This window comes from Phodopus roborovskii, unplaced genomic scaffold (assembly GCF_943737965.1).
Source record: "Phodopus roborovskii unplaced genomic scaffold, PHOROB, whole genome shotgun sequence".
NCBI classification, from domain to species: Eukaryota; Metazoa; Chordata; class Mammalia; order Rodentia; family Cricetidae; genus Phodopus; species Phodopus roborovskii.
The window spans coordinates 22,927,165-23,049,130 of record NW_026126540.1 but is presented as its reverse complement, the minus strand read 5'-3'; the positions used below and the strand labels follow the sequence as shown (position 1 = coordinate 23,049,130).

Below are 121,966 nucleotides of genomic sequence, written 5' to 3'. Positions count from 1 at the left end.
AAGTTCTAGTTTTAAGTCACCTGGCCCAGGAGAAGTGCAACAGTAATGGAGAAGGAAGTCATCCCAGAGGGAGGGGCCCAGGTACAAGGGAGGATCTGCTCAGCTGACTCAGAAATCTAAGTGGGATTCTGTGGCTCAGGCAAGTCAGAGATGAAGCAATAAGGCTGGGAGAGACACACCTGGTATGTCCGGATTTAGGACATTTCTACAGGCCAGTGGGGAGTCACTGAGGCCCTTGTTGTAAGCATATGACGGGACCAGACACTTCTGTGACCTAGAACAAGGCTGAATATGTAGAGCGCCTGCATTCGGATGCCTTTGAGAGGTTCCCATGGCAACAGCTAGCTCATCTGTGATCTGTCCTTGGGCCCAGCAAAGGAGACTGGGAGCAGCTCTCAAATGTACTACTTTCCCTAACTCTGAGCAGCTAACAGGGACCAGAGGTGACTCAGTCCACTCCACCTGTCATTCTATCACAAGTGGCAGGTGGAAGGGGGTGGGGCCTAGAGGCGGCAGGCGGCATAGCCATAGGTGGTAAAAGGCTGGGTTGAGGGCTTGTGTGGAGCCTAGAAAGGCAGTGGGAGAATAAGCAATAGGAACAGCAGAGAGAAAAGACAGGCCGTGGCCCCCAGGGAAGCAGTTTTGGGGAGTGGCTAAAGGAAAAATAAGTTTTCCACTTAAAAGTAGAAGGCCCTGGAAAGAATGTGGTAGTGTATGGCTGTAGTCCCAGCAACTCGGGCACCAGGGCAGAAGGTTTGAAAGTTTGAGGCCAGCCAGGGTCACACAGCAATATCCTATCTCAAAAAAAAAAAAACAAGAGGTGCCACTCAGTGACAAAGTCTCTGCCCAACACACAGGGAGCCCTGGGTTACCTCCAGGGGAGGGGAGGAGACGGGAGGACAGAGGAATGGGTGAGAAGGCCTCACTGGTTCTGATGCAATACACAGAGGCTTTTGTTTGTTTGAGTCCGGGTTTCTCTGTATTGCTTTGGAGGCTGTCCTGGAACTTGCTCTGTAGACTAGGCTGGCCTTGAACTCACAGAGATATAACTGCCTCTGCCTGCTCCCCTCCCCCATAGTGCTGGGATTAAAGGTGTGTGCTACCAACATCCGGCCACAATAGGCTTTTTCAAAAAAATGTGTATGAGTGTTTTGCTTGCATGTAGGCCTGTGCACCATGTGTGTGCCTGGTGCCCAGGAGGCCAGAAGAGAGCATTGGGTCCCTGGGGACTAGAGTTACACACTGGTGAGCCCACATGTGAGTACTGGAAATCAAACTTGGGTCCTCTGGAAGGGGGCTGTTGAGCCGTCTCTCCAGCCCCACACAATAGACTTTACAAATGTTTGTGGAATGAGCCAACCTTGTTCCAATTCCACCTGTCTTGTCTAACACCAGAATCGAACAAGCTAGTGCACTTCAAAACCTTTACACAGTAGCATTAAAATATTGCTAAACAGGGGGCTGGAGAGATGGCTCAGAGGTTAAGAGTATTCTGCTCTTCCAGAGGACTGGGGTTCAATTCCCAGCACCCACGTGGCAGCTCATAGCTGTCTGTAACTCCAGTGCCAGAGGATCTGACACCTTCACACACATGCACATAAAATAAAGTTAAATAAATTCATTTTTTAAAATATAGTTAAATAATAGAGATCAGTCTCAACTCTCTTCTCGCATCTATAGTTCCTACTCCCCCCTTTAACTGCCCCCGCCTGAGTAGGCACTCTACCCACATTGCCTCTGCCCACTGCACTCCCTGGGAGATTTCTAAGGGGAATCTAGAAGCCCAGGGTGCTGCCAATAGAACTCAGGAGGACTTCCTGAAGAATAGCCAGGGGCATTCTGGGAGTACTTGATAGCTAGTCAGTGGGTAGGGGGTCTGAGATGTGGGGTGGTGACCAGGGGCAGGAGGGGGGCAGTGTGAAGCAATGTGGAGACAGAGTGCCACCTAGTGGCTCCCTCACGTCTGCAGACGCAGGCACAGGCTAGGCTGTTCCCAGCCCTCCATCCATAGCACACTCCAAAGGAACAGCTGAGTAGTCGAAGCAGGGTGTCTGTCTCAGTGCTTTATTTACTGTTTCTCAGCCCTCAGTCATCGTCCTGAGGATAAGAACACCACGATGACCCGGCCTGAGGCCACCCAGCCTGGACTGGAGCCCAGGGTTCCACAGGGGTTCAGTTAGGGCGACTGTGAGACAACTGGTGGCTGGATTCACCGCTAGGCTCCTTAAGAAAGGTGGGTGGGCGTGGGGGAGGGGGAGGGCCTGCCAGGGGAAGGCTGAGAGGGGGAGGGGAAGGTTGAGTGCCGTATCTGGGTTGTGCCTATCCACTGGCGGGCCAAGTGCAGTGTCCCCTGCACTCAAGTGGCAGTTCAGGTGGGGAGGCAAAAGCCACAAGAGAAGCATGATGAGCGGGGACTTCGTGCTTGGGGACAGCTGCCTCCAAAGCTAACAAAACCCCAGGGCAAGCCTGGAGCTATATTTCCAGCCAGCGGGCCCCAGTGCAGGGTTGTAGGCTGCACTGTGGTCTGGGGGGGGGGCAGCCGCAAAAAAGGAGAATGGCTCTCTCGCTTCAGAATCAGAATTCTCCCCAGCAGGCTCCCTAGAAGGCCCCGACACACTCAGTACCCAGGGCCTTCCGCTTTTGTATGTATTTGCATACAAAGACAGCTCAGCAGAACCAACTACGGCTTTTTTTGTAGCGAAAGTGGTTCCAGTGCAGGGTCAAGTGCTTTGCTCTCTTCTGTGAAGTACATCCGAGGACTAAAGAGCCAAGAGGGACCCGCTGGACAGCGGGAGCACAGCTTCTAGGGTCACGTAATTCCAGGGATCTGGAGCTGGGTATGTATGTGCCAAGGCCATTTGTTACAGCAGCGGCAGGGCTTAGCCGTGGTGGTAGTGGTGGGGATGGTGGCCGTGCTCTCCCCCGGGTCCCGCAACTCTGTGGTTCCAGGGGTGCTTCTCCTTCTTCTTTGATCTGAGGGGAGACAGGGAACAAGGCAGGGAAAGGCCTATGGGAAGCAACGCCACCGAGATGGAAAAGCCCTATTCTTCTGAGGGAAGCCAATCCAGGCTGCTGCCACCAAGCATGGGAGATGCTGGGCTTCCAGGATGGCTCTGCTGGGAGGGGGGAGGGGGAGGGGGAGGGGGCGGGGCGGGAGGAAGGGGCCCTGTAGGGAAAGGCAAGGTGGGAAAAGGGGTCCTTAGCTCTAAAGGAGACCTCTCGGGACGACTGTAGCCCTTCATGGGAAGACAGGGATGTACCCAGAAGCCTTCTCCAAGGCCTGGGATTCAGAAATGAAGAGAGGGACTCAAGCTAGGGTCCCAATGCCCCAGGCCCCCACCTCTTCTTCAAAGCCTCGTCTCCAAAGAAGTGGCTGAAGATGAAATCCTCAAAGTCATCCACTTCATCGTCATCACCCGTCTGCTTCAACGCCACCTCCTCTAGGCTGTCCTCCAGGGCATCCACAAAGTCCCGGAAGCGAAGGCGGTCATGCCTGAAGATGCCATCTTCTCCAAAGTAAGCAGGTGAGAGGGGCAGCTCTTTGGTCAGTTGCCCAGCCCAGGGCAGCCTGGCCAAGTACGTTCTCAGCACAGAGGCCAGCTCCTGTTGCCTCACAGGGGCTAGCTCCGTGCCAAAAAGAGCCAGGCCCTCCTGCCGGGCGCAGTCATCTACACCGGAGCAGCCCTGAGGGGCCCGGTACTTGCGCCTCAGCAGCTCTTCCCAGGAGGACCGAGGGTCAGGGCCGTTGTCTTTCCCCCAAGAATTTTTCTGCCTTTCTCCAGAGTAGGTGTCCCCACTTTTCCTAGGATGTATCTTGGAGTCCTGTTGCTTGACATCCTTTCTGTTCCCCAATTCTTCTACCCTTGGCTTGTCCTCCTTCCAGCCCCCTGCTGGCTCCCCGTTCTCATCCCTCCAGCTCCTCTTCCTCTCCCGGCCAGACTCCTCCTTCCTATGCTTCCAGTGCTCATCCCCCCGGCCAGACTCCTCCTTCCTATGCTTCCAGTGCTCATCCCCCCGGCCAGACTCCTCCTTCCTATGCTTCCAGTGCTCATCCCCCCGGCCAGACTCCTCCTTCCTATGCTTCCAGTGCTCAGCCTTCTGGTCCCTCGGCTCACTGTGCCACTTCTCCTTTCTGCTCCACCCCCTGGAATTCTGGAAGTGGGGCTTCTTCTGGTACGAGGCCTCTGACTCATTGGCAGGAATGCCAGGGTTATGACCCCAATTCTCTAGGCCCTGCAATGTCTGGGCCAACATGTGACCAAGTTCGGTCAGGCCAGCACGAGCGGGGTCTCCTTGGCCAGCATTCCGCAAGCCCCTCTGCAAGTCTCGGTGCACAGACCCCAGCAGCTGCCACTGCCTTTGTAACTCCTGCCTTAGGGCCTGGGCTTCAGCCTCTAGCCGCTTCTGCTGCTCTAATAAGCTGGGGTCTGGCTCCTGCCCCTTGTGGCCTTGCTCCTTGGTGGCTTTATCACCTTGGCCTCCACCCCAGTTGAGACACACCCCATCTACACCCCGGACACAGTTAGCCTCTAGGCCTTGGAGTCGGGCCCTTAGCTGCTGTAGTTCTGACTCTAGGGCCTGGTGGGAGGTCTTGCCCTGCTGCAGGGCCTCCCGGAGCCGGGCATTCTCCTTTTCTAGCCCTTGGGGCTGGTGCAACAGGCTCTGAAGCTCTTCTTTCTGAGCCTAGAATGTGGTTAAGAACAGAAGAAAACAGGAGTCCTTGTCAGGGTGAGCACAATGCCTTCCACCCCAATTCTATTCTATTAGAGTGGACAGGGGCTAGTTCTGTTGGTAGAGCCAGATGGGTCCCCCCTCTTCTTCATCCCTCATCTGAGCTAGTTCCTGAGATGGTCAAATCCCACCCCAGCATCTATGTCCTTCACAAGCACATACTGTTCAGATCCACCACAGCCAATAGCAGCTTTCCTACTCCTGCTTCCACCGCCTGTATCTAGGACAGGCACTGGCCATTGATCTAGCACTTGACATGAGCTGTGGCGCGTTCTCCAAGTGCTCCAGGAAGATCATAGCCATCGATCAGAGAGGTGGCCGGCTGTGTAAACAGGTATAGCAGCCCTGACAGTCCTTAGCATGAGGGAGGTAAACTGACCAAGAAGACACCCTGACCACAGTGGCAAAAGGGTGGGGCTCAAGGGTCAGATGAATAAGGAAAGCTCCTTCTTGGGGGAACCCCACTAGGACATATACCTGGGAAAGGTGAGCAGATGAACCCCCTCCCTCTTGCTAGGGCTCACCTGCAGCTGGGCCTGCAGCAGCCGGATATCCTGGTTCTCCTTGGCCAGCTTGTCCAGCAAAAGCCCCATGCTCTGCAGGCTGGGGCTACTGTCTGGTAGTACTGAGGCCTGCAGCTGCTCTAGCTTGTCCTGAGGGCAGAGGAACAGCCATGCTCCCTCCCAGGCAGGGCAATCTGGATATTCCCCAGCAGGCCCCACACACCTGTGGAAAACCCATACATACCTGCCTGTTCCCTATAGTATCTGCCAAGTCAGTCTCTGGCCCAGTATCTGGGAAGACCTGCAACTCTGCTTCTTCCCTAGAGCCTGTGGGTAAGTGAGCATCTGAATCCAGCCCCATGATCCATAGAGCCCATCACCCCCTCTCCCAGTCACCCCTCCTCCCCCCCCAACACACCCCATGCCTCACAGGTCTGCCGAGCTAAAGGACAAAAGTCACCCTGAACAGCTGACAAGGTCAGCAACTGAGGAATAATACGCAACCCTGAACGCCTTACCGGAGGACCCATACAGACTCCCATTACCAAGACAGAAAGCAAGCCAGGACCTCTGCCACTCACCAGCCTCAGGCTCCAACAATGCACCTGAAGGTGAAGACAGGTGAGGCCCTCGGGGAAGCAAGGAGAGGTAAGGACAGGGCAGGGCAGCAAGGCAGGGCCAAAGGACAGGCTGGAGGCCCTAGCCGGGAGTACTACTCACCAGAGAACAGAAGGATCCCCAGGCCCAGAAGAACCAGGGTCCCCAGGAGACACGTGTTGAGGGAAATGCCCAGCTCGCCTCCTACACCCTCGCCCCTGGCCTGGTCCTCCACACCCACAGGGATTGTGGGCTGGGCTGGGCTGGACTCCCGGCCCCTCCGTCTCCGCAGACCTTCCACATCCACATCCGTGTCATCGTCACTGCTGGAGCAGTGGCGCTCTCTCCACACTGGAGGAAGGGCAGGGGATAGGGCAGGAAGGCAGGGGACAAGCACAAGAGAGCAGTGAAGAGGAGGGTGGCACAGAAGCCCCAGCCCAGGCCACAGATAAGGCACACGAAGACTGCCCAGTTAGCCTGGGTACTGACTGACTGCCCTGTCTAGTCTAGAAGCAAAAGAACTATCCTTTTGATGAGGGGTGTCCTCTGTATGCTGTAAATATATGTTTCTCTTATTGGTTGATGAATAAAGCCAATGGGCAGGCAGGATTTAGCCAGGTGGGGAATCCAAACAGGGATAGAGAAAGGCGGAGTCAGGGAGATGCCATGTAGCTGCTAAGGAAGCCAAAGGTCCAGGCATCACATGTAAACCAAGACCACATGAAATGCACAGATTAATGGAAATGGGTTAATAATTAAGAGAGAGCTAGCCTACAGGAAGCCTGAGCTGTTGGCCAAACAGTTTATAATATAAGCCTCTGTGTGTTTATTTGGGACTGAATGACTACGGGACCAGGTGGGACAGAAGTTTCCATCTACATCCATCCATCAACAAGCACAAGAGCCAATTCCATGCTAAAATCACTCTCCTCCTTCCAGTGTGAGCCTCACCTCAAGTTTCTATACAGGGTGCCCCCCTCTTGGGTCCCCTTTGAGTTCCGTGGCCATCACGATGCTTTGGCTTTGCCCTGTCCTAAATTAACAATTTCTCTAGTGTGTTCTTTCCCTTCCCACAAGGTCAAAAAAATCTCTCCACCCCTCTCCTCCCTCCTCTCTGTGGCCTCCATAGCACCCCAGGCTTGCCTATCTGACTGTAAGTCCTCTAGCCAAATTCTTCTGGGTTCCCCCAGGGGAGGAAAAAACAATCAACACACTCTCCTCCAAATTCATCTTTCCTAGTGTGCCCCCAGACTGCTGCCTTTCTGATTAACCTCAATCTTCCCTCTCCACCCCACATAGACAGTTGGACAGTTCTCCAGAGACAGCCTCCACAGTTTACTCTCCTCACAGGCTCCTAGCATCTGCCTTAGGTCTCTCCTCTCCCTGACTCCTAAAGCTGCCCCCTTAATGGCCCCAGGCCCCAACCTCTTCCTCCCCTGGCCATCCTGAAAAGATGGAGGGCAGGGGGAGGCATGTCACATCTGCCACTGCCTAGGGCAGACCTTGGACTAGCCCCTCTTCTGTTGATGCCAAAGCTTTGGAACGTTTTCTCCTGACCTATTCTAACTCGAGTCTCTTCTCAAATGGCACCTCCAACTATATCCCTGCCTGCTGTAGAATAATCCTCTTGAATACTGTACAGATTTGTCACTCAAACTGGTTAAATAAAAGAATGATTGGCTAGTAGCCAGGCAGGAAGTATAGGAGGAGCCACCAAACTAAGGATGATGGGAAGGAGAAGGGTAGAGGCTGGAGTCCCCAGTCAGACACAGAGAGAGCAAGATGGGCATGCCACACTGAGAAAAGGCGCCGCTACATGGCAGAGTGTAAATAAGGAATATAGGTTAATTTAAATGTAAGAGTTAGCAGTGACAACACGCCTGAGCTATTGGCTGAGCATGTATAAGTCTCAGTGTGTTTAATTGGGAGCTGCTGGTGGGATGGAAACTTCTACCAACACCAGTCCCTCCCTCTTTTTGGGGGGTGGGGTGGAATGGGGGAGGTTGAGACAGGGGTTTTTGTTGTTGTTGTTGTTGTTGTTGTTTTGTTTTTTGTTTTTGTAGCCCTGGCTGTCCTGGAACTCACGCTGTAGAAACAGGCTGGAACTCAGAGAGATCCACCTGCCTCTGCCTCCCAAGTGCTGGGATTAAAAGTGTGCACCACCACCACCACCCAGCAACCCTCATTTTTACCCAGCCCCTGATTGAGCTGCCTCCACTCCCCGCCCACCTCCAGAACTACTGAGTTATGAGGCTTTTTGTATCCCTCACACTTTCATTTGCTCTCTAGCTCAGACCCTGAGCCTCCCACCGCATCTCATCATGGGTCCATGGCCCCACTAAAGAGAGCACTCTGGGAATGAAGGTTGTGTTCTAGAACAGCAGTTCTCAATGTGTGGGTTGCAACCCCTTTGGGGGTCACATATCAGATATCCCGAATATCAGATATTTACATTACAGTAGCAAAATTATAGTTATGAAGTAGCAACAAAGTAATTTTATAACCTGGTGGTGGTGGCACACACCTTTAATCCTAGTACTCGGGAGGCAGAGGCAGGTGGGTCTGTGAGTTCGAGGCCAGCCTGGTCTACAGAGAGAGTTCTAGAACAGCCAGGGCTACATAAAGAAACCTTGTCTCAAAAAATAATAATAATGGTTGGAGGGTCACCACAACATAAAGAACTATATTTAAAGGGCTGCATCATTAGGAAGGTTGAGAACCACTGTTCTAGAAGCAAGAAAAAGAGGGCACATAGAAGAGAGGACACAATCAACCAGATACAGGCCATCATTCAAGCTACCTAATTCCTCTGAGGCTCAGTGTCATCAGGGATGATAATGAGGAAAGAGGGTGGGAGGCCCCAAATTCAGGGCCTTAGGTTCCTCATATACTCAGTAGAGAAGCTTGCACCTTCTACTTATTTTAACTTTAAAAAAAAAAAAATTGTATTTTTTTTTTTTTTATGTGCACTGGTGTTTTGCCTGCATGTATATCTGTGTGAGGGTGTCAGATCTTGGAGTTACAGACAGTTGCAAACTGACATTAGGTACTGGGAATTGAACCCAGGTCCTCTGGAAGAGCAGCCAACCGCCAAGCCATCTCTCCAGTCCCTATTTAAATTTTTTCATGTATGTTTATTTTATCAAATGCATGAATGTTTTGCCTGCATGTATGTCTGTGCACCATGTGTGTGCCCAGGGAGGTCAGCAGGGGGCATCAGGTCTGTAGTAACTGGAATTACAGATGGTTCTGAGCTGCCTTGCAGGTGCTGGAATTGCAGGTCCTCTGGAAGGGCAGCCAGTGCTCTCACCTGCTGAGCATCCCTTCACCTCCCCCAACCCCCACCCCCGCCATACTTTCTAAAAGGTGGGAACCAGGAGACAAGAAGGGCCCTGACCTGCTTTGGGACTTGAGGGCAGGTTCTGTGGAGGGCTCTCATTCTCCAGGTCCTGTGTGTCTGGTCCCAGGCTTGTCACCACCACAGGAGCCTCTGGAGAATCTTCCTGGACAAGCGTGTCTCCAGGGGGCCCCATCCCATGAGCATCATGTCCCAGAGTACCCTGATGTGGATACAGCTGTGAGAAGTGCTCTCCCCACTTGCTTCCCAGCCCCAGTGAAGTGCCTCACCTTGGCCTTCGTCTCCTCAGGCAGAGTAGCACTTTCATTCCCGGAACCTTCTGTCTGGAAAAGCTTCCCTGTGGTGGAAGAGAAAGCCCAGAAAGGCCCACAGCCCTAACCTGAACTTCACTGTAGCCCTCTAGCACACAGCCCAAGCACTTTGGAGTGCTGCAGCTCATAAACCAAGGTTAGCAGCAAACAGCCTACGTGCTCACCCTTCCCCCAACTAAAAGGAAGCCCCCAAAGACAGAAGATAGGGTATGCCCAACCCTTCACAAGGCCCCATTACCTTCTCCGTCCAAGGTCCCAGTTAGTTCTTCGCTATCCGCCTGGGAGGGGTCTGAAAGGGCCTGAGAGGCTCCCTCGGGTTCTATGTCCATCCTAGGTGCTGGGCCCAAAGTCTCCACAGGCAGGTTCTAGGGAGGGAGGTGAGCACCAGGGTACCTTGGCAGGACATCAGGACAAAACCAGGATGCCCTGATGGGAGCTGAAGGGCTAGCTGCCCTCAGACACCTCAGCTCAGATCTCAAACACGCTGGAGCGATATCCTACCTGTCTCCTCCACCCAGCAATCCCTAACCTTCCTCACTGCTCCAGAGGACATGTTTCTGTGAAGTCACAGCCTTGAGCAAGGATTTGGGACCAGGGGGATTAGCTTAGCAGTGCCTGAGGTACCTGCCCCCCCCCATCATTAGCGCTGCCCTCCCCATGAGCCAACAACCCAGTCTCAACCCAGATCCAGGTTCTTCTGAGTCCTTTCTCATTGGCCCACACTCCCCTCACACCATCTCTCAGCAGCTACTGGCAGAAGCCCAACTACCCCCAGCCACAGGCAGCCTGATCCCATGGTGCTTGGCTCACAGCCTGGCCCTTTAGCTCTTTGGCTTTTTTCTACATATAACTCCTTGGCAGCCTGCCACCTGCCCACCCCATCTAGGACTCTGCTCTTCCTCTCTTTGTTTTAATCTTGTGCTCTCTCTTAATCTCTGTGTGTGCATGCACACATCCATGCAGGCACAGGCACATACCAAAGTATGAGTGTGGAGGTATGAAGTCAACTTTAGCTAGGTGTAGCGGCATAGGCCTTTAATCCCAGCACTCGGGGAGAGACATGAATTTCTGCAAATTTCAGGCCAGCCTGATCTACATAGCAAGTTCCAGGTCAGTCAGGGCTACACGGCCGGCAAGACATTGTCTCAAAGGGAAGGGCTAACTTTGATGTCAGCCTTTACCTTCTACCTCTTTTGAGACACATCTCTTTGCAGACTAGCTGGCTCTCGGACTTCTAAGGATTCTCCTGTTTCCAACTCCTATCCCATCATAGGAGCACCAAGATTACAAATCTGTACTACCATATTCAGGGTTACAGGTTTGGGAGATCTGAACCCAAAGCCTCATGTTTATGTGGCCAGTGCTTTACCCACTGAGCCATCTCCCTCAACCCTCCAAAAATGAATAGATGATAGACACACACACACACACACACACACACACACACAGATGGGAGCAGGGCATCTCTATGTAGCCCTGGGATGTCCTGGAACTCACTCTGTAGACCAGGTTGACCTCAGACTCACAGACAGCCACCTGCTTCTGCCTCCTGAGAACTGGGGTTAAAGGTGTGCACCACCATACCCAGCTCAAGAATAATTTTAACCTCAATATATTTCTTTACAATTTACAAATCTCATTTTATCAGGGTTACCCTTGCAAGACAAGGATTACAATTCTGGTTTATAATGGAGGATGGACAGATGAAACACTTGGCCCAGGTCCCCAGCTGTCAACAAAGGCACCATGACAGGAGACCAGGACTGACTGAGCACAGATCCTATTTTAATCCCTGCCAGTGAGCACTGGTTCTTGTATTCTGCTCCAGGGTCATTGCTGAGGTCAACGCCTCCTCCCCAGCTGGACTCCTAAAAGGCACCTCAAACTCAACATGTCTAAATGGAGTTCTGTGGCCTCTCTAGCTACTGTTTTTTATTTAATTCATTAATTTGTTGATATAAGATTTCACGTATCCTGCACTCCTGACCTTCCTGCCTCCATCTCCCAAGTAGTAGGATCATAGCTTGCTCTACCGTGTCCAATTCCTCTGAGTGGTTCTAAGGACACCTCTGAAATCCCTTTGACACATCCTCATCTGTAGTGAGATATTCACCCTGCCCGTACCTGTTGCACTGATCATGCCTGTTGGGGGTGGGGACAGGTGTGGATGTGACCTGGGAGAACTCTTGCTTCCTGGTTGGAGACAGGGAGCATCTGGAGGCATCCTTGGGATGGGAACCTGCTGGCGGTCATCTGTCTCTGTTGTAAGTTATTTCTCCCTGAATAGACATCTATTCAGCCTATCTGTTTTTCCCGATCCTTATTTTTCCACGATACTCATCATACCTCTCTAGCTATTAGTTCCCAATCCACCAATTCTTCTCCCTTCTTGGTGGCATTAGGAGCCCTCTGGTATCCTGTTCTACCAAATGCCACCTGGTAGGCTGCAAGAGCTTTGGAAGTGCTATTCCTGTTCCCACCCAGCCACACAGAGGCTTGGTCCCCTGCTGGTAACACTGAGTGCTGGGCTACTCTCCAGCTCAGCAGCTCTGCACTGTCTGTTCATCAGATGACACCTGTGCTGGCTAATTTTATGTCAACTTGACACAGGCTAGAGTCATCTGGGCGGATAGACCTTCAACTGAGAAAATGCCTCCATAAGATCAGACTGTAGGCAAGCCTGTAGAGCATTTTCTTAACTAGTGATTGATGGGAAGGCCCAGCCCATCGTGGGTGGTGCCACCCCTGGACTGGTGGTCCTGGGTTCTATAAGAAAGCAGTCTGAGATGCCATGAGGAACAAGCCAGTAAGCAGCATCCCTCCATGACCTCTGTATCAATCAGCTCCTGCCTCCAAGTTCCTGCCCTGTTTGAGTTCCTACCCTGACTTCCTCAGTGATAGACTGTTAGCTGAAGTATAAGCTGAATTAAACCCTTTTGTCTCCAAGATGCTTTGGTCATGGTGTTTCATCATAGCAACAGTAACTCTAAAACAACATCTGATGCCTCCTCAGGCCCTTCGAGCCTCTTCTGGGGTTCCCAAGCTCTAGCTTGCAGCAATCCTATGTACCCTAAGGCTCTTCAGTCTCCTCAACATGGCTCCCCTTTGTCACCTCAAGCCCTGACTCTTGCTGGTCTCACACCAGAAGTTCCTCTCTTCTCTCAGCTTATCCATCTGGTCCCTTCTTCCTATATATGGCCCAAGCCCCAACTCAGAGCTATGTGCCAGGTCTCCTCCTGCCATGGGAGCCCTATAGGAGCCAACAGAGGCAATGCAGATGACCATCAGGACCAAGAGAACAGGCCAGATCCAGAAAACAGTGCCGAGAGCCAGACCAACCCAAGACTTTCCCAGAGGTCCTCATGAAAGTACAAAGGGACCTTTAGTTCTATGACTCTGTCCATGAGCAAACTTGACAAAGTTGGTCTAGGGTTGGAGCCAGTGCCTCTAAGGAGTCAAGGTTGTATTCTTGTGACATGATTCTTCCCCCTATGGTTATCAATCCTAAGGCTGAGGCATCCTGTGTTTTTTGCCAACACTGTCTGATTTAGCTCTCTGCTGACTTTGGCCATTTTCCCTTATAAATAGTATGTAAGATGCTCTACTTTTTAATAAATTTATTTGCCATAAGTCATCAGCTTGTACAAGGCCTCCTAGTCCCAGCTATTGCTTTTGTCCTCCTTATTCCCCAATCCCTGACACTCCCATTAAACACCTTACCATTTGGGACCCTTATTCCTACAGGTTATGGTCAAAGCATCCACCCCTGTAGAAGTCCCCCCTCCCATATAGTTCCCAGGCCCACTGTTCCTACCTCAGAGCCAGCAAGCACCCAGCTATTATCTGAGTCTGGGCAGGAGGAGGTCATAGTTGTGGCAGTCCAGGGTTGCTAGGGTGACCACCTGCAGAGAAAACCTCTCTTAAGAATTGGAGTTCCTGGGCTGGAGAGATGGCTCAGCGGTTAAGAGTACTGGCTGAGGTTTAATTCCCGGCACCCACATGGCAGCTCACAACTGTCTGTAACTCCAGTTCCAGAGGATCTGACACCCTCACTCAGACACACCTGCAGGCAAGACTCAACACCAATGTACATAAAATAAAAATAAATCTTAGCATAAATAAGCTTTTTTTATAGAGGAGGAAGAGGAGGAGGAGCTCCCATCAAGGGAGGCAGAGAGCAGAAGCAGGACTCCAAGCATCAAATCTGGCCAGTACTCTCCAATTCAGTCCTTCTGCCCCGATCCCATGCTTTCCTGGCAGTGTTCATCTTGCTAGAAGCCAGGGAAGCGCTTCTCTTCCAGGGACCCACTGCCCTGACCTTGAAAGGTCAAAGAGGCCAAAGCCTGACAAGTCCAACCCCCTGGTGTTCTGGCCAGTGGGGAGGCATCTCAGAGAGGCTGACTGACAGCAGAGGGAGGGAAATGACCCGGGTCCCTTTCACAACACGTGGATCCTCCATAATCCTCAGTCCTCCCACAGAGCCCAATGAGAAGAACTGTCTCCTTAAGGCCCCAGTGTCCCAGCACCCATCCCCACTAGTCCTCCACTCATTCGGCATAGGTTAGTGGTTCTCAACATGTGGGCCACAACCCCTCTATCAGCTATTTGCAATTACAGTTATGAAGTAGCAACAAAAGGACTTTATGCTTGGGGTCACCACAACATGAGGAACTGTATTAAAGGGTCACGGCGTTAGGAAGGTTGGGAACCACTAGTTTATGGGTCCTCAGTGCTGGCTGCCATTGAAATGAGTGGAGTCAGGCCAGGCAGGAAGCTTTCTGACACCACAGGCCCTGCAGGCCTGCCTGAGAGAGCTAAGTCCTCCTGGATGCACATTTAGTCACCCTCCTTTTCACTTTCTGCAGAGTTTGATCTCAGGGATCATCAAAGTGACTGGAGAGAAGGATGTGTGGTGATCACCATCCAAATCATATTTAAATTTGCAACAAAAAGGGATGGGGGACTGGGACTCTGGTCCTGTCCCTTGCTAATCAACTTGGAGGACAACTGGGGTTAAGGTATGACCCCCCCCAAGTCCAGCATTAAGCAAGGCTGTGCCCTTGGGCTAGGGAGCTGCAACTGGACTCAACCATGATGATGGAGTGACAGACAAGCTGACCCACAGAGCCCTGGACTATGGTCAGAGGCAGAAAAGTTATTGCCACCCCCAGCAGCAGAAAAGGCAGAGAAGGGAAAATGGGGTGGGGGAGTCTGGAAGTTCTACCTTCAAAACCAGCCAGATGCTTCCTATCTGTCTACTGCAGCTCGGGGTAAGTCCTTCGTGATTACCTTATAAACTTCTGGGGCTCTGGCCAGTCAAGATTCAAGTCCAGGATAGGTAAAGGACATCTAATGGTGTCTTTCTCAGTGCCAGTGAGACACCGACACCCATCCCACAGGGAGACAGAATAATTACAATGAGTTCCCTACACGAGGTCCCAAAGAACCTCCCCACACACCCCTTCCTCTAGTGACACCCACACAGCCATTCTTGTCCAGATTTCTGGTCTCAGCCCCTCCCTCTACTGTCCTGTCCCGATCCCAGTTGCTGTGTGTGACTGTTAACAGGTGGCAGCAGAAAGGAAGTGGCAGCAGCTTGAGCAGAAGTCCCCATCTATCCCTGTTTACAGCCTGCTCAGGTCCTCCAGAACTAAGCACCATGGCAACCAGGGTGATGTCAGACCCACTGTCTCCATGGAAATCAGCGATGGTATGGTATTTGGGTCAACAAGACAACCCTTCTGAAATCTAAACAGGAGACTTCCTGGAACCCCTGCACTCAGACCCCTGATACCAGAACACATCCCTGCTCTCCTAGGCCAGCACACCGATGCCTTATTAGGAAGCCCTGTAAGAAATTGTGCCGCTCCTGAGCTATCACCCTTCCCCGCCCCGCGTGTTTTCAGTCTTTGACCTCTAGGAAGAAAACCCACTCCCTACTCTCCTCTTTTCCCTCAGGCAGGGTTCAACATCTTGTCAGGATTGTCACTGACTCCTGCTGTTCTAAAACCAGCTGACGCGGGAGTGCCCCTTCTCTGCACAAAGCTGTGAGGTCTGGTTTGGTGCACACTTCCCTCTAACAGCCTTCTCTGACCTTTAAAGGGAAGGACCTGGGACCACGAGAACTTGCCTGAGTTCCCGCTTCGGAATCCTCTGTCTCCCTCCTTCCCCGCCCTTAGGTCCTGTGTTAGGCAGTGTGTGGACCGGGATTGGGGGGGGGGGCGCTGCCCATTCCCTTTATACAACTCTGCCCTCCTTTTTTATCGAGGGACAAAATGGGGGGTCTGCAAGCCCATTCCAGCTAGGGATTTACCTGACCCAGCTCTCGCTTCAGTCTTCAGTTTAACTTCTTGCAACCTCCCCAGGTTTCCAGCCCAGGAAGGGGGAGAAAAAAAAAAAGAGTCACGTGGTTGGTGTTTGACCAGTGAAAAGTCGCCTTCCCCGCACGGGTGGAGGGTAGGGGGAACTTTTGACCAATAAAAGCTGGACTTGATCTCCCGGGCGGGGCGCGGAGGGGAGTGGAGAAGACGTACGCAGTACTTCCCCCTTGGTTTTTCTCTTGGTGGGCGCCTGTGATTCTCAGCGAACTAATTTTTTTGGGGGGGACCTCACTCCTTTTCTAAATGTTTAGTGCCTAATCGTAAGATCTAAAGCAGAAAGGTGCTGTCTGATGAAGATAGCAAGGACCAGGTGCCATGTTGGCCCCAGGATAGACAGAGACAGGTGTAGTATGGGGGATGGAGTCCGGTGCAAGTTGTGGGTTTAGAAATAGCCCTCCTGCCGGCAGACTGAGGGTGCCACTGCTTTGAAAATGGAGGATGGCCAAGCGTGGTGGTGTCCGCCCTTAACTCCAGCTCTTGGGAGGCCGAGACAGGTGGATCTCTATGAGTTCGAGATCAGCCAGATCTACATAGTGAGTTCCGGGTCGGCTAGGGCCACATGAGATTCCGCCACACAAAGAAACCGCAACAACAAAAAACAGCAGCCAGTGGGATGGCTCAGGCCAGCTTAGGCCAGTGCGATGGTTCAGGCCAGTGGGATGGATGGCTCAGGGCTGTAAAACCTCCACAGGTGCACTGTGCACGTGTCTACCCTCAACACATACACCAACACAAGGTAATAAAGGCCAGCCTGGGCTACAAATACTGTTAGCACCAAGGCAGAAAAGCATCCACAAATTAAAATTCGAGGCTGGATGTGACTCACTGGCGGAGCACTGGTACCTGCAGCATGGAAAATGAAACATTTTTAAAAACTTTATGGACATGAGTGTTTTGCATGTCTGTAGTAATGAATCCTCTGGTACCAGAGTTACAAATGATTGTGAGTTGCTATTGCATACTGGGAATTGACTCTGGGTCCTCTGCAAGAAGAGCTAGTGCTCTTAACTGCTGGCCATCTCTACAGCCCCAAAACTCCATTTTAAAAAACACATTACTTACTTGTGTGGGGGTGCACACCTGCCACGGCACATGTCATTTGGAGGAAGAGTTGCCAAGTCAGTTCTCTTCTACTATATGGGTTTGGGGAGTGCTCAGGTTTGGCCAAAAGCATCTTTACATGCTGCTATATCTCCTGTGAGCCCCAAAACAAATTTTTGAAAAAGCAAGAAGTCTACTGAAGGGAGAGGGAACTGAAAGATGGGAACTGCTGGATGAAACCCAGAGCTGAACACCAATGCCAGAGGCCTTGGCTCCAACTCTGTCTGGCTTCTACCCTAGCCCAAGTATTGCTCCAAAAGAAAGGGTTCCCACATCAAGGACACAAGGTGGAGCAGGGAAACTGGGGACCTTTTCAGCTCAGCAGCTCACAGCAGGGCGGCAGGGAGGGACAGAGAGCTGTCTTGCCCTCTATAGGCACCCTCCTATCAGTGACACCAACTGCTTAGCCCCATGTTTGTTTGTTTTGTTTTTTGTAGACTAACAAAGCAGTCCTTGTTTGGATTTTCAAGTCATTTTATTAGTCCAACCATATAAAAAAAGATTCTGTAACCACATCTCTCTGCCAACCCACTTTCTTCTAAAAAGCAGCAGAGAGGAACATGGGGATGGACCCTCCTCCCCAGGAGCATTTTACAAACCATGAAGACAACACAAAAGTAGCAACAGTAATAGGGGCAAACAGAATCACAACACAACGGTGAGCAGAGGCTGCCATATACGAAGTTTAGGAGTTGGGGGGCAGAATAGGAAACAGGTCCACCCTCCTCCTTAGCTTCAACTCCATCAGTGTCTTCTCTTTCCATATGCAGGGAACATGGCAAGCGGGGCAGGACATAGCAGATGGCCTTTGTCACCATGGAGTGCTGGGCACTGAGATTCCACCCAAAGGGGCCACACCCAAGCTTACTTTCCTCGCACCCATATGACGACTGGGCGTATGGGCTAGCTGGAAAGAGGTAAAGAGAAGCCGAGGGAGCTCCTGACCAGGCCCCAGTCTCATTACTGGCGGGGGAATGCTACCGAAATAAAAACAAACGAAGCCTAGTTGCTGGATCCCCAGGCCCAGATGATAAAAAGGGTGAGGCAGAAAAGTTCAGGTTCTTTTAGTTTTCAGTACCATGGCTTTGAGGATCCTGCTCCACACCCACCCCCCAAAGCCACAGCTGGCCTCACTTGGATCCTTCCATCCGGGAAGGAATGAGGTATAAGGGCTTCATGCCTTCCCAAACTTTCCCGAGGCAGAGGAAACGGGGTGGGGAGGGGGCACCAAGAGCTGAAGATCAGCACTATCACAATGTGCAGCACAATAGGCGGGAAGGGGTTAATGTCTCCAGCCCAGACTTCCGGGGAGCCCAGACTTCAAATATTCTGGTCAGACCGACCACATATCCCAACTTTTGGCAAAAACACGGTCACTGGGCGAAAAGCACAAGAGAAGCCGAGAAGAAACCAGTGTCTTTGGTGTGAGGAAGAGGTCTTCTCGGCTGCAGTCTTGACCCCCAAGACAAGCAGTTCTGCTTCTTCAAGGTATTTGGTGTTTCTGAGAAGAGACTAAGAGTGGGTCCAGGGGAAGCAAAGGGAAAGACAGAGAGGAATCCCTTTTGTTTCCGGAACCCACAGAAGGGACTACATCTCTGTGAGCGAAGAAACCTTGAACACGTGACTCCGACAGCTACAGCTGTAGCTCTGGAGCTACATAGGCATCATAGGCACCGGTGTTAGGGTCATCTGTCATCTGCGCCACACAGGACATCCTTGCCATCTGGAACTTCCTCCGCTAGACTCTAGGAATGGCTCTGCTTGGCAGGACTTCAGCTTCCTGGCTCTCCGAAGGTATCAATGCACAAGTTCCCAGAAAAACAAAAAAACAAAACAAAAAACGAGCAACCTAGGCTCTTCTGCCTGCTCGCCTCGCTTCTGCTTCCAGGAACCACGTATTTCTGCTCGTGTGGATGGGAAGCCAGTGGAAAACGAGCGAGAACCACATAACTACTCTGTAAGAGCACAATGAGAAATGTGCACTCTTCTGGGCCACCCCACTGGAGTCATCCATCGTTAGCAGCCACCAACTGCCCCATGCCCTCTCGGATGTAGACAGACTGGATCTCCTTGGTTTTGAGGCAGAGGTCACACGCCCAGACTGCAGAGGCTTCAGTGGTTAGCAGCCCATAGGCACTCTCCGTCATGCCAGTGCACTCGCGGTGAAACCACTTCTGGCAGGAGGCCTCACACAGGATGGCATCCTGGTCATCGTTCACCTCACTCCGACAGGCACCACAAGGGTACACCAGGCCCGGGGGAGGCTGGGGCCCCGAGCCTCCACCTGCCTTGCCTGGGGGTGCGAGGCTGTTGGCATCTGGAGTACCCCCACCTCGACCGCTACTGCTGGGGGGGAAACTAGGCTGGTTCCCATTAACAGCAGCAGCTGGGGAGCCTGAGTGAGGCTCCTGGGGGAAAGCGGTGGGAGCAGGTGGATTCAAGGGCTTTCCCCCATCCTCACCACCAGGGCCAGGAAAACCAGGGTCTGGACCAGGGAAGGGACTCGCGTTAGGAGGCAGGCTGGGGAGTCCCTGACCTGGTCTCTGAAGGGAAGGACCAAAAGGTGCCCCTGGTTGGGCAAAGCGTTGGGGGAGAGGAGGAGGACCCAGATCCCCTCTAGGAGGCTGTCCCATGGTGGGTGAGATCATGGGACCAAATCCCCCCACTGGGCCCGGCATCATCTGCCCTCCAGGTGGACTAAAGTTTTGGCCCAGAGACTGGTTGAAGGGTTGACTGGGAAAGTTCATGTTGCCTGGGGGTGGATAGCCCGGGCCCTGAGGAGGCATATTAAAAGCTGGGCCCATAGGGTTAGGAGGGAAAGGAGGGGGCTGTCGACGAAGTGGCTGGGGACCCCCTCCTCCTCCAGTGCCATAGCCTGGGGGTACCTGGCCTGCCATGCCCCCCTGTACGCGAAAGCCTCCAAAGGGCACAGGACTGCCAAGGAATGGAGGGCCTGCACCCCCCACCTTAGGGGCTCCGAAGTCATCCTCAAAAGGGTTAGAAGCAACCAGATGATCCACCATGGGAGTCGGGGGTGGTGCAAACTCTGTCAGATGTGAGTATGCAGGACCCTAATGAAAACAGGGGAAGATGTTATGAGACACAGAACCAAGCTGGGAGAGCCCCACAAACATAATACACTCTTTGAAGACTGACACAGCTCAGATCCAAAACCGTGACTGGCCTTAGAACATAACATGACAGAGGCGAAGGCGGAGCCCACAGTGCAATAGTACTGTTAATAAAAAACAAAACAAAAACCCAGCAGATAGGGCTGGAGCATGAGCTCACTGGTTAAGAGCATGAGTTTCAGTCCCAGCACCCACGTTAGAGGGCTCAAAGGTCTGCGACTCCAGAGGTGTAACATCTTTGGCTTCTTCTAGCACTTGCACTCACATGGACATAGAGACCCATATGCATACATATAATTAAACATAATAAAATAATTTAACATAAAAATTCAGATAAAAATCATACCAAAACCCAGGGCTGACCCCAAAGCAGTTAATTAACCCTGCTTCCCCACCCCTATCAACAGTATCTTATATAACCCAGGCAGCATTCAAGTTCCGCTTATAGCTGAAGATAACCTTGAAATCCTCATTATTTCCAACCTCCTGCCTCGTTCTCTGGAGTACTGGGACAGATATGAACCACTATGTCTTATTTATGAAGTGCTGGGGCTAGAACGCAGGGCTTTGTGCAAGCTAGCCAGGCAAACTACTGAATATTTAACTTTTTAAGTCTCCTATTTTCTCAACTTTTCTAATAGGAACAACTATTAAAGCACCGTAGCATCATTATGGCCCCGAGGGAAGACTCAGCAAGCTGAGCCTGGTGAGACATGCCAGCAATGCCAGCACTTCGGAGCGCGATGCAGACGGGCTAAGAGATCAAAGCCAAGCTGGGTACCCTGTCTCAAAATAGTGAGAGTACAAGCTGCAGAAATGGCTCACGGGTTTAAGAGCGCTGCTCTTGCAGAAGCCCTGGGCTCTGTTCCCAGCACCGACGTGGCTGCTCACAACTGACAACTACCTGTACCTCCAGTTCTGGGGACTCTGACCCTCTCTTCTGGCCCGTGGGGGCACCTAGCACTCATCCTTGGGTCCCCAGCACTGCAGAAAACCAGTATGGTGATGCACATCAGTAATCTCACCACTTTAGAAGCGAAAGCAGAAGAATCACAGATTCAAAGTCATCCTTGGCTACGCAGCAAATATAAAGTCAGTTTGGGATACTGTCTCAAAAAGGAAGAAAGTGAAAGGAGAAAGGGGAGGCTGGGCTAAATGCTGCCACAGAACTAGGACCCGAGAGGAAACGGAGAGAACAGAATTCCTATTTTTTCTCACCACCACTCCCTTCCCCTGGAGGACAGCACAAGAGCAAAGCCAGGCAGACAGACAAAGCAGGGGGAGGGGGGGTTTCTAGGAATACTCCCACCATGAATTCCCATTTACCTGAGTGTTGGACTTTCTTCGTTTCTTTTCGGGGCTCTTCATTTGCAGACCTGGAGGAGCAGCAATAGGCAGACAGAGGCAAGTTTTCCTGAGGTTCTGCTCTCTCCTTCCGCCTAGCTACTTTCCAGATTCTAACTTCCAAGTACACTTACTTATTTAAGAAACAGGAGTGAAGTATGAAAAATGACTAGCATGACTACACTCTCAGCTACATCCTACATCTTCCTTGAAATCAAAGATACCCGGCTCCAAAACCTGAAGTGATCTGTGACACCTGCCCCCAACCACTAACCCTCCAGCCCCTGGACAACCTCCCCAGCCCCAACCCTTCGATCTGAGGGTCCAGGGTTCTGGGCCTCGCCAGCCCCCGCCCCTCTCTGCGCTCTCACCGGCCTTGCCCTGCTTCCTCCCGGTGCTGGGCGGCGCGGGGGGCGGTGCGGGGCCGCTGCCTCCCTCCAGCTTGTCCGGTGGGGGCGGCGCCGAGGCGGCCATGGATTAGGGGACCCGAGTCAGCGTCGGCGGGGGATGGAAGCGTCCTCAGGCCGCACCATCGCCCGGAGAGGAGTCAGGGGCAGCGCAGCACCCCCGAGCTGCAGCAAACCCTAGACACGCCGTGAGGGAGTCGCAGAGCCAGAGCACCAACTGCACGCCTGCTCCAGACTCACCGCCCGCCCACGGCCACAGCAACCGGAACCGGAACTCCAATGGGTCACCACCACCGAACGCAGCAGGGAGGGGAAGATGGGAAGGGCCCAGACGCCGCACCCAACAAGGCTGGGTCTTGCCACGCCACTCCTCTGAAGTGCGGCGAAGGCCGCCCGAGCCGGCCCCGCAGCTGCGTGGGGTGCACCACTATAGACAAGCGGGCGCGCGGGTTCCCCATGGACCTGGGGGCGGTCCGGGCACGCCCTTCCCTCCCGCAAACCAATCGCCTTTCAGATACGTCCCTACCGCGCAGCCTCACTGGCCTCCAAATTCCCGCAGACTCCAGTTCCCGCGGACAGGGGCTGGCTTTGAGCCTAATCGACCTAGCCCAGGTGGGGTCCGTCGCCACCTCCCACTGACGGTCCCCATTCAATCAGACTTTCTAGAGGTGTTGAGAAACCGAGGTAGAAGAAATACGGACTTTAATGAAGGCTATTTCCCTTTGGTATAAGATATCCAAACCAAAAATAGGCGACGGCCAAGACAGAAAATCAGTCTTAACCCACCCCTTGTTCACAGGGCCTACAGGTGAGCTTCCAAGGCTTTCATGGGTCTGGCCTGCAAGCAGAAGGTAGTAGGATCTGAAATAAGCTTTCACATCATGACCTCACAACACTGTTTAACCAAACTTCTGCCCAGGTCTCTTGAGGAAGAAGAAAAACGAATCGTGTCCTAGTTATTTTTACGTCAGAGAGAGTAAAATTCCAACAGGTGTGTTAAAAAAAAAAAAAAAAAAAAAAAAGTTTGGAAAACTTAACGAGGTGATATATAAATGTGATCTGATCGACTATCATAATTTGTGCTCAAATGCAACAGAAACAAAACCAGGAAAATAAATCTACAGCCCTAAAATGTATGTTAACAACAACAACAAAAATATTGCAGTTCCAGAACTACAAATGGTATTGGGGATTGTCCACTGCTTCGGTCTCAATGCCTCTGCAAAACCCACCTTGAGATTAACTGTACACATGCTGGAGGCACATGTCAGTCATAGACACCCATCCCAAAAGTGGGAAACTGGATGGGGTTGCAGGAAGAAGGGCTATGCTTTGGCTGTAGACTATAACACACATGCAAACGTGGCAGGGGCAGACTTAAGAAATGTATAGACCCCTTGGAGGAGAGGGATCAAAGCCAGGAGACACTGAGCAAGGCAGGGGTCCAATCCTGCTCCTCCTCCCTCCCCCAGCAGGAGGGGGCTCTGAGGCTATCTCTCTCTTTGGTTTTTGGAGTCAGGGCCTCTCTAAAAATAGCTCTGGCTGTCCTGGAACTCACTCTGTTGTAGACCAGCCTGGCCTCACAAATTCTGGTCTCTGCCTCCTGAGTGCTGTGATTAAAGGCATGTGCCACCAAGCCCGGCTTGGGGCACTCTCTTAAGGGCTGCACAACCAAAAGGCAGAGGAGATAGCTGCCACTCCTGCCCCCATTCTTCCCAAACACAAAGAGGGGTGCTGAGCATGACAGGGTTCCAGAAGCCAAGGTGTCAGCAACCCCTATCCACATTGAAGGGCCTGAGAACTCTGCAGAGAGTATCTACAGACCTAGGAGACAGTCAAAGGCACAAAGTTGTAAGGGGATGCACAGGGAATAGGATGTTAGAGGGATCTGGGGTACCCTGAAGATCAGGGGGAAACCAGAGGTATGATTATTTCCCTTCCCACAAAGGGCAATTGCTCCACTGGGCCCATGGCCGCAGCGCATTTTCCATAGTAAGAACCTACCCTTTGAGGGAAAGGGCATCAGGTTGGCACAGACAAGGCCCAGGCAAGGGGCCACTCTGTACATTAATACTTTGGTGAACGTTAGGCAGAAGCAGGATGCTACCCCAGGTTCCTAACTAAAACCTCTCTCAGGTGGGCACTAAACCCAGTGTCCACACTGCTTCCAGCTCCCACCCAAGGCCAGCCCCACAGAGCAGAGGTCCCAGGAGTTAGAGAACACGGTAGAAAGGGATGGAGACTGAGGATCACGCTTTCCGATCCACAGGTTGCTGTAGACACAGTTCGCTGCCCGCGGAGATGATGGGCAAGTGATTGTCCATGTGGTAGCTAATGAGGTGGCTGACACTCTCAAAACGGTGATCCTTTGTACGAACCTGCGAAGGTGGGAAATAAGAGGATCAGTTCGAGTGAAGAATTCAGTAAGACCTTAGCCCCCAAGACTAAGGAAGGGCGAGGATATATTCACACACAGGGAAGTCAGTGAACTCAGAATGGGAAGCTGATAAACAGAGAAACTTGTGACTTGAAGGAACTGGCATATCTCAATGGAGGATACCACAGTGCAAAAACAGTGTGGGAAGGAGGCTGAGAAAAGAAAAGAAACCGAAGTTGTATGGAGGAGGAGTAAGGCAGGTCAGATTTTTAAAGAGAAGAAAAAACACTGAGTTTGAAGCTAAAAGCTAGAGACTCCTGACTCCTCTCAAGAGGAAATTTGGGGTCCCTACCCCATAACCATCTGATGTTGAGCATCACTGCCTTTCCGGGGTCACTTCCTCACTTGGCAAAAGGAGCACAGATCAGGTGAGTACTTTCTAGGTCTGGTATTGGTAGGCTTAAGGTCTGGTCAGAACTGTGAAGAACACAGCTCAGAGCCAGCAGAGTGGTGGTGGCTCACGCCTTTAATCCCAACATCAGGAGGCAGAGGCAGGCTGATGTCTGTGAGTTTGAGGCCAGCCTGGTTTACAGAGTGAGTTCCAGGAAAGCTACGGCTGTTACATAAAGAGAGAAATTCTGTCTAGAAAAATCAAAATAGAAAAGAAACACAGCTCAGACTCAAGACTCCTTAAGGGAAGGAACCTTAAACCACTGCCAGCAGATACCAAGTATCTAGAAGAGCAAAGGAGGCCCATGGAAAGCCTCTAGCAAAGAAAAGTCTAGAAAGCAATAAGGAGCCAGGTGGTGGTAGATTACGCCTTTAATCGAAGCACTTGGCAGGCAGATATCTGTGAGTTTGAGGCCAGCCTGGTCTATAGAGGACAGGCTCCAAAGCTACAGAGAAACCCTGTCTCAAAAAAAAAAAAAAAAAAAAGGCAGCAATAAGGAGAGGAAAAGGTACCTTTTTCTTTCTACTGCCTGCTACATACACCTCTGCCACTTACCACACCTTCAGGATCCACCAGAAGCAGGTGCTTGGGCTGCCCGCTCTGCAGGCCAGTGAGGACATATTGGCCAGGTGTGGTTGTGCTCTCTCGAACCAGGAAGTCACCATTGAGCTGCAGCAGTGCTTCAGCCTCCCGCCGGCTCAGCTTCCCATGGAACCAGGACTCCCCCTGGAGCTGCTCAGCCATGGACATGGTCTGAGGAGGTGGAGGTACCCGAAGGGCATCTTCAAAGGGCTCTAAGGGTGTAGAAAGATGGCTAGGAGAACTGGCCCAAAATACACCTGAGACTCAGACTCTAGGCAGTCAGTGGGTAAGGACAGGTGGAAAAGAAGAATAAAGGGAGGCGGGGCTACAAGAGACTCACTCACTCATGTCAAAGAGGTCTCGGGGTGCACTGCCATTAACAGAAGGATTGGGAGGCCCAGCCCCACCCCCAGCTTGCCGGGCCTTGTCTAGATTCTGGATATTGACATAGGAAGGGTCATCGAAGAGTTCTCTGCCTGTTAAGGAAAGACACAAGACTATGTCAATCCCAGCCATGTCCTCTGTACCCATCTCTGTCCCAGTCAGCAAATTGTTCCGACCTGGGCAAGGTGGTGGAGGCAGCATCTGTTTACGAACTTCAGGGTCTCCTGCAGCATGTTGCCCTATAGGCTGTAAGAAAAATCAGGTGAGATCAAGGCCCTAGCCAGCCAGCCACCCAGACCCTGGACTGGAGGTCTCCATCCTCAAAGCTTACCAGTGTAGCTCCCAAGTGGCTGGACATCTGAGCAGTGGGCAGAGTGGGTCGGGAAGCCCCTTCTCGAAGCCTCATGTCTACCACCCCACCAAGAGGGGGTTCCTTCCCTGGGAAGTCATTATAGTACTGATGGTCAGGTGGCTCTTCTTCCTCCTCATCCCAAGCTGAGCCATCAAAGCCAGCCATCCTGAGAAGAGAAAGATGGAGTGAGGTGGGTGTAAATATGTGGTGGCCAAGAGACCCAAGAAGGGACGAGAACAGTGATCACATACTAGGCATATACTATGTGGGTCACACCTGAGGATTGGTGCTATAACCCTGTAAGGCTGGTATTGCTTCCAAGATTTTAAAAATAAAAATCAGGGTTGGAGAGATTTGCACAAAGTATCTCAACTGAAAGGAGGTAGAATTGAGAGGTTTTATTTGGTTTTAAACCAAAAACTTACTTTTGACAGCTATAGTATTTCCTAAGAAGGGTGGAAGCACTATCCAAAAAAGGGATATTCACAAAATCCCCGATGTCACAGTATTTCTTGAAACTTGGGGGGGGGGGGCAAAAAACATAGGAATCTCAGGTAAAAGAGATGCTAGGGCTTGGGAAACAGCTCAGAGTTCAGATTACCAGAACCCATATACAAGCCAGGCCACCTGTACAAGAATGGTGGCCACCTATAACCCCAGCACTCTGGAGGCAGAGACAAGTTGCCCTAGCTATATCTGGTAAGCTCCAGGTCACCGAAAGATCTTGACCTTCAATAAACAAAGTGTGATGCAATAGAGGAAGACATCTGTTATCAACTTCAGACCGCTCTATAAGCATACGCATGTGGGTACACTTGCACACACACAACACATGCAAACACATATACACATATAGAAAAAAAAGAAAATATTTTCTCAATCTACATTATTTCTTTCTTCTTTCTTTTTTTCTTTTTGAGACAGGGTTTCTCTAAGTAGTAGCCCTGGCAATCCTGGAACTCATTTTGTAGACCAGGCTGGCCTCAAACTTGGGCATCCGCCTGCCTCTGCCTCCTGAGTGCTGGGATTAAAGGCGTGTGCCACCACCGCCTGGCTAAAATCTAAATTCGTAATAACTTTCAGAGGCAGGAAAGAACAGAACAATGAATGGGGGGAGTGTGGTAAAGAGGACCCAGGTTTGGTTCCCAGAGCTCACGTGGCAGTTCACAACCACATTTAATTCCAGATCCAGGGATCCAATGCCCTCTTTGGCTTCCACAAGCACTATATACACTTACATACATGCAGTAAAACACACATACACATAAAAATAATCTTTAAGGGGAAAAAAGTATTTAACAACACAGGGATAAACCAGGCAGTGGTGGTACACGCCTTTTGTCCCAGTACTTGGGAGGCAGAGACAGGTGGATTTCTGTGAGTTCCAGGCCAGCCTGGTCTACAGAGAGGTTCCAGAATAGTCAGGGCTGTTACACAGATAAACCCTGTCTCAAAAAACCATAAAATGATAATAAAAAACCACACAGGGATAGGCTAAAAATGAGGAACCTGAGCCAGAGTCCATCCACTAAGAAAGGCAAGTTAGTGGGAGGTGCTGGAATATAACCCCACCCTAGGCAAACAAAAGGAAGAAACTGCCCCTGCAGTAGGCATGGCCCTCATCAGACTTTCCTGCTGGGCCACTGGAGACCTAACACAGTAGGAAGAAGGAGGCAGGGTCACTCAAGCATGGGAAGAGAAAACTACTCCCAACCCCAGCCTAAGGCTCCGGAGCTGCCTCACACTCTTTACCCCAGCTCACCTGTCATGGGGGGTGACCAGCTTAGGTGGATTCCTGAGATACTGTTTGAAGCGTAACTCAAAGGCCTGACCGATGGTGCTGATGACATCCTGAGCAAGCCCTTCAGGACACTCCAGGATATGGCAGGCTGGGGGCACAGTAGAAACTGCCAGTGAGCTCTGAGGTAGGGTGTTGGAAGCACATATTGAAGGAGCCGCCCAAGCCCAATCCTCAGCAGGATAGTCCCATCAAGTGTAACTGATAAGAGTAGGGGAAAGTGATCCCACTTACTTCTCAGATAACTGGCCCTACCCAGTGTTGCTCACAAGCCTCACCTCTCTGATTTACGGGATCTTTGGCAACATAGGCAACATACTCAGCTGTGTCCTAGAGGATAGATTCAGAAGAGACCAGTTAGCTAAATTCTATAACTCCATCTTATCTGACCCCTAAGACTGTCCATTTCAGATAATCCCACAATCCTCTCTCTCCCTCACGGGTTTTTGGAAAAGCATTTCTCTGGCTGTCCTGAAACTCAGAGAGTGCTGGAATTAAAGGCGTGTGCCACCACACCCATCCTCTAGTCAGTACCACCACCTTCTTTTTTTTTGGTTAGCCAGTATCATCTTAACCCCTAGTCTCTCATTCCCCATCCCATCTTTTCTCTGTTCCCCAACTCACCGGATCCCCACCAGACGCGAATGAGATAGACTGCATGTGATGGTTGGCAATGATCTGATGAGGACAGGGGACGCAGAAGGAAGGGAATGGTAAACGTCAGGCAGCCTCAGGGTTCAGTGTGTACCCTCACCCCAGCTTAGAGCCTTAGAGCCCCAGTCTCATTCTCTTGGCTTCTATTCCTACATTCTCCTAATTTCGTTCTATTGGGGAGGGGGTACAGGGGTGCGGGGTCTTGCTGTATAGTTGGAATTCAAACACCCCCCTCTGCCTCCCGAGTCCTGGGATTAAATTTGTCACTATACCCAACCCCTCTAATTTGTCCCTCCTCTACTCTGCAGTTGCTCATGAGGACTCCAGGGTTCTGGCCTCCAGATTCCCCCTTGGTCCTCCCATAACTACCCAGATCCCTTTCAGCAGCTCCACCCACCTGTTTGCAGTCTGCTGCCATGAGGTTAAGGCTGCTGGTGGACACAGTGAGAGTGATTGGCATTCCAGCAAACTTCAGGTTACTCCTCCCCAGGATAGAGCTGAGTGGGCGGCTACAGGGCTAGGAAAGTCCCCAAGTCTCAGAATCTGAGCACTGCCAACAGCAGGGGACACTCCTGCCTCCTCCCCTCAGTGCCTGCCTTTGCCTTCCCCTGCCTGCCACCAACCACATATACCTTTCTCCTCCTTGTCGCTCCTTTGGCACCAGGCACGGCTTCACACACCAAACTGATGGCCTCCCTGGAGAAACAGGGGTACTCAGACCCACTCCTGGCCTCCCATTGCCTGGGGCTGCCACAAGGTGGGGGAGGGGAAGGCCAGGCCAGACTCTCAGAGCACTCCAGGCTCTTTGTCGTGGTGGATTGAATTAAGGGCCTTTAATATTTGATGACACTGAGGGGCTGCTTCCTGGCTGATTGGGTTAGGGCCTCAATGGCTATAGCCCCACCTCTTGCCAGTTACCAAATGTGCCATTCCCTTCCCAAAAGCAGCAGCAACCTCCTACTCCACCTTTTCCAATCCATCTTCCCACAGTCTCCAAGGCTGGATAGGTAAGGTGGCGCTCCAAACCAGAGTTGGCTCTTTTCAATCAGACACACTTCTGTAACTTTGAGTTCTCTTGGCCACCCCATGAGAAGTCACCATCAGCACCACCATCAAATGCCTGCCCAACTTCCCTTGTCCTCCATACTGAGACTTCTGTAACTTCACTAAGCCTAGGACTTCAACAGTATACCTGCCTCTCCACTAACCTGGTGACCTGGGTCCGGGTATTGAAGTCAAGGGCTCGCATTGACTGCAGGACCTCCACACAGCCCATGTACTGTGGGGGAAGGAAGGAGGCAAGAATGGGATCAGCTGCCCCCTCCCCCACCCACGCCCCCCCCCCCTTTGCAGAAGGTTCTAGGACTGTGCCCTAGCCCTATGTAGTCCCTAAGGGACGTAAAGGTGAAGCAGCCTTTTTCCTGCCTGGAGCTACCACCCCATAGTGAGGAAGAGCCACCAAAGAGGGCCTTCATGCACTGTGCAGAGATTGTGAGGAGTAGCAGGCATTGGGTGGGATTGAGTGACACTTCTGGAAAAGGGAAGAGTCTAGAGGGAAGAATCCAGAAGTAATTTTTCATTCAACACTTACTAAAAGCCTCTGATGTACTTGACCATTGTGTAAGCTGGGGGTAGGGGTCAAAGGAAAGGGGACCCTGGCAAAAGATTCCCAGGCTAGAACAGAAGGGCATGGAATTGGAGAAGGGATGAGGTAGGGTTAAGAACTAGGGAAATGCCACAGATGTTGGGGGGGGGAAGCAGGAAGTCCCAGCAAATCTGGAGTGAGCAGAGGAACTGGATGGGGTATGGGAGGGGGCGGAAAGGAGGATGTTCACTCACCCGAACCAAGTAGGAAACCCCAGGTCCCATGACTTTGTCGTTGGGATGCAGCCAGCCTCGTGTGGGCTTATTGACAAAGCTCCCGTGTCTGGTCCACTCCTCGCCCCCCAGCTGGCCCCCTTCTACCCGAGTCCTGCGCCCGCCGCCTCCACTCAGCTTGTTCATGTCCTGGAGGAGGGGCAAGAGGCCTGAGTCCCGAAGGGCTGCCCCTGCGTTCCCATCCCCATCTTCAGCAGCCTTTCCTGGCTCCCCCTTAGGCCCCAGGCGCCCCCCAGGATTGGCCAGCTTGAGGTTGCTCATCCGGGGAAAGAAGGAACACAGAGTAGTCGGACTGTCGTCCCCCGGCAGAGGAGGCAGAATGGGTCCCAGGGATGAGGCTGACGGGGAAGGCAGCTCTTCTGTGGGGGTAGACCCTGAAGCCCCCTCCTCCAGCGATGACAGAGACTCATTTCGAAGTGGGTTGTACTTCGGCTTGGGGGGTAGGAGATCCATGGCTGGGGTGAGAAGGGGGGCTGCTGCCTGGCCCAGCCCGGCCCCCCTGCCAAATTCAGGCAAGGGGGCCAGGCAGGGGGGCATCCCCAGGCCCTTAGCCTGGTCTGACCTCTGCAGCCTGGTGATAACAGAGGACTCAGGGTGGCGAAGGACAAGTGGCCTCTGCTCTCTCAGGAAAGATCTAGACAGTTTCAGGCCACATCCTTGCCCAGCCCAGCGAGGAAGCCTCTTAAGACTGAGGAGTACAGGCTGGACCCAGAGCTGACTGGCTCCTCCCCGGGGGCGGGGAACTAAGGAGACAGACCAATCCCAAGCACAGTGCTGACTCACAGGCTCAGAGTGGCAGAGACACCTCCCCACACAATGTGTGCTAGCCAGGCTACTCTCCCTTGCCCTATACAAACAACTAGTGGTCTGTCTGGGGAGGCTGGAGGTGCCAGGTAGGAGAGAAAGATGGAATAGAAAAAGAAGAAAGTAAGGCATTAGGAGGAACTCTGGGTCAATCCAAACTGACATGGGCAAGCCAAAGAGAGAGAGCAGGAAGCCAGTAAGGCTAGGAGGGATAAAGGAGGAAACAGAAGCTGCTGAGGGTGGAAAGGGAGGGGGGGGTGTGACCTAGAGTTTAGTATTTCTCTTACAGCCCAGACCGTCCCCACCCCCACTATACAGTGAGTGAGGTGGCAGCCCCAGGGAACCTGGGCCATTAGCATCTTCAGCCACAACAGCTGTGGACAAGAGCAAGGAACTAGGAAGGGAAAGTAGCCCCAGTGGGTGTAGACCGAGGCCAAGAGGGAAAACAAAGCTGAAGTAGGAGGAATAAGGCCAACTTGGGTGTGCATCTGGGAGCTACCAGGCAAGAGCTGGAGCAAGCCTGTTCTTTAGACAAGTCACCTACCCAGGACCAATGGGCTTCCTCGACCCCTTTCCAGAGGATGTAGAGGGATCAAGATAGCTTTGGACCTATTTCTCTCCTTGCAGGCTGTAAGCTCCACCCAACAGTGTCCCTCACACTAGTAGAAGGGTGTGCCTACAAGCCACAAAAGGATAATAGGGCCATAAACAAATCAGTGTTAATAAAGACAGGAAGGAGAAAGGGATACCAGAAGTTGGGATCTGGCCATAACTGCATAATAACACCAACTCATATTCCTTTGCCCACAGTTTCCTGCCACAGCTCTGCTAAAGGCCATCAGGAAGTTAAAGAAAGTGACCAATCAGCATTACTCCAGAATAAACTATCACTTATTTCCTTCATTAAAAAAAAAAAAGTGACCAAATACAAGAAGTAAAAGGTAGTTTCTTACAGGCTCACCTCCAAACTACATTTAGGTTTATTTTGGAGAATTAAAAACTGTATGACAATACCAGCACTTAAAACGGGCTAAATATTCTTCCACTTTTTCACTTGCCCTTAGTCCCCATCCCAGGAGAGCCGTTACTGAACACTGTACTTCGTCCTGAAAAGAAATTCTATCATCCCGTTTGCTAAGACCTCAGCTCGTAGAGAAGGAGGAAAAAGTTCTGCCACAGCCATACACTTCCAAACACACAGACATACACAATGAAGTCCTCATCTTGTGAGACGGCTTTCTCTGGGAGCGTTCATATCCAGAGGCAAGGAATGACCAATAGTGTGCACATTTGGGAAAAAAAGGAAGCATGAACCTTTAAATTTGCTTAAAGAGACGGGAGATTATCTACTGGGCCAAAACAAGGTAGTGGCGGCTGGGGGAGAGCGGCGTTTTACACCCCAGCAGGGAGGAAGCTGTAGGGGTAGCAAATAGCAGGAAATGGCAAAAGCCTCAGGAATGTTTCCAGCAGGGAAGGTTGGGGAAGTGGCGTCAGGATGAATGCCAAACAGGAGTTATCTAGTTAGGGGGAGGGCTCTTTTAAAAACAACGGAAAAGGCACTAACCCCTACTCCCGACTCCAAAACAGTTTTTCTTCTGATGGAAAAAAACAAAACAAACAAACAAACAAAAAAAACCCTTTCCCTCCTGTTAGGTTCACACAAACCTAAACTTAGTGCAATCCAGCCACAGGTAGGAAGCACCTATGGCTGGCTGGCTGACCCAGGAGGGAGTGGGGTCGACAGTCTCTACTCTCAACCATTCTACAGCCAAAAATCGAAACCCAGCCCCTTCAACTTAATTCAATCAGAGGTTACGGGAGTGGGGGGGGAGTGCCAGCAGGACGCTGGCAATAATCTCCTTACAATCACATATTAAAACCTCCCACCTGATGGAGCACGAGAGCTCAGGAAAACTAAGCCAAGGCTTAAAGAAAGGAGAGGGATATAGGAGAGCGTGAAGCGTCCAGAACTTAAGGCTTCTCCATGTCCGGTCTTAAGTTCTGGACGAAGCCTCAGGAGGGGACCTGGTCCCTTACGAAGAGTGCGCCACATTCCCGGGACGGACGTGGACAGTGGAAGGGGCGGGGCCCAGAAGGGGCGGGCCCCCAGAGAGGCGTCACTTCTACAAAGCCGAACCGTTCTTTCAAAAGCAAGGTTTTGCCCCTTTTGGAAGCAGGGCTTTTGATAGACTAGGTTTAGTTGAGAATCCTGAGAAGAGAGTTTCAGAGAGCTGAAAAGACTATAATCCTGTGGAGCTAGGAAAACCTATCTAGGGGTAGGGTTTCTAGAGAAGTGGACGACAGGGTGTGGTCGCGACGCCAGGAGACAAATAGGGGTTCGGGGAGCCCCTTGAAGTTGGAAGGTGGGACTTCCGGGGAGAGGGTCTCGGGGGCGGGACTTATACAACACGACCGGAAGTAGGGTCCAGGGAGAGGGTTCCGGGGTGGAGGAGGAGTGGGTCAGCCACAGAGAGAAAGTCTACACTCACCAGGGTCGCATGGGAGTCTCGGCACCGGACCGCGGGCTGATCTGGTTCCGGATCACGTAACTGTCGGCTTAAGTCACCGCCCCAACTTTCTCCCCCGGCCTCAGCCTCCCCAGACAAACTTTATTACACTCACTTCCGGCCTCACTAACCCCTGACCCCCTACCTCGCCGTCCCTCCTTTACCCGTCTGCTTTCCGATGCTGGCCAATGGCTGCACGAACAGGCGCACGGGGCTCAGTAGGAGCCAATGAGAGTCCTAGTTTTGACCCAGCTCATTCTTCAGAAACCTGAGCACGGCACTCCATTTACGACTCGCGGAGACGCCAACGCAAGCCAATCGCGAACTTCAAAACGGAGCTGTCCCGCCTTCGGCCCAAGAGACCAATAGGAAGTGCGGGCGGTGTGTTTGAAAGCGAGGCCAAAGAGGGAGGGAGCGCGTGCTGCTGGGAGTTGTCTGGAGGCCAGCGGCGCGGGGCTGAGGGGCTGAGGGCCCTTGGGCAGACCGGTCATGTCGCACAAACAGATTTACTATTCGGACAAATACGACGACGAGGAGTTCGAGTACCGGTTAGTACCGGCGCGGGGACTACAGCCAAGTTGTGCGCCTTGACCAAAGAGAGCACACGAGGCGTTAGTGGCCCGGGGGGGGGGAGGGACGAGAGGGGGGGGAGAACCGGCGCGTGCGCAAGGGGGTTTTCTGGGGGGGGGGTTGCATTAGTTAGGCGCATGCGCGAAAGGTAGACGGAGGCCATAAAACAATGAAAGGGAATTTAGAGTCGACCGGTTGTTAAATAGCGTGTTAGGAGTTCTGATCAGCTTCACCGTTGGGAATTTCCACATCACTCGAATAACTGTTGGCGCAGGTTAATTTGCCTAGTAGGAATTGCTCGCTTTACCGAAATTCCAAAGTCTAGTTTAGAAAGTTGAAAATTTCGTGATCTCAATGAAAGGACAGTTCCGTAAGAGTTTCAGTGTTGGTTATTAGTTTATGAAAGAACAGGAGCGTGGTTGTCAGCCCTGTGTTAGGTAGAGGGTTCACAGGACTTGGAGTGGCATAGAGACTGTGGGCGTAGGTAGATGTCCTTCAAATACTTGAGCATTTATGGTGTGCACACAGGTTGCAAGTGTTCTGTTACGGTGCAGGCTAAACTAGTACGATATCTCACACCTTTAATCTCAGCATTCGGGACAGTGAGGCTGCAGGATTGCCACAAGTTCCACCCAGCCTGTACCCTGTCTCGAGACAACAAAGTGCAAAGTAGTGCATGGTCAGTGCTTATGACGAACTTAAAAATCCATGTATTACGCTGACTCCATGAAAAAGTAACTTCTGTTGTGCTAGAGCTGAGTACAGGTGTGAGGAGAGCTTCAACGAAGGAGGAAGGCTGGGGAACTTTCGCTAGAGGAGACGCCTGAGATGACATTCTTAGAACACAGGGAAGAGAAATAACATATGAGTCTAAAGTACTGGTTATCAGCTAAGGATTGTAAAGACATCCTTGCACTGAATGTGCAAGCATTTGGATGTGATAGTACCAAGTTCTTTAATTTAAATTGAAAATGAGAGAACACAAGTTCTACAAAGGTTGATATTACGCTGGTATGTATTGCTTGTAATACTTAAAGCAACTTTCTAGTTTGTATCATCACTCCTTCACTTAGAGAACATATAATGAAAATTAGCTTTCCTGTATCTCTTCACTTGTCCTACATCAGGCCTTTTGGCAGCCTGGAGAATTGATGTGTGTTGATAAATATATATATATATTTATATTTATTTATTTGGCAAGAAACCCCCCCCCACACACACACACCATTTTACTGACATCACCTGGGTCTCAGGAACTAAGCAGGGTCAAGCAGGCCTGTTACTTAGATGGGATAAACAGCCACATCCTTCTTGGATCCAATTAACTTTTGTTCTCAGCTGTTTCCCATGGCTGTAAATAAAACATCTTTCTTATGACATTTTCATGGCTGACATTTTCATCCCCAAGATTTAACTTTTAGCTTAGTGATGGCATTTTTGTTTGGGGGGGGGGGTGGGTGATTTGGTCCTGTGCATTGAAGTTACAATTTTGTGCCTGGGACTTGCTAGAGTGTGAATTCTTTTCTGACATGGCCTAGAATTACGGGGCTAGGGCTCTTGTTATTACTACAGAGGTAGCATTTAGTATATTTTCATTGAGCTTGATAAGCTCTACTTGAGTGGTCTTGAGTCAAGTCAGATAACTTTTTTGCCATTGACCTTTAGTTAGGAAAGCATGGGATTTCCTACGTGTTGTAGCACATCCTGTAAAGGTTAGAAAACGAGCCATGCAGTGATAATGCACGCCTTTAATCCCAACACCCTGGAGGCAGAGGCAGGCAGATCTCTGTGAGTTCAAAGATAGCCTGGTGGTCTACAGAGTGATTTCCAGGACAACCTCCTGTCTCGAAGAACAAACAAACAAACAAACAAACTGTTTCTGGCTGCCTCTGTTGCACAATATTCCACTGTAAGATCATACAAATCCCTGATATCAGGAAGTAGATGCTGCTTTAGTTTTCTTTTGGTTTGGGTTTTTTTTGTTGTTGTTGTTGTTGCTGGTTTTGTTTCTTGTTTTTCCCATAAGAGTGTTTCTCTATAGCCTGGAACCTGTAGACCAGGCTGGCCTAGAACTTAGAGATACATCTAACTCAGCCTCCCAAGTGCTAGGATTAAAGGCATGCACCACCATGCCTAGCTACTTGCTTGTTTTCACAGATTCTCTGTAGCCCAGAATAGTCTCAAACTCTTGTAATCCTCAGGCCATACCCCTGTGAGTGTCAGAATTACAGGTGTGAGTTACCACACTCAGCATGTTTTCCCTTGCTTGTCTTTGTATATAGGTCAGTTTATCCCCGACTAACACGAACTCTTCACATGTTTCTGTTACAGGCATGTCATGTTGCCCAAGGACATAGCCAAGCTGGTCCCTAAAACCCATTTGATGTCTGAATCTGAATGGAGAAATCTTGGCGTTCAGCAGAGTCAGGGATGGGTCCATTATATGATCCATGAACCAGGTTAGTGCAATTTAAGGAAGCTTCATTCTGACTGAAGAAAGATTACAAACCAAAGCAATAGAGGGAGGGGGTATCATTTTAGGGTTCTGTCCCTCTTTCCCTATGCAAAGAACCTAGTGTGACAAAAATGAGAGTAAAAACATGTAGGAAGATCAGGGACAACCTTACTAAAACAAACAAAAACAAGCCAAAACACCCCTGTAGTTAACTGAACTGAAGGGTACTCTTCAAGACCACATATACCCTGATTATGACCTCTGCAAATAATTGCATGTGTTCCAAACAAACATGGGCAATCTGTTTCGTGTTAAGACACCAGACACCCAGGCTGTATGGACAGCAGAGGAAAAGAATTCTGTTCATGGCAGAAAAGCCAGACTGGGGGCTGCTTCTAAGGCAGTGTGCTTATGTCTAGTTTGGTTGTGAAACTTGAGTGGGTGTGGCTGGGGGGGGGACACAACATTGGTAGAATACTGCTTGAATGGTGTGAGTTTCCTTCTTAGATTTCACCAATTCTTTCAGAACCTCACATCTTACTATTCCGGCGGCCACTGCCCAAGAAGCCAAAGAAATGAAGCTGTTGAACCACCTTTCAGCCTCAAGCTTTACTCAGCGGTCCTTCCTTCCTACCATCTTTCAGATAGCATGATTATGTTGCTCTCTTATTTTCTCATTTTGATATTTAAAGGATGTTCGTTCAGTATACTGTTTGAATGTGCTGGTACCTGCTTTGCTTCTTGAGCTGAGCCACCAATGCCACAACCTGTCAGATGAGTGTGACCTCAAAGACCTAGTGTGCTCTGTATCCAGCAGGCCATACTTTCCATCACTCTGAAGAATGTGAAAATCAGATCATGGCTGTTACAGGGGTGGTGTGAATTTGCCGTTGTGGTTTTTACTATTGGGTATTGTATTTATAGTGACTTATGGATTTATGTTTCAATGTATTGGAAACTTTCCATTTTATCTGACAAATCTCTTCCATGTTACAAGCTTTGATTAAAGGAAGTTTTTATAATCTAAAGCTGTGGTTATAAGGTTGTCCTATCCCTATGTCATTGTGTGTCCCCCACCCTCCATTGCCTCTGAGCCACTCCGCCGTCCTACAACCAAGGTGACATTCTGGAACCAGCCTTTCCGGTAGATGGTGAAAACTTGGCTCTTTGCAGTAATGAGGTTTAGTTGGATATTGCAATAACTAATTTATAATCTGTTTTAATTGGACTTACTGTAAAAACCTTTGTTGAGGGGCTGGAGAGATGGCTCAGCAATTAAGAGCACTGGCTGCTCTTCCAAAGGACCTAGGTTCAATTCCCAGCACCCACATAGTGGCTCACAGCTGTCTATAACCCCAGTTCCAAGGACCTGACACCCTTACACAGACATACTTGCAGGCATGTACCCCCCCCCCAGTGTACATTAAATAAATGTTTTTTTAAAAATTTTTTGCTGAAGTGTATTTCACTCATTACTAGCCTGAGATAATGGTTTTACTGGGACAGCCTTGTCTCATCAAAGCAAATTAACTGTTTCCTACAGTCAGAAGTTGTCATTTACGTATTTACAACACTTAAAGAGCCAGTGAAGATGGGGACAGGGAGTGGAGTGTTAAAGCTGTTCCCTGCTGTAGGACTCAAGCACCTGTGGCTTGTCAGATCTGACTAATGGCTGGAGACCTATTTCAAATGTGGTTGAGTATTAGAACTATCTGGACAGTTTCAAGTAATTCTTTGGAGTGACTGAAACATCTCAGCACACCTTTAGTCCCAGCACTTGGGAGTCAAGTCTCCAAAGTTCCAGGCCAGACAGGGCTACACTGAGAAACCCTATCTCAAAAAAAAAAAAAAAAAAAAAAAAAAAAAAAAAAAGGCAATGCCTTTATGCCAATACCAGCCCCTGACCCCTTAGTCTAGAATTAGCCTTAGCTAAAGAGAACAGTAATGTGTACACAAGGGTGAGAATGTGGTGAGGCGTGGTTAGCACAAGCCTTGAATCCCAGCGCTCCGTAGCAAGAGTTAGAGTTCAAGGCCAGGCTGTTCTGTATAAATAAGTTCCAGGGCTATACAGTGGGATCCTATCTAAATGTTTTTAGTATTTGAATGAAACAGAATCAGACCTTCATTTCCTTACAGTACTAGAAAGCGGCACCCAACAATCCTTAAAGAACCTCCCAGTAAGGTTCATTCGTGTCCCAAAGTCCCGTCCTCCACGGGCAAAAGCCCGGACCCTATTTTTATTTCCGGACAGCGATGACCACGTGGTGTTGCCAATAACAACTTAGCATTTCCTTCAGAACCTAGATAAAGCCCGTAAGCGACTGCCAGCTAGACCAACAGGACCATTGATAGGAGTAAGCGACAGCCAGAATAGCCAATCAACATAAAGTATTGTAAGGCGGGACTTTGACTACGGAAGCTGCCGTAGGACACGCGGAAAGGAAGGAGAAGGACCCTGTGAAGGGGCAGTATAGGCAGGTGGGATGATAGGAGATCAATGGTCTGAAGCCTGGTGAGATAAGCAAAATTCGGGCTAGAAAGGGTGCAGAGGTAGGTTGAGTTCTAGCCGGTGGCGGGCGGGAGGAAAGGAATGCCTTTAAAGGGGCCCGAGGCCCAGAATAAGACATTTAAAGGGACAGGTGACCTGAAGACGATACATTTAAAGGTGCAGATAATCCAGATAGAGAAAAATCCCAGACCTGCTCGGCAGACGGAGATATCTAAAGTGGTACGTTTTGAAAGAACATGGCACTTTAAGGGAATAGGAATCGAGACGCTTTTAGGAGCCTGGGACTTGAGAATACGTTAAAGATGCCGCAGTAAAGGAAACGTTTCTAAAGGTTGTGACTGGAGAAGATTGAGCCTTCCTCTAAGAAAGAAGTTATGCTCCTGCCCTCTTCCATTGTCTTTTCTGGCTCTTCTAGGTTCCCATGACCCCCGACTCTACTCAGGCTATGGCCCCCAGTATCCTGTAGACCTGGCAGCCCCTCAGTGCTTACGGCCCCAGTTTGGGGTTCTGGGTGGCTACTGGAGAGTCTTGCAAAAGATCAGAGAGGGCAAGACCATGGCGTCTAGGGCCTCTGAACTTCCTTCAGGACGCAGTGTGACGGCGGGCATCATCATTGTTGGAGATGAGATCCTTAAGGTGTGTCTAGAACTGAAGAGGGAAAGGGCGTGTTATTCTTTTAGTGTGGGCTTTCTTTCCGGTGAAAGGTGGTGAACCTGGGTAGGAATCCTCTTGCTTGTCGAAGTAGGGCCCTGTATCGAGTACTAACATATTGGAGGAAAAGTGACCCTCCTATTACTGAGTTTTTCTGTTGAAAAGATGGGTAGCACGTTTCCTACAACTTAGGATGAGGGGAGAGACACACAACAATTACAGGAGGAACAGTAAGTAGAGGAAGCACAGGTTTAATTATGTGTATCTAGCCTATTTGGGAGTTATTCCAGGAGTTCAGCAGACGGGATAGGCGAGCTAGAAGGAAGGTACTAGAAGAGAGGACTATTCTGGATGATCATGGATGTTACTAGAGGATATGGCAGGAGTAGATTTGTAACAGTAATTTTGACCCTGATCTTTTTTAGTGTTTACAAGAGGCTGGCATGCACTTATTTTATTACATGTGGCCTTACAAATTTCAAATCCACGAAGTTGGGGTTTTTATTTCAAATCTCAATAGATTATGAAACCGCCTCAAAGAGAAATTTGCCCAGTGTCACAAGCCTACACAGTGCCAGGAACATGGTGGTACAGACCTTCAGCCCAGCACTTGGAAAGCAGAATCAGGTGGATTTCTGTGAGTTTGAGGCCAACCTAGTTTACATAGTGAGTTCCAGGACAGCAGAACTACACAGAGAACCCCTGTCTCAAAATAAATAAAAGGAAGAAAATGGTAGAGATGGAATTCTAATCCAACTCTTCCTTACTCCATCCAGAGCACAAACTGAGACAGGATTTGACTGAGTAGCCCTGTCTGTCCTGGAACTCACTCTGTAGACTAGGCTGGCCTTGAACTCACCTGTCTCTGCCTCCTGGGTGCTGGGATTAAAGATGTATGCCACTATGCCAGGCTTAAAGGTTTTTATGTTTATGTGTCTGTGTGTCTATCTGGGAATGCCCACAGAGGCCAGAGGAAGATTCCCTAGAGCGGGATTAAAGGCTATTATTGTGAGCTGCCCAGTGCCAGTACTGGGAACCAGATTCTGGAAAAGCAGCAAGCATTCTTCAACTCTAGAACACAAGCATCTTCGTTTATTTTATTTTGAGACAGGTTCCAACACGAGTTTTTAACTACTCATCCCTCTATAAAGAAGTAGAAGTTAAAGCTGGGAGCGAAGGCAAAGAACACAACATAGCCAGCCAGCCTCTAATGATTGCAAAAGAACTGAACTTTATCCTGCATGCAAGTGGGAACAACACATGCATGTTTTTGAGCACAGAGTGATTCAGTGGTCACAGTGACACATTAGAAAGGTTACTTAGGAGACAGGGAGCAGAGCATAGTAGCTGGAGGCTGTCAGCATTGTCCAGGTGAAAGGCATTAAGGCCTAGCTTAAACGAAGTGAAAACAGGGAAGGGAGAAGATGGTGAGATTTTTCAGAAGTGGAGTTAACGAAATAAAAGATCTAACTAACCGTGAACAAAAGCCAGGGATGTGGTGAGACTGCCCAATAGGCACCTGAAGCCAGGGACTAAAATTGGAACTGCTGGGATTGGTGACAAAGTCGAAGAGCCACACGGAATTAATGATTGAGTCTATAAATATAGGTGAGGTCAAAAGCAAACTGCAAAATTGGCAACCAAATCCATAAGTGCAAGTGAGGTCAGATGAATGGATAGCAAAGCAGCCCCAAGGAGAATCCCCTCTGTCCATTTCAGATGTGTGTTCCCATTCCAGGCTCCTTGGCAGCCTAAGGAGGTCCCCCCAAAACAGAGCACCCCCCCACTAGACAGACGTAGCTATCTCCCGCTCTCCCTTCCTCCCCCAGCACTGACGATCTTGTCCTTCCTCCAATCCCTAGGGACACACTCAAGACACCAACACTTACTTTCTTTGCCGGACACTGCGCTCCCTGGGGGTCCAGGTTTGCCGAGTCTCTGTTGTACCTGATGAGGTAGCCACCATTGCAGCTGAGATCACCTCATTCTCCAGCCAATTCACTCATGTCCTCACTGCAGGGGGCATCGGCCCCACGCATGACGATGTGACATTTGAGGCAGTGGCACGGGCCTTTGGGGAGGAGCTCAAACCTCATCCTGAGCTCCAAGCAGCCATCAAAACCTTAGGAGGGGTGGGTTGGGAGAAGTTGTCACTGGTGCCCTCCTCTGCCCGCCTGCATTATGGCACAGATCCTCGCACTGGCCAGCCCTTCAGGTTCCCGCTGGTCTCTGTCCGAAATGTCTACCTCTTCCCAGGAATACCGGAGCTGCTGCGGCGAGCGATGGAGGGACTGAAAGGACTGTTCCAAAACACAGCTGTGCAATTCCACGTGAAGGAGTTGTACGTGGCTGCTTCCGAGAGCTCTATTGCCTCCATCCTAACTGAGGCCCAGGCCCACTTTGGGCGTAGGCTCAGCCTGGGTTCCTACCCTGATTGGGGTAGCAATTACTATCAGGTGAAGCTGATTCTAGACTCTGAGGAAAAAGAGCCCTTGGAGGAATGTCTGGCCTATCTGACTGCTCGTCTGCCTCAGGGATCATTGGTCCCCTACCTGCCCAATGCTGTTGAGCAGGCTGGTGAGGCTGTATACAAACTCGCTCAGTCAGGTAGGAGTCTCATTGGGGAAGGCAATGTGGGCCAGAGTCTGGGTTGTCCTCTAGATCTAGTAATGCTGCAGAGGGCAGGAACAGTAGAAGAGATTTGCTGTTGAGCCATTCATTCTTCCAGTAACTACTGACTACCTCCATTCAGCCGCACTGTGCTGGGTGGGGTTGTCGTCGCTTGTCAGAACAGGTGTGCTCTGCCTTGAGAAGGAATGGGATAGCTGCTAAAAACGTGATCATAGATGAGATGTGCGTCTGAAGTGGATTTCACCCCAGAGATAACAGCTTTGATCTGGGGTCAGAGAAAGGTTCTCTGAACAAATGACAAAACCTGAGTGGTGAGGATTTGGTTGGACCTGGGGGTTACTGGAAGGTCGCAGAGGATGGAAGGAAACCCAAGCACCCCCTACTCCCACCTCTCAGTCCCTGAGGTAGGGTTGAGTAGCAGGCAGGTGGGGGGGGGGGAGACAGACAGTGCAGGACAGCATGAAAGAGTGGAATTCAATCCCAGAATACTGGGAGGGTAGTGAAAAGTTTTGAGCAAGGGTATCATGACTTCTTTGACAGCCTTATATACGTAGTTGACATTCTCTTCCCTGCCTGCATGGCAGGATCTTGTCTGGGGAAAAAGGTAGCAAGTGCCCTGCAGACCATTGAGACTGCCCTCGATCGGTACCACCTCGACAAGCTCTGTGTGGGCTTCAATGGTGGCAAGGACTGCACTGCCCTCCTACACCTCTTCCATGCAGCTGTGCAGAGGTAAGACTACCCCTGGGAGCTTAGGCTCCAGAAGGAGCTACTCAAAACCTCTCCTGCTCCCAATCCTAGAAAGGGTGCACAGGTAGGGCTTGGAAGGTAGGTAGGTGGGTGGTCGAGCAGTGCCATTCCCACCATATTTATCGAGCATCTATGTAGTCAACCTTCCCCCGCCCCAGGTAAGTCAGAGCCTAGCTGTGCAGGCGAGATTTACCAGAAAGCCTATGAGCTGGCATGGTAGCAGTCAGAGGAGGGGGAGCGACGATGCCTCATCTGAGCTCAGGCACTGGAGGCTAGCCTAGGGAGTGTTAAGTATGGTATGCACCTCATATGAGCCTTGGTCAGAGAGTGTTGTATCCTCAGGGCCAGGACTTACAAATGGGTTGTGGGTTCTGAGAATGGAACCCCGGTCCTCTGCAAGAGCAACAAGTGTTTTTAATTGTTGGACTAACTCTTCAGCCCATGAGTTTTTTAAAGCCCTATCTTAAAAAAAAGTCTCAGCTGGATGCGGTGGTCAGTGTCTTCAGTCACAACAGAGAGGCAGTGGAAGCAGATTGCTATGATTTGAGGCTAGCCTGGTCTATAGTGTGAGTTCCAGGCCAATCAGTGAGACCAGTTTTTTTGTTTGTTTGAGACCCAGTTTTTTGTTGTTATTGTTTTTATTTATTTTTTTTTTTTTTAATTTTAGAGTAACAGAAATGATGCTTAGTTTGAGAGTGGAATGAAACAGGCAAACTAGCACATACCTTCTAACCCCAGCCCTCAGGATGCTAAAGCAGGATTGCACAGCTTAAGGCCAGCTGCTACATAGTGAATTACAGGACAGCCTGGGCTACACAGCAAGACCCTGTCTCAAAAAGCCAAACAAAAGGTGGGGGGAGCAGAGTGGGGGTGTTGATTCTAGGAGCCAAACAGAATACTGAGCTCTCTGGAGAGCAGCTTTCCTGTCCATCCTGGCAAGTCTGGATCCTTACTCTCCCCAGGAAATTTCCTGATGTTCCAAAAGCTCTCCAGATCATGTACATCCGTAGCATCTCACCTTTCCCCGAGTTGGAACAGTTTCTACAAGACACCATCAAAAGGTATTGGACCTGGATGTTTGGGCTCCACAAGGGTCTTGGCCGAGCCTGCCCTGAAGCTCATCTCTGTTCTCTTCCTCCTTAAGGTATAATCTGCAGGTGTTAGAAGCTGAGGGTAACATGAAGCAGGCCCTGGGTGAGCTTCAGGAAAAGCACCCGCAGTTGGAGGCTGTCTTGATGGGCACCCGACGGACTGACCCTTACTCTTGTAGCCTCAGCCATTTCAGTCCCACCGACCCTGGCTGGCCTTCATTCATGCGCATCAACCCGCTGCTGGTAATAAGACAGGACTGTCTCCCTCAGGTCCCTGTACCTTCTTCCCCTTGCCCACTAGGAGGAGGCTAGAGCCCTGGATCTCTGTCTCCCAAGGGAGAGAGTGTTATTTGTTCATTCATCCTTTTGATCAATATTGAACACTAATTCAGTGACAGGCATTGTGCTTTTCACTGTGATGGTAGTCAGGCTGAAGAGATGGCTCGGGGGTTAAGAGTGCTGGCTGCTCCTCCTCAGGACCCAGGATTCAATTCCCAGCATCCACATGGAAGCTCACAGCTGTCTGTAACTCCAGTTCCAGAGGATCTGACTCCTCACACCAATATGATAGTAGACATGTGTTCATACTTGAATTGGAATTGAAATTAAATATAGGGCTGGAGAGGTGGCTCAGAGGTTAAGAGCACTGGCTGCTCTTCCAGAGGACCCGGATTCAATTCCCAGCACTCACATGGCAACTGCCTGTACTCCTAGATCTGACATCCTCACACATACATGCAGGCAAAGCACCAATGCACATAAAATAAAAATAAATGAATTATTTAAAAGAAAGGAAATATGGATCGTGGTGCTGAGGGTGTAGCTCATGTGATACAGTGCTTGACTTGCACACCTGAAAATCAGGAACAGTGGCTCCTGCCTGTGATTCCAGCCTTCAGGAAAGTTATAAATTCAAGGTCAGAGCTGGCAAGATGGTTCCAACAGTAAAGACACATGCTGCCAAATCTGTTGACCTCACTTTGATCTCTAGGACACAGATAGTAGAAGAGAACTAACTCCCACAGCTTGCCCTTTGACCACACACATTCCCTGTGTGGGTGTGTGCACACATACATAAATAAATACAATTTTTTAAGGTTCAAGGTAAGCCTTGGCTACATTGTGAATTTTGAGGCCAGTCTGGGCATATCAGACTCTGTTTCAAAAATAGAAAGGAAAAAAGTACTAATGATTAAGACCACTAAGAGGCTGAGGAAAGAGGTTTGGTTATGTGACTTCAAGCCCAGCCTAGACTCACGGTGTCTTCTAGGCCAGCCTGAGTGAAATCCTGTCTAAAGAAAACAAAAGCCATGGACTATTTACTTTCAACGGGTGAAATTTATGGCATGTGATTCATGCCTCTTTTTTTACTTAGATAAAAATCTGGAACTGTTATTAGGGCTGAGGAAGGGCTCAGTTGGTAGAGTGCCTGCCTAACTTGTACAAAGCTCTGGGTTCGAGCCCCAGTACCACATAAAAGCAGGATGGAGCTGAGTTGGTAGCGTGCTTCCCTGGATACACAAAGCACCATACCTACCCAAGCCTGCCCGCCCCCCACTTGCCTTGTATTTCTCCAATCTAGATACCTATCACTGGGGTCTTGGGAGTGGCTGGAGGAACAAAAGCTAAAGGTCATTCCCAGCTGTATAGTAAGAGCAAGGTCAGCCTAAGATGAGTAAGACTTACCTAGTGGTGCATACCTCACCACCCAGCAGGTGGGAAGATAAGGCAGGAAGATGGCCATCTTGAGAAGTGCATAGTAAGACCCTGCCAGGAGGAAATGAGAGAAGAAAACACTTTGTTGTTGTTGTTGGAGACAGGGTTTCTCTGTGTAGCTTTGGAGCCAGCCTATCCTGGCACTCACTCTGTAGCCCAGGCTGGCCTCAAACTCACAGAGATCCATCTGCCTGCCTCTGCTTCCTGAGTGCTGGTATTAAAAGCAGGCACCACCACCGCCTGGCTAAGAATGGGTGTTTTGCCTGCATGATGTCTGAGTACCATGTGCCATGTGCACACCAGGTGTTTGAGGAGGCTAGAAGAGGGTGTCAGAGTCCCTGGAACTAGAGTTACAGATGGTTGTGAGCTGCCATGTGGAGGCTAGGAATTAAACCTGGGTCCTCTGGAAGAACAATCAGTGTTCTCAACCCCTAAGCTGATTTTTTGTTTTTTTGGTTTTTTGGTTTTTTTTTGTTTTGTTTTGTTTTTTTGTTTTTGTTTTTCCCCAGCCCTAAAAGTCACTTCTTAAGTTATACTAGTCACATTTCAAATGCACATGGAGATTGACACTTCCACCATGGCAGGAAGCTCTAGACTTAAACACATAGTCAGTCATTCACCATCCTCCTGGAGCTTCTACCACAGGGGCAATGGCTGGGGAATGGAAACTGAAGGGGTAAGGACTTTCCCTACCTCTCTACTTAGCCTGCACAGAGCAAGGTACAGCAGCCATCCAGATGGTAAGCCTTCCAGAGGCCAGGGGAACAAAAGTACCTTTGATGGGTCCATTCCCCCAGGATAGCAGTGGTAGGTGTGGTGAGGAGAGTTCTAGTAACTGATTGTCATTTCCCAGGACTGGACCTACAGAAACATCTGGGATTTTCTGCGTCAGCTGTTTGTCCCATACTGCATCCTGTATGACCGAGGGTAAGGTTGGGGTGTGTGTGTGTGTGTGTGTGTGTGTGTGTGTGTGTGTGTGTGTGTGTGTGTGTGTTGCAGGGCAGGGTGAGGGGTTGCTGGGTAAGGAGAACTCACCTATCATCTACATGCTTCTGTTTCAACACTCCAGGTACACATCTTTGGGGAGTCGGGAGAACACAATGCAGAACCCAGCCCTGAAGTACCTGAGCCCAGGGGGGCACCCCGTCTACCGTCCTGCATACCTACTAGAGAATGAAGATGAGGAAAGGAACTCCCGCATGTAATCTTACACACGCCAGGGACAAGACTGAGGGACCAGGGCTGGCCTGGGGTATAACCTGTCATGTCAGTAAATTGTACCTCACACACCATTGTTGGTGCCTGTTGCTCTGGCCATCCCTTCCTGCTTCAAGGTCAAGGGAAGCACAAGTGGCCCAAGGCTGCCAGCTCTGAACTGGCAATGCTTATTCCAGGGCCCAGGGATGGGCTAGAAAGAGAACTTGGGATGTTTTCTGTCAGCCTTAGCCAGAGCCACCAAACAGGAGGAGACGGCAAGACAGAACTGCCTGCTGGATGGGAAGTAGAGCTCTCCTGGCTGTGGAGGGTGAAAGATGGAGTAGCCAAGCCCTCCCTTCTAACCACCACCACCACCCCTGTCTATAGGGCTGACTCAGCCTATTCTAAGGCCTAGAACCTTCTTTTGCTAGACCCTAGAGCCTTTGTCTTTAGTCATGAGGCCTGCTAGGGTGGGGACAGTAGATAAAAGGCCCCAAAGGCAGCGTCCACGCCCTTCCACTGAACTGCTGGCCACATGAAGCCACCGATGCAACCCCTAACCCAGGCCCTGCCATTCTCTCTTGGAAATGTGCTCCGAGGCACTGGCCTCCAGGTGCCTGTCATTAAGATGGGCACAGGGTGGGAGGGCTTATGGCGAACCCTGAAGGAAGCTGCCTACATCCTCCTCTGTTGCTGGTGTCTCAAGGAACTGCTGGATTAGTGATGGCAGGGAAAACCTCCTGTCACCCCGACACCAAGACCTGCATCACTCAGGTGGGATGGGCAGGGCAGATGTCAGGAGCTGGGCTGCAGCTTCTGTGGTGGAACCTGCAGCCCAGCTCTCCCATCTTTTCTGTAGCTCTAAGACTCCCAGAGCCAGCTGGCCTTCACCAAGGATGGGCCACCAACAAGTGAAGAGTGAAATATGGACCCTGCTTTGAGTTGTTCATCTGTCTCACCTGCCTCAGCCTGGGGCATCCATCTCCAGCTCCTGTCTCTGGTGTACTTCTAGTAGGCACAAGCTTGGCTTGTTGGCTAAGATTCCGATGAGACTGTAGAAGGATCTAGTACTCCTCCAAAATTGGCACAGTGAGCCTACCAACCCAGATGATTGATCTGGCCATGTACTTGAAGAACCAGGAATGGACTGCCCCTAAGATCTCTGGTAATCACTGAACTACACATAAAATAAATAGGCCTTGAGGCCAGGATTTCTGAATGTCTCAAGGGGACTGTGGACATGTGTGCCTGGAAAGGGCTTTAGAACCAGAGTGCAGGCTGAGGAAGGAGAGATTCTGGATAAGTGAGGCTGAAAACCAAGCTTGTTGACTCTGGTGCTGGGATAGAAGAGCAAAACAGAAAGGCCAGGTTCCTCCCAGACTCTGTAATACAGACAAAATGGATAGAGCCATATTCTGTGAGGCTCAGGGTGCTAGGCCGGGGAACCAAAGACCGCCTTTGTTAAACAGGAGATGTGACCTAGGAGGCTCCCTGTCTCTAAGGAACATGGAGAGCATACTGAGTCCCAGTTCAGACAGCTATAAGAGAAAATACCTGTGTGATCACACCAGCCCTTCCAGCCTATCACAGCACACCTCTATCAGGACACAGTCTGAGTAGATGGGCGCCTCGGTTCCCCTTGGCAGCTACCAACATACGTTTTCCTTGAATCAACAGCAGTCCGTGTCCACGTATGTCAACTTGGTCATATCTATCACATCCTCACCCAAGCTCTTTCTCTCGACTATCGCTTTGGCCTAGCCATTGCCCGCCTCTTTCTTACCTGCAACACTGACCTGGAGATAATATGTGGTTCCTGTCTCCCTGGCTGGGACCAGCTCTTCTTTAGCCTTTTTCTCAATTCCTTTTTTCTCTGGGCCTTTTTTGTTTGTTTATTGTTGTTTGTTTGGTTAGTTGTTTGAGTTTTGGTGTTGGGGACTGAACCCAGGGATTTGCACCTACTAAACATGCTATACCATATTCTGATTTTTGTTGTCATACACATACTATATATGCTAGTTGTGGAAACCCAAATCTTCAATTCCAGCACCTGAAAGGCAAGAGGCAGATTTTGAGACCAATCTGACCTACATAGTAAGCTCTAGGCCACCCAGGGCTACAAAGTGTGATCCTCTCTAAAAATGAATAAATGAATAGTTCTATTTATTTATTTATTTTTTGGAGACAGGGTTTCTCTGTGTAGCTTTGTAGCCTGTCCTGGAACTTGATCTGTAGACCAGGCTGGCCTTGAACTCGCAGAGATCTGCCTGCCTCCTGAGTGTTGGGATTAAAGGTGTGTTCAAGTCTGGGTGCTTTGGATAAACAGGAAACCCTATTCCTACCAGTGGAGCTTGTATTCTAGTAGGCGAGAAGGAAAGCTCATCGAACTGTAGAATTAAGTATATAGATATTATTTGCTGATGGAGAAACAAAATAATATGGAGGTAAATATAAGCCAAGCCTTGTAGGGTAAGTTAGAGCATGGGCTTTTGTTTGCTTGCTTTTTGTTTGTTTTTATTTTTAAGATTTACTTATATATTATGTATACAGTGTTCTGTCTGCATGTAGGCCAGAAGAGGGCACCAGATGGTTGTGAGCCATCATGTGGCTGGCTGCTGGGAATTGAACTCAGGACCTCTGGAAGACCAGCTAGTGTTCTCTCTCTTTTTTTGCGGCGGGCCGGGGGGGGGGGGGTGTTGTATTGCTTACTCACTCTGTATACCAGGCTGACCTCAAACTCACAGAGATCCGCCTGCCTCTGCCTCCTGAGTGCTGGGATTAAAGGTGTGTGCCACCAACTCCCGGCTCAGCTAGTGTTCTTAGCCACTTGTTTTTGTTTTTAATTATGTGTATTCTGTCTGTGTGTGGGTACATGGTACAGAGGCTAGACGAACTGGATCCCCATGGACCTGGACCTGCAGGCTGAGCTGCCCAACCTAAGTGCTGGGAGTCAAACTCAGATCCTCTTCAAGAGCTATGAGTAGCTGGGTAGTGGTGGTGCACGTCTTTAATCCTAGCACATAGGAGACAGATGCAGGTGAATCTCTGTGAGTTTGAGGGTAGCCTGGTCTACAGATCAAGCTCCGTAACAGCCATGGCTACAGAGAAAAACCCTGTCTTGAAAGAATAAAAGCAGAACTAACAACAACAAAACACCAATGTTGTATGTGTTCTTGACCACCGAGCCACCTCCACATCCTATAATTTGAGTTTTTATGCTGCTTAAAATGAAGCAGAGCAAGGTGTTGAACACGAACTGATTTGAGAATAGACTTTATGGAGTAAGGGCACAATGTGAGCCCTGTAAAGAAGTAATCAGTAGAAGAATATAGGCCATCCATACTGGTGGCTCAGGTCAGACCTGAAGTGAGAAGTAGGCTGGATTCTCTGTGTGGTTTGGATTTGGTTCGGTTCGTTTGATTCTTTTGAGATAGGTTCTTACTATGTAGCCCAGGCTGACCTTGAATGTAACAGCCATCTTCCCTGCCTCAGTCTCCTGAAAACTGGAATTACAGGTATGTCTACCATGTCCACTTTTGAACTGACATATTTATATGGTTGATTGAATACTATGCACCTTACTTTGATGTGTAAGCTTTGTACAGGGCATCTTAACAGTACATTTAGCGCTTCCTTTTTTCTTTTTGAAAATTCCAGAGCTCTGGGATTACGTGTATATGCTTTTTTTCCCTTTTTTCTTTTTGAAAAAGAAAGGATTATTTACTAGTGCTCTGTGGCACCAGCAGCCAGTGTAGAATATAGCAGTAACAGAACAGCCTGCTTCCCATCTGAAATGTATTCTGGAACTCTGTATTATACTAGTAGAAGTCACTGCTTTTTATGGCTGTGGGCCAGTGCCCTTTTCTTGCTTTCTTTGATTTGATTTTTAAGTCAGACTCTCACTCTGTAATCCAAGCTGCCTTCAAACTTCAAATTTGTGGCAATCCTGTCTCAGCCTCCCTAGTCCTGGGATTAGAAGGATAAACTACCATATCTGCTCAGTACCTCTCTAAACACCCAAAGTGTGCCGGTCAGAACTGCTGCCTGGTTCCTTCTGAGCGTTCCCTCTCAACCCCAGCACTGCAAAAACAACTGTCTGACATGTGCTTGTGTGGGGGTGGGCACAGGTTCCCATTGAACCCAGGGCTCTCCTTCCTCTAGAGCCTTCCTATTACCCTTCCTAATTCAGCCCTGACCTACTGCCTTTGGTTTTTTGTTTGTTTTTCTCCCAAGACAGGGCTTCTCTGTAGCTTTGAAGCTTATGCTGGAACCCAATCTGTAGAACTCAGAGATCCACCTACCTCTGCCTCCGGAGTGCTGGGCAGCCCTGCTGCCTTCTTTTCCTTAAGTCCTACTCAATTTAAGCTGAGCAGTACCTAGAAGTGGAGCCCAGAGTCTCCAGAGTCTGACAACTGAGCACAAAGTCTTTTGCCAGAACAGAGGATACTTGGCAAAGACTACTAGGGAAGTGGTGGATAGAGGAAGCAGAGGCCAGCCAGGGCTGTGTGCTGTGGTGGGGTAGGGAGTAGAGAGCTGGACAAAGGAAATCATTGGGATAAAGACTGACAGACGCCCAAGGAGAGCAGTGGCTGGAAGAGCTTCACAGTGGAAAGACACATCACCCAGTCCGAACGCTTCAAGCTGGGTGAGGTACTTTTAATCCAGTACCTGGGAGGTGCAACAAAAGGGTTACCTCCAGTTTAGGACCAGCCTGGCCTACATAGCAAATTCAAAGTCAGCGTAGGCTACAGAGTGACCCACCCTTTCTTAAAACAAAATCATTGTGTGTTGCTGTTTTTGTTCCTTGGTTTTTCAAGACAGTGTTCCTCTAGGTAGCCCTGGCTATCCCAGAGCTCAACTCTATAGACCAGGCTTGAACTCACAAAGATCCACCTGCCTCTGCCTCCTGAGTGCTAGGAATGAAGACATGCACCACTACTGCCCAGCTGACAAAATAATTTTTTAAAAAACAAAATCTCCATGTGTACCTTTGTCCAGCCTGGAATTCACTATGTAGATGAGGCTGACCTCAAACTCATAGAGATCTGCCCATCTTTGCTTCCTGAATACCTGGCTCAAGTATTTTTTTAAAAGTATTCTTTATTTTTTTTTTAAATATACTTTAGGGCTCAGTGGATAAAGGTGCTTGCTGTCAAGCCTGATAAATTCAATCCCCAGGGCACACATGATGGAAAGAGCTGTCCTCCCACCTCCACATGAATGTGTGTGTGCTCAGGAGCAAAGGTACACCAAAAAGTAGGCAGGCTTGAGTGTGGTGGTGAAACCCTACAACAAACAAAACACGCACACATACACACAGAAAAAAAGTAGGCGAGGTAACGATAAGGTAACTATATCACATGAATTTAAATAAACAGGCCCCAAGAGGTGAAGTGATTCATCCCAGGGTCAGAAGGACAATGTTCATCTTCAGTGAACCCACATTCTGGATCTCAACTTTAGGGTTTGCCAGGCTGGAAGCACGCGTTTTTTTCCCCCTTGCTATTCTAGAGGCTGACTCTGGAGCTGATTATTTGATCCTAGAATGTGGAGTACAGCACGGGCAATATAAAGACTCCCGTCTAAACAAAAAAGAAAAGAGAACAATAAAAAAGGGTTCCTCATTAACCTTGCCTTCCTCTGATAGAAATTAGTTAATTGCCCTAGGAGGCAGAGCCAGTGGTGTGGAGGCATCCCTTCTAAGCTGCTGCCTTTTGCATTTCTCCATTCATATGCAGAAGCCCTTTGATCCCTTTTCTAGGTAGCGTTCTACAGCTCCTTGTCCACCTCGCCTGGCTTTCCTGATCTCTACACCCCTAGATGGCTGGGGTTTAAGAGCCTTGCGCCACCTGGTGGCGAGTAGGAAGCAGGCTGCGCGCAAAGGGGTTCTGTTTTGCCTGCTCTGGGACGAGGAGTTTTGGAAAATGTTCCCCGGAGCTTCCTGAAGCTAAATTTACCTCCCCCCAGCCCTGGGGGGCGCAGAGATCCCAGCGGCGATTAGCACAGCGCTACTGCGGGCTCCAGTCGAGAGGCCCAGAATAGGCGCACAGTTATAAATAGTGCTACCCGCAGGTGTGGGGGGAGTCGGCGGGAGGGAGTACCCCTGGCAGCCACCGCCCCTTCAGGTGGGTTGGGCGGTCGCGGTGGAGGTTCTGGGGGGCGGCGGCAGAGAGGGGACTGCGGTCTGAGCGCCCCCAGTGGTTTCCTGGGCGGCGGGTTTTTCGAGGGAAGCGGAGGCAGCCGCGGGAAAGGGGCGGGGGAGCTGAGAGCTAGGTGGGCGCTTGATGCTGGCGGAGGAGCTGCTTTCAGCTCAACCCCCACGACCAGAAACGGGCCCCCAGACTCACTGTAGGACCCTGCCAAGAAGAGCCTCGCCTCCAGCCGCCAACTGCACCTTTCCTCCAGGACTCTGCAACCAGGACTCTTCAGTGAACTTGGACCAGTCTCGTAATAGGACTGCCACTCAGTCGCTGTCCCCAGCCTTAGGTATAAAGTCCTTCTTGCAAGGGCTTTTATCCTTGTCAGGACAAACACCTCACTCTCGAGGTATTAACTCATCTACTTTCCTCATATATTAAAGTCTAGAATCTAGAAAGTTGCAGTCTGAGAGTGTGGCGGGGATGGGGGGAGAGGTAGGTGGCGCTCATCAGGAGACCCTGCAGGTAAACTTGTCCTCCAGTTCCCAGTACCGGTTCAGGTGTATAGGAGATTGAGATGGGGGGGGGGGCTCCATATAAGGGGGCGGGGTCCCACAGCTCTTCTCTGTCTCTGGTTTGGCAGTTAGGACCCAAAGTTGGGGAGTGGACAGGAATTTCAAGTCGGTGCCCCCACCAACATGAAAGGGAACTATTTGTACCACAAGAAAAAGAAAATCATGAACATGGAAAAGAGCCACTGTGGAATTAACTGATTTCCAAGGACTGCTGCAGAGTGGCAGTCCAGCCGCAGAAAGATCCGGGTTGTGTCCAGTCAGACGCAACCCCTGTGGCAGGAGAGGGGCACAGCAGAGCTGTTCCCAGAGTCTGGGTTCCCAGAACCTAATTACAAGACCCTCGCCCTTCGGGAGACCTGGGCTTGCCTACCCTCCTCCAAATCCTTTTCCTAGGTCTTGTACCCTTCTCGTGAAAGCAGTTTCCCCTCCATTTTACTTAGGCATCTAGCACTGCCGCCTTGCCCCTGGCACGGCCCGTTGAGACCCTGACAGCAAGGAAGGGGAAAAAACCCAGTCCAAACACAGCCAGCTCGGAAACCTCCCGACTAGAAACAGTCCGGCGGGGCCGCTAAGAAAACCCGGAGCAAAGATCAGACTTGACCCAGGGCAGGCTGGGGGGGGGGGGAGCGACACACGACACGACAGAAACGATAGGAAAACCCGGAACGGATTACTCGAGCCAGAGCTCCATGCCTACTGCTAAGCACTGGTCCCTATTGCCCCCCTAACTCTCCAGTGAGATAATGTCTGGGATGGGGGGCTGTTTGGTTTGGCCTCGGCCCTGCGGGGCGCCTCACACTTTCCGCCCCTGACTGAGGGGCAGAGCAGCGGCCTCGAGGCTGAGTCACGTCAGGGGGAGAGGGAGAAACAGGGAGGGAAGGACGGACTCCGCCCCTCCCCCTGCTCGGGGATCCCGGGTCAGCCCGGGTGAGGGCCAGGGCCCCCCTGGCACCGCCCATTGTAGTCCAACAGGTTGAGCTGGTGTCCTGCGGAGCCACCTGCTGGAAAGGGAGGGAGGCCCCCTGCGGAGGGGGCTGGGAAGGGAGAACAAGTCCGACCCGGTTCGGCCTGGCCCGCTGCTGAGAAGCCGAACCTGGCCCCAAAGAGCGGGATTTGAATCCGTTTGAAACCAGTGGGAGGGGCCCTTTTGGGGTACGTAGCACCGCCGGTCCAGTTGGAAGCGTCCCTAAGAGTCTACCTTTCTCTGTTGGCCCAACACTGAAATACGAATACTGGTCCTTCCCAAATACGCACGGGCAGATATCCTAAGACACCCAGGCCTCCATCGCCACCTGGGTGCCTGAGTGAAACTGCGTCAAGGCGTCCCCTCCACTATGGGGGTCTCAGTTTCCCCACTAAAAGAACAAGCCGGACGAAGGCAGAGCTGGAGCCCGGGAGGGAGCGCACCTCCCCCTCCCCAGACTCCGTCCCTCCCTCTGAAAATGCCAAGGCAGCAACGCGCACTGGCGAGGACGCTGAGGCTCCTTGCCCCGGGCACTGTTCCCTCCCCACGGGGCTCCGTCACGCGTGGGGAGGGACACTGCGTGCCAGCAACCTCAACTCCCCCGCTCCCTCTGAGGGAGTCGATGGGCCCAGGGGCCGCAGCTGAATGTCTACTGGCCTTCTCCCCTTCCTTCCTGGGGCTCTGACCTGATTAAAGCCCCTAGCGGGACCCCACTCTTTCTAAATTCTTACTCTTCATCCCCATGCAGCCTATCATCGGTAACCTCTCATACCCCAGGTGCTGACCCCACAGAAGCCCCTCTTGAAGGAGAGGAAGTTCCTGAGGGGGCTGCTCCATTCCCGGGCCACTGCGGACACTGCCTTCGGCCTCCCTCCCCTTCTGGTTTCAGGCCAGCCCCAAGCTCCACCCCCTCCCTGGATGAACCCTAGGCGCGTCCCAAATGGGATAGGCGGGTGTTCAGGCCAATGGGCGGGCAGGGCGGTGGCGTGCAGGGGGTGGAGCTGGACAGCAGCAGAGGGCTGGCCGGCGGTCGGAGGCGGAGCTCCAGTTAAGGTGGACCGCAGGAGATAGTGGTAGAGAGCAGAGAGGGAGAGGGATCGCGGCAGGTGAAGGGAGAGAGAAGGAAAGAAGGGAAAGGAAAAGGGTGGGAAAGGCTCTGGGAGCGAAGTCAGAGCTCGGAGGAAGGGGGCAAAAAGGAGGGAGGGACCCATATGCTCCCTGCTGGAACCAGCTGTTGGAAGAGGTGGAAGTTTATGTCCTTATTGGGCGGAGGGAGGGGGTGCCTGGGGGGGGCGGATGAAAAACCAGGAAGTGACAGAGGGTGTTGCTAAGGGTGGGGGGGGAGTTTGGGGGTGGCAGGGGCGGGGGGAGGGAGGGGAGGGATGGGGGGAAAGCAAGCGGGAGGACAGGTGAGACAGCAGGACAGGTGAGGCGGGCCCTGGGGGGGGCGGGTGGGAGCCAGGTGAATGTACGGCTCCCCGCGGCCAAGGGGGGGCGGGCAGCAGGAGGAGGCAAAGGGTGGCGGAGGAGGAGCCCCCCAGCAACGAGCGGCGAGCCACTGACCGCGGCCTTCTGACCAGGACCGGAGCAGGGCCCCAAGCCCCCGGGCCTGGCGGGGGACGCGCTACTTCCACACCCCGTGCCTCTGCAGCTCCAGCGAGCGGACCCGACGACTGAGAAGTAAGTGAACCCCACTTTTTGTCCCTTGGCTCGGGGTCCACTAGACTAGAGCCTACTGCAGTGTCCTTCGTGCGTCCTGAGAGACCCCTGTACACACACACACATGCAGACCAGTCGCGTTCCCTGTAGCTTCCCTGGGTCTTTGGAATTAATTGGTTTTAACTTGGAGGAAAGGTAGAGAACGACGGCCTCCCCCCAACTCTGGGCGAAGGGTCTCCAGAAACTTTCTTTGCACTTCTAATGTAAAACTGTGAGCTACGGGATGGAGAGGGGGTGAGCTGCGCTGAACTTCCCTCCCAGCCGCCTTCGTGACTTAGGGGGAAGACCCCAAGCCCGACCGAACGGAGGGAATGGAAACGCTGACGGACTCTCTAACTAGGACAACGCGTGTCCGTCCCCCCTCCCTTGCTCCGCGCCCCCCTGGCGCGGTGGGCTGGACCCAGGCCAGTGGCATGGGGGTTGGGGGGCGGCGGGAGGAACCGCGGCTTGGGGGAAAGTTACCGGCTGGACTATTCGGTTTCTTGCGCTTCCAGAGCCGCGTCGTCTCTCCAGCGCTAGCGCGGCTCGGCAGAACGACCCTTCTGCCCCTCCCGCTCCGCAATCACATTCCCTTCTCAGGCTGCAGCCCCACCGCCACCTTTTCAAAGTCAGCTCTCACAACTCCAGTGCGAGGGTGGGTGATAAGAACTCTACCTACCACCGGTCTTGCCTCCGGCGCCGGCGCACCTGCCCTAACCGGAGCGGGGGTCGCCGTGTGGTAGCAACGTAGCGCGCGCCGCTGGCAGAGGGTGGCCATTCAAATGGGGTGGGGGGCGCTGCTTTCCATTCCCAGCTTTCTCTCCCCTCCTCCCACCCCACCCAAGTAAGAGAGCGACGTGTCCTGGCCAGAGCGAGGGGGGGTGGGAGTGGGGGGGCAGCGTGGGCAGCGGGTTGTGCCCGGACACGTGCCTGCCCAGGCGCCCCGGCCCTGCTAGTGTTTGGAGAGAGGGCGGGTCCCCTGCCCCCCACCCCGCACAACCCCCATGTATCAAAGGGCGGCTGAGACGTGGTGAGACCTCGGGGCGCCCTGGGGGGCGGGGGGTAAGGCGGGGAGCCTGGGTCCGGAGCAGGGGAGGGGCAGAGGCGCCGGTGCTAGCTGACCCACAGGAAACGAGCACTGCTGACCTAGTTTGGGACACCGGAAGTGGGTGCTGGGGAGAGGGGGAGACCGGCAAGCTGTCCTGGCTTCCGGGCCAGGTGGAGGGCGTTCTTGAATTGACCCCCGCCCGAATGCCTTGGAGACCCCTCACTGCAGCTGAGACTGGGAATGAGTCAGCGCAGCTTTTTCTCCTTCTCCCCGGCTTATTCCTACAGGAGGGGACCGTTTATCAAGGGTTGGGGGGAGCCAGCTTGGGAAGTAAGGAGTTAAACCAAGATATGAACTCTCTGTTCTCCAAGGGAGTGTGTGTTTTGGGGGGGCGCTAAGGCCTGGAGGATTATGGGGTTGCGTTTTGTTACCCCACACACACCAACTGGTTTGGTCACCCCTGTACCCTCCTGGCACTGTTTATAGAGCTGGCATGGAGTGGACATTAGATTGGGAGGAGATACTGGGCATAAGAAGTACTGTGCTGGGCTGGAGAAGGGCACATTTGTGACTGGGTTTGGATGGTAGTTAGTGTTCCTCCTTAGTGGTAACTCGGGAGGAGGACAGGGGGCTCCCCCTGGAGCAGCTGATGAAACAAGGAGAAATCTCTGCCAGTGCCTCCTGTCCTTGGCCCCCGGGACCCCAGCTCCCCCAGCGTGTCTCTGTTAACATGGTTGCTGTAGGCACGCTGCTGCCTGCTGACACCCCCAGACACTGTCCCCTCCCTCGGGTACCACCCCCCCCAGCCTGGGGTCAGGAAGGGGTTAATACCACCAGAAAGGGGCTCTGGGGAAGAAAGAAAGCAGTGCCCACTAAGCTCAGGTGTCAAGGAGACAGGCCCGCTCTGATGGGGCCCTGTCTCCACTACTCAGCCCAGGTGATATGGCCCCAGTGTCTGGGAGGCAGGTGCTGCCCTCTTCCCCCTTCCCCATGGTGCCCCCTGGCACCCACCGCCCCCAGCTCCTCCTTGGCCTAGTGCCTGCCCCAGGAGGGCGCGGCGGGCAGCGGGGGCTGGGCTAACAATGCACCATCGGGCCCTTTGTGTGCTTGCACTTGGCACCCTGGGGAAGAGTGGGGGAGGGGACCCAGCAGGCAGGGGGGGGTGGAGCACCTCTGGGGTGGGGACAGTGAAGGCTTGGGGAGAGAAGTGAAGAGTGAAAACAGGTGGGGAGGAAAGGGAAGTAGGTCAGATAGAGTGCTGGCCCCCCATTCCAAGCCAAGGCTGAGATGAATGGGGTCCTGAATGGCATCATGTTGGTACCCAAGGCCAAGCCCTGGCGTGGACATTTGGGGTCAGAAGTTACTAGACCAGCAGACTGCTCAGGTGGAGGAGGCAAGGCCGTCTTTTAGATGGCTGAGAGACCCAGTTCTTTTGGCCCAGGGCCAAGGACCTAAGACGGGGAATAAATGGTCTCCAGGCAGGGCAGTGCCCTCTGATAGAAACCTCTGGGCCTGCTTCAGGGCTTCCTGCCTCCAGCCTGTTTGGCTCTCTGACCTTCCTGAGAGTTAAGGCAGCCCTGCCACCAGGCCTTGGGGCTTGTGCCTGTTTTGGCCTAGGGCTGAAAAGGAGTGGGGGAGGAAGGTGGAGACAGGCAGATGGATAGGACCCTGGCATGGGGTGTGCCTGTTCTGGCCTCTCCCCCTCCTTCTCCTGAGTAAACTCGTGAGTAAACTTGACGTTTTGCCCGGACAGTTTGAAGTTGCCTTGCTGTCCCCCCCCCTCCGGTCCTGCCAACACAGAAGCGGCCAGGTGCCAATGCAGGCCTGGGGGGCTGAGGAGGGGGAGGATACAATGACTGATGCACCATCAAGGACTGGAGGGTCGAGACAGATCCCACTGCCTCCGCCACTTAGCCAAGCTCAGGCCTTGGCAGTAACCTTGTGGCCTGTCAGCATTTGTCACAGGACTTGAGGAAACCCAGAAAAAAACTGTCCTCAGAACAGCTCTCTTGCCCATCTCTGACCTCCATCTCTACCGTCTGGCTCCCTGAGAGGCCATCTTTTCTGTTTACAGGCCACTAGTCCAGGAGGGAATCTACCTTTAGCAAATGTCTCCATGAGGCCAGAGAAGGTTTCCCTCTTTTGGCCCACAGTCTGAAATGGGTGGGAAGCAGGTGGCACAGGGACATTATCCCGCTCTGCCCGAGGCTTCTGCCTGCCCCGTGGTCTGTCCTGCCCTTACCCTGGCTTCACACCTGGACCCAACCCCACAGTGCCTTCCCTGTGCTAATCATCAGGCCCTTCCTTACCCCAACTCTGCCTCTGCCTTTTAGCTTTCCTAGAACTTTCGGGGTTCCTAACCAGCAGATGCCTATACCACATCCATAGTTTGAGGGTGCCCATGGCAAAAGAGGGCTGATGGCAGGCAAATGGAGCCAGTGACCCCACACACATACATTAATTTGATACCACTTAACATCACAAATTCCTCTTATGCCTTCCCAGGTCACCAAAATGGTAGGAGACATGTCTTCCCAGTCTCTGCCACGCCTCAGAGTGGGGCTCCCCCAAGACCTTGCTTTCGACTTCATGTCTCTGGCTTCAGTTTCCTTCCTGTTTCCACCTCCCCCCCCAGCTCCTCCCCACCCATATGCCCCTTTCAACAGACATCCTCTCCTCCTTCCTTCCTCCTTTCTTCCCCCTTTGCCTGGAGTAAGGGGGTCTTCTCTCCCCACCATGAACCTCCTAGACTGTCTTACTCTTAAATAGTGTTGCACTTAAGAGTTCTGTGACCATTCTCTCCCTAATCTACCAGCTAAGCTCTTGGGAAGAGAACCCAGGGCCTCTTAAGGGAACTACAACTCCCAAGGTACATGCAAAGCAGTTGTGATGCACACTGGGAGTTGTAGTACTCTTTGAGCCCTCAATTTATTTGAGTCTAAAAGTGTTAAAGTCAGTACTGGGATGGGTTGCAACATAGAGACCCTCTGTATTCGCCTTACTTTGTTCTTGCCATTACATTCCCATGTGACACCATGTATCGACATCCATCTGTCATGCTAAGACATACTACCCATCCTCACACGGTAAGATGAGCCCCACCCAAGAGATGCCCACACCCTGCCCTGATGCCCCTGGCAGGGGAAATGAGGGGCCCCATGAACTCCATCCCTGCCCCCTGCCCTCCAGGCTAGTTCCCTCCCTTTATGGGGATCAAAGGGCAGGGAGCAGCCCCACCCTACTCCCTCACAAGCTGTAGGCATTAGACTGGGGCTCTTAGGAATTGCAGGGACTTTGGTGCCCGAGCATTTGCAGGGGGAATGCTGGGAGATTGGCGCCTGGTGTCAGGAGAGACACTGGTCCCCACCTTGGGGCGTGGATCCTTCAGTAACTGCTCATAGGTCTATCCATGCTCTGTATCAGCCCTGAGCAATGTGCTTCCTCCTAAGGAGGTGGCTTAAGGACAGGGTCTTGGGGCTTATCTATAGGACCTCAGGGGCCTGGGCCCGCCTGCCTGGCACCAAGGCATAGAAGTGACCCTCCCCCACCCCAGGCCCACAGTTGGCATAGGGCACTGCGAGCAGGGGGTAGGAGGGAGAGGCGGGCAGGACTGCCAGCATCCTGGTGGGTAGCTGCCAGCCAGGCCGGGAGCCGGTGAGGAGCAGCAGGCCAGCGGCACCAAGCCAGCAGCTGTTGGGGGTAACAGGGAGGGGGTATCTTAGGGGACATTTCTGTGATTCTCTCTGAGCCTAGCAGGACCTGGGATGGCCTACCGCCTGGAGGACACTGGGGTACCTTTCACTCCCAAGAATAAGAAACCCCAGGAGTTTCGTGACATTCTGCGGCCACTCATCGCAGAGCCTTCCTGAGTTGCCCCTCAGGCCCAGGCGGGTCCCACCCAACCAGCCAGGGTAGCAGTAGCTTGCGCAAGGGGTGGGGCTAGGAGCTTCCCAGCAGATGCCCCCTCCCAGCTCCTTCCTCTTTCGGTGCCTACAGCTCCCCCAGAATGTCTACCCCTCCTCAGCCAGCTCTGTCCCCCTGGTCACTGGGGTCTGGCATGAGTGCTGCCCCCTGGCCCGGTTGGCAGGGCTGGCGCCCTGGCGAAGAACTGTGGTATGTGAGTGGGTTTGGGGTGAGGCTGTGAGGAGGGCGGGTGCCGCCTTGCCCGGCCCCTGAGGGCCCCAGCCTGGTACAAGGTAAAGAGAATACGGACAGCTCCCAGCAAGGGGCAGGGGCTTACTAGGGTCTCCCTTAAGTTCTTTTAATCCCACGTACCCCGAGGGGCTGGGGCCTGGGCACCTGTCACCCCTGGCACTGACAGTCCAGAGCTCCCCTCCTCCCAATTTGGCCGCTGCTGTCTTCTGTCCCCTCCCTTCTTCCTTCTCCTGGTCCCACCTCCAGCAACCTCTCACATTGCTCCTCCTCACCTCTGTCCTCCTGGACTGGCCTAGCTCCTACCTTTCCTACCCCTCACCTTTTTCCCCTTTTAGGACTGAGTAAGGGCAGGCGGGGGTGGGGACAGCTGGGGCTTTGGGCACTGAAGGCAGAGACTTTGGGCCCTCTCCCACGCTGCCAGCCCTTCTGTAACCCCTCCCTCCAAGCTGGGGGGAGGGGGTAGCACCCAGAGGGTTAAGACTGTAGGGGGAGGGACTGGGCCAGGTCGTGGGCGGCCCCTTTGAAGGAGGGAGCTAGAGTGGGGAACAGACACCCCCCCCGTTATCCCTCCCCCTCCCCTTCCAACGTGCTGCCCCCGGGGGCCAGGAGGAGTTGCCGGCAAGGCCCCTCAGCGTTCAGGTGAGTAGGCCCTGCTCTGGCTCAGGAGGTCAGGCCCCAGGGGAGGCTCCGAGGCCTAGAATTGGCCAAGGGTCAGAGGAGGACTGAAAAACAGGGTAGGAAGAGGGTGCCCAGATTTCACTGGAGGCTTTAGGGAACAGAGGAGCCAAGGCGCTAGAGTGTGGGGAGGTCTCAGAGTCTTAGGATCCAAGAGGACCAAGAAAGGCAGAAGAAGGGTCCTACGGAAGCTGCTCGCGGGGCCAGGCCAGGAGGTTGGACAGGCTGGCAGGGAGTTGGGCTCCGGGGACCCGGCTGGGGTGTCTTCTGGGGCTTGGGGGGTGCTCAGGTTTCTGCCTGCGGCTAAGCGGGTGTGGGGTTACCAGCCAGCTTGGTTACCCAGCCAAAGATATGGCTGGGGGGAGGGGGATACAAGGTAGACCCTGGTGCTCTGGGCAGTCTCCTTAGCCTTAAGAAGAGCTGGCAGTGCCCAGCCAGACTCTGCTGGGAACCCTGATGACCAGGGTCTGTCCAAGTGAATAGTTACCTGGCTCAGGGTGGGCACTCTCTGGGGAAAGTCCAGTAGCTTCAGGGCTGGAAATTCTGACGGGCAGAGAGGCGCTCGCTGTCCCCCTTTACCCCACATCCGCTCTCACTGCACACCCTACCTCTCCCACTCTTTTCTCCAAGTGGCTCCCAAAATTTGGCCCTCCGCTTCCTTCAGAAGGCAGGTGTGGGTACCCAAGACTAAGCTATCTCTTCATAAGACAAGGCTTTGTACACAGAACAAACCCTGGTCTTGATTTGGTCCCTCTGCTATGTCTACCCCACACAGGCCTGGAAGGGTACTTGAAGCCTGGCAGATGTTGAAGCCTGGCAGATGTTGGGCTCAGGGGAGGCTTCGGTGAGAAACGTGAGGAGGGAAAGGAGACCTTGAGGATGGTTCCTAGCTGCAGTCCTAGGGACAGGCGCGATAGAGAGATGAGAAAGCTCATAAAAGCTAAGAAAGGGAACCAAGGTTCAATCTTGTGTGGGAAGACAAGGGCCACAGGTGCAGGACGAGAGCGCAAAGAGTAAAAGAGAAAGAAGTCCTAGGAGAAAGACTAGGAGTATGGGGCTGCTGATGAGCTAGGGTCCCCAGAGGTGGAGAGGCAGGGCTGGGAAAGCGGTCCCCTATTCCTTCCTCCGCCATCTTTCTATCCTTCCATTTTCCTTGATGGGCTAAAGGGCTGTGTGCTAGAGCCGAGCTTATAGAACGAAAAGGAGTGCTAGTAGTGGCCCTCCACCAGGAGCCCCTGCACGGGATCGGGACCTGGTGGGAGCTTAACCCCCACAGCACCGGGAAGCAGCCGACTCCCCTCGCCTCCTTCCCCCTTCGTGGCTTGCGGTCTCTCTTCCCCGCCTCGGCCCCCAGGAAGTGTGAGTGCTGGGGGTGGTGAGGTTAGGAGGGGGGAAGCGTCACATGGGGGATGGGGAAGGCATGTACAAGTTTAGAGGGGGCTGGAGAGCAGAGCTCCGCAGTGCTTTTGGCATCCCTGGGCCCAGCTTCGGTCTTTTGGCCCTCTCTGTGGAAGTTCTTCCAATCCTCCAGTGATGTGTGACTCAGCCACCTCACCTGCCTGAAACTGGGCAGTTCAGATGTCAGTGGCCCTTTGGCCCCAGAGGGATGGAGGGAACCATAGAATAAGGATTCCTGGGTCCTTAAAGACTTTGGACTGACTCCAATTTTTCCCTACCCCTCTGGTCCAGCCACAGGCCAAAACCCTAGCTTCGTGCAAACTGGGCTCCAAAAAAACAGGAAGAGAACCTGAGGCTGGAGCTGGGGTTGGGGGTGGAGGCAGAAGGGAGAAAGAAGGGGGAGGGGTGGCCAGCCCAGGCACTAGGAGCACTGGGCAGAGCCTTGGGTCTCAGTCATCCCCAGCAGGAAGGTGTTTCAGCCTGATCCTCACCCTCTTGGCTGCTGCTCCAGAAAAAAGCCAAGCCAGGCCCCTCTCTGGTTCCCTGGCAGAGCTGGGAGAAGGGGCCTTGGAATGGGGGGGGGGTGATGCTCTATGCGCCTGTGTATCAGCCTACATCTATTTTCAACGACACTAATCCTGGTTCTGCCGGCTGCCCCCCACACTAAGCCTGGGTCCCCTAATCCCCAAGGTAGGGAGAAGGGGGGGCCAGCTTTACTCAGCTGCCCTGTTCAGGGGCCTCCTATGCCTGCCCTTCAGCTGGCTCAGACCAGCATGGAGCCCCTCAGCTGGAAGGTGCCTACTGGAAGATCCTAGTTGCCTTTGTCTTCCTAAGTGTGCCAGTACCCTCTGCCTTTTGGTTGTTTGGTAGACACACTCTGGCAGGTGCCTCTAGGTACTGATGGGTAGGTGATAGGGACTCCCAACTTTGTCACCCCTTACCATTGTCACCCTGGAGTCTTCCCCACCAGAGATGGTGCAGGCTTGACACAGGGCCCGGTTTCAAGAAAGCTGCCCACTGGCTTGGCCGGTCTAGCAGGACTGACAATGAGGGGAGCCTGGGGGGGGTGGCGAGAAAGAGGGGAGTGATGGGGCGGGGCCCCCAGTTCTTTCCCCTACCAGGCAAACAGACCAAACAGACCTTGCCTGGTTCCCTGGCACAGCTGCCCCCCCAACCCCCACACACACCCATGCCCACAAGGTCTTAGCAAGAGGGGGCATGCCAGGCTGGGTAGGGATGGGCTGCCTACATGGGGCGTCAAGGGGACTGGGCCCGCTGGGATACAGGTGTGGGAAGGGCGCCCAAGGTGGGGTGGGCACACTGGCACCAGTGCCCCGCCCTGGCAGAAAGAAGGGGAGGCCTCCACCCCACCAACCCCTCCCATGTGATAGAGCTAGGAGTGCCCCCTCGGCCTGCTTGGCACCAGCATAGTTCCAGGTGGCACCTCCGTTGGTACGGGTGCCAGGGCTAGGGGATTTCCCAGAGCACCCTCTCCTCCCTGTACGCCATCTGCTTCTCTAGCCCTTCCTCGGTACCTTGTGGCCATAGGCATTGGATTTGGGCCTAAGGAGTTAAACACCCACCCTTGCCCAAGCCCTGTGTGAGTTGGTGGTGAACCACTCTGCGCCTGTGACCTGACAGCAAGCTCAGCCAATCAGTACACCTGCCATACCAAGTTGCCACAGAGATCAGCCCTGGGGTGGGAGAGAGGAGGCAGGTTTACCAACGGGAAAGGGTGGGGTGGGGAGGGAAGGAGGGTGAAGGATGGTATGAGCCATGTGCCTCCGGGTGCCCAGCTCCCAGCCAATGGACAGCAAGGATAGCTCCACCCGAGCCCCTTAGGAGGAGGAACATGATGCGCTCGGGCCCAGGAGAGTACCCACTGCTGTTTAAGTGGCAGCTACTGCTGCTGCTTCTACTCTTGCTGCCCACCTGATTTTTGTTTGTTCTTTGGTTTGGGAACTTAAGGTGGGAACAGGTGAGCTATCTAGGGATTCCCAGGTGCGGCTCCCAAAGAGACAAATGGATGCCATGCACTCAGTGCTTCCGTGCAGGTGCTCAGGCTTTGCAGTGAAGGTGGCCAGCAGGTAGGCCATTGTGATAGTGCAGTTGTTGTGTCCTAAAAAGGAAATGTGTATCCCCCTGACTTACACTACCACCCCCCAAAACTCTTTCCCATAGATGGCTAGGGTTGATCTGCTGTTGGAGTATCAACGAGGACACAGACAAAATCCCAGTGGGACTTGCTCTGCGGATGTCAGGATTTGTCTTTACTGTTACAGATAGGAGGACTAGGCCTCCTCAGAAAGGAAGTGACTTGTCCAAGGTCAGGTAGCTCCCTAGTAACCTGGCTCCCTCAGGGTACATTCAGGGAGGAAAGAGGCAGACCTGTCTCCTAGCAATTCTCTCAGCAGAGGCCATGTGTGCACTGGAATCTGCCCTGAGGCCAGACTACTGACTGAGCCCCTACTGTAAGTTAGGCATTATGCCACACCTGGCCTCACTTACCCCTCACCACAACCCCTGGAGTCAGCTGGAATTATCCAGTATTGCAGATGAGGAAAGAGACGCAGAGATAAAATCACTTGCTTAAGATCGTGAAGCTAAGAATTCAAACTCAAGCCTGGTTGAGCCTAGCTCTGTCCAAGCTCAGAACTGTTCCAGTCTCTATTAGCTCTAGACCACTGGTTCTTAACCTTCCTAATGCTGGGTGGTGGTGGTACGTGCCTTTAATCCCAGCACTCAGGAGGCAGGCGGATCTTTGTGAGTTCAAATCCAGCCTGATCTACAGAGCAAGTTCCAGGACTGCCTCCAAAGCTACCAGAGAAACCCTGGCCTGAAAAACAAAATAAACAAACAAAAAGTTCCTTATGTTTTGGTGACCCCCAACCATGAAATTATTTTTATCGCTACTTCACAACGGTAATGTTACTGCTAATGTTAATGAATCATAATGCAGATGTCTGTGTTTTCCCATTGACTTAGGTGACCCCTGTGAAAGGGTCATTCACACCCAGAGAGGTCAAGACCTACAGGTTGAGAACTGCTGTTCTTGACTAAAATAATGTCAGGGCTGATGGGTGGAGCTTCTGTAGCTTTCCTTCCCAGCCTGTTTGGTTTTGTTGGTTTTTTTGTTCGTATGTTTTTTGTTTTGTTTTGAAACGGGGGTCTCTCTACATAGGCCTGGCTTTCCTGGAACTTAACTATATAGACCACACTGACCTTGAATTCACAGAGATCCACCTGCCTCTGCCAAGTGCTGATATTTAAGGTGTGTGCTACCACACCCAGTGTCCCCAACCCTTTCTTGTATAACAGGAAGGTATAGGCCAGACCACTGACTGAGCCCTTACTGTGTGTTCGGCACTGTGCCACACCTGGCTTCATCCACCCCGCACCACAATGATTTGCTCAAGGTCATTCAACTAGGCCACTCTTCAATTCTTGCCCTCCCCACCCCTGCAGGGACAAGCACTAAGGTTGCTTCTGGAGAGGCAGGGTCCTCTGCAATGGGGAGAGAAAGATGGTATAGTTTAAGGAGGAGGACAGGGGTGGGACTTGGTTGGCCTTTCGGCAGTGGGGGTGATGCTTATCTGTGGTGGGGGCAGGAAGTACCTACATCAGTGACACCCCAGCATCGGGTAGCTGCTTCAAGCGAGGATCTGGAAGGAAAAGTTGTGGGGGGGGGCTCTTTTCCTTTTTTGGTTTTATGAGACAGTTTCTCTAGACAGCCCTGGCTGTCTAGAACTCACAGAGATCTGCCTGCCTCTACCTCCTAGGATTAAAGGTGTGCTGGAATTAAAGGCATGCATCACTGCTGACACCTGGCAAGGATGGTTCCTTTTGTTTGTAGGATATACTATACTTGTGACAAAACCCAGACATGTCTGACTTGCCAGCTTTGGTCCGATATCAGTCTGAAGTCTCCTTGGCCTCTACCAGAGCTATGGGGAGGCTCCATCATAAACCATTACTCAAGTTTTCAGATGTCTGAAGCCGAAACCAGGACCTCCTGCTGCTTCTAAAGAGACAGGGAGTAGGAAGGTGACCAAGTATGTCTAGAAACTGACAGAGGCAGGAACCCCACAGAAGCAGACCAGAGCAGCGCAAGAACTGGGAATGTGGAGGTGGAGGTGGATCTGGACCTGACAGGGTGACCCTACTCACATGGCACTTCACCTAGAAAGCTGGTTGCTTCATCTCTCCAAACCGCAGTTCCTCCGCACTTGACATGGAAGGACACTTTGGAAGGGTATGGGATACTAACAAAAATTAAGCACTTAGAAAATCGTCCAGTAGGCTGGGCAGTGGTGGCGCACACCTTTAATTCCAGCTCTTGGGAGGCAGAGGCAGGTAGATCTCTGTGAGTTCGAGGCCAGCCTGGTCTCCAAAGCAAGTTCCCGGACAGGCTCAAAGCTACACAGAGAAACCCTCTCGAAAAGCTGTCTAGCATGTGGCCCTCCTTCATTAAGTGAGCCAACATTGGAAGGGGATCCCCAGCACCCCTTTTAGGAGTAAGTGTCTTAACCTCACCCTCTACTTGACCCTGCAGGAGAAGATGGGGAGCCCTGAGGATGACCTGATTGGAATTCCATTCCCAGACCACAGCAGTGAGCTTCTGAGCTGCCTCAATGAGCAGCGCCAGCTGGGCCATCTGTGTGACCTTACCATCAGGACGCAGGGTCTTGAGTACCGCACCCACAGGGCTGTGCTAGCTGCCTGCAGCCACTACTTCAAGAAGCTCTTCACCGAGGGTGGGGGGAGCGCTGTTATGGGAACCGGGGGTGGCGGGACAGCTGCTGGAGGAGCAGGGGCCGCCGGTGTGTGTGAGCTGGACTTTGTAGGGCCAGAGGCCCTGGGTGCCCTGCTTGAATTTGCCTACACAGCCACACTGACCACCAGCAGCGCCAACATGCCGGCTGTACTTCAAGCTGCCCGGCTCCTGGAAATCCCCTGTGTTATTGCTGCCTGCATGGAGATCCTACAGGGTAGCGGGCTAGAAGCCCCTAGCCCGGATGAGGATGACTGTGAGCGAGCCCGACAGTACCTTGAGGCTTTTGCCACTGCCACCACCTCAGCCTCAACCTCAGGAGTGCCCAATGGTGAAGATAGCCCTCCACAGGTGCCCCTCCTACTACCACCACCACCACCTCGACCTGTCGCCCGCCGCAGCCGCAAGCCCCGAAAAGCTTTTCTTCAAACCAAGGGGGCCCGAGCAAACCATCTGGTCCCTGAGGCGCCCACGGTACTCTCCCATCCCTTGACCTACGAAGAAGAAGGGGTGATTGCTAGAGTGGGCAACAGTGGGGGCAGTGGGCTTGGGGACAGCTACAGCCCTCCCACAGGTGCTGCCTCACCTCCTGAGGGGCCCCTGAACTATGAGGTCTGTGAGGGTGAGGAAGAAGAAGAAGAGCTGGCCTACCCCCCAGCTTACGGGCTAGCACAGAGCAACGAGCCCTCACTGTCGCCAGAGGAGCTGGGTTCAGATGAAGACACCATCGATCCCGACCTGATGGCCTACCTAAGTTCCCTGCACCAGGACGCCCTGGCACCAGGCCTGGATGGCCAAGACAAGCTGGTGCGTAAACGCCGTTCACAGATGCCCCAAGAATGCCCAGTCTGTCACAAGATAATCCATGGGGCTGGCAAACTGCCACGCCACATGAGGACCCATACCGGTGAGAAGCCCTTTGCCTGTGAGGTCTGCGGTGTCCGCTTCACCAGGTGAGCGCCTCGTGGAGGCCAGGGCCCAGAATGGGCTGAGGGGGGTGGGGGTGGGATCTGAGTGAAAGCAGATGGGTCTAGTGTAGACCAGTCCTCTTGCGGGTTCCTGGGAGGCCGAAAGAACCACCAAGAGTGGCGCTTGTGAATGGTCCGGTGCCTAAGAAGGTCGCACTGGAGATAGAGGGGCAAGTGGCAGAGCCCATTAAGCTAAAGGCCAATCAGAAAGGGTTTCCTGGGGCAGTAATGGGTACATGGCAGCAAGGGACGGGAGTGGCCGGGAGCCCTGAATGTTTACACCTTTCTGCTTCACCAGGAATGACAAGCTGAAGATCCACATGCGGAAACACACAGGAGAGCGCCCCTATTCGTGCCCACACTGCCCAGCCCGCTTCCTGCATAGCTATGACCTCAAGAACCACATGCACCTGCACACTGGGGACCGGCCCTATGAGTGCCACCTGTGCCACAAGGCTTTCGCCAAGGAGGACCACCTGCAGCGCCATCTCAAAGGCCAGAACTGCCTGGAGGTGCGCACCCGAAGGCGCCGCAAGGACGATGCGCCACCGCACTACCCGCCACCCTCCACCGCCACCCCATCCCCTGCCGGCCTTGACCTCTCCAATGGCCACCTGGACACCTTCCGCCTCACTCTGGCCCGATTTTGGGAGCAGTCAGCTCCCACAGGACCCCCGGTCACTACTCACGGGCCCCCTGAGGAGGAAGAGGAGGAAGGGACATCTACCACACCACAGGCTGAAGGTGCCATGGAGCCCTCTTAAAAGAGGGGTGAATGGCCAGGCTGGAGCAGCACAAGGCCTAGGATGCCATGCCAAGCAGTGGGGAGCACATAAGACCAATGGAGTTGGGGGTCAGGGACCCTGAGCCTTGTTGGCTTCAGAAGCAACCCCTTTCCCCCCAGAGCCTTCATTCCAATTCCAAGCTGAGGTTTTGGGTCACAAGCTCTCTAGATTGGGGTGATCACCCAAGGAGTTATATATGAAATATATATGTGTGTGTGTGTGTATGTGTGTGTATGTGTCACACACGCTGCACATATTTCTATATATACACACACACACAGTAAAGGTGGGGTCCCTGTCCCAGCTGCTACTGGGGAATTGAAGCAATAATCTATCTCTGATTTGTGGGGTCCCACTTCGGCTATGCGGGTTTCTAGGAGGCTGGGGCTTGGGACCAAAGCCTTGCCCTGCTCCCATGCCCCCTGGGTTTTGGCTGTGTGTGAGGGGGTGGACTGCCCCTCCCTTCCGAGACCCCTCCTTCCTGGTTTCTGTTCCCTTTTCCTGGCAGTAAATTATGCAAAAGGGGGTGGCAAAGGAAGGGTAAGTGGGGGGAAACAAGGTGGAAGCTTGAGGACTAGGGGTGGGGGGGACTGGGCCTGTAAGGACGGAGCCATCCCAGTCCCCCCTCCACCCAGTTCCAACGCTGAGTCATGGGGTCCTGGAGAAGGGGGCAGGGTGGCTTGATTGGCTCGCCCGCCCCTGGGGGGGTAGCAGAAGGGCTCCGCCCAGCTAAGGGAGCTCTCCACCTCTCCCCTCCCGCGTCCCGGGGCAGGGAATGTCTTGTTCCTGGCGCTCCCTCCCCAAGGCCAGAGGGCAGGGCGGGCCGGGCGTCTTACCCTCTTCTCCTCCCTACCTCCCCGCCCAGGTGCAAGCCGGAGCCGCCTCTGCTGCGTGCTGCCCCTGACTCACGCCGCCCCCGGGCTGGCGGGCGCTGGGTGTGGGATGGGGTGAGGGGTTGAGGTAGCCTTGCGGGGAGCGGGTGAGCCAGCGCCATCTGGTGGCCATGCCCTGTAGTGGCGAGTGCCCCCCTCTCCCCCCCCCCCCCCGTGACCACTTTAGTGAGTTAGTGTCATGCCCAGCCATCCTGGCCTTTGAACGGGTGCTCCCGCTTGTCCCTGGGAAAAGTGAGCTGCAGAGCAGATCTAGAGGAAAGAAATCCTTTCCTGAGACCTTGCCCGTCACTCTTAGGACTGAGTCCACCCCCATTCTGTACATAGCCTCTTCTGATGGTCTTGTTGAAATCCAATTTCACATTTTAAACTACCAATTCTCCTGGGGTGGAGAAGAATCTTCACCCCTGCCCCTTCCTCGCTGGGTGCTGGACCCCCATTGCTGCCTGGGCTCTGCCTTGCACTATTTCCCCCCTTTGGCCTGGTGGCCCTTCCCCCTCCTTAAAAGGGGCAGGTTCAGGGGCCGGTGCTCTCCTCTCCCCATGCACCTCCATGCCCATTTGCACAGCTGCCCAGGTACCCCCAACAGTGGGGAGGGGTCAAACAGGGAGGGGTGGCGGGACCAGTCCCTGTGTCTATTTAAAAAGTGATGATGTAATATATTAGGAGGGAGGTCAGGTGCTCTGGGCCTCATCTTAGCATTTCAGGTGATAGGGAGCCCAGGGCTGGAGAAACCTGGGGCTTAGTCCCAGAAAGTGGGGACAATGTGGCCTCACTCTCTACTTGCGGCTTTCCCACTCAGTGCCTTAGTGGGGGGTAAGCATTTCCCCCCTCCTCTCCCATTCCCTTCATCTACCCCTGCCCCCGCCTTGGGTGTAAGTGACAGGAAGAAATAATAATAATTTAAGATTCATACTTGTGTCCGCTTTTGGTTCCTTTATTGTGGGGGTGAGTGGGAGGGGCTGGGAGGTTCTGAGGCTGGGGAGGAGGCTGCTTTGGGGGCAGTGGATTTCTGAAGAAGTCTCTGGGGCTCAGGTGGTAAGGGAAGGCCTGCAGACTGATGAGCTGGGAGGCGCTGTGGGAGCTTCCTTTGAGGTGTTTTCCATTTGTCCTGGTCCCTGGGAGGAGAGGAAGGGCCCTTAAGCTCAAAGTCACTGGTGGGCAACCATCACCCCTGCTCAGCTTGACCGCTGCCCTTCTGGCATCTACTTTTTTGTTATTGGTTTTATTTTATTTGTTTGGTTTTTCGAGACAGGGTTTCTTCTGTATTGCTTTGGAGGCTGTCCTAGAACTCTGTAGACCAGGTTGGCCTGGAACTCACAGAGATGCACCTGCCTCTGCCTCCCAAGTGCTACCATTAAATGCCTGGCCACCACACTTGCTTTGCCAATGCTCTTCACTGTTAATGAGGACAGAGCAACTGGAATACCCCTCCCCGACCCAGCCAGGGTGTCAGCCACTTACCCTCTTCAAAGGCAATCATCTCAGCTAAGATGCCTCTATTCTGTTCTCATCCCATTCTCTCTCCAACCCGTCCAGAAACTCATGGCTACCATATTTGCAAGAGAAAACCATGTCATCAGCCTTCAGGAAGCCAAGCAGGACATCCCCTACACATTTCAGGCCAACCTGGCTTACAGTGCTGAGACCCTGCCACCAAAGACAAAAAAACAACAAAAATCAATGGGAACTAGTGGAGGTTTCGAGGGTTCACTGTCAGTCCCTTTACTCCGCCTGGAAATCCCCCAGTCTCCGCTGTAGCTTGACTGCATGCTCCTCCCGGCGGCGCTCCCAGAGGCAGAGGCAGGCAGACCTCTGAATTCAAGGCCAGCCTGGTACACATTAATGCCAGGTCAGCCAGGTGTAGTGAGACCCTGTCTCAGAAATAATATGATTAAATAAGCCCTCTATTTTTAATCACAATAGTTATATTAAAGGGATCTTAAACCATCTCCCTCATACAGGAGCACCATACTCCATTTCCGAGTTGTGTTTTCAATTGTTTTGTGTTCTGGTTTTAGCCATCCTGCTGCCATGAAAAATGTTCCCACAAACCACACCTTATAAATAGATATGAATGTTTTGCTTGTTTGCACGAGTACTGCATGCATGTCTAGTGGCCAGAGTTCAAAGGAAGATGTTGGATCCCCTGAAACAGGAATTATAGATAGCTGTGAGCTGCCATGTGGGTACTGGGAACTGAACCTGGGTCCTCTGAAAGAACAGCAAGTGTTCTTTTGTTTGTGTTTTTCAAGACAGGGTTTCTCTATGTAGCCCTGGCTGTCCTGGAACTCACTCTGCTCACTATAGAGCAGGCTGGCTTGAACACCTCCCATGTGCTGGGATTAAAGACTTGCACCACCACTGCCTGTTTTGTGAGTGTTCTTAACCACAAGGCTGTCTGTCTAGCACCACTCCTTCCTTTTGTCCTTCTGGTCTTGCCAAAAAATGACCTGGTTAGCATAGAACTCACTCCGAATCCTCCAATGTGTGTGTTTGTTGAGGCAGGGTCTCACTGTGTAGTACTGACTGGCCTGGAACTCACTATGTAGATCAAACTAGCCTCACTTCCCCGCCACACACACACACACACACACACACATCTTTGAAGACCACAGGTTTATGAACCACCCGGATAATCCCAGCCCTAGGGAATGGAGTTCAAGGCCATCCTTGGCTACATAAAAAAAATTATATTTTGACAAAAAGAACTCAAGCTGTGGTGTGTGTGTGTGTGTGTGTGTGTGTGTGTGTGTGTACACACCCGCACATGTATAGGAGAGAGAGAATATAGCCTGGTGATAAAGAGTGAACATCTTTAATTCCATCATTCCCTGAGAGTGGAATTCCAGGTAAACCAGGGCTACATAGACCCTGTCTCAAAGAAGAACAGAAAGTCATTCCCTGCATGTGCCAGGCTCTAGGTTAGACCCCCAACAGCACAAAGGAAGAAGAGGAGGGAAGAGTAAGAGTGAGAACTAAAGGAGAGAGGAAAGTGGGCGCAGTGCCATCTGTCTGTAAGCTCAGCACTCTAAGGAAGAGCTGCAGACACCTGAGGCCAAGGCCAGGGAGGATCCGCACACGGTGGCTCTCTGTAAGTTGGAGGCCATCCTGGTCTACAGAGTTCAAGGGACAGCAAGAACTATATATCAAGACTGTCTCAAAACAAACACAGATAAATGTGAATGCACCCGTCCTTTACCACCTGAGATCTAACATTTTCTCTCTCTCTCTCTTCCTCTCTCTCTCTCTCACACACACACACACACACACACACACACACCTTAGGTTTTATTTACCCTCCTGAACGTTTACATTCTCCAAACTCACACAGGCCGCAGCTTCCTCACCTCCACCCCCAGAATGTGCCTGACAAACCACCAGGTTGCCCCCAAAGCCCAGCTCGTTCTTCCCCTTTTCTGTGAAGGTTTTGTTTTGTCTTCTCCTCTAGACAGGTTTCTAGGCTTGGCTGTCCTGGCACTCACTCTGTAGACCAGGCTGGCCTCTAACTCACAGATCTGCCTCCTCAGTGCTGGGACTGTGAAGTGTGTTTGAATATCTTCCCATCACAGCAGTATCCCTCTTTATTAGGAGCTCTGCACAGGACAGCTTGTGACAGACTGTCTTGTGACAGTACTCTCCCCACCATCACCACACTGCAGGTTGGGGTAGGCAGGCACTCTGGGAGCCTGTCCAGATGTGACACAACATGCTCCCAATTCCCAGGTGCCACCCGAACCTGCTTTCTGCTTACCTGGACTCTGGGCGGGATTTGTCTGAGAGACTCTTGCCCAATGCTTCCTGGAGCTGTTGTCGAAGTTTCATCTCCTGCTCAGGGGACCTTCTGCGAGCTGCAGCCAGCCATAGCTGAGGACCCTCCTCATCACTGGAGTCCCTGCAGAACCCTGCTATCTCAATGGCCCGCAGATATCCTGGGATAAGGGCATTAGTCCCACGACTCCTGCATTCTGTGGCCTCCCCCCACCCACAGAATCTCACAGCTCCAGGTCCAGATGCCCCAGGTTGGAGAGGGGAGATGCACACAGAGAGCAGGTGTTGTCCAGCAGACGGAAACAGGTAGGGCAGTAGAGACCTAGAAGAGGCCAGGAGGGAAAGGAGCTAACCCTTCACATCCTGTGATCCCTAGTTCTTGGACTTGCCTCCCCACCCTCTCCTGAAGGAAGACCTGTCCTTATCAAGTATGCACATTAGGGAAATGCTGCGGTACTCCCCCCTGCACCCTGGAGAATCGAGGAGATTCTGGGGGAAAGGAGCTATGTAAGTGAGAAGATGCATAGTAATGGAGGTATGGACAGACAGGTACAGGAGAATTCCATAGAGGAAGAACCATGATTGAGTGACATGTGCAAACACCATGAGTCCTTCAGGGAGAGGGGGTACTCACCTTTGCAGCCTGGGGTACTGCAGGACACAAAGTTCTCCATGTCCCCTGGGTCCTCAGGCTGACCACAGCCCAGGCAGTAATGTGGATGCAGCAAAAATTGGCTGAGCAAAGGACTTAGGCAAGGGCACCTTAGAAGAAAGATGTCAAGCTCAGTTCACCTAAGCTTTCATGCCCATACTGACCTCCAAATTCAAGGGAGACCTCCCAGGGCCCGAGCCTCTATTTAACTGTTTCGTCACTGCTCCCCTCTCCTCCCTCCCTCGCCCCATCACTCCCCACTCTCAAGAATCTTTAGTGGGGCTGGAGAGATGGTGCAGTGGTTAAAATCACTTGTTACTCTTGCAGAGAACCTGGGGTTGGTTCCCAGCACCTACGTGATGACTCAAATCATCCATAACTCCAGATCCAAGGGATCCAATATTTTCTTCTGGTCTCCACGGGCACCAGGCATGCATTTTGTATATATACATACATGTAGGCAAAAAATTCTTACATATAAATAAATCATTTTAAAAGTTATCTTTGTAGCTGGAAAGGTGGCTCAAGCACTTAAGAACACTAGCTGCTCTTTCAGAGGACCTAACTTCAATTCCCAGGACCCATGTAGAGGTTCACAGCGTCTCCAACACCAGTCCAAAGGGATCTGATTCCCCCTTCTGGCCTCTGTGGGCACTGCATGCACATGATGCATATAGGCAGAGAACACCCATGCACATAAAATAAAAACAAGTAAAACAATTTTTTTAAAAAATAAAATTCTTAACCAGGCATGGTGGTGCACATCTTTAATTCCAGCCCTTGAGTGGCAGAGGTAGGCAGATCTCTGTGATTTTGAGGCGAGCCTGGTCTATAAAGTGAATTCCACAGGGCTGTTACACAGAGAAACCCTGCCTTAAAACAACAACAAAATAACAATAATAAAATTATTGTCCCTAATTCTTCCTCCAGAACATAAAAGGCATGAGTTGGATACCCTCTTTAACCAAACTTGTCACTTGGAAAGCACAGGGATCCATTCTGACCTCTGGCTCTTTTTTCTGTCCATTGTCACCCCATCCCTATAGGGAAACACCATAGACTCACCTGATGGCTAGCACCTGGAGGACACTCATGTGGCCCTGGTCAGCTGCCCGTCGAGTCACTGCTCGGTGCACTGCGGCCAACATGTTGGTCCGACGACTCAGAAGCACGTTGTAGAGGTAGGAGATCCTTTCCTGGAGGGTGGAGGGTGGAGCCAGGATGGGAGCAGTTGATCCTGGTCCATCTGCCTTAGCATGCCTAGCATCCATCCCCACTCCTTGCCTGTCTATTCCTTTTAATTCCTGCAAATTCTTCAAGGTGTAGAGCTCAAATGACTGTTCCCCCAGGAAGACTCTGGATCCCCCCCCCAGCAAAGTAAGCTGTTCCTCCTCTAGCTTTCCATATCTCTTTATTGATCCTTTAGTAAAACCTCTTTAATTTTTTATTTCATATACATTGGTGTTTTGCCTGCTTGTATGTCTGAGTAAGGGTGTTGGGACCCCTGGAACTGGAGTTACAAACAGCTATAAGCCACCATGTAGATGCTGGGAATTGAACCCAGGTCCTCTGGTAGAGCAGTCAGTGCTCTCAACTGCTCAGCCATCTCTCCAGCCCCTCTGTTTTATTTTGTCTAAGTTATAATGTTTCATTAAAAGCCTTTCTTCTGATGGGTGGTGATAGTGCATGCCTCTAATCCCAGCACTCAGGAAACAAAGGCAGGAGGATCTCTGTGAGTTCAAGGCCAGCCTGGTCTACAAAGTGAGTTCTAGGACAGCCAGAGTTGTTATACAGAGAAACCCTGTCTTAGGAAAATAAATAAGTAAAAGCAAAAGAAATTAATCTACTTTAAATGCCTGCCAGTCTAACTAGACTATCTCATCTTGCCTCTTAGGAGTCCCTGCACCACAGCTGCCATGTTCAATATGTCACACTGCCCTAACACTATGGTTTTAGCAAAGCCTTGGAGGCCAAATGTGCCTCAGGAAGCCTTGGCTAAAAGAACATTGTTCCTCATGGCTCCACCTGAAGGCCAGGTCTTTGCTCTGGGCTCCAGTAGGCAGGGCTGATGAAGACTTCAGTATCCTCAAAACCGAGGCACACAGCCCACAGCTTAGCATCGAGGCAGTGGCAGAGAGCTACAGGATATGGCACCCCTCACCTGTTCTCTGAACGGGTAATAGGAGGCACAAATGACTCGCCGCAGCCTGCTGACATAGCTGCCCAACAGAGTAACGAAGAAGCACAGACCATACATGGAACCTGGAACACGCATGCAGTCAGCACTGCCGCTGCCCAAGGCACTGGCCACACTCCTGGTCCACACGCTCCCCTCACCCGGGTCTTCACTCTTAGGTGAGGTGAATACCGATAACAATGTAACCATTAACATCTGGTTCCGAGGGATGCAGGAGGCAGCGCCGGGACAATATACTGATGTTGCCTTGTTGCAGAATGTCAAAAGCTGATACCAGGTCGCGGTAAATACTCCCAGAATAGCCGGTCCCTTCCACCGTTATAGACACCAGCACAGGGCCTGGCACAAAGGCATTGTGAGGGATACTGATGGCAATGGCCCAGTTTCCACCACCTTCTGTTCAGCATGGAAAGTAGAGCCAGGCAGGTCAGAGGCATGAGCCATACCCTTATCCAGGACCTTTGATATCAGCTATCCATCAAGGCACACTGAGGCCTGACCTCTGTCCTAATACCATCATGATCCAGCTGGCTGGCACTGCTGTAATCTTCATGACCATCCCAGAAGCATTTAATATTGGCTGAAATCTGATTATTTCTTCCTTGGTTTTTAGAGACCTTTCTCACTATGTAGTCTAATCTGCCAATCTTACTGCTTCAGCATCCCAAGCGCTGGGGTCACGGGTGAATACCACCACTCCACAATTTATTATTGTGTTTTATGTCTATCTTGAGTTTCGGTTTTTCTTTTCTTTTTCATGTATTTATTATTAGTGTGTGTCTGTGTGTGGAGGAGGTTACAGGACAACTTGGTGTAGTTTGCTCTCTCCTTCCACGTTTTCAAGGGTTTTGAGGATTGAACTTATGCCAAACCTTTGTGACAAGCACTTTACTCCCTGAGCAATCTGCCTGTCTGTTTGTTTCTTGTTTTGTTTATTTGTTTCTCTTCTGCTCTGTGTGTCCTGACTCACAAATGATATTCCTTAGCTTGTAACCCAGTCTCAATCATGGGTCACTGAGGTACTAAACAAAACTAGTCTCACTTCTTACAGTGACCCAGACAACAGCCATTGCTCCATTATTCAGATGAGCAAACTGAAGCTATGAAGTTATGCAATTTGTCCTTTGTGTATATGGGTTGTGTGTGTGCTGGGGGTTGATCCTGGGGCATTGTGCATGGGGTTTTGTCTCCAGCTCCCAAGCAACTTACTCAAAGTCAACTCCTGACAAAGGACAGGGCTGGGTTTGAACCAAGCCAGTTTGGCTTACAGCTTGTGCCTTAGCTATCCTGCCAGAGGCTGGAAAGTAAATGGCAGTGGCATGAAGCTTTCCAAAGGGTCCCCCAGGAGGAAGGTCCCAGGGAGGAGGGGGATGTATAGGGTGGGTGGGCACAGGAGGAGTGGGCACTCACTGCGGGCTACAATCTCGCCCTGGAGGTGGTACCGGGCCAGGTCAAGTACCCAGAAGACAGCATAGTCCAGAAAGACCAGGAGGAACACGAGGAGGAGGTGACGGGCAAGGTCAAAGATCTCCAACATATAAAAAATTTGCTCCCATCGGGACAGGAAGATGGAACCTGAAGGGGCGGGTGGTCGGAGTGTGCTCCCCCATTCTGCCCACAGATCCCAACTCTTGAGAACTTGCCCGCGCTTACCAAGTTCAGCTTAACTGCTTACCCAGAGAACAAAAAGAGTCTGAGAGGACTGTGGCAAAGGCAGGGAGCACTCTTCAAGGGCAGGGCCTTGGTGGAAAAGCCTTGTAGGTTTACCTGGAACCATGGTTCATCCCTGGACACACACACACACACACACACACACACCCGCTGCCCTTGCCTGCCTCCTGCCTCCCAGGCAGTCTTCCTTTCCCTATTAACACATCCACCCCTCTTGCCCTCCCAATGGAACGTCTTCAGCCTCTTATCCCTTGCTCCATGTTGCTCCCCTTGTCTCCCATTCAGCCTGAAGTTATCTCTCTTCCCTCTGGACCCAATGCTTCAAAACAGGGTCAGGGAGATGGGACTGAGGAAGGCTTTGACTGCCCCAGAGCTCTTCTTTCCCATCCTCAGCGCCCTCACCTGGTTGGATGTAGTGTCTGGCCTCGTGAGAACTGAGCGGCAGCACTGTGGGCAACCCTGCCATGGAACGCACCGCCTCCATGTGTAAGAAGCGGCTGGTGATATAGATGTTGTCAAAATTGTCGTGGTTCAGGTAACAGTACCGATACCACAGGGCTCTGAGGAGAATCGCGTATGAGATCCCTCGGCTCTCTTTACCAGACCCCCAGGCATCCCAGGCAATGTTGCCCTGCCAGCTCCCCCCACCCCCAAGATTCCATAGATGGACAGCCCCAAACAGTCTATCCCACAGGCCCTGTAGCCCCTCACTGGAGATAAAGAAGTGTGAAGAGAAGAGGCATGGTGTAGCCCATCAGAGCCAGGACCTCCCTGACACTGTGTAGCCTCGTGCTGACGGCCTCATGAAGGTCCAAAGCCACCTGGGACAGGCTCCGAGAGGCATTGAGGTCCACGGAGAAGTAGTGGGTGGCTGTCATGTTGAACTCAAACTCACGACGCACCTGGTTAATCAGCTTCATCACAGCTGGGACCAGCGGGGCCAGGGGAGACATGAGCCAGGGTAGTTAGGAGGGCAGAGCTGCATGGGGTGGGGGCTGTCCTGGCCCAGGAACTGTGCAACTCACCAAGGAGTCAGAGCTCCCAGGGCCCAGATCTAGACGAGGAAGCAGTGACATGTTCCTGACACACAGCATTAGACTTGGCCCGGGGCTTCTGCTCCATCACGAGTGAGGAGCAACCTGTGACCTACGCTCTGGTGGGAGGCCCTGTTCCTCCCAGATCTCATGGCCCGTGCTCAGGCAGGCAGGAGGCTCTGTTCCTCCCAGGCTCTGCTCTGAAGTCTGGCTTGGATGAGACACTCCCACCCCCGCACCACTCACTGGGCCTCAGCTTCTCAATCATCTCAGCTTAGACATTAGCCTGGGTGACCCTGCGAAGTCCTTTCCCGCTCTGGCAGGAGACTTCAGCTGCCAGTGGCCGCAGTAAGATGAGGAGGACACGGGTGCCAAGGGCTGCAGGGGTCACTCACGGGTGCTGATGGTCTTTCGCAGGAAGAGTTGGATGTATGAGGGGATGACACAGAACATCTGGACCACTGGGAGTCAGGGAGCTCAGTGTGAGGATGGGGAGCAGAAATGCAGCCTGCCTGCCCACCTCTGGAACCTTCCTCTCATGGGGCTGGCGGACTTTCTACTTTTCCCGCTGGTCTGTACGTGTGCTTACGGTTTTTAGCCTTTCTCTACAGTGGTTTCCTGAACATCATTCTTCTTTATTACCCACCTTTGCCTCACTGAACCCAGCCTCCTGATGGGCTCCATGTTCAATGCCCCTCAAGTGATCCCCTGTGCTCACCCTCTGACAGACCCTGCTTTCTCACACCCCAGCCCTATGTTCATGCCTCCCCGCAGGGAAGCCCTGATTCTCTCACAGCTGGCGAGTCCACAGAGCACCAATTTGAAGGGCATGAGCACATAACACAGGTGATGGACTTGCGGCAGGATCTTCATACAGTTGTCCTTGGCGTCATCAAATACCCCAGTGCATTTTGTGTAAGGGTTGCCCAGCTCTGAGTTGCACACATCACCAATGTGAAGGAGCCAGTACCACACATTCCTCAGGGACCTGGCTGGGGACAGCTGTTCCGTTCAGTCCCCCATCCTTTTTCAATGATTTGGGTAACACCAACCACCTCCCCCACCTCTCAGCCCCGCACCCCCCCCCCCACCAGAACTGGTCAGTGGTCAGTCAGACGTGCTGTGAGAGTGCCTGGAGAGGCACTAGGATAAGAAGACTGTGGTACTCTGACCTCCCCAACCAGACGTGCAGCACACCTACCTACATGCTTCACACCATCCATGATGGACCGGAAGAACTTGCGAACCCGGTCAGCCACCACTTTGGCCCTCTGGGCAATAGCTTTAATCTTGGTCAGAGCACCTGAGGGACAAAGGACAACACTGGGGTGGGCCTCTTCCTCCAGGAACCGATTCTCACCATTTCCTGGGACGGGGGGGGGGGGCTGTCAGAGAGGTTAAGGAGCCTAGGTGCTGGGGTGTGGAAATAATCAGGTGAAGGGGCAGGCTGGAAGGCAAGAGAAAGAGGATTTAGCTGGACTAGAACATGGCTTCCCAGGCCCAGCCACTTGGGTTAGGGCACAGTTGCAACAGAGGAATTAAACTGAAGGATAGAAGACCTTACAGGAGAGGAGTCAGTGGTAGGCTGGGGTGGACCTTACTGACAAGGGGCTGCCTGGCCCTCTCTAGCACTTCAGCAGTCTGGTTCAGGGCCAGCTCTGCCCCACAGGCCACAGCTTCACTGGCCCGGGTGAAGTTGCGCAGGGTATTGGCACAAGGCCCTTGAAGCACGAGCCCAAAGGCAGCCACCACCAGCAGCATCCGGCCTTGCCCTAGGGAGACGGCTGGGTCAATCACAGCCCAGGATCCAGCCCCAAGGCAGCAGTTCCTCCTTCATATTAGTTTTTAGGATACCCCCACACACACTCTGCCCCAGCCCAGCTCTGCCTTGTTCCCGGGGTGCCAGGCTCACTGGAGAAGGCCTGGGGAAGCAGCAGGAAGACAGAGACACGGACCTGGCGGGAGAACCCCATGCCCAGGCTAAGGAAGGCAGCCAAAGTGACAGTGGCCACCAGGCAGGCATAGGGGCTGTGTCCCTCCACCAGAAGTTCCAGAAGCCCATAGGCTGTGGCCAAAGACAAACCCAGAGTAAAGCCACCCATGCTTCGGACCACAGCCCGCGCCATGCTAGGCCCCTCCTCCCTGGAGGACCACTCTACATCCATTTTGGACATGGCTGCTGGGACCAAATGCCAGTGTGTCTCCAGAAGAGGCCCCCAGGTTCTATAGACCCGGAATTCTTCATCTAATTCTAAGGTTCCGCCAGGCTTCTAGCACGGGTGTGTCTCAGAACCCATCACCCAGTTCTGAGGGCTCACAGAGCTAGGGAGCTGAAGGACACAGACCACAGTCGTGGGCTGTGAGTGAAGCCAAAGCCACAGGCTGCAGGCGCCTCTCTCCTCTCATCAGAATTTCACAGCCTGGGAATCTTTGAAGAGACTTCTAGGATGAAAAGGGTTCCTGAGAATAGACTGATGGACATTACACAGCATCAGAACGGAACAGGAAGGCAACAAAGGAAACTGCCCCACACCAGTGAGACAGCCAGCCCTCAGCCTCCGGCCCTTTCCCAGCATCCCTCAGACTTCTCTTGTCCTCTCTCCTCCATTCGGTGTCCTCCCTACAGCCTAGTCATCTTCTTCTTCCCACTGCTGGCTTACTCTTGACGATCCCTTATCTCTTCCAGTGTACGCCAAGTCCCTGCCACCATGCTTCCCCAGCATCTGATCCTCCTAAAATCTTAAACCTTAGCTGGGCAGTGGTGCTGCACGCCTTTAATCCCAGCACTCAGGAGGCAGAGGCAGGCAGATCTCTGTGAGTTTGAGGCCAGCCTGGTCTACAGAGAGAGTTCCAGGACAGGCAGGGCTGCACAAAGAAACCTTGTCTCAAAAAACCAAAAACCAAACCAAAACAAAAAACCCCCTCAAACCTTGGGGCTGGAGAGATGGCTCAGTGAGTGGTGAGGAGCACTTACTGCTCTCCCAGAAGACCTGACTCTGTCACCCAAGCAGCTTACAACAGCGTGTAACTATAGTAACTGTAGCTCCAGGGGATCCATGGCCCTTGACCATCCGCATACACATGACACACATAAACTCAGGCAGGCGCACACATATTGGTGAATAAAATTAAAGTGTTTCCAACCTTAATGAACTTCATTCAGCCAGAAAAAGAGGCTATGAGCTGAATTGTCTGCTTTTCAGCCATGCAGAGGCTCCTACGATGGGGTCTTCCAGTTTCCTGGAGCCGGTTCCTATGGCGCCAGCCAGGAGAGTTCCCTGCCACTGCTTTCCTGCTAGGAGCAGGCACTGGTGGGCTCTTGGCCATAGGCAAGTGAGGGAGCAGCAGGGCCGGGCGGGGCCGGGCGGGGGCAATCAGTTGACTTTTGGCTTCGCCCTGTTCCTCAGGTCTCTTTCAGCTCCTGGTGAACCCCATGAACATCTATGAGGAGCACAAGATGGCAGCGTTGTATGGCCTGGCAAGTTAGTAGTGGGTAGAGGTGGGCATTGGGGGCCTGGAGGAAACTGGAGGAAACGAGCTTGTTCGTTCTATGCCCCACTGTCCATGACTTCAGCCTCCTCTTACACTTTAGAAAAGAGAGAAGGGGACCTCAGAGGAGAGAGGATCCTATAGTGAGAAGGCCCAACCCTGCCTTCATTAAATCCTGTCGGTCTATGAGAGTCCCACTGCGCACACATCATAGGCCAGACCCTGCACCTTATCACAGCTCTGTTGACCACTCCTGCACACACTGCTGCACACCTTACTCTTGACTACCAGTTCCTCCCTCCCTCCTCCCTCCTCCCTTCCTCCTCCCTTCCTCCTTTCCTTCCTCCCTCCCTCCCTCCTCCCTTCCTCCTTTCCTTCCTTCCTCCCTCCCTCCCTTTCTCCCTCCCTCCTCCCTCCCTCCCTCCTCCCTCCTCCCTTCCTTCCTTCCTCCCTCCCTCTCTTTCTCCCTCCTTCCTCCCTTCCTCCCTCCTTCCTTCCTCCCTCCCTCCTTCCTCCCTTCCTCCCTCCTTCCTCCCTCCCTCCCTCCTCCCTCCTCCCTCCTCCCTTCCTTCCTTCCTCCCTCCCTCTCTTTCTCCCTCCTTCCTCCCTCCCTCCCTCCTCCCTTCCTCCCTCCCTTCCTTCCTCCCTCCCTCCCTTTCTCCCTCCTTCCTCCCTCCCTTTCTCCCTCCCTCCTCCCTTCCTCCTTTCCTCCCTCCCTCCCTCCCTCCCTTCCTTCCTCCTTTCCTCCCTTCCTCCCTCCCTTCCTTCCTCCCTCCCTTCCTCCCTCCCTCCCTCCCTTCCTTCCTCCTTTCCTCCCTTCCTCCCTCCCTTCCTTCCTCCCTCCCTTCCTTCCTTCCTCCATCCCTTCCTTCCTCCTTTCCTGAAGATTCAGAACCAAGGTGACAAGCACCATCCTTTTTAGAGTTTACAGTTAAAAAAAAAAAAAAAAAAAGTCACCCATAGCTGGGTGTGGTGACTCACACCTATAATCTACAATCTCAGAATTCATAAGGCTAAGGCAGGAGGATTGCCTTAATTTAAGATCAACCTGGTGTACACAGTCTGTTCCAGGACAGTCTAGATTGCCAAGTAACATCTTGCCTCAAAAACTAGAAACTGACCAACCTACCAGTGTGAGACAATGAAGTAAGAAAACAAAGTAGGCTGTGGAGGAGGAAGGAAGGGGCTGGGCGCGACCCTAACCCTGTCAGGGAAGACGGCTAGAGGTGACATTTGAATGGAGACATTTGCTTTGGGTAGTGTTAGGCCACAGGAAAGGGACAGCTGAGAAAGGTTATGCAAAAGTGGCTTAAGCTTAGAGACAGTTTATCATCCCACAGAAAAAGTCCCATGACAGAAGTGTGTGCCCGCTTATGTCTGGAGTTCCAGGACAGCCTGGGCTTACTGTGTAAGACTTTGTCTCAAAAAACAAAAACAAAACAAAACAAAAAACTGAAAGAACAAGACAAATAAGACAAAAAGAGAGAAAGAAAAAAGAAAAAGAAAAAGTGGCTGTAGAGTTTGAGAAACCTAACAGCTGCAGCTGCCAGCCTGGAGGCATGTGTACTTAGAACCCCAGCACTCAGAGGGCGGAGGCAGGAGGATTGTATATGAGAGGCCAACCTATGTTAAGACCTTTATCTCAAAGGGCTGGAGAGATGGCTCAGGAGTTAAGAGCACTTGATGCTCTTGCAGAGGACCTGGATTTGATTCCCAGTACTCAGATGACAGGCACTAGGCACACAACACACATGGTATACATACATATATGCAAGCAAAACATATGTATGCATATATATATATGCTTACTTAATTTTTGTTGTTGTTTTTCACTCTTTTTTTAATTTTAAATTTTTTTTGCTCTTATTCCAGTTCCCCCTCCCTCCCTCCTTCTCTCCCTCCCTCCCATGTCCTCCCACCCCCTCCCATCCAATCCCCCCCCACTCCACAGGGAGGATGATGCCTTCCAGGAGTGGTCAACAAAATCTGTCAAGTCATTTGGAGTAGGGACTAGGCCTTCCCTCCTGCCTCTAGGTTAAGGCAGTTATCCCTCTATGGGGAATGTGCTCCCAAAGTCCTTTTGGGCACCAAGGATACATCCTGGCTCCTCTGTCTGAGGTCTCTTAGACTGCTCAGTCCTTCTGGCTGAGACCCACATCCAGGGGGTCTGAGTTAGTCCCATGCTGGATCCCCAGCTATCAGTCTGGGGGCCGTTAGCTCCTCCTTGTTCAGTTGTTACTGTTTTTGAGATGGGGTTTCTCTGTGTAGCCCTAGCTGTCCTGGAACCCTCTGTAGATCAGGCTGGCAGCAAACCCACAGAGATCCCTCTGCCTCTGCCTCCTGAGTGCTGCTGGGACTAAAAGCGTGCACCATCACCACCGGTACCTAATTTTTTAAAAATAATTTTTTTCCAACAAACTAAAACACCAGCCAGCGTGTTTCAGTTTTCCACTGGCTTTGGCTTGAGGGTTTTTTTGGTGGTGGTGGTGGTGGTTTTTTGTTTTGGTTTGGTTTGGTTTTTGTTTGTTTTTTCTTTGAGACAGAGTTTCTCTGTGTAGCTCTGACTGTCCTGGAACTCTATAGACCATGCTGACCTGGAACTCAGGCCCAAAGCTTCCCGGATGCTGGTACAAAAGGCTGTGCTGCCATTGTCCAGCTGCCTAGAGGTTTTTCTGTTTCAGAGCTCCCCCCGTAACTCCAGGCATCAGATCTCTATGGAGCAATCTCAGAAACTAGGGAGGAGTATTTTGTCCTCCTACCCCACTCGCCAGCAGGCTTTCCACATCTCTGTGGTCCATACAGCGACTGATGCCCTTCTCTAACCCTGTCCCAGCCCAGGGCAATGGGAGGAAAGTCACTGGCTTATTGAACACATAAACTATAGAGTCTTTGACCATAAGGCCAAGACCACAGTAAACTCTTCTCCTCTCTGACCGCTGTATTCATGTATGTTCTGTAGATGACCTTTCACTCAGACAAGTAGGAAGCCCCAGGCGTGGCGACTAGGACTTATTTTGAGAGGTTAAAGGGTCCTGTCTATTCCACATCTGGACTTCAGGTCCCATGCTTCTTAAATGTCACCTCTCCATGCTGCTCCAATCCGCCCCACCCCAGCCCCTTAGCCCTGGGTCCTGCACTCACTTCTCCATCCTTCCCTTTCTATTGCTGCTTTGCTCCTGCCTGTCACATTCTCTGACAGTTTCATATAGGCAGATAATGAATGTTAGTCAATTTGAACCCCCTTGCCTTCCCCGCCCAGCCGTCTCCTACTGAAACCTCTCATCCCAATAAGCCCCCCCCCACACACATACTTCATGTCTTCCTTTTGCTGTTAAATTAGAATCGCACGGGTAGGAAGGGATTTACTGGAGCTGGGACAACTTTTCAGTAGCTGGGACCATGCCTAGCCCCTCCCCGCAGCCCTCATTCCTCCCACCACACCATCCTGCACCCTCCTCTACCTAGAAAAGGCCTCGGGCTAGGCTTGAACTCCTCGTTCTCCTGCCATCACTTCTCAAAGACTGGAGTTACAGGTGTGTGCCACCATACCTGGCCTCCGTTGTTTCTTCTCATTTTGGAGAGAGGAAGAATCAGAGGGAAAGGTACAAAATCTATTTTTTATGGCAGGGAGGAGAACAAAGTCTTTAGTCATCAATGTTGCTCTAACTCCCCAGTGCTCTCAGTGTGGCGGGTTCGGTGATGGGCTCTGGGGTTCCTCGTGGTATGAACTTTGGCAGGTTCTTTTGGCTGGTCTCAAATGGAGCCACCCACAGACAGGCTCTTCCTTAAAGATGTGCATCCACCCTGATCCCCAGCAGCTGCTTGTGGATGGAGAACTCCAGGCCTGCTGCCTTTAGGAATTGCCTTTCCTCCTGCCTAAAGAGAGAAGTCCCACACTCTGGGATCTGCAGAGGGCGGGGCCTGGAGAAGCCTGGCCAGCTGCTACAGTTCCATGGGAGTCCAGCCCAGGAGGGACTAGCCAGAGTCCCTTCCTGTGATAGTCCCTAGAGGGTCTTAACTGCCTACACTAAATGCTATGCTTCACTTCCAGAACATTAACATTTCCAGTTTTTTGCTTTGCTTTGTTTTTTCGTTTTTGATTTTTGGTGTGTGTGTGTGTGTGTGTGTGTGTGTGTGTGTGTGTGTGTGTGTGTTTGCTTTGATTGACTGGTTGCTCTTGTAGCTCTGGTTGTCCTGGAATTAGCTATGTAGACTAGGGTGGCCTTGAACTTTACAGAGAGCTGCCTGACTCCCACACTGGTCTCAAACCTGGTATGTTTTATCCTTCTGCCTCCACCTCTGCACACGAGGATTGAAGGCATATGCCACCAGGACTCCTCGTTCTTTGGGTGCTGGGGATCAAACCCAGGGCATCATGCATGCCTGGCAAGCACTCAACTGGACTTCATCCCCAGCCCTTCTGACTTGTTGAGACAGAGTCTCATGATCAGACTGATTGTGAGCATAGAGCAGGGAGGTCTTTTCCATCCTCCTGCCTCAGCCTCCTGAGTAGCTGGGGTTATAGGTTATAGGACCCTGATCCTTCTTTTTAGAATTATTTACCTACTTAGTGTTGGTGACAAGCAACCCCTGTTCTCTTTCTATAAACTGGGTCAGATAGAGGAGTGAAAGACTAGTTCTGCCCTTCGTGTGGAGCTAAAGGAGCCGCAGGGACATAGAGAAGAGCTCTGTCAGCTCTTGTCACAGCTGGCGTCTAAGGCCAAGACCACAGAACAAGTCCCTTTCACTGCCCTGTAACGCATAGATTGGTTTAAGCAAACCCAGACTCAACCCCCAGGGGCCAGGGCAGAACCAGGCTATTGTCCTTGAACCAAATCCAAGTTGTGTTAACAAGTGAGAAGGCAAGGGAGAGGGAAAAAAAAAAAAAAAAAAAAAAAAAAAAAAAAAACCAAGTGCTGGGTGGCATCCAGGGTCTGCCACAAACCTGTATGTTTAGGTGGGGCGATGGGGGCGGAGCGACACTGGCAGGGCGGAGGGCAGCAGCCACTTGAAGACCTGGGGGGAAGTGGGCAGCAGCCAGGGCCCTGTGGACTGATGAGCAAAAGCCTCAGGGGCATGGGATCGCCACAGGAGGTGGGAGGGCAGACCACTAGGGTCTATCGAGCATGTCAAAGGGTTTGGAGTCTATCTGCCAAGTGTAGCAAAAAGACAGAATTGAAGGAGGGAAGGGCCATAAACTGCTTATGCTTTGATAAGATCATCTTGGCCACAGACGTGGAAGGTATTGAGAGAGAGGAATGAAGACAGGTTGGAAAATTTCCATCCATGAGGCTGGAGAGATGGCTCAGAGGTTAAGAGCACTGGCTGTTCTTCTAGAGGACCCAGGTTCTATTCCCAGCAACCACACTGAACAGCTCACGACTGTCTGTAACTCTAATTCCAGGGATCCAGCACCCTCTTCTGGCCTCCAAGGGTTAGGTATGCACATATACAGGCAAAAACACTCCTGCCCACAAAATAAAAAAATAAAGTTTCGGGCCAGGAGCTAGGGGTAGAGCCATGGTAGAACACTTACTGCGCATGTGGAAGGTTGTACGCTAGCATCGCAACAATAGGCGCTAGTCCCAGTGAGTGGTGATGGGGACTGTGGGAGGACAGAGGGGATGATGGGAGTATGAGTATTTGGGGTTTGCTTTGGCCATCATTGGGCAAAGACTCCATCTACACGGGGATCTTCTTGTTCCCTGACTAGGTCGTGCTGTTCCTTTGTCCCGGGCTGCCATCTGTGCCTCCTAACAACAGTTACTCATCTCCCAGGCCCAGCTGACACATCATCTCCTTTGTCCAGCCTTCCCAGCCCCACCCCTCCCTGCAGAAATACCCACACCCTCCTTGGCTCCACAGCTCTCTCCATAAGCCCCGCCCTGGTGCACAGAGCACGTCTGTCCCACGGGAGTCATTTGTTTACTTGTCTGTCTTTCTCTCTGGGTTATGAGCTTCACCAGCTCACTGTCTCCTTACAGAGACCACATGTGCAGCTGTGACTGCTGTAACTTGCCAACCACACATGATTAAGAACTCCTGCACGGGAAGGGTGGGGATGTGGGTGCTGTGGGTGCCAGAGCACTGGCACTGTCCAGTGGGCTCCGACTGCTTCTCTGAACACCTTGTGCATCCAGCCTGGATGTGGAAAGTATGGTTCTCTGACACCCACATGCACATTTGTGACCATGACTTTTTTATCCCTAACCATCTCCCTAGGACTTTCCAGAGTCAGATATATAGGTGCACTCTATAAATGGCTAGGGAAGGCAGGGAGGAGGGAGGGAGGGATGGAGGGAGGAAGCCTGAGAAGTGTATCAAAGTAGGTATAAATAGGGATGAGGGCAGGGTAGATCCAGGAGAGGGCTGGAGCAGGTGGAGGTCTGGTAAATGTGAGGTTGCTTCCTTACTTCATCTCCCCACCTTCTGAATTTTCCAATAGGCTTGGGGGCCATAGGCTGGGGGACCTCCCCACATACTCGTTGTGCCAGTGTCCTGTTGGTACCCAAGATGCTGGGCAAAGAAGGCAGACTCTTTGTCCTGGGATATGCTTTGGCTGCCATCTACAAAGGTGAGAAGTGGCTGTCCCAGAGTACCAGTTGGTGACACCAAAGCAGTGACCCTGGGCAGATCATCTAGCGGGGACCATGATGAAAGAGGAGCATGTGTGGTTATAGAGGTGGTGGTGGCGGTAGTGGTGGTGATGGTGGTTATGGTGATGGTGGTTATGGTGATGGTGGTGGTTGTAGTGGTGGTAATGGTGGTTATGGTGATGGTGGTAGTGTGGTGATGGGATGTCATGTCTTTCTGTTCTAACTTGCTGCATTCCCCTGAGAGTACCTCCCTATCTCTTGACCTCCTTAGCTTATGGGGCTGAAAAGACAAGGATTGAATGAGATCTCTCATAGACTCGTTCAAGCCCATCATGACACAGTCTTAGAAGGTGTCCTATGGGCTCACAGGTAGTCTGTGTGCAGAGAAGGTGCCAGGGGTGGCTCTAAGAAGGGACTGACTGCAGAGAGGTGACCTGCTGGGTCTCTTCTGCCAGGGCCAGCAGCCAACCTGCAGCACAACCTCAATGAAGTCATAGCATCCCTGGGCTGCACTGTGGAGCTGCAAATCAACAACACCCGAGCAGCCTGGCGCGTCTCTACAGCCCCTTTGCGTGCCGTGTTCAAGGACCTGCTGGTCAGGCCCTGTATAATTAATCCTATGGTCCCCTAGTGGAAATGTTCCTAGTATATTTTGTAGTGCTATCCCCAAACATTGCAGAGCCCTTGTTGATCTTGGGGTGCTAAAAGCCAGGAGAACATCCTACCATTGGGACATACATACATCCACATCTCCAGATACCTGCATGGGCAGCTGAATTACAATGTAGGGAAATTGGGAACATTGGTCTCTGAAGACCAGAGGATCAGAGAATGGGAAATTCAGGAGCTAGCCATTTGGAGCTTGGGAATGTTAGAAAGGGGAGGGGAGTTCATAGGGATATGGGAGGTTAGGCCTGAAGGGCTAAGGTTCAAATTTATGGGGACCACTAAGCAGTAAAGATTGATGGAGGCCCAGGGGAAAGCTGAGGGTCTGGGAATAAGGCAGAGCCACAAGGGGAGGCAAGGCTGCCAAGGGGACCTGGAGGGAGGTTTTGTCTTAGGCCTAGATTCCTGTGGGCTGAGGTAAGAGCCCTAAGTGTGGCATTGCTAGAAAACACACTGGGAAGCAATAGTCTATAAGCCCCTCCCCTGCTTTCTCCAGGGCAGCAAAGAGTCACTAAAAGCAGAGACTTGGAACATCTCTACCTCCTTTAAGGACTTGGATGCTCAAGTGAGGAGTGAGATTGGCTACTTACCTGAGGATGCCAAGGACACTCCAGGCACAGAGGCCCACAGAGCGCCTCGAGGCAGAATCCGCCTGTCCACACAGAAGATGTATGAGCTGAAGACCAAGCTGCGCTGCTCCTGTAAGCACTGTTCCTGGGCAGGGCAGGGTGGGGCGGACTTCAGCGCCAAGCTCCAGGCCAGGGCCAGGGCCAGGGCCAGGGCTCCTGGACACCCCTGTCTCTTTGCTACAGATGTGGTAAATAAGGCCATAATCAGCTGCCATCACTGGTTCGAAAGAAAGCATCAGCAGTGCATGCAGCGTGTCTGGGTCCCACTCCTGAACCACCTGCTTTGCCTGCCAATGACGTTCAAGTTCTTCTGTAGCATTGCCAAGGGTTAGTGGCAGGATCCCAGATTAAAGGAGACGAATCCTTGGGACCCCAATAGGTATAAGGCCAGAGGGTTGGCAGGTGTAGAGGATGTGGGCTCTGTGGGTACATGGGTCCACTCCCTACTGACTTCTCTGTAGTGTAGATGAGTTTCAGCGAAGCTGTGAATTCCATCTCTCCATTGGAAAGACTGATACAATAATAGTTCTCATTCCCCGTAAGTGTTTTGAAATTTAACCAGCTAATGCATGCCAAGTGCTAACAGAAGTGGTACCCAGAGGAACTGCTCTAGAAAGGTTGGATACCGTTATTAGTATTTGGTATGGTTAGGGACGGATGCAAAAATGGGAGTGAAGCACAAGGCAGTTTATCCCAGCACTCAGGAGGCCGAGGCAGGCAGACCTCTGTGAGTCTGAGGCCAGCCTGGTCTCCAGAGCTGGTTCTAGAATAGCCAGGGCTACACAGAGAAACCCTGTCTCAAAAAACCAAAATCAAAAGGAAAAAAAAAAAAAAAAGAGCGAATCATCAGGCAGTGTTTCTGGGTGGGAGCCTGGGCTCCAGCCCCAAGAGGCCCTGACTTGGCCTCACTGTCCACCAGTGATGGAGACTTGGTGTCACAGGCGCATCCCAGTGGAAGGCAACTTTGGGCAAACCTATGACTCCCTCAACCAGTCTATTCACGGTCTGTATGGAGAATTTTCAGCCAATATTGACATCAAGGTAGGAGGCAGAGGTATGGGAGCGGGAAAGGAGCAGATAGGGAGCCGGAGGGGAGGAAGGAAGGCATCAAGGGACAAGGCAGGAGGGAGGATACACGAGAGGCCCGGGGAAGAGGTGTCTGGATGTGGACGGGGGCCAGGAGAGGGCCAGTGCTGGGGGAATCATGCCAGCCTGTGGGACATATGTATGTATCAGGCTTGGGGGTGGAATGGATAGTCAAGGATGAGATGGTGTCAACTAATGTGGGCGCAGGGTAGCCAGACCTGTCACAGAGACTAGTGAGCAGGTGAAGTGACAACTCCTGGAGGTCCTGGGAGGGTCAGGGGCTTGAGGAGGGTGCCAGTGGGAATGCAGGATGTGCGAGACTACAGCAGGCACATATTCCCTTCCCAGGAAGAGAAGCAGTCTGCAGTGCTGGGTGCCAACCTGAGCTGGGAGCGCATGAGCGTTGAGGTGCGGGACTATGTGCAGCAGCAGGAGGCCCACCTGCGGTGGGCTGCAGGCCTGCTGCATGTGCTCCTGTCCTGCACCTTCCTGCTGGTCTTCCACGCGTGAGCCACAAGCCCCACCTGTTGCCCCTTCCTGCAGCCTGGGTGGGAACCCTGGTGGAGGAGACGCAGAGCTGAACCCTAATTGGGAATCTGAGTCTTACGTGCCTGTTTTTGTTTGTTGTTTGTTTTACAGCTTTGGGGCATGTAGATATTTTAAGGATTGCTGTTACCCATGTTGCTACTGTTTTTGAAAAAGTGACTGTCTTCATTGTCTGTCCCCTCCTGGCATCTATCTCAACACTGCCCCCCCCCCCGTCCCCCGTCCCCTTCCCCCCATTGAGCTTTGACTGTGGATTTTTCCCCTTGCCCTTCATGTTCCCCTTGGCTCTGACTTTGTGCCATTTTTATCATCCAGTTTTGCTTTCATTCTCTCCTGCCTGCTGTGTTGGCAGCTCCTTTCCTTCTATTGAGAACAAAGTCCTCCTCCCAGCCCAGTATCTGCCTAGGCTGCCCTGGCTTCCCTGATTGACTTCTGGACCTTCTCCTTTTCTCCACCCTCAAGTGTCTGGGCTGGGCAGGAGCTAGGTGATGGCAGTCATAGGGACCCTTGCTGTTTGTCCCTGTTCTTGAGGCTAGAGTGGCCCCAAGTGAATGATTATATGCATACCCAGGGCCCTGTGGAAGGGCAAAGGTGAACCCGCCATAATCGCTACCCTGGTCTAGACATTCCTGGTCTAGTTGAGGTGGTGGGAGAGACACCCAGGAAACACAGATGGCTCAAGGGCAATACTATGGACTGGCTATGGGGGACAGGTGTGGGAGCTAACATGGGGGTGGTCATATCTGGACTCCAGAGCTGCAGGTGGGATCTGTGGTCAAGGGAAGGCAGGGTAGTGTCTTGAGCAAGGACCTCAGCATCTGCACAGTTTGTGGGGTAGTGATGGGTGAGCTGAGCTGAGGACAGCTTGGCTAGGAGAGTCTGGAAAGCCCCTACAGGAAGGCCCTGAATGGCGGTGGGGTTGGGAAGGTGGCCTCAAGATGGATGAGGGTGGATGGTGGGCTGTACAGGGGCAGAGGCCAGGCTAGGTCGGAGGTTAGGTAGCCTGGAGAGTGAGGCAGGGCAGGAAGATGGCCTAAATGGAAGGAAGTGAAAAAGGCATAAAAGTTCTCAAAGCCAAGCTTGGGGAGGGAAGGAGGAAACATAGAGTCACTGCCAGGCTTTCAACCTGGGTGAGATCACTCAGGAACAGGACAGAGCTGGGGGGAAGGGCTGTTCCAGCTTAGGAAACCCAACATTGCAGTGATAGGTCTGTCCGCAAGGGGGTGCCCTAGTCTATCTTTGCATTTCTTTGAAGCACCCCAGCGGCATTGTTAAAAGAGGGATTTATGTTTCATATTTTATAGTTTAATATATTTGACGTGTTTTCACAATTAGGATTTTTCCTTAGGAAACAAGCATTGAATGGGTCTTTGGGAGTTACACAAAGAACACCTACATATGCACACATATGTCTGCACACACACACAGCTCAGAGCAAATCAGAAAGAGCTGGAAAGACAGATGTCTGGATAGGAATTTTGTTTGAGGTATTCAGCAGGCAAACCTGGAAGGCATGGTGGAAAAAACCCTTAATGCCAGCACTCAGCACTCAGGAGGCAGAGGCAGGCAGATCTCTAAATTCCAGGCCAGCCTGGTCTACGTTGTGAGACCTTGTCTCAAAAATGATAAATAAATAGAGGCGAGTACGGGAGCCACAGTACTGAGTGATTCCTGCTGTCTGGAGGGTTTTCTGCTTCTGTGCATCATCTTCTTTCATCCTGCAAGACAAGCATCTGCCCCTAACTCACAGCCTGCTCATGCCCTCCTCTGTTGGGTCTCAGCAGTCACATAGGTGGACATCTACTGCACAACCAGAAGGCAGGGTAGAGCCCACTTCCTTCACACCAGGTCACCTGCCCCTGGCTTTTGACACAGGGGTACACAGGGAATGCCCATTGATCTGACAAGTGACTAGGTCTGAAAGAAGTCCATCGTTGGGTGTAGATGGGAGACACTGATGCTGGACATGGAGACGCCCGTCTGTCCCTCCATAGGTCCTTCTCCTACATGGATAGTTATAATTGGGACATCCGCTTTGACAACATCTACATCAGCACCTACTTCTACCAGATTGATGAGCGCAGGAAGAAGCTGGTGAGGGAACTCAGTCCCGCCAGAGGATGCCTTACTGTCCTTACCCCAGGAGAGCAAAGACCCTTTTACCTATAGAGACATGTCTTTTTAATGTGTATGTGCCTGCTTGTCTGTATGTGTGCCATATGCGTGTATGGAGTGCCCTCAGAGGCCAGCAGTGGGTGTCGGACCTCCTGTAACTGGAGTTCCAGGCAGTTGTGAGCCATCTGATGTGGGTACTAGGTACTGAACCTAACCTCTGAAAGAGCAGCAAGCACTCTTAACAGCTGAGCCACCCCTCCAGTCCTTTTTCTCTTCTTTCTTTCTTTTTTTTTTCCAGGGCAAACCGAGTCTGTTGCCACTCCGAAAGGCAGAAAAGAGATCTGTTATCTTCCCTTTCAAGCCCTCTATCCAGGCCTCAGAAATGCGAAATGTGGTGAGACTGGATCAGGGAGTAGGTCAGGGATGGGGGCCACTTGCAGGTGGGACTCTGAGGGTGGAGGGCAAAGGACAGAGAATACTCCAAGATCCAAGCCAGGGCGGGGGGCACCCAACCCTACCCATCTGGGCTCCCCACAGGCAAGGGAACTCCTAGAGACGCTGCCTATCCTGCTGCTGCTGCTGGTGCTGTGTGGGCTCGACCGGGCTCTCTACTCTGTCTTTGACGCCATCCGCCGGCACTCCTTCCTGCAGTACTCCTTCCGAAGTAAGCCTGGGCCCAGGCCGCAGCCTAAGTGACAGTCCCCTCCGCAGAACATCTCCCCCTCCTCTCCCCTCCTCCTCCCACGTCCAACCTCAGCCCTTTCATCCCAGCTTGTACCTAAAACTCTCTCCATTCTGACCAGGCAGTCACAAACTGGAGGTGAAGGTTGAGGGAGACTCCATGCTGGCCAGGCTTCTTCGGAAAACCATTGGAGCTCTGAACACCTCCACGGACACAGGAATTGAATCAGACAATATGCGTGAGTGATGCAGAAGGCTGAGATCTGTGGAATCTAGGGTAGGGCGCTAGCAGAAGACAAGAGGGTAGAGCTGAAGATGCCTTTGAAAGAGGAAAGGTTTGGTATGCTCAAACTTGAAAAGTCAGAAACTGGAAGAGCTTGGCTCAGAGAAAACTGGTTTGCCAGCATTTTGAGGCCCTGCCTCCTTGTCCAGCAGACCTTTCTGCCATAATGAAATTGAGACCAAGCAGCCTTCAGAGGAGGTGGGGTGAGGGCAGTTAGTGAGTAGCTATGGTACTGACCGAGAAGCTATGCAAGATGGGGCAGAAGAGGCAGGGTGTGTGTGTGTGTGTGTGTGTGTGTGTGTGTGTGTGTGTGTGTGTCAAACTGGAGGCCCATCCTGTACCTCCTCCTGGGTGCAGGGATCAACTCAGTGCTGGCCTGTCCCTCAGCTGGCTCTGACCAGAAAGCTGACAGCCTGCCTCTTCCCCCAGCCTGCCTGCCACAACCCATAGGCATGGATGCCAGGGCCTACTGGAGTGCTTCACTGCCAACCCTCCTGCTTGTGTGTCTCTGCCTAGCCCAAGCTTTTGGCTACAGGCTCAGGAGGGTCATCGCAGCCTTCTATTTCCCCAAGGTGAACTCTCAGACAACTCCACCCCTGAACATGCACACAGCCCCATGGCCCTCTCCTGCTCTGTCACTGAGCTCCCCTTGCTCCCCACCTGACCCCTTAGCGAGAGAAGAAGCGGATCCTGTTCCTCTACAATGAGTTACTGAGGAAGAGAGCAGCCTTCACTCAACTCAGAAGGGCCGCCATTGTTCGTCGGGCACGTCAGCAGAGGGTTCCTGTGAGTGCAGTCCCCAGCAAGTCTGCCAGCTCCTGGCTGGGTCTAGAGACTACAGAGAAGGGACATCCCTTTCAGTCCACTCAGGGCCCTCAATGTCCCAGGCCTGTTGGAGCTGAGTGGGTCTGACCCGATGCAGGTTCAAGCACCTTCTGGAGGCCAGGGCTGTGTCTGTCTCTGAACTTCAGGACTCAGCACAGCTTGAGACGTGTAGTGGCCCTTTAGGAAGTGACAGAAAGGGGAAGTCAGAGCGGATGGTCTGTTTGGAGGAAAGTGAGCAACACTGATCAGAAAGAAGCCGCTGACAAGCCCAGAGCAGTTCCGGAAAAGGGAGAGGAGGCAGGTGGTCGGGGGTTAGGAAGGCTTGTTGAAGGAGCATGCAATCTCTGGAAGACACAGGATTAGGGCCTCCATAAGCTGTGTCTGTTTCTTCCTTGAAAGAATGGGGTGTTTAGACAGGGCAGTGAGGCCATTCTTCAGTGTTGTAAGAAGGGCAATTGGGGGGCAAAGAATTTTTGATTCAAATTCTGCTCTATCCCTGCCATTCTATGACTGTTGTGTGACCTTGAGAACCTTACTTTCTCTCTTCTGTAAGATGATGTGAACTACTTATTTGTTCAGTCGTTATGATGACTGTTTTACTTCCTTGATGCTGGTATGAGGGGAAAAACACTCTATATGTGTGTTAGTTGCCACTGTACCTCACTGTGTGCCTGGAGCAAACAACTTTTTCCATCAGTTCTCTCAGCTGACAGAGATGGCAACAGTACAGTAAACACAGCTGGGTGATGATGGCACACACTTTTAATCCCAGCACTCAGGAGGCAGAGGCAGGTGGATCTCTGAGTTTAAGGCCAGCTTGGTCTACAGAGCAAGTTCCAGGACACCAGGGCTACACAGAGAAACCATATCTTAAAAAATAAAACAAAACAACAAAATAACATGCACACACAGGCATGTTTGCATGCACACACAGGCATGTTTGCATGCACACACAGAGAGGGTGTTAGGGATGGAACAGGAGGCATGAGCTCTACCACCGAGCTGGTTATTTATTTTGCTATAGTCTCTTTTTATAGGTACCAATGCTGTAAGCAGAGCAATGGGGCTGGTAAGACAGCTAAGTGGGCAAGGGTGCCTGCCACCAAATCTGATGTCCTGAGTTCAACCCCACCCACATGGTAGAAGGAAAGGACTCCCACAAATTGTTCTCTGACTGCCACACGTGCCTCATGGCACACATAAACATGGCATCAACAGGCTGGGACCCCTTGACCTTGGTCATGAAGTAAACTGAGCCTGAATAGCTAGATGAAGTCAGAGGGATATGTATTCTAAGTTAAAGGAAAAGGATGTGAAAAAGCTCAGAGACCGAAGGGAATGCCAAGACCAACGGCTAAGCTAAGGAAAAACAAAAACACACCTCGGCAGGACCAGGGAGGCATAGCAAGACTACAAAGAAACAGGTGTTGGAGGGCTCTGAAGACCAAGATCTGCTTTTATCTGACAAGCAGTGGGGCCCTGGAGTTTTTCTTTTTCTTCTTTTGAGACAGGGCTTCTCTGTGTAGCCTTGGCCCCTCTGGCGCTCACTCTGTAGACCAGGCTGGCCTTTAACTCACAGAGATCTGCCTGCCTCTGCATCCCCTGGGATTTTTAAAGCAATGGTCAGTGAAGGATTCCTGGCAGTTATATGAAGAGGGTGTTTGCAAAATGGGATACTGAACCTAGTGATCTCAACGTTTGTTATTTGGCTCCTGCCAGCTTTGACTGAGCTATGACTCATGAAAGTTATACCACCTTTTTTTTTAAGATTTTTTTTTAAGATTTAAAAACTTTCACTTACTTATTACAGATGGGTAGTTTGCCTACACACACGTCTGTGCATCTCATGAGTGTCTGGTGCCCAGGAGATAGTCATATCCCCTAGAACTTGAGTTACAGACAGTTGTTAGCTGCTATGTAGGTGCTGGAACTCAAACCTGGGCCCTGTGGAAGAGGGGTCATGGTTCTGAACCCCTGAGCTATCTCTTCCGCCTTCCTGGAAGGTGTAAATAATCATTGTCTGCCCTACTCCCTTCTAAGCCTCACTGTAAGAATCAAATTAAGCTGCTCTATAGGTGCACACAATAGCTGTTACTGGTTATCCTCCCATCATGGGAGAAAAGGCGGCTCTTTAAGACTTCCACTGGGCATTGGTGGCGCACACCTTTAATCCCAGCACTCAAGAGGCAGAGGCTGGAGGATCTCTGTGAGTTCGGGGCCAGCCCCGTCTACAGCGCAAGTTCCAGGACAGGCTCCAAAGCTACAGAGAAACACTGGGGGCGGAGGGACCTCACTTTGATTGTACCCTCGCCTTCCAGAGCTCTTCTGGTACACCCCAGCTTCCTCCAACAAACCACTGTCAGGCCTTGGGACCCGAGACATTAATAGCTGTCCAGAGCTCCTGACAACCACCTGGCACTAATCAATCCGCCTCGCCTCCCAACAGCGCCACCACCTGGTGGACACTCTGTACCGCCTGTGCCCTGTCCTGCGCCGCTTGATGCGTCGGCGCTGCGTAGTGTGCCAGGCACCCGAGACGCCCGAGTCCTACGTGTGCCCTACGCCGGGCTGTCAGGCTGTGTACTGCCGTTCGTGCTGGGACGACATGCGACGACAGTGCCCGGTGTGCACGGCCCGCGAGGAGCTCTCTTCCTCCGCCTACAGCGACAGCAACGACGACGCCGTCTATGGCGAGTGAAGGGATGCTGCCCGCCTTCTTGCTAAATAAAGTGTGATGCACGCTCCCGCGGCTGGCGCTTCGTGGGGGTCTGGGACTGGGTAAGCCGGAACGACGGCCCGCACGACCCTCACGAAGCCGGGTCGCAGACCCGAGGCCGGGCCGCGGCGAAGGGAGTCGGGAAAGGCTCAAATCCACGCCGATCCCGGTAGCTGCCGGAAAGAGGCTGCGCTAGGTGGCGGCGGCGGGGGCGGCGGCGGGGGCGGGGCCTCGGGCGGGCGGGGCGGGGCCTAGGGGCTGCGCTGTGCGGAGCTTGTGTCCGACGCGGCGGCGGCTGCTCCTCCACGCGTGGCCCCGCACCTGCCGCCCTCGCCCGGCCTGGAGCTCCGCGGCTATGCGGCTGGCGCTGCTCTGGGCCCTGGGACTCCTGGGCGCGGGCAGCCCTCGGCCCTCCCCGCCGCTCCCAAAAATAGGTGAGTTCCCAGGCGGGGGTGGGTCCAGGGGCTAACCGGGGAGAAGTACCAGGAAACCCGGAGACATTGGGATGCTAGGGTCTGCTGGAGCCTAACCGGGACCCAGCCTGCCTGGTTTGATGACCAAGGCCTAGGGCTCGTGATTTGGCGAGGGGATGGAGAAGGGAGGAAGAGGATGCTGGCGTCCCTGTCCAGAAGTCCTGAGTTATCCCTGCGGACACTCTCAGGCTCCGGCACTCAGGGGCCTGCCCAGCGCCGCTCAGAATCATGGAAGAGTCGGTTTTCGGGACTGACGTCTTCGTCTCTCTAGGGCCTAGCTGACAGTTCCACTCTATGCAGTGCCCGGAATAGGCACGGCTCGTGGGCTTTTAGTGAAAGGGATTATTTCCAGCCGTTCATTCCACATCTGGGCGGCCAACACCGCTCACCAAGTGCGGTGGCCACCAGAAGCCTGGCGGAGCGGGAGGGGCCCTGGAGGAGCCAGGGGAGGGAGCATTTGCCAGGAAAGAGGCTGGGACACCAACTCCTCCTTGGAACTTTCACTTCCCGCTGCTGTCTTGGGCTGGGGGCCGAGAGGGTAGGCGGGGGTGGAGTGTCCGGAGGGGAGAGGGCCATTGTTGGGGGGGTGCTGGCGGAGGAAGCGGAGGCTGTTGGGTGCGCCTGACTGGGCATCAAGGCTGTTTAGGGAGGTCGGAGTATTTGCACTGCTCACCCAGAAATGGGCGTTCCCAGCATCTTTTCTGTGAGGGAAAGGAAGGGCAAGTGGGCACCAGGCCACAAGGCTTCTCCCAGTCCTAAGAAAGCCCATTCCTGATTGGGTGGGAGGTGTGATTGAGAAGGGATGGGAACAGGGAGGGTTCCAGCGAGAATCTGGGATTGGCCAGAGGAAGACAAGGAGGGGGTGCAAACTTGCTAAGCTGAATTTTCTTTAGAGACTTGTGGATGAGATGGGATTTCCAGTATTATCCTTTAAACCCCAGCATGCAGTGCAGGAGCCCTTAAGTCACTGATAGGCCTTGATGTGCTGGGAGTTGGTGGGTCTGAGGACACCGGACATCCCAGTTTTGCCAAGGGTTTCCTCAGCAATTTCTTAGGATATTCTGGGACCCTGCAGGAGGCTCTGAGGAGGAGCAGCAAGCCAAACCAGAGAGGACCCTGAGTGGCTCCTTGGAGAGGCAGGTCGTTCAGGACAGCCCCACAGTTAGCCTAACAGAAGTGCTTCAGGTAAGTTCCAGCCTGCTAATAATATTTTTTCACACTTCACATTATCTTGAAGCCAAAGTTTGGCTATACAGCCAGTGAACAGACCTTGAAATAGGTCCATCAGGGCCCAGCTGCTTTCTCTCAGCACCTGGCTACACTTAGCCCCTTTCCCCTCTACAGATACATCTGTCTGCCTTGGCCCCAGTCAGCCCATCCATGCCCACTGGGAGAGAGACTCTAAGCCGCCTCCTTTCATCTCATGCTGTTTGTTTCCTCAGTGGGGAGAGATTCAGAAAGAGACAGACAGACAGACAGACAGACACACGCACACATTCTGCAGCTGAGTCAGAGGAAGGGCTGGGGCCCGTGCCGGGTCCTTCATGGTACTTCCTCTCTGGGCAGGAAGCCGAGAAGGGGTGGCTTAGATGCCTTCCTTGACCTCCCCACACAAGCCCCTAGAACAATGCCCCAGTGCAGGCAGGGCTTCCTGGTCCCTCCCTTGGGATCCCCCAACCAGTGACCTAATCATTGGTAGTCTCCTGAGAGCCTGAGGTTTTCCAGTTATAAAAGGTAGGAGCTGTGGGCAGGGCTAGTGGAGGTGACATGCCTCTGGTATCCACAGACTGGTCTACCTGAGGCCCTGAGGATCAAATTGGAGCTGGAGAGTGAGAGTCATGTCTTGGAGCTTCTACAGAATAGGTAAGGTGGCAGACGTGAATACTCTCTAGAAGACAATTTACATACCTTTATCATGCACCAGGTACTAAGTATCTACCCTCATGGACTCCTTCATAACAATCCTATAAGGTAGATACTATTATATAGCTATCCTTATTTAACATATGAAGAAGTTAAAGCCCAGAGAAATTAAATTAACATGCCTGAGTTTAGTCATATATCTCAAAAATTATATTGGAACACAGAGAGGCTGGACAGCAGCCCAACCTTTAGACCCTGTGATCTCAGAGGAGCGAGGAGTTTGGTGGCATTACTTGGTCCCCAACAGCCTCGCCCACCTCACTAGCTTGTCACTGCAATATAGTATGAAGTGGTTCAGATACTGCCTTCCTTTTGTTACAGAGATCTAGTCCCTGGCAGCCCAACTCTGGTGTGGTACCAGCCTGATGGCACTCGGGTAGTCAGTGAGGGACACACTCTGGTAAGTCAGGGCCTGGGCAAAGGAGGGAAGGATGATGGGAGGGGCAGTCCTGGAGGAAGTGGGGGACACTTTGCTAGCAAGCTGGACTCCACCATTCTCTGGTCTTCCTGTGAGCTGGTGCTAGCTAATGTGGCTTCCCTGCTGTAGGAGAACTGTTGCTACCGAGGAGGAGTGAGGGGCCGTCCTGGTGCTTGGGTCTCCCTCTGTATCTGCTCCGGGGTCAGGTACTGTGGATGGGTTCCTTATCAGAGGAGAGGGTACATAGGCAGGGACCTGAAATGTTCTCTGATTCCCTGTCTTTTGCCTTAGGGGTTTGGTGGTCCTGTCCCCAGAGAGAAGCTACACACTGGAGCTGGGACCTGGAGACCTTCAGGGTCCTCTCATTGTTTCTCGGATCCAAGACCTCCCCCTGCCAGGCCACACCTGTGCCCCAAGTTGGCATGCATCTGTGCCCACTCAGGATGGACCAGACCGTCTTCTGGAACAGCACCGCATTCACAGGGTGAGGAGGCATGGACGTAGCGCTGGGCCCACTCAGAGCCCAGTTCAAAGCGACAGCAGCTCCTTCATTTGCTCTTTCTAGCAACCCAAGAAGGCAGATACTGCCAAGAGCTCTATTTTCAAATGAAGAAACAGAGTGGTTAGATAGCTTGCCTGAGGCCATACATTAGTAAATAGTATATGTAAGATTCAGAAGCAGGGTTCACCTCAAATATCTCCCCTATATTGTAAGCCCATTGCAGAGAGCATTCACTTGAGTGGAAACTTCCTACTAGACAGCAGTACAAACATATTTCTTAATTTACAAAAGTGGAAATTATATTACAGTGTGAAAATGAAGGTCAACTGATAATATGTCAAGTGCTTAGAACTGTGCTTAGAATAGTGTATTTGATAGCATGATAGTGTCCACTATTATTTAGTTGCTTTTTTTTTTTTTTTTTTTTTTTTTTTTTTTTAGACAAGGTTTTTTTTAGACAAGGTTTCACTGTGTAGTCCTGGATGGCTGGGAACCAGGCTGGCCTTAACCTCACAGAGATCCATCTGCCTCTGTCTCTCAAGTGCTGGGATTAAAGGCATGCACTATTATGCCTGGCCTTAGTATTTCTGAACATTGAAAGAAGCCAGGTTCGCTGATACACAGCTCTATCCAGCAGTTGTTTGGGAAGTACAGGTAGAAGGATACTGTGTTCACAGCCAGCATGAGCTGTACAAGACACTGTCTCAGAAAACCTAAAGCCTGGTTTTTGTTTTTAATTAGAAGAAGCAGAGTTGGGAGTGAAACGGTGGGGTCCTATTACCAGCTTCTTCTGGTTTTAGTCTACTGTGGGCAGGCCTCTTCCTATGAGGTCTTCACTCTCTGACTATGCAAAGTGGGCATGCACACAGCTGGTGCTGCCTGAGGCCATGGTCCTGAGGGGGATTTGCCTGAGACACCCGCTTCTTATCCACAGCTTAAGAGGGATGTTGTAACAGAGACCAAAATTGTTGAGCTGGTGATTGTGGCTGATAATTCAGAGGTGAGTGTACTGACCCCCTAGCCCCTCTCCTGTTCACCCCACCCCATTTTCCTACCATATTCAAGGTAAGCCCTCTTGACCCCCAGGTCAGAAGGTACCCCGACTTACAACAGCTGCTGAACCGAACACTAGAGGTGGCCCTCCTGCTGGACACAGTGAGTGGGGGCTGGGGAGGAGCCCCTCGGCCCCCTAGCTGCAGGCCCAGCCCCTCTTCTGAGCCTCAAGTCTTTCAGTTCTTCCAGCCCTTGAATGTCCGGGTAGCACTTGTGGGCCTAGAGGCGTGGACCCAGCGTGACCAGATAGAGATGAGCTCCAACCCAGCTGCCCTGCTAGACAACTTCCTCCACTGGCGCCGGACAGACCTGCTGCCTCGACTGCCCCACGATAGTGCCCAGCTGGTGATGTAAGGACCCCAAACTCAGCTACTGGGACCTGGAGCTAGCTCTGGCAATGGCTTTAGATCCTGATCTTTCACCTCTGTCCCACAGTGGCTCTTCCTTCTCTGGGCCCATGGTGGGCATGGCCATTCAGAACTCCATCTGTTCCCCTGACTTCTCAGGAGGTGTGAATATGGTAAGTTACGGTCACACTTCTCCTGTGTTCACTGAAAGTTTCCTCCAAACTTCACCAGCCTCAGAACTGTGCAGAAGGAGGGTAGAGTCCATGAAGTAGCCATTATTTGTCAGGGAACTTGTGTGTGGCCAGTTCATCATCGTATACAGAGTTGTCATGTATGATATCTTTGTATTTCTGGGGGAACCTGAGGCCCAAAGTCAGAGGTGATATCCTGGGGTTATTCAGTGTGTTGTGGGGGGTGCAGAGTTGAGCTAGAACTTAAGATTTCCTATTAGTCAGGCTTATATTCACCTCCTTTAGAATCCAGTAAGGAAGAAGACAGTTTCCAGGAAAGTCAGGGTCAGCTGTCCATTTTGTTGAGTCTAGGCTGGGGTTGGACCTGGGATATCTCTCTCCCCAATGATAGGACCACTCCACAAGCATCTTAGGAGTTGCCTCCTCAATCGCCCATGAGTTGGGCCACAGCCTGGGTCTAGACCATGATTCACCTGGGAGCAGTTGTCCCTGTCCAGGTCCAGCCCCAGCCAAGAGCTGCATCATGGAGGCCTCCACAGAGTGAGTAACTTGGGGATGGGGAGGTGGAGCATGGGATGGGTTAGGATACATGAGGGTAAGGCAAGTCAGGAGAGCTTCTAGCCCAACCCTCTGCCATTTCCTCAGTTTCCTACCAGGTTTGAACTTCAGCAACTGCAGCCGACAGGCCCTGGAAAAAGCCCTTCTAGACGGGATGGGCAGCTGCCTCTTTGAACGGCTGCCCAGCCTGGCCTCTACGTCCCCTCGGTGTGGAAATATGTTTGTGGACCCTGGCGAGCAGTGTGACTGTGGCTTCCCCGATGTGAGCCCCTGACCCCAAAGCCTTGCCCACACCCACCTATGCTCTCATCCCAATTATTCAGCCCTTTCTACGTCTCCTGAGTAACTTTCTGGCTCTGAGGGGACCTTTCTATCTTCTCTGGTTCTCATTTACTGTGTGGCTTTGACACACAGTGGGTTTGCTCCCTGGGAGGATGGGAGGGCTTGAGCACCGGTGCTCCTCTGAGGCCCAGCTCAATCTGACCCTTGCCTGCAGGAATGCACTGACCCTTGCTGTGACTACTTTACCTGCCAGCTGAGGCCAGGAGCACAGTGTGCATCTGATGGACCCTGTTGCCAAAACTGCAAGGTGGGCTTAGACCTCAGACTGGCCACCCCAGAGTTCATCTGCCAGGTGACAGGATCTCTGTGACCCTGAGCTCCTGGCTGAATTTGCCCAGTACCTACTTTGATGTTCACCACCCTCCACAGTTGCACCCAGCTGGCTGGCAATGCCGCCCTCGCAGAGATGATTGTGACTTGCCGGAGTTCTGCCCAGGAAATAGTTCCCAGTGCCCCCCTGACCTCAGGCTGGGGGATGGCGAGCCTTGTGCTAGTGGACAGGCTGTGTGTGTGCATGGACGCTGTGCCTCCTATGTCCAGCAGTGCCAGTCACTTTGGGGACCTGGGGCCCAACCTGCTGCACCGCTGTGCCTCCAAACAGCCAACACTCGGGGTAATGCCTTTGGGAGCTGTGGGCGCAGGCCCAATGGTAGTTACGTTCCCTGCACTTCTAGGTAAGTGGAGAAAACAAGCTCCGTCTGTGTTTGTGGGAAACTTGGTACTGCTTCTACCAACCCTGCCTGCCTCCCTCCCTCCCCTTAGAGATGCCACATGTGGACAACTACAGTGCCAAAGGGGTAGGAGCCAGCCTCTGCTGGGCTCAGTCCAAGAGCTGCTCTCAGAGGTCCTGCAAGCCAATGGGATGTGGCTGAACTGCAGCTGGGTGCACCTGGACCTGGGCAATGATGTGGCCCAGCCCCTCCTGGCTCTACCTGGCACTGCCTGTGGCCCTGGCCTGGTGAGTAGCCTGGGTGGTTGAGACCAGGTGGGAAGGAATACCTGAAATACAGCAAGCCATGCCCAGGCTTCACTCACCAGTTGTGAAAGACACGGGCTCCACAGGAGAGCAGATGCTTCCTTCAGCTCAAACAGTCTTGTTTTCCCACCCAGCTACAGTTTCACGTCTGTAAAGGGTAGTCCCATAGCCTTGCAGGCCCAGTCCCCAGAAGGCTCTATGAGAATGCAATTTCTGCTCTTCTCCCTATGGAGCAGGTGTGCATTGACCATCGCTGCCAGCCCGTGGATCTCCTGGGAGCACAAGAATGTCGAAGCAAATGCCATGGCCATGGGGTGAGCTGCTGTGGAGGAGATGAAGCGGGGAGGGAGCCTGCTGAAGGAAAAAGGAGCTCGGGAAGCAGATATACCTTGGCTTCAGTCTTCGCCACTTCCTGGGGCATGTGATTAACCTTTCTGAAGTTTTCCTGGTTCAAGTGGAATACTAATGATACCCATGTCCTGGAGGGCATGAAATGGGTGTGAAAGCTGCTAACTAGTGACCAACATGCTAAAGGCATTAGTTTGCTGTCATTTCCCCTGGCATGGATAAAGACTTCCTTTTCTTCAGGACTGTCTATCTACCCATTAGCCACAGCATTCCCGGCAGTCTGAGAAGTCTAAGCTCTTGAAAAGCTTGATAAAGGCTGGTGATGGTGGTGCACTACAGGGAGATGGTCCCATCTTACAGATACCTTTGCTGATTGCTCTGTACCTCTAGGTCTGTGACAGCAGCAGGCACTGCCACTGTGAGGAGGGCTGGGCACCTCCTGACTGCGTGACTCAGCTCAGAGGTAGTGAGATGGGCCCAGGGCACTGGGGCGGGTGGAATGGCTCCACCCATCACCTTTCTCTTTGGTCCTCTTCCTGACCCCTCCACCTCCAGTTCCTTGATTCTGTGACTCCTGACACTACCTTTGGTCTCTGAGCATTTCACCTGTTCCCCGTCCCTGCTCCTCTTTCGGTCCTTCGCCATACCCATCCTCAGCACTGACTTCTTTCCATAGCAACCAGCTCCCTGACCACGGGCCTGCTCCTCAGCCTCCTGCTGTTACTGGTCCTAGTCCTCCTTGGTGCCAGCTACTGGCACCGTGCCCACCTGCATCAGCGACTCTGCCAGCTCAAGGGATCCAGCTGCCAATATAGGTATGAACATCCCTTCCCTGCTGAAGGACAGTTCTGAAGCCCCTTCGTCTAAAGGCCCAAGCCATGCAGTCTTTACCCCCTACATCTAAATCCCAAACTCTCAGACCCTGGACTTCCTGACCACCACTCCTATACACCTACTTACCATGTCTACTTGTATCCCTTAACTTCACTCACAGGTATCCCCCAGGTGCTAGGGCCACTTCACTCAGGACCCCAAAGCCGGGGAAAGGTAGCCTTCTTCCAGGCTGTTCAGCCACACCCCTGGCCTAAACCACACCCTCCATGGGCTAAAGGGTTAAGTTCTCCCAGATCAGCAGGTGGATGGCTAGTCCCATTCTCTCTTTGTCTTTCTTAATACTCAGGGCAGCCCAACCAAATCCTCCTGAACGGCCAGGACCTCCACAGAGGGCACAGCAGATGCCAGGCACTAAGGTAAGCTCTGGATGCCCGAGCAGAGAGATTCCACATTACTTGGTACCTACCTCAGGCCTAGAGGTGGCACTAAAGTTTCAGGACTAAAAAAGACTTGGAGTGTTCAGTCAGCCCAAGGAGTCAGGACCAGCAGCAGGCAGAGAAACAGCCAGAGTACAGCAAGATTGCCTGGCCAGTCTCCTGCTGAGCTCTTTCAAGCCAAGTTGGTAGCTTTGAGGTGCTTCTATCCTTACCTATCAGCAACCAGTGCCATGGAATAATGGGGTGGTGTGCAAAAGGGCCTTCTGTGTGCTAAGATCTGACAAGGCCCAGGATGCCATGTGTGAAAGGATGCAGAGTGCCTCTGCCCTCCGCCTAGGATGCCAGGAGGGTGTGTACGGAGCCAGTCTGCATGCCACTCCCCTGCATGCAGCTGAGTAACTGCCCACTGCCTCTGGGCCCCTGCTGCCCATGTCTGAACACTAACCCCTTTCTGCCCACATCTGTCTGTTTCTCCTGCCCACTCTGCCTATCTGCTCCTCCCGCCCTCTCAGCCAGCTAGTGCGTGCATCTTTCCGGTGCCCCCCTCCAGGCCGCTGCCACCTAACCCTGTGCCCAAGAAACTCCAGGTAAATCTGGGCTGGGCCTCGCCCTGGCTCAGGACAGGTGGGAGGCTAGGTGCCCAATCCCAGTTCTCACCCCTGCTTCCCCCCAGCGGTGTTCTTCATTAGGAGACCAGGGTGCCCCCCTCAGCCTTCAAAATCCCAGACACAGCAAAGGGTGAGACTCCAGCCGTGGTCTCTACCACCACCTGGTGGTCAATAGTAGGACTACAGCCATCCAGGGACTTCATGATTGATCTCCATCTTCCTTCTCTGAGGCTCCTGTCTGTTGGCAAGCACCCAAAGCCCCCTGCGCATGCTCCCTGTTTCCCTTGACCCCCTGGCTGACTTTGCATGCTGACCCTGGGGAGCCTCTGCATGCTCACCACCTTCGACTGCGCTGTCAGAACCACCGCTCCTCTCTTTGTTCAGGCTGAGCTGGCTGACCGATCCAATCCCCCCACTCGCCCACTGCCCGCTGACCCTGTGGTGAGGCACCCAAAGGTAACAGTGAGGGGAAAGCAGGGCATTGCCTCTCCCACCCAGAGCTGTGGTGGCAATGGCAAGATGCCTCCCTCTCTATGCCTGAGGGCATGTAACCCAAAGGTACCTTAGGGAGTGACAGGTTTGTTTGGAGACAAAGGTGACAATTAGCACTGCTCCTTGAACCCCTTCCACTGGGGGTGGGAACCGTGGCACCCTCCCACTTGGCCTTCTTCCTCAGTCTCAGGGGCCTTCCAAACCCCCGCCCCCAAGAAAGCCACTGCCCGCCAACCCACAGGGCAGGCACCCATCAGGTGACCTGCCGGGCCCAGGAGAAGGAAGCCTGCAGCTGGTGCTGCCCTCCAGGTGGGTGAGGGTGTTGCTGGGGATCAGTGGGTGTCTTACTGCCGGTGAGGCGCCTGGGGGGAGAGTTGTGACTTTTTTCCCCCCGACTTTGTAAACTCCAGGCCAGCCCCACCACCCCCAGGAGTATCCTCGCTCTACCTCTGACATCTCTGGAGGTGTGACTGCCTCCTGCCCAGACTTAAGGCTTAAAGAAGCGAAATCTCTGTCAACTCCAATGACCAGAGGACCAGGAAGGAGCCTAGACAATGCAGTGTCCAGCCCTAAGGAGCCACCCACCACCAGGCACCTGACTGTTGGGGAGGGGCTGGGGTTGGAGTAGGTGGTGGAGAGCCTACAGCCTGTCTCTGCTCTTTTGTAATAAATGTGAGGTCTTGGAATGTGGCTCCTGGAAGATCTTGGAATGTGGCTCCTGGAAGCTGGGTAGTTCTGCTGTTTCCAGATCAGGCCACTAGGAGACGCTGCTGGGTCAGACCAGGGCCTGTTGGGGAGGATGACATCCCAGAAAGGGTCAACTAGAATTTGCCACTGAGGATACCTGTAGCTTTCTTCTGCCCAGTCTCGGATGGATGGCCTTTAGTTTCCAAGTTCTCTGCCAATGCTGTTCAGTCCTCTCCAGCCCCCCCTACCCCCACAGCTATAGACACATGACCTAAGTTGTCAGACCTGCATCCCCACCCTCTGTCCAGTGGCTGGGAAAATGGATCTAACTGGCTTTCTCAGAGCCCTGAGCCTGGGTGGAGCAGGGCAGCAGATGCTTGGATTCCAAGGCTTCACACCTGCCTCCTCCCTCCACCTCCCTACCCCCACCTGAAGGCTCTAGAACAAAGGTGCTTTGTGCTTTGTACAGATTGCTACTACCTCATCACTTGGTCCTCAGGACTGAGGCCTCCTGGGAGAGAGAAGGTGTGTGCAGATAAGGGGCAGGCTCTATTGCAAAGTGGTCACCCAGTATGACACCTAAGGCTGATGGAAATGGGGGTGTCCACAGAGGCACTTCATGCCTTGCTCTTGCAGCATTCTCTGGATGTCCAAAGAAAAGAGCAATGCATGGAAGGTAATTCTGCTTCAGCCTCCAAAAAATACCTGGGGTTTCAGGTGTTGGCCGTGTGTGTGTATGTGTGTGTGTGTGTGTGTATGTACACGTGTGTGAGCACGCGCACCCATGTGAACTATCTTGTGTAGCTCAAGCTGGCTGGAACCCTGGATTCTCCCAGTACCTGAGACTGTGCATGGAATTGCTTATGCAGATCAGCTCTGGCTCCCAGGCGTTCAACAAGGCTTTATACCTTGAACAAATGCAAACACAAAAGATCTGAACAAAGCCCAGCCCTCTTAGGTGATAGTACATGAGTGCATGGCTGTAATCCCAGCACTAGGGAGAATGGGGCAGAAGGATTATTACCATTTGAGGACTTCTTGGGTTACAATATAAGTCCCGGGCTAGCCAGGCTTTAGAGTTAAGACCCTGTTTCAAACAAAACATGACGTGTTGGGGGACGGGCGGAGGACCCTAGTCCTGAGGGTGATCGGATAGAGTCTGAAAGCAGGGATTGGAGAGAGGACTCAGCCTTGGTAAAGTGCTTACCTGAATTAAGATCCCCGGCACGCCATGTAAAAAGCCCACAGGTGTAGTGGTTTGCTTCTGTTACCCAACCCCTCGTGTGGGAGGGGGCGGGGTGGAGCAAGAAACAGGAGGATCCCCCAGCCTCAAGCTTACAGGACTGCAAGCCTAGCCAATGAGCGAGCTCCCGGTTCAGTGAGAGACCCTGTCTCAAAAGAATAAGGTGGAAAGGGGCAGAAGTGAACCTCCGCCTGTTGACAACTCTCACAACACACACACACACACACACACACACACACACACACACACACACAAACCGAAACCAAAGACTTCAAAACAAAAAAAAACTCCTTAGTGGAATAGGTCCACTCTCAGCACAGTGAGACACAAAGGAAGCTTTGACTAACCTGGAGCGCACAGGAACGCACAAAGGGTTAACAGGAGTTGGCCCTGGGTGGAGAGGCGGAGACGAGTTTTCATTGGTGGAAAGTTATCCAGGGGTGTGGTCTAAGAGTCTCCACATCCCACCTCCTTTCCGTACCCCCCCCCCCTCCACTTTTGTACCTTTCTCGCCGGGACAGAGAAGCGGGCCGGGACCAGCCGGGCCAGACCAGACTGGAGCCCAGGGGCGATGCGGCTGCTGCCCCTGCTGCGGACTGTCCTCTGGGCCGCGCTGCTCGGCTCGCGCCTGCGGGGGTGCTACAGCCTCCGCCACCCTGTCTACTGGAACTCCACTAACCCCAGGTAGCCCGGCCGAACCAGGCGAGCGCCAAGCTGGGCCCGCGCGCCCCTAAGCTGTGCGCGCGCTCGCCACTCGCCTTTTGCAAGGCGCTGTCTGAGCCCTGCCCAGCCGCGCGCCGGGGCTCCTTTGTTTGAGCCGGCGGGGGAGGGGCGAGGCGTGCCCGGGGTCCCCCCGCCCGAACGTGTTGGGGGGCGGGCGGAGGACCCTAGTCCTGAGGGTGGTCGGGTAGAGTCTGAAAGCTGGGAGCTGGGGGCCCTGGGCCGGCATTCCGGGCCCCGCCCCCCTTTCCTGGAGCCCCAACCTCCGGCGGGCAGGAGCTAGGGCGGACCGCTGAGAACTTGGGAGGGGTCTTTACCCTAGTGAAAGAGCCTGAGTTCCTCTCTGGTTCTCAGGTCTCCTCGGCCTCTGAATTCGTTTGATATCTCAGCTTCTATCTTGATTTTATTTCTGTCCAATCCTAGCCTTGCCCCTCCAGCTGATTCACCTGTGGGCCAGTCATTTGACCTTGCTAACCTCAGTTATGTCATCTACAAAATGGGCTAATAATACCTAGTACCCTGGGAAGCAAGCGGACTGACTGAGGTCAGGCTTGTGAAAAGCAGTGCAGCTGTACAGATAGATTTAAATTCGTATTTCTTCCTCTCTGCTGAGCTGGCTGCCTTTGAACCTCGGTTTTTTTTTTTTTTTTTTTTTTTTTTTGCTGTTTGCATCCTGCCTTCCATTTCTCCCTGCCTTTCTGCCTTCCCATCTGTTTTCCTTTCTGATTTTCTGCTTCAGACAATCTGTGGCTCTGTTCATTTATTCACTAACGTTTGATAAGCACATACTGTGTGTCAAGACTAGTGCTGATTTGCTGGGCATTGCCAATTTGAGAGGCGGAGACACAGCCCTGTGGGAGGCCAAAGACCCCCAGGAGGGCAGGCCTGAGATAGTCTTTCCAATACCAGGACTGGATGATTAGAACTATTGTTATCCTGAACTCTGGGCTTCTATCTCAGTTCCAGACCAGTGCCTCAGCCCCCAGCTCTTGAGTTACTGGTTCATTCACCAAATATACAAGCTCTGGCTTTGTAGGGGTGCTTTTCCACACCCAGTGTAATGAAACATACAAAGATGCTATCTTCCCTCAGCTTGTCTTCTAGTGATCTGGGCCAAGCCCGGGAATCCTTCTAATCAAGAGTTCCTACAGCAGGTGGTTCTTGGCTACCCCCTGAAGGACGTTAGAGGCCTTTTCTAAATGCTTTACTATGTGCGTGGTGTTGGAGAAGGCCTGTCCCAGCCCTTCTTTCCTGTACTAATTCCCCCAGGCTGCTTCTGACAGACAAGGAAGAGGAACTCCATTGCGTGTATGTGGTGGTGGTGGGATTCTCTTTTATACCTAGCATTTACTTGTCTGGTCAAAAAAGGAAGCTGGACTGTGTGTGGTAGCACACGCCTGTAATCCCAGTCTCGAGATGGCACATGGGGCTCACAACTCCCTAATTCCAGCCCCAGAGCAGCCACCACCTCTGGCTTCCTCCTGCACCTGTGCTGGCTCACATGCACAGAACCATACACACGTAACTAAAAACAGTAATGATGATGATAAAGGCTGAGATGAGACAGGAGGGTCATAAGTTCAAGGCCAGTTTAGGCTACACAATGTGATTCTTCAAAAGAAGGAGCCCTACATACTCATTCTCTGTTTTGTTTTGTTTTTTTCTTTCTTTCTTTTTTTTTTTTTTTTTTTTGAGACAGGGTTTCTCTGGTTGCCCTGGACCAGGCTGGCCTCAAACTCACAGAGATCCACCTGCCTCTGCCTCCTCTGCTGTTCACTCACTCTGTTTACCATGCCTGTTTGGTGTATGGTGCTGAAGACCCTGAGTTCCCACTTCATCTCCCAAACTGCCCTGTGGGCATGCATCTGCGCCCTGCCTCGGCCTTGGCCTCCTGGCAGCACTCGCCCTCTTAGCATTTACCATGCACAGATGGTAGGCCAGGCCCCTGTGGGGCAATGGGCTGCCCAGACTGTGTCCTGAAAGATAGGGAGGAGAGGGAAGCCTTCGGGGCTGGGCACTACAGCCCTAGAACCTCCTCTCTAAAACTGACTTATCGCATTTATTACCTATACACTGCCTCTCAGGGAGGTATTCAGTCTAGGAGTTGGCACGGGCCGTAACCTCGGCTACTTAGGAGTGAGTTCAGGGCCAGCCTGGGCAACTTAGCAAGACCCTGTTCCAAAAGAAAAAGTTAAAAGGCTAGCCCAGTGGTAGAGCACTTAGCATGTGGGCCTTAGATTCTGTCCCAGCTACCAAAAAAGGGGAGAAAAAAAATTGAAAAGGGGTGGGTCGTTCTTGGAAACGCATGTGGGTATGAGAGAGGCTGGCTCAGACCCCATACCTGTCCCGATTGTGCAATACTATAACCCATCAATTCACACTCCCTTGTACCCACAGGCTGCTTCGAGGGGATGCTGTGGTGGAGCTGGGCCTCAACGATTACCTAGACATCTTTTGCCCACATTATGAAAGCCCAGGCCCCCCAGAGGGACCTGAAACCTTTGCTTTATACATGGTGGACTGGTCAGGCTATGAGGCCTGCAAGGCAGAGGGGGCAAATGCCTTCCAGCGATGGAAGTGCTCGCTGCCTTTTGCCCCTTTTGGCCCTGTTCGATTCTCAGAAAAGATTCAGCGCTTCACACCCTTCTCCCTGGGCTTCGAGTTCTTGCCTGGAGAGACTTACTACTACATCTGTGAGTGAGCAGGGATACTACATGCCTCCTGGGAGGAGTGGGGGGAAGAACGGGCTCTCTGCCTTTGCTTTGTGTCAGAGGAAGGAAGGAAAGGCTGTGGGGAAAGGAGCTGTGGCTCCTAAGGCTCGGGGGTTTGGTTGGGTTGTGCCTGTGCGGAGAAGAGAGTGAGGAAGCCAGCAAGGAGGACTAGGGAGGTGTGAGAGGCATGGATGGGCCGGTACTTGGTGTGACTCCCAAAGGAAGGTAAGCCAAGAAGGCTTGGACTCCAAGGGATGGTTTTCTTTGCTAACGTCTTCCTCCCAATTTCCCATCAGCGGTGCCAACCCCGGAGAGTTCTGGCCAGTGCTTGAGACTCCAGGTGTCTGTCTGCTGCAAGGAAAGCAGTAAGTGGGCCAGGGCCTCACAAGCAGCAGCCCTTGCAGCCAGTCCAGGCCCTGGGGAGGTGGGGGAGGAGTGGGGAAAACCGAACATCAGACCGAAGGGGTCCAGGCTAGGTGTCAAGCACAGCCTCCTCTCCCATAAGTCATCCCCATGGGAGCTTCCACCACACCCTTTTCAAAGCTGGGCACAGAGAATGGGGTTCCCAAGGGGCAAGATCCTTCAAAGCCTTAATTGGACTTGAAGACTATTGATTGGGAAGACTTGGGCTTAGGGTTTGGGAAGGATGAGGGTGGTCATGGTAAGGCAATAATGGCTGCTCTGGGAGACCCTAGAGAATGCAAACAGAATGAGAAGGGCAGGGAGGAGGCTGCTGAGGAAGCAGGCAGACCTGGCAGTTCCCCTCCTCCTCCCTCACAGGGTCCGAGTCAGCCCATCCTGTTGGGAGCCCTGGAGAAAGTGGCGCATCTGGGTGGCGGGGAGAGCATGCTCCCAGCCCCCTGTCTCTCTTGCTGCTGCTGCTGCTCCCCATACTTCGTCTCCTTCGAGTTCTGTGAGCCAAGTACACCTTCCCTGTCACCCCAAGGAACCAGAGCCCTCCCCAGGCTCCTCTGTTGAAGGGATTCCTGCCACCATACTGGTGATGTTACGCCAGGCAGACTCGATGAAGCTTTGATGTGGAAAGTCAGGATCTGAGGTGATCCTTGTAGGTGACTGTCCCTCACCACAGGCTGAAGAGGAACTGTGGGGGAACAGCAGACGGTCCAGGACGCCCTGGAGTATAGCTGCTTTGATGGTCTGTCTCCTCCCCCCCCCCCAGAAGATGGGGATTTGGTGGGATCAAATCCCTGAGCCACTGGGGGTCAAAGCCAAAGACCTGGGAACAGGTGGGTTCCTGGCCAAGAGCAAAGGAGAAGCCTTGTCATCTGTGCCCTCCAGGACTCTTCCCAGGGGCAATTGTTGCCCTCTCAGGGGGCCATTCACTTGTCTTCTGTGAAGACGGATTTGCCATGAGGTTGAATTTCATGCTGGTTTGTATTTTTGTAAGTGTTTGGACCAAACCTTCAATAAATCACCCATTCTTATGGGGCATGGTAGCTCACACTTGTAATCCCAGCACCTGGGGGTGGGGGTGGGGGTTGGGGCCAGGGCCATGAGCAGGAAGTCAGCCTAGAGACAGAGACTAGACCCTGTCCCAAAAAAAAAAAAAAAAATGGAGAAGGTTCAGCAAGTTAAAGCACTTGCCACAGAGTCTTGAGCACCAGAGATCAGTCCTTGAAACCCACATGGTGGAAAGGGAAAAGAGAGAACAGATTCCTGGAAGTTATCCTTTGAACATGCCACATGGCATGCCAATGAACATGCCACATGAAAATGCACACACACACACACACACACACGAATAATAAACTTATGTTAAAAACCACCCATCTTTGTGTTACCCTCCCTTCTGGCTTCTTCCTTGACACCTGAACTCCCTGGGGCCTCAGCTCTTAGCTTGACTTGGCCTGACCTCCATGCCAGCTGTGCCCAGGCCATCCATGCCAGACATCAGTGGGCACCCTTCTGGGCAGTTTGGGGTAGGTGCCAGCAGCAGCTGTGGAGCTTGGCACCCTCTCACACCTCCCCAACCATCTTCCTGTGCTAGGTGGCAGATGCTGCTGACTACCCACTCTAGCAGTGCCTACTCCCGGTGCTGGGGTAAAACCCAGGGGAAACCGAAAAGCACCTGGGTTTCAGAATGCCTGCGCGTCGCAGGGAGGTTTGAGGCCCTCCCCCTCCCCAAGGGCACTCTGGGCGGTGCCTGGCCTAGAACTGGGAAGGTGGGGTCAGATCAAAGCCTTCTTCCCCAGCGGCCTCTTTGTTCTGAGCTTTTATAAGAAGGGGGTGGGGCTCCAGGAGAGAGGGCTCCTTCAGCCCTTAGTCCAATATTGTCGCTTTCTCGCTCAGATAAGACTGACACCCCCTAACCCCGAAAGGTCCTTCTTTCTGAACTGTGCCCTAGGTGGAAGCAAGGAAGAGAACACCCGGTACCTGCGCTCTGCCCTCCCTAGTGCCCTGCAGGCTCCTCTGGCTAGGTGCCCGCCTGCCTGGCGTGGAGCCAGCGATCGATAGGTGGATGTTGTGCTGATTAGCCCGACCCGGCTGCGGCAGCGTGTGAACATTATGCGGCGGGGGGTTTTGAGGGACAGGCACCAAGATGCTGGGGATGGCCAAGCCTTTCCTGTCTCCCTGCACACCTAGGTCAGACCGGTTCCTCTCTCTAAAGGAATGGAATATATTACACGACTCTGACCCTCGCAGTTTGTGATAATTCTGTGGCTCTGCTGAAGGCACAGGGTTAAAGAGAGTGGGGGCGGGCAAAGAAGATTTTGAGTTATTAACCTCTTTATTCAAGGCAGTGTCAGAAAATACCGCATTACCGGTGTATGAGTTAAGCTCCTGACCCTAAACGTTGATCTTTAGCAGGTAAAAAGATGTTTATGTGTGGAAGAGAAAGCGGACTAAGAACTGTGGGAGGAGCTGTGGGTTGAGTCTTTTGGTCCAGCGTTGGAGTTTCATCGTTGCCATCTTCCTGGAGGGCGTCGATGTGTTGCCATGGGAACCAAAGATACAGTTACCTCGGTGCCTGGACAGAGAAATCATGAGCAGGGCAAGACCAGGGTAACAGTTTTGCGGTCCCTGCCTTGGATACAGAAATACGGGGTTCTTACCCAGCCCTCCACCCCGCCGCTGCCGCCATCAGACCCAGCAGGAACTCTGGCTGGCAGCGCCAATGTGCAAAAATGACAGGGACCTAGTCAGCTTTTCTCGAGTTCAGACACATGGTCTCAGTCTCAGACTGCGCTTGACACAGACTCGTATTTTTGCAGGCATCCCAGGCCTTTGCAAGTGCAAGGGCGAATGCTGGAGTGGGCACAGGATATAGACTTTAGGGGGTTGCAAACTAGCGCCCTCAGGCTGTAGGCCTTCAGGCCAAGCCAACTCCTTCCTCACAGCATGGGCCGTGCACGCATGGCAGTTGCGGGTCTGAGTACTCCCAGGTATAAAGCTCTGATGCAGTCTGCTCTTAGGACCAATACAAGCTGAAGACTCTGGGCGGCCCTCCCGCGCCTGGCCCTACCCACGAGATGTCTTCACTGCGTATTCAGGGGCACAGTTCCAAGAGGTTAAATGGGCCTGCAAGTTTTGGGTGTCACTGGTCTCCCCTAAATTCAGCGGCGCTAGACGGCTGAAGGTGAGGCCCTCAATTTACTAAATCAACCCTCTTCTCAGCCATACAGATGTGAAAACTTAATCTCTCTCTGTCTCCCAGGCTTGAGAGAATCTTTGCCTGGATCCTGCTCCACACTTATTACGTTGCAAATTGCCCTTCAAATTCCTAAGTTGCCTTTTTCTGTGACTCTCTCTCTCTTCTCTCTCTCTCTCTCTCTCTCTCTCTCTCTCTCTCTCTCTCTCTCTCTCTCTCTCTTTGCTTTTCCACATTTTCTTCCTCCATCCATTCATCCAGTGCTCTGTAAACTGGGCTGTCATTCTTTTAGTTAGCCACACTAGCTAGGTCGTCGGGGGATCCCCGCAGTGACGCAGTTGAAAAGTGAGCACTCTGGCTTTCGAGTAGCCAATAGAATCCCTGAACCTGGGACATGAGGTCATCAGTGCCAATCTGCATTGGTTCAGGCCTGGAAACGAAGGTCCCCATAGCAACCGACGGTGCGTCCAAGCGTAACCTTGAGAGTGGTCATTGCTCCAGCTGCTGTGACCCATCTCCTGTAGCTGCTTTAAGAAGGCGTTGGGAAATGGAATGGGGAAGCTAGAGTGGAGTTCAGCGTCCCAGGTTCTGTAGCCTTCACCCAACCAAGCTCTTGTCTTATTCAAAATTCTTTCTTTCACTCAAAGCAAAGGTCAGTGTCACTCAACCCAGAAAGTTTAGGTAGGGGTTATTCGCAACAGCCACGGTGCCCTGGGTGCAGAGCCACTGCCATGGGGAATGTCAATTCTGAGATCCTGTGTTCATCTGCATATCGTCTGCATCTCATTTGCATTCTGTGCATTTAAGGTCAAATTGGGCAGACATCTCCACCTCCCTATCTCTGTCACTTGTCTGTATCTGCAATCTATCCCTTGGTGGCTCTGTATTCCTCCACTGTCCAATTCCATGCTCCCCACCCCTCCTCCCACTCTCCAAAGTCTCCTGGGGGTGGGAAGTGGCAAAGACTAGCTAAAGGAGAAAGAATAAGGAGTGTGCCTCTCCTCTAGATGTTGGTGACAGATGGGGAGTGCTGGTCGGTACTGCCTGGAGATCAAATTGGCAAAGCTAGTAATGGGGGGAGGTGCCCCGGCTGGGTTGAAGGTCTCCAGGGCCAAATCACCCACATGCCTGGTGAGATGCTGGATCTAGGGATGCCTGGTTCCAGCAAGGAGCAGGCTTGCCCACCTGTCTGGTGCCAGGGCAGCTTCCTTCCCTCAATTAAACACTAATGAGGTGTTATTTAACCCTTACCTTGCCTGCTAGCTATCAGGCATGTGGAACTGAAATTCATGGTCTCACACTGATAAAAGGGAGGAAAAAGATAGCCTCTGAAGAAACAGGCAGGGAGATCAAGGTACCTGAACACAAGAAAGGAGGGGCCATGTACAGGGAATCTCTCAAGGGATTCTAGGAATGATGGCAATGTCCAAGTGCATTTTTTTCTCTCACTGATTTGCAATCATTTGTGCTCACTTTGGCAGCACATATACTAAAATTGGAAGGACTTACAGTTATTTACTAAACACCTCTGCTAACTACATACCAGATTGCATTTGGGCACATACTTGCATGGGACCAGAACCTTTCTCTTCAGAGACATGCCAGGCTGAGTTCGAGGCCAGCCTGGTCTACAGAGTGAGTTCCAAAACAGCAGGGTCTACAGAGAGAAAACCTCAAAAAGAAAAAAAAAAAGAAAGAAAGAAAAAGGAAAGCATCAGAGACAGACCAGCCATTAAATAAGTGTGATGCCAAGGTGCATGCATTAATACAGAGCTACACACAACTGTTTCGGAACACAGGGGAGGATGGACTCTGAGAAGACTTTGGATGAGAAAAACAAAATTTATGGCAGGGAGAAGGGGAAAATTAATGATATTTATATGTTTTGACATAGTAAAGGTCCACATTAAGGGCTGTTGGCATATACCTTTACAGTATGTTTTTGTCCACATGAATGTAGTGGTGTGTGTGTGTGTGGTGTGCATGAGAGAGAGAGATCTGGATCTCCTTGTATCTTGAGCTCTTCTGAACTCATATTGTGGTTTTATTACAGATCAATGCTGTGAAGCTCTTGTGCAGATCGGCCTGAACCTGCACAGCCCAGGGGAGAGAAGTGGAGAACAGATGTTGGCTCCATGGGAAAAGGTGGGCAGACATTATCTTCCCATCAAGGAGCCGGAAACCTAGCTCCTAAAACAGCAGCAGTCTGGCCAAGGGAGACAAGGGGCTGGGCTCCAGGCTGTAGGGTACTACTAGGTGCGGTGGGCCACTCTGCCTCTTCCCAAGTGACATGGGTGTTACATCCACCACTCCCCACCAAGTCCCCTCCCCCACCAGCTCCTCTGTGTAAAAGAGCAGGCCAGCTCAGACCTGTAAGCTGGCTTTCTCCCTGGGGAGCTGATCCTTTCCAGGGGACAGGCGAGGGCTGGAGAATGCTAGGGCTTGCTGAGAAATTGCCAGATACTCCACCCTGACTCGACAAGGCTCTCTATGGCTGGGTTCTCCCCACCCACTCTGGTCTTTGCCCAGGCATAGACTTCATTGCTAGGGATGCCCTTGATGGTTGGGTAGAGGGTGGGAGCCAGAGGGTGGGAGTGGAGATGGGGACTGGGTAGTGATACCCTGCTCAAAGACCTCGAAAGACTAGATCTTTCTCTCTCCTCACAGCCACTTTCTAAGAAGCCAAACTGCAGTGAGCATCAGATCTAGGAAGCATATGAGATTAAGAAGCAGCCATGAGGTCCTAGACAGTAAGAGCTCCTTCTCCCACAGTTTGAAGACAGGAGATTTCTTATTTATTTATTTAGCCACTCTGTAGTTCTGACTACCCTTGAACTCACAGAGATCTACCTGCCTCTGCCTTCTCCTGAATGCTGGGATTAAAGGTGTGTGCCACCAAACCCAGCTAGATTTCTTTTTAAAATGTGTCTCTCCCTTCAACCTATTTAATCTTTTCCCACTCTCCAAGCCCTAGGTTATCTTCATCTCTGTGATGGTTTCACACAAGCTCTAAAATTAGGGTAAGCAAGTGGAAAGGGATTCTGGGCTAGTCTAGGTGGGCCGAGCAAAGAGGTAAGCTCTTAATAAGGACTCTGATGAAGCCTCCATTAATCAAGCATCTCTCGGGCCCTAAGCACTGAGCTAAGTGCTTCCCAGAGAGTGTGGATCTTGATCTTTGCAACAAGCAGCTTCTCAAGTAGGGAGGGTATTATTAGCCCCACTGGAGACATGAGAAAAGCAGTCCAGGGGAAG

General features: G+C 52.3%; 10 protein-coding genes across 21 annotated transcripts; 6 read left to right on the top strand and 4 right to left on the bottom strand.

Annotated features, from left to right (window-relative positions):
- Positions 1 to 2,097: 2,097 nt before the first annotated feature.
- On the bottom strand, positions 2,098 to 15,901 carry Pbxip1 (PBX homeobox interacting protein 1). 2 transcript variants are annotated; one of them, XM_051199527.1, is made up of 11 exons: positions 15,814 to 15,901; positions 13,315 to 13,402; positions 9,739 to 9,865; positions 9,459 to 9,526; positions 9,229 to 9,391; positions 5,955 to 6,182; positions 5,816 to 5,863; positions 5,479 to 5,561; positions 5,256 to 5,384; positions 3,341 to 4,683; positions 2,098 to 2,973 (listed from the first exon to the last, which is right to left on the bottom strand). In XM_051199527.1, the coding sequence occupies exons 2-11, from the start codon at positions 13,366 to 13,368 to the stop codon at positions 2,880 to 2,882; spliced, it is 2,337 nt and encodes a 778-aa protein (XP_051055484.1). In that variant the 5' UTR covers positions 13,369 to 13,402; positions 15,814 to 15,901; the 3' UTR covers positions 2,098 to 2,879. The 2 variants fall into 2 exon arrangements, with proteins under 2 accessions (XP_051055484.1, XP_051055485.1); XM_051199528.1 differs by having other exon boundaries at positions 5,816 to 5,839.
- Positions 15,902 to 17,434: 1,533 nt separating this feature from the next.
- On the bottom strand, positions 17,435 to 22,291 carry Pygo2 (pygopus family PHD finger 2). Of its 3 annotated transcripts, none has more exons than XM_051199540.1 (3): positions 21,828 to 22,291; positions 21,439 to 21,488; positions 17,435 to 20,052 (listed from the first exon to the last, which is right to left on the bottom strand). In XM_051199540.1, the coding sequence occupies exons 1-3, from the start codon at positions 21,928 to 21,930 to the stop codon at positions 18,988 to 18,990; spliced, it is 1,218 nt and encodes a 405-aa protein (XP_051055497.1). In that variant the 5' UTR covers positions 21,931 to 22,291; the 3' UTR covers positions 17,435 to 18,987. The 3 variants fall into 3 exon arrangements, with proteins under 3 accessions (XP_051055497.1, XP_051055498.1, XP_051055499.1); XM_051199541.1 differs by having other exon boundaries at positions 22,104 to 22,291; XM_051199542.1 differs by lacking the exon at positions 21,828 to 22,291 and adding an exon at positions 21,591 to 21,721.
- A 257-nt stretch (positions 22,292 to 22,548) lies between these two features.
- On the bottom strand, positions 22,549 to 57,387 carry Shc1 (SHC adaptor protein 1). 4 transcript variants are annotated; one of them, XM_051199531.1, is made up of 13 exons: positions 57,274 to 57,387; positions 30,301 to 30,468; positions 29,670 to 29,740; positions 29,094 to 29,157; positions 28,859 to 28,978; positions 28,432 to 28,485; positions 28,086 to 28,137; positions 27,772 to 27,898; positions 25,989 to 26,175; positions 25,834 to 25,903; positions 25,618 to 25,749; positions 25,247 to 25,485; positions 22,549 to 24,241 (listed from the first exon to the last, which is right to left on the bottom strand). In XM_051199531.1, exons 1-13 carry the CDS (start codon positions 57,370 to 57,372, stop codon positions 24,113 to 24,115), a joined length of 1,512 nt encoding a protein of 503 aa, XP_051055488.1. In that variant the 5' UTR covers positions 57,373 to 57,387; the 3' UTR covers positions 22,549 to 24,112. The 4 variants fall into 4 exon arrangements, with proteins under 4 accessions (XP_051055488.1, XP_051055489.1, XP_051055486.1 ...); XM_051199532.1 differs by lacking the exon at positions 57,274 to 57,387 and adding an exon at positions 33,633 to 33,751; XM_051199529.1 differs by lacking the exon at positions 57,274 to 57,387 and having other exon boundaries at positions 30,301 to 31,036.
- On the top strand, positions 34,036 to 37,703 carry Cks1b (CDC28 protein kinase regulatory subunit 1B). Its single transcript, XM_051199544.1, has 3 exons — positions 34,036 to 34,198; positions 36,552 to 36,679; positions 37,202 to 37,703. Exons 1-3 carry the CDS (start codon positions 34,140 to 34,142, stop codon positions 37,252 to 37,254), a joined length of 240 nt encoding a protein of 79 aa, XP_051055501.1. The 5' UTR covers positions 34,036 to 34,139; the 3' UTR covers positions 37,255 to 37,703.
- Flad1 (flavin adenine dinucleotide synthetase 1) lies at positions 39,606 to 47,315 on the top strand. Its single transcript, XM_051199543.1, is given in 8 exon segments — positions 39,606 to 39,615; positions 39,618 to 39,820; positions 41,698 to 42,442; positions 43,051 to 43,198; positions 44,179 to 44,277; positions 44,361 to 44,550; positions 46,877 to 46,950; positions 47,093 to 47,315. Coding segments are annotated over 8 exon segments (1,605 nt in total). The 3' UTR covers positions 47,229 to 47,315.
- Positions 55,946 to 72,197, top strand: Zbtb7b (zinc finger and BTB domain containing 7B). Of its 5 annotated transcripts, none has more exons than XM_051199536.1 (4): positions 55,946 to 56,139; positions 56,477 to 56,576; positions 68,423 to 69,594; positions 69,908 to 72,197. In XM_051199536.1, the coding sequence occupies exons 3-4, from the start codon at positions 68,429 to 68,431 to the stop codon at positions 70,371 to 70,373; spliced, it is 1,632 nt and encodes a 543-aa protein (XP_051055493.1). In that variant the 5' UTR covers positions 55,946 to 56,139; positions 56,477 to 56,576; positions 68,423 to 68,428; the 3' UTR covers positions 70,374 to 72,197. The 5 variants fall into 5 exon arrangements, with proteins under 5 accessions (XP_051055493.1, XP_051055494.1, XP_051055495.1 ...); XM_051199537.1 differs by lacking the exon at positions 55,946 to 56,139 and adding an exon at positions 56,256 to 56,322; XM_051199538.1 differs by lacking the exon at positions 55,946 to 56,139 and adding an exon at positions 56,287 to 56,305.
- Positions 72,198 to 72,221: 24 nt separating this feature from the next.
- On the bottom strand, positions 72,222 to 82,804 carry Dcst2 (DC-STAMP domain containing 2). Its single transcript, XM_051199248.1, has 15 exons — positions 82,522 to 82,804; positions 82,211 to 82,381; positions 81,811 to 81,912; positions 81,404 to 81,601; positions 81,005 to 81,070; positions 80,287 to 80,500; positions 79,978 to 80,135; positions 79,315 to 79,479; positions 78,076 to 78,243; positions 77,869 to 77,969; positions 76,773 to 76,903; positions 75,690 to 75,817; positions 75,284 to 75,377; positions 75,039 to 75,179; positions 72,222 to 72,402 (listed from the first exon to the last, which is right to left on the bottom strand). The coding sequence occupies exons 1-15, from the start codon at positions 82,781 to 82,783 to the stop codon at positions 72,222 to 72,224; spliced, it is 2,280 nt and encodes a 759-aa protein (XP_051055205.1). The 5' UTR covers positions 82,784 to 82,804.
- A 168-nt stretch (positions 82,805 to 82,972) lies between these two features.
- On the top strand, positions 82,973 to 100,269 carry Dcst1 (DC-STAMP domain containing 1; the record flags this gene model as incomplete). The annotated part of the gene is made up of 16 exons (XM_051199247.1): positions 82,973 to 83,144; positions 83,813 to 83,938; positions 84,017 to 84,091; positions 90,544 to 90,672; positions 91,150 to 91,289; positions 91,857 to 92,061; positions 92,173 to 92,316; positions 92,909 to 93,030; positions 93,424 to 93,581; positions 95,616 to 95,715; positions 96,035 to 96,130; positions 96,274 to 96,400; positions 96,540 to 96,656; positions 97,130 to 97,272; positions 97,373 to 97,486; positions 99,972 to 100,269. Coding segments are annotated over 16 exons (2,220 nt in total), but the record flags the coding sequence as incomplete, so codon positions are not given.
- A 217-nt stretch (positions 100,270 to 100,486) lies between these two features.
- Adam15 (ADAM metallopeptidase domain 15) lies at positions 100,487 to 110,443 on the top strand. 2 transcript variants are annotated; one of them, XM_051199517.1, is made up of 22 exons: positions 100,487 to 100,675; positions 101,790 to 101,899; positions 102,501 to 102,577; positions 102,959 to 103,037; positions 103,185 to 103,261; positions 103,347 to 103,539; positions 104,492 to 104,557; positions 104,644 to 104,712; positions 104,791 to 104,960; positions 105,046 to 105,130; positions 105,540 to 105,688; positions 105,794 to 105,968; positions 106,203 to 106,295; positions 106,418 to 106,722; positions 106,811 to 107,006; positions 107,261 to 107,338; positions 107,763 to 107,835; positions 108,049 to 108,187; positions 108,553 to 108,622; positions 109,156 to 109,230; positions 109,928 to 110,052; positions 110,154 to 110,443. In XM_051199517.1, exons 1-22 carry the CDS (start codon positions 100,597 to 100,599, stop codon positions 110,194 to 110,196), a joined length of 2,526 nt encoding a protein of 841 aa, XP_051055474.1. In that variant the 5' UTR covers positions 100,487 to 100,596; the 3' UTR covers positions 110,197 to 110,443. The 2 variants fall into 2 exon arrangements, with proteins under 2 accessions (XP_051055474.1, XP_051055475.1); XM_051199518.1 differs by lacking the exon at positions 109,156 to 109,230.
- A 1,714-nt stretch (positions 110,444 to 112,157) lies between these two features.
- On the top strand, positions 112,158 to 116,271 carry Efna4 (ephrin A4). The gene is made up of 4 exons (XM_051199512.1): positions 112,158 to 112,357; positions 114,791 to 115,086; positions 115,401 to 115,469; positions 115,885 to 116,271. The coding sequence occupies exons 1-4, from the start codon at positions 112,245 to 112,247 to the stop codon at positions 116,019 to 116,021; spliced, it is 615 nt and encodes a 204-aa protein (XP_051055469.1). The 5' UTR covers positions 112,158 to 112,244; the 3' UTR covers positions 116,022 to 116,271.
- Positions 116,272 to 121,966: the final 5,695 nt, after the last annotated feature.

Bases quoted from the DNA above. Each gene is read 5' to 3' on its own strand.
- Pbxip1 (XM_051199527.1), bottom strand. From the start codon at position 13,368: ATGACCTCCTCCTGCCCAGACTCAGATAATAGCTGGGTGCTTGCTGGC. The intron at 5,864-5,954 runs GTGAGTAGTACT...TGCTTCCCCGAG, and splicing joins GGGGATCCTTCTGTTCTCTG to GGCCTCACCTGTCTTCACCT. The intron at 5,385-5,478 runs GTATGTATGGGT...CTCTGCCCTCAG, and splicing joins ATACTATAGGGAACAGGCAG to GACAAGCTAGAGCAGCTGCA.
- Efna4 (XM_051199512.1), top strand. From the start codon at position 112,245: ATGCGGCTGCTGCCCCTGCTGCGGACTGTCCTCTGGGCCGCGCTGCTC. The intron at 112,358-114,790 runs GTAGCCCGGCCG...TTGTACCCACAG, and splicing joins TGGAACTCCACTAACCCCAG to GCTGCTTCGAGGGGATGCTG. The intron at 115,087-115,400 runs GTGAGTGAGCAG...ATTTCCCATCAG, and splicing joins AGAGACTTACTACTACATCT to CGGTGCCAACCCCGGAGAGT.
- Dcst2 (XM_051199248.1), bottom strand. From the start codon at position 82,783: ATGTCCAAAATGGATGTAGAGTGGTCCTCCAGGGAGGAGGGGCCTAGC. The intron at 75,180-75,283 runs GTGAGATTCTGT...AGGGTTCTGCAG, and splicing joins GGGCATCTGGACCTGGAGCT to GGACTCCAGTGATGAGGAGG. The intron at 72,403-75,038 runs GTAAGCAGAAAG...CTCTCCTCCCAG, and splicing joins AAATCCCGCCCAGAGTCCAG to GGACCAGGACAAATGGAAAA.
- Adam15 (XM_051199517.1), top strand. From the start codon at position 100,597: ATGCGGCTGGCGCTGCTCTGGGCCCTGGGACTCCTGGGCGCGGGCAGC. The intron at 103,540-104,491 runs GTGAGGAGGCAT...TCTTATCCACAG, and splicing joins AACAGCACCGCATTCACAGG to CTTAAGAGGGATGTTGTAAC. The intron at 105,969-106,202 runs GTGAGCCCCTGA...CCTTGCCTGCAG, and splicing joins GTGACTGTGGCTTCCCCGAT to GAATGCACTGACCCTTGCTG.
- Shc1 (XM_051199529.1), bottom strand. From the start codon at position 30,876: ATGCCCCCCTGCCTGGCCCCCTTGCCTGAATTTGGCAGGGGGGCCGGG. The intron at 29,158-29,669 runs GTTAGTGGAGAG...CTGTTTCTCCAG, and splicing joins ACCCGGACCCAGGTCACCAG to GGAGGCCATCAGTTTGGTGT. The intron at 24,242-25,246 runs GTAAGTGGCAGA...CCACCTTCGCAG, and splicing joins TGGTGGATCCTGAAGGTGTG to GTTCGTACAAAGGATCACCG.
- Pygo2 (XM_051199540.1), bottom strand. From the start codon at position 21,930: ATGGCCGCCTCGGCGCCGCCCCCACCGGACAAGCTGGAGGGAGGCAGC. The intron at 21,489-21,827 runs GTGAGAGCGCAG...CTGCTCCTCCAG, and splicing joins GAGGAAGCAGGGCAAGGCCG to GTCTGCAAATGAAGAGCCCC. The intron at 20,053-21,438 runs GTAAATGGGAAT...TGTTTTCATTAG, and splicing joins GAAGAAAGTCCAACACTCAG to GGTCCTGCATACTCACATCT.
- Cks1b (XM_051199544.1), top strand. From the start codon at position 34,140: ATGTCGCACAAACAGATTTACTATTCGGACAAATACGACGACGAGGAG. The intron at 34,199-36,551 runs GTTAGTACCGGC...TTTCTGTTACAG, and splicing joins GACGAGGAGTTCGAGTACCG to GCATGTCATGTTGCCCAAGG. The intron at 36,680-37,201 runs GTTAGTGCAATT...CAATTCTTTCAG, and splicing joins TTATATGATCCATGAACCAG to AACCTCACATCTTACTATTC.
- Zbtb7b (XM_051199535.1), top strand. From the start codon at position 61,600: ATGCCCCCTCCCAGCTCCTTCCTCTTTCGGTGCCTACAGCTCCCCCAG. The intron at 61,756-68,422 runs GTATGTGAGTGG...TTGACCCTGCAG, and splicing joins CGCCCTGGCGAAGAACTGTG to GAGAAGATGGGGAGCCCTGA. The intron at 69,595-69,907 runs GTGAGCGCCTCG...CTGCTTCACCAG, and splicing joins TGCGGTGTCCGCTTCACCAG to GAATGACAAGCTGAAGATCC.